This window comes from Plutella xylostella, chromosome 6 (genome assembly GCF_932276165.1).
Source record: "Plutella xylostella chromosome 6, ilPluXylo3.1, whole genome shotgun sequence".
NCBI classification, from domain to species: Eukaryota; Metazoa; Arthropoda; class Insecta; order Lepidoptera; family Plutellidae; genus Plutella; species Plutella xylostella.
In genome coordinates this window covers 10,450,189-10,594,367 of record NC_063986.1, presented here as the reverse complement: position 1 = coordinate 10,594,367, position 144,179 = coordinate 10,450,189, and the positions used below count along the sequence as shown (strand labels likewise).

General features: G+C 37.2%; 1 protein-coding gene, 1 long non-coding RNA gene and 1 other non-coding gene across 4 annotated transcripts; all 3 read right to left on the bottom strand.

Annotated features, from left to right (window-relative positions):
• Positions 1–41,555: 41,555 nt before the first annotated feature.
• On the bottom strand, positions 41,556–42,991 carry LOC125488640. Its single transcript, XR_007266371.1, has 3 exons — positions 42,388–42,991; positions 42,158–42,265; positions 41,556–41,784 (listed from the first exon to the last, which is right to left on the bottom strand). It is a non-coding gene; the product is annotated as an uncharacterized LOC125488640 (long non-coding RNA).
• A 17,805-nt stretch (positions 42,992–60,796) lies between these two features.
• Positions 60,797–135,180, bottom strand: LOC105383076. Of its 2 annotated transcripts, XM_048621567.1 has the most exons (9): positions 134,309–135,180; positions 89,442–89,650; positions 87,367–87,502; positions 82,234–82,442; positions 73,517–73,652; positions 72,457–72,590; positions 67,432–67,581; positions 65,215–65,266; positions 60,797–61,115 (listed from the first exon to the last, which is right to left on the bottom strand). In XM_048621567.1, the coding sequence occupies exons 1-9, from the start codon at positions 134,385–134,387 to the stop codon at positions 61,021–61,023; spliced, it is 1,200 nt and encodes a 399-aa protein (XP_048477524.1). In that variant the 5' UTR covers positions 134,388–135,180; the 3' UTR covers positions 60,797–61,020. The 2 variants fall into 2 exon arrangements, with proteins under 2 accessions (XP_048477524.1, XP_011551392.3); XM_011553090.3 differs by lacking the exon at positions 65,215–65,266 and having other exon boundaries at positions 67,380–67,581.
• Trnad-guc lies at positions 80,462–80,533 on the bottom strand. The gene has a single exon. It is a non-coding gene; the product is annotated as a tRNA-Asp (tRNA).
• Positions 135,181–144,179: the final 8,999 nt, after the last annotated feature.

The window sequence follows — 144,179 nt, the reverse complement described above, 5'->3', positions numbered from 1 at the left end:
CTATTGTAAAGTGTCAAAAAGCTCTATGAATTTGGGGCTAAGAATCTAATAACAGTTGTAGCCCATCACTAGTGTTTTTGACAGTAGAAGTAGGTGGCACTTAGCAATATCATTGGCTCTAAGTAACAGCTGAAGGCTATCGGCGCGATGCATCAAATACTAAGCCGTTATCAAACGTTCCCCCTGCAGTTGCTGAAATAACGATCGATGCTTCTGCTACTGAAATTTCAGCTTTTACGGAACGTGATAAGACCTACATGAGGACCGATCTGTGGCGTCGAGTTTCTGTAGGTCTTATTGTTTAATTTATCGTGTTATTTCTAGTAACATTTAAAATTATACTTTTTATGCAGGAAAATGCCTACAGAAGCCTATTGAAGCGTCATCAGTAGACGAGCTGGCTTCATTGAAGTTAGTATGGCACCGTCACAATTTGGATGGGTTTTATGTGGTGGTTTTCTGAGCGCTTTAGTTCTTCGGATGGCACGTTAAGCCGTGGGTCCTGTGAGGGTGAGGCCTTCGGGCAGCTTGAAAACATCTGCCCCCGTATTTTGTAACTTTTTGAGAGTTAGCAACCGGTGATAATTGGTATCAACTTAGAAACTTATTAACCGAAAACACCAAAAATCTTAGTGAAAGAAATATGCAAAAAGCCTAACAATATATCCTTACATTCAACATAAACGTTTGTGAAATCAGATAAGTCAGTAAAAAGTTATTAATTAATAATGCTCTAAGTTGTCGGCCATTTTATACCAACCAACCCCACTCGGAGTTACATAATACGGGGGCTGATAGTCGGGTTGACTACACACGACAAGTCTCTTATCTCTTCATTATGTATTTTTAAGACCTACTTTATTTTTCTGCTTACAATCCATTATCTATATTTTACACATAATTATGTATGTAGATTTGGTCTGTCTGTACATTTGCAAGAGGTTCCGTAATTACTAGATAATGGATAATAGAGCTTTGCCTTTGTGGCTTTGCATTGCCACAAAAAACAGACAAAGCTAAGAACGCCAACATAATCTATTATTTATAAGTAAGGATGCAAGTAAGTTTGTATGTTTATGGGGCAAGTATGTGTTTATTACAAAACGAATCCGAAAGTTAATTACTCGCAGTGTTTTTGTACAAACCATGTCAGTGTGAAAACAGATAAATCCAGCTAACGAGCGTAATATTTTCATTAAGACAAAAACAAACAGATAAACAGCAGACCTCCCCAGCCATTCATTATGGTCATAGTGGAAAACGAATTAAAATGCATTCTTTCCTCGGAATAAATACTTGTACGAAACATGGAGCACAGCAATTACACTTTACGCCATACTCACTTGATTTAAGTGGGCGAGTTAGAAGCTTTTAGCTGCATGAAGTTTCCGTTTTGGGAAGATAAACTCTTTCAGTGAGGTCGTGATCCTATGTAACACAGTTGGAGATATACATAATAATATGTATGTCTAAACTAATATAAATTTTGAATATTTGGTTTCGCATTTTAAGGGGTTCCCGTAAGAATCCCAAGATAAAAAGCACAGCTCTCAGGGATAATGCAAAAATAGTTATTTAAAATGATAAAATAGGACTTTTTCAAATCGGACCAGTAGTTACGCACTCTACTTAGTACAACATAGTAATAAACTTAAACCCACCATTTTTTTATTTATTTTAGGTGTGGACTTACAGTTTGTTTTGGAAACCATATCGACATCTACACATTGTTCCACAAACACCCTCTAGATTACAATCACAATTGAATTTCAATGCTCAACTTTCCACACGGTATCGCTCACTCTCACTCAAGCCCCAGTTACGTTCTATGGGCTCCTCCACATTGATAGCAGATAGAAGTAGGCCAATAACAAAGGTGTGAATATAATGAGCTGTTGAAGGGAACGTTGCATTTCGAGACCATTGTAGCGATGGCCTAGATTAGACATCAATAGATGTTTACGTACGGGCGCTAAAAAGCAATATTTTATAAAATACTAGCTGTTCCCGCGCGCTTCGCTTCGCCTTAAAAAGTTTTCCCGTGGGAATTCCGGGATAAAAAGTAGCCTATGTTCTTTCCCAGGGTCTAGACCGTATGTATACCAAATATCATTCAAATTCGTTTAGTAGTTTTGGCGTTAAAGAGTAACAGACAGACAGACAGACACAGTTACTTTCGCATTTATAATATTAGTTAGGATGCAAGTAATTCACCTGTCATAGGTCGATAACGTACGTATAACATGGCCACTAAAATTTGTAGCTTTTTACTGACTTAGGTACCTATTCTCTATTTAGAAAGGAAAAAGTAAGAAAACATTTTTATTCGTCGTAAAATGCTCTTGACAATTTCAAATCCATAATTTATGTTTTAAAATATAAATTTTAAAAATAAGATATTTTAAAAATATAAATTATGGATACTACTCCTACGTATCCACATAAACATAATTCGATCCCCACCACACACCACACACCAGTCGGAGCGAGCGCCAACTCGAAAGCCCAAGAGGTTATATATCAATAAAATACTTATTTATTCCTCCGTCCCGCGCGAGTCAAATCGCACCAAATCAGTTCGGAAATTTCCAGAAGCAAACTCACTCCATACGCGATAAGAGTGAAGCCAAACAAGAGTTTCTAAATTAAATCGAAAAGTTAGCGTATCGCGCACGGAATCAAGCGACCCTTGTGTGGAAACTTACAGGATACACTTCTAGATATTTCCGAACTGCAAATCGGTTTTGAATTAAATTTCCCGACCGATTCGAGTGATGTCACACCCTCATGCATAAAGTTCCTAATACGAATAAGCGCACTTGATAAAAAAAAAAAACGATTAGAGGGCGTAGGTATAGGACGTTTTTCTTAACCGTTACCTAGCCATACGAATTCTATCTTACTCACCTCGAACGGTGTGAAAATTTCCATTCCGTATGAAGAAGTATTTATTTACTGCATATGATAAGTATAAGACCACCTAAGATGAAACTGTGAGAGACCAATTACTGTATGAGAGAGTTTTAACATGGGTTTAACATTGTATACTTTTGACATCAGAAAAGGATTTTCAATAACGATTGCATAAGAACCGAGGCAGTCTGCTTTGCAAAACAGAGTTTTTCACGCTAATTTGAATTCGATTAACTTTATCCTAATCCTATCCTAACTAATATTATAAATGCGAAAGTAACTGTGTCTGTCTGTCTGTCTGTCTGTTACTCTTTCACGCCAAAACTACTGAACGGATTTGAATGAAATTTGGTATACATACGGTCTAGACCCTGGGAAAGAACATAGGCTACTTTTTATCCCGGAATACCCACGGGAAAACTTTTTAAGGCGAAGCGAAGCGCGCGGGAACAGCTAGTAATGTATAATATATCCTCGCTTCACCGGTCGCCAATGAAGTCACAGTTTGTGTACCGCATATCTTTGGTGAAAGCGCGGCCTGACCAAACCAATTTATACGGTTAGTATACGTGTGAGCGATATTTCTGTGTGGAAAGCGCTTAACTACATCGATGGCTCGGGGCTTACTCTAGCTATACAAAAACGAGTGCTGGATCTTATACAGCAAAATTGAAGCGTCCGTAGTCGAGCTATCTTCAGTGATTATAAAATCATTGCAATTAAGCAATACATGGCACGGTCACTCTTTGTATGGGTGCCCGATTTCAAATGGTAATTTTCAGTGCACTTCCGTTCTTCAGACGACGCGTTAAACCGTGGGTCCCTGTTTTGGGTTGCTGTTTTGGCAGCAGACGTAAAGTCTAGTCAGAGGCCTTCGGGCAGCTTGAAAATATCTGACAGTCGGGTACTACCAGCCTGTCTGTATTGGGATCCGCCAACCCGCATTAGGCCAGCGTGGTAGACTAAGCCTAAACCCTGCCTAAATTTGAAGGAGACCCGAGCCCCAACATTGGGGCGTGATGGGTTGTGTGATGATGATACCTACAACGAAATAGAGTCGTGGTTATCATATCATTCACCAAATCTTCGTATTTCAACCTAGAGTTAAGGTTGCCTGTAAGAGATCGCTCTCAGCGTTCAGGCGGCCGCCTAAGTATGTATGAATTATGTAGTGTTCAATAAAGCAATATTCTATTCTATTCTAGAGTGACCCTCGTGCGTAGGTCGGCTCCACAAAGGAACGGCTATCTACAATTTGCCAACGCTGCATTTTGTCGTCTATTTTGACGTGACTGCGCTTGCAAAAGCTATTGGTGCTTGGAAAATGTAACTTAGTCCGGCAAATGGTACAAATAGGCAGGTAACTGGCTAACTACAGTGTTCAAACATAGGTAGTTTGACAAAATTTGTGTTTTTTTTGACTAAATTGAAGTAGGTACCTGCGAATTTTTCACGTAGATACTGTCTTTTGGCCGCTGCCGACGACATAAGACTGCCGTTGCATCGAGTAGTTGAGATATTTTTAAATCAATGTATTTTTATGGTCAGTAGATAATGACTTAGGGTTTTTGTGTTGAAAAATCTAAATTTTTGAGTTACCTACCTTCAGATTTAGTGCGATATATCCTTCGGCGATTTAATAGCAGTCAATTTGCTACATAATTGTAACCACACCCCAGATGAAGCATTGGTAAGTTCCTAAGCCGGATACAATCTAAGCTAAAACCGTAACGGTACCGAAAGTTCCAACTCTACAATTAGTTTCCAAAACCAAGTTGCCAATTGCCGCTTACGAAATAAACTTGTAGCCATATTCGGCCTGCTCCAGACTAAGCAGAGTTAGCTCATTACTTTTTAAATATAAAATTAATTTACTATTTTTTTTTTACCTGTAAGTAAACTCGCAAGCAAATAAAAAGTTCCAGTGTCATAGCACCAAATTTATGCTAAATTTAAAAAGCTAGGGTAAAGGCTAAGGCAGGTTTTGATACAAAAGCACACACATAAATGCTGTATTATTTTTATTGAATAAATTAAATTCTTACTTACATTTGCTATTTTTTCAAACGAAAAACCGTAGCCCGTTGAAACTTACTTTTGTGGAAAATGTTTATGGCTAAGTATAGAGCACATTATTCTAGAGTTATTTGTTCAATGACATATTTCAAAAGTAAGACGGGGGAGATCACATTTTACAAGGTAAGCTATTTTGATCCTGTAAGAGAAAATAGCATTCGCTTATACTCTGAACATGATCTTGACCAGAATATAATATAGTTCCTGAAAAGTCATCAGAAGGGAATGTGATCAACTGTGAAACTACAGTCGAATTCAGTCACATTAAACTAGTTAATAACCCAACATTCCACCAACCCTTATTATCTTGAGCGTAATGATCAATTTAGCTTATCCTGTGGGTCTGGATAAGTTGCTAAAATTTGAACTTTCTAGCTTCGAGTTTTCACTTTGATAGCGCGCTTAAAGTTTGGATTCACTTTGTCTAAAGCCGATTTAGTGTTGTATTTTATTGTGCGCAGAATCTATTCAATATGTAGGTAAAACATGAATATAGATATATAAAAAAGACTTATTTAATTTTTGACAACACCAGAATATCATTTTTCTATTTTCTCCCGGGATAAACGTCATTTCAGCGAAACTTCGGCATCGGAGATTCATCTCCGTACGTCGGGATTCGATACCCTCTAGCATTTGCTACCGACACGTTAAGAATGACAAGTGCGAGTTGTTAACCACTGTGCTACTGGTCCTTCTATTTATTGTTACGAGTAAGAGGGAATAATCCTGACACGGCAGCACATGTGCCGCGGGTCGCCGGATGTCGGATAAAGTACGTAATTTATTGTCTTTCAATAGCTCTCGCCCGGACGAACGCAGATGCTACGTCGCTTTATCTTGTATTGAAGTGAACTTACACATTTACATTGAGATTATATTATGTACTTACAGGGTGTTTTAAAAGAGTATAGTAAGATTAGTAAGCCGAAACTCTGTGACTCAAGGTGCCATCCTAAAAAACTTCTGTTCTACGAAATTACAAATTTCACCACATAAATCTACAAAGTTTGTAAGAAAATATTTTTATTGACGAATTTTCTAAATTCGTATAAGAAAACTTGTTCAACAGGAGGCCTAGCACGGGGCGCAAGACGAGATCTTGAAGTCGATCGAGTGACAGAAAACTTCAGTCACCTCTTGACGTGCGCGTCTTGCGCTCTGTGCTAGGCCTTCTGAATGGCATTCTCCGTCACTCTTTTTCAGCTTACCTAACCCTTTTTTATCACATGATTGTATAAACAACACTCACTTATATTGCATGAAATTGCATTTATAGCAAGTGACCTGTTCATAACGGCGACTACGCCATCGCAAGTGCAAAGATGTACATTTTCATTTCGCGCTCGCAAAGTGAAATCATGTAGATATTTCATTCTTACTGCATCGTGTAAATAAAAATTTCCCGCATGCATCTTGTCGTAAGTTGCATTTTATAACAGCTAACTTGTTACTAACTTGATGTTTGTGTTTCTTTATTAAAATGCGTCTCTTTATGCCTCTATGTTTGTTATCCTATTGTTTTGTTTCCGCGTACTGCGCTTATAATGTTTTATTTACTGTGTATTTGTTGAATGTATGACAACAATACAATCGTATACCTAAGTTAGTTTTGAAATTTGCTGTTTATGTAAAATTATACTTTTAGATAATATACGTTATAGGATGATGAAGTCTACAAGGCACGGCAACTAAAAAACAGGCAATAAGGTTTTAATTATATTATTTTAATGTTCAGAATGCCATCAAACGCCTTCTGCAACTGATGTCGATATTCAGTTACTTATTTACCGAGTCGCATCTTGACCACTATCCTAATCCTAATCCTAACTATATATATATATTATATATATCTTTTTTTATTATATATCTTTATTAAGTAAAACACATTACACAGTTACTAATAACTAAACTATACTAAGGCTAAAGTAGATGTCTCATAAAAGTTATTGTTTAGCCTCCACTGCCGAACTAGGTAAAAACCTGTATTTCAGCAAGTAGCGCCTCACCCACCAAAAATGTCAAAAATAGCCATAGACAAAGGCAAAACTAGACTCGCTAAGTCTGTTTATGTAACTTAAAAAAGTATATAACAGTTACTTATAACTAACATAAAAAAAGTAAGAAATTACAGAATTTATTAAATTATAATAAAAAAATAATTTAGAGAATTTTGAGAATGTGCTTTCTTGTCTTAGTTGTGTTATAAATTCACAGAAAATTAGAGTAAGATTAATGTAAGATATCATATATATTTATATATTATAAATGCGAAAGTAACTGTGTCTGTCTGTCTGTTACTCTTTCACGGCAAAACTACTGAACGGATTTGAATGAAATTTGGTATACATACATATGGTCTAGACCTCGAGAAAGAACATAGGCTACTTTTTATCCCGGAATTCCCACGGGAAAACTTTTTAAGGCGAAGCGAAACTCGCGGGAACTGCTATAAATCATAAATGTACTATTGTTTCAATGTCTATTCCGCAAATTATTAATCTGCTAAAGCAGAGCTTCACCTATAACAAAATTAACAAGCGGAGTAATGTCAAGAAACGAGAGTATATATATAAAAGTAAAGTTGGACGAGGACGTCACGTTAGATGTATGAATAACTTTGAAAGTTGATGTTAACAGCAGTTTTATTTTGTTGCCTGTAAAAGTTTCTGTTACAGAATATTGTGTGACGTCACTGTTGGCAGAGTCGACAGGGTTGGCGTCAGACAAGGACGATTCAGACATACATTTAGAGTGATTCCGATGTTGATCGGGTGATCTAGGGAGGATAAAAATATATTGCCTACTAAAACGTGTAACATTATACCTACGTACTTATTATGTACTTATTTTATTATCTGAGTTTTTGTGTTATTTATTCCATTTACGGAGAATCGAATGGAAAAAATTTAAATAAGTAGGTTTCTAACTTATGATTAAAATTGAATCTAGCATTTGTAGCGAGCTTAAGAAAAATTTCTCGAGGAGGGAAAGTATGTACGTACCTAAGTAAGTAGTGGTCTTTGTGTAATCCATTGTATCAGCTTCCAACATACCATGTTTCATGAAAATTTGTCAGACGTTTTCCCGTGAACGGGTAGCAAACATCCACACTTACGTTTATAAAACTACTAGTAACATTTAAAAAATTTATCCCAATAACAAAACAAAACGATGTAGGGCGGGTTATTAATATCCAACAGTACTTATATTTATAATGAAAATAGAAATGTTGTTATGCGTAACATTCATTATTATGTTGTGAACTTGTGAACGTTAATAATGTGAAATAATACTTTTCGTTTTTACACGTACCAAAACGCCTCCAGACGGTTTAAATCAGCTGAAAATTTTAACGCCATGTTTTTACGCAATCTTTGACAGCGCGAACTGCAAACGAACTCAAACTTGTCACAAGGCAACAATAAAATTCTGTTACCGCATCGAGGTACTACTCCACTCTGAAACTCAGTAAGGCTACGGAACTTAACTCAATCATTCAACTTCCCAGCTCTTAAGATGTTGACAGAGTCTCGTTAAACTTTTGCGATTAACTTCCTCAAGTTTTTTTTGTTTTTTTCACGCCCCGCCCCTCCTGGCCGCTCGTGAATCGACGGGCGAAGGAGGAATTTTAAAAAGGTGACGTGACAAGTCGTTATTCTGACATTATATTCATGATTGTTCGCAGTGGCAGGCCGACGCATCAATCTGAAGACATTGCGATACTTGGTACACGCACGCAGGTATAAAAACAGGGAACACCCAAATATTCCGAAAAACTTTTTTCCGAATTTGATAACCCCGAATATGTAATTTACGAAATATTGCAATATCGATTTTTTTAATACCGAATTATAATAATCACGAAAATTATTATTTCGAATATTATAATCACGAATATTGTTATTACGATTGTTAAATATACGAATGCTAAAAAATACGATCACTTTAATATACGAAAAATAAAATACCGATTTATTATAATCACGAAAAAGTCAAATTCCGATCGGAAATATGATAATTCGTGATTTTGACAAAAAAACATAAACGTCTTTAAAACTTTAGAACCAAAACCAAAAGATAGGTGCGACGACGAGCAAAGCGAGGAGGAGCGTGGTAGGTGCACATAGATATCGAAAAACAAAGCGGAGCGTTTCAAATATAGAGCAAAACAATTGCTAGGATTTTTATGGTGTTTATTAAACTTAAAAACCTTAGGACCTAAACCTAAAGATAGGTGCGACGACGAGCAAAGCGAGGAGGAGCGTGTTAGGTGCACATATATATCGAAAAACAAAGCGGAGCGCAGCGAAACGGAGCGGAGCGTTTCACATAATATAGCTTAAAAAATATTGTTTTATATACGCATTATGCTGCATTATTCATATAACTATTTCGTGTTAACTAAGAAACATTCGGGAATTTGTATTTTCGGAATATTAAAACTTCGGGATTCGTAATTTTAACAATTCGATATAATAAAAAATCGTACTTTTGAAACATCGGAATAATAATATTCGGAAAATTGACTTTCGTCATTTTAATAAATGTGTTGTTTGAAATTTCGTTTATAAACTATTCGTAATTTTCGTTATTCGGAAACTTAAAATTCGGGATTGTGAATTATTCGGAACTATGAAATTCGAAATTTTAAAAATCGTTATTTTCATATTCGTAAAAAAGTAATTCGGAATTATGTAGTGTACCCATAAAAACAACATGAAAATGGCGGATGGACCCATGCTACGAGCATCTCGCATTATTCGTATTATATGTCAAATACTCCTGAAAACCGCCCTCACTTTTATATTGTTTCTTGATCCGCTACCGTTTTATAAGTTTGTATTTTTTGTTTTACTGTTCGGATTAAATTTAAGTCCCTCTCATACACACTATACCATCATTCACTACATCATTGAATTTATCATTATAATTTATATCTAACTGCTTTGTAAGTGTCCATGTCTGCAGTATAAATTCTTTAATTTATTTAGTACACCGATTTTAGGTCTTTATTTCCAATATCCAATATAATCCTTACCAGGCTGCTTTTACACCATTTCCAAAGGAAACGAACAAAACCATGTCTCACCGCGAATTTCCAATACCATTACCTCAGTCGTATACCTATAAATATACCTTCGTATGCGAGTTGCAAGTGGAAAATTGAAGCCTGGATCACAGCACAGATGTTGGTAACGGTCCCAGGGACAAATTGTTTTATCGAAAATTACTTTCGTAGAAGCGGGACGTGGATAAATTTCCATTTTTCTAATGGAACGGAGTGACTCGGGGCGCGCGACGTCCCTATGGATTAATTTACTGCCCCCCGCAACTTTTCATTTCATTAATAGCGACTTGAGAATGTCGTGACTAGTTTTTTGTGCACCGAAAAGTAAAAGTGCTTAATATTAACTAAGTATGTAGTCAAAGTCAAAGTCAAAGTCAAAATTTTTTATTCATCGTACAAATATAAAATTTTCTGATGAACGTCAATTTTTACAAATTACTCTCCGTTCGGATAAGGGGGGGCTCTTTCTGTCTAAGGAGAAGAACGGAGGCAAGAAACTCCTGAGCCATCTTTTCAAAAAAAGACTTAAAACTAGTTGGTATACAATACATATAAGCTTAATAATTATTATTATAACTAATATGAGCAGAGCTAACTACTTATCACAGCCATGCATTAACGTCCTCTAAGTAATCATCAATTTTATAATAAGCTTTTTTACTGAGTTTCTCTTTAATGTAACACTTAAACTTATTCTCTGGCATTTGAGCAACTTCTGCTGGAAGCTTATTATAAAATCTAATACAGTACCCTAAAAACGATTTATTAACTTTCGCCAGACGCATCGCTGGAAAAGCCAGCTTATGCTTGTTCCTAGTATTAATGTCATGATTACTGCCAATTGTATCAAAAGTTGAAATATTCTTTCGTACATACATTAAATTGGAAAAAATGAACTGACATGGAACTGTAAGGATGTTAATTTCTTTAAATAGTTCTCTCAATGAATCCCTGGAACCAAGTTTGTATATAGAGCGGATGGCTCTTTTCTGTAATACAAATATAGTCTCAATATCAGCGGCTCTACCCCAAAGCAAAATGCCATACGACAATAAGCTGTGGATACGATGTAAGCTACAGATATATAATCAAATTGATCACTGTTCTCCGTGACTTCTTAGAGAAGCGCTCGTGCATCATCACAACCCTTCTTCTTCTTCCTAGCCTTTTCCTTATTTAGGCTTCGGCCTTATTTAGGTCGGCTTTGTGCAACGTCACAACCCATCACGTCCCTACTGTTGGGGCACCGTACCTAGTCCACCATGCGGGCCCAGTGCGGGTTGGTGGACCCAACACAAGCAAGCTTGTTGTCGTAAGTTGTCAACCCGACTGTCAGATGGGCTAGGCTTTCCGACTGCTGCCGAAACAGCAACAGCACGTTTCGAATCACGGAAGCGCCTAAAAAACAACCACTTGAAAACATACTGTGTGAACTCACTTAAAATAATTGAAATTGGTGTTCAGGGTCACATTTCATAAGCAAGAGTCTACCTACAAGCTACAAGCAAAATCAATTAGACTGGAAAAGTTTTACTTTCATTGTAAAGTTTATAAAGCTAGCAGGTAAGTAGGTAGGTATATATGTCAAAATAAAAGTTCGGTATTTCATTCAATTTGATTGGAAGCATTTTAAGAAAATTGGTGCTCGCGACGTCAAGAGTAAAGTCACCGATTTGCGACTTTGAAGAAAATTTTAAAGAATTGAAGAAAAACGTGTACGAAGCACTTTCTTTGTAGTGTGCTTTTAGTTTAGTAAATTTATTTTCTCTGCACTGAACAGGGCTGCGATGAGTACTTTAATATTAAAACCCTTCTTTGAAATAAAATATTTGATAAAAACATTACGTTTGTACCTACTTATTATATTTTTATGCTTTTTTGAAACATTTACAAAATTAGAACCATACGATCTCATCGATCTCTAGAGTGAGCGTTAAGTTTCAGTGGGTCGACTTTCGTTCACTCACTCGAAATTCCATGGCAACATTATAATCTCGAAAATAATGTTAAATATTGTATCTAGCCCTCGAGATAATATGTCGAGTGTTGAAATGATGTCAAAGGAGCGAAAATAAAATATAGCCTGAGATTTTATAAAATTTACCCTAATGTCGTTATTTTCGATAATGAATGATTAAATCCGCAATTTTCACTCAACCGACTACCTCGCTGTAACTTTACACCCACAAAACAACGGAGCTGTTAAAAACCCATCACCCACTTTCCACTAACCTATCTATACGGCATCCACCGATGACAGACCCCGCCGCACGGGTACTTTATCGAGGTAGATAAACGCCACTTTATCGCGATTCACCAGAAATACAGCGCTCATATTTTTCGAACGCAAATTAAAAGAGTTTATCGACATTGATAACGAGCCCATGCCGCGGAGCCACAACGTTTCCGCGCGATAAACCTGCAACTACTTAAAAACTGCGCTCCATACACAGCGATTCATTTAAACCCGTGGGGCGCGTGCCAAAATCCAACGCTTGTTGGCTTGCTAGTACCGCTTGCATAAATAACCGGCCTAATTGTGGATAAAACGGTGCAGCTCCGTTGTGCGTTATGAATCTTTGCGATCCGATTAATTTGGCCTAACGAGTGCGGTTTTGCGCTAGCTACACTTTAAAAAAATGCAAATATGTCCGTTTTACCACATTGTACCACCACCGTTGTAAAAACGGTGAGTGTGGCAGCGCCTCTAGTGATTGTTACCGACATGAGACACCCTAAGTACAAAAATCAGTGTAGTAAGTAGAGACTTTCTAATACACTCCCATATATTTTCTAAATAATTTTCAGAAAGAATTCATGCATTCAATTATGCTTACAAAATTCCAAGATACCAAGAACCTGAATTATTGCTTCTAGTCCCCAAGGATTTCATTATTTGCATAAATTAAGTTTGATTTATTCTGTACTCAGGTCAGTTGCTTCAATGAATTCCGGTGCCTAAATTCCAGGTTACATTTCTATTCTATAACTATCTAAGACCTAAGTAAATAACATAAAAACTTAAAAAAAAAACAGTTTCGTAGCTTTTCCGTTTGCACTCTAGTGCGTGTTGTACAAACACTATGTTAAAAGCCGTAATAGTGAACTTTCCACACTCCTATCAAAATGGATAAAATAGAGGCTTCAACTTTAATACCTACTGTCTACGATTGGTCAGTCAGAGGTGACTCGAATGCGAGTTGACATGAAAACATACTTAGTATTTTTATATACTAGTTTATTTCATATTAGGTACATAGTTATTTTATATATTTAATGTAAATTTACAATATTCCAATATTAATAGGTTTAATATTAACAAAAAACACTATTTGTTAAGTATATAAAAATAATATATTATAAAGTAATAAAAAATAAAATCTAAAATAAAATAATAAAAAATAAACAAACAAAATGTCTAAAACTAGTTAAAATGCCTTCCCCCTGCAAAATTATAGCAGATTTCACCTGCGAATTATCGGAATGTCCCAGAGCGTTGCCGGCCCCAGCCACGGAGGCTACCGGAGCTCCAGCCACGACTACATGAGATGTCCCTTATGCCCCCAAGACTGCAACGCACGGTACAAAGGTCAGAGAGGTGTGAACATCCACATCGGGAAAACCCACCCCAAGAACCCGCCCTCGCAACCGCTCACCCCACCATCAAACGCGAATACCACCACCCCACCTGACGAACCTTTACACGAGCACCTGATAAATTAAAAAAAAAGACATCCAGTAGTAAAAAGAATCCCACGGGGTGCCCGCCTAAGCGTGGCAAACAAACTCAGCAGCGTACTTAGACTCGTCATCGATGAAAACTCAATATTCGTGGAAATCCCTGTTTTTTTTCACTTACCAAACCCTACATATAGATGAAACCACAAGAAGACACACCTCTCTGACCCAAGCAATAAAAGACAATTGCTCAAACCCGCCTTCCGAAACCAACCAAACAATATTCAGTTACCACCCTAAAGAAAAGTATAAAATAATAGAAACCAAGATAAGTGATGGAGACATAAAAGGTGCAACCCAACTTATGTTCTCCAATGACTCCGTCGCCCCAGACACCCCCGAGACGCTACAAGGCCTACAATCAAAGCACCCGCCACAGCCGCCTTCCGCCCAGCTCCCCGACGCCCCGGCCAGCGACTCCGCCCCGCTGCAGGTGCTCGGGACCGACGTGTACGGGGCCATCATGTCTTTCCGCTGCGGCTCCGCCGGCGGACTGGACGGCCTAAGCCCCCAACACCTGAAAGACCTCCTCGCTAGCACCGGCCAGGCAGGAGAAACCCTGCTGAGCAATTTGACGGCACTTATCAACCTTATGCTAGCGGGGAAGGTCAACACATTAATTGCCCCCCTCATGTACGGCGCCAGACTCTGTGCCCTCAACAAAAAGGATGGGGGCATAAGACCCATCGCCATTGGCTCCACCCTCAGACGTATAGCTTCCAAAGTCTGCTGCCGTCAAATTCTACCAAAGCTAAGCACCTACCTGCAACCCCTCCACCTCGGCTTCAGCTCCAAGGGAGGATGCGAGGCCGCAGTCCACGCACTGCGGACCTATATCGAACACGACGGTGGCGAGGTTGTCCTCAAAGTCGACATCAAAAACGCATTCAACTCAATAGACAGAGGTACATTCCTAACTGAAATAAAAGAACTCACACCAGAAATATATCCATACCTCTGGCAATGTTATTCATCCCCATCCAATCTCATCTACAATTCAAATCTCATCCACTCCGAAGTCGGCTGCCAACAAGGCGATCCGCTCGGCCCCGCCATCTTCAGCCTCGCCATCCACAAAACGATATCCTCCCTGAAGTCGAAGCTGAACATGTGGTACCTTGACGACGGCACTCTGGGAGGCGAGTCTGACACCGTGCTCGACGACCTCCGTACACTCACGGACAATATGAGGGAAATAGGCCTGGAACTCAACAGCTCTAAGTGCGAAATTTTCATCCCATCACATATATCCGAAGCGAGAAAATCGATAATCATCCAACGCTTCAACTCATTAGCCCCCAATATTAAAATACTAGACGAAACATCTCTGCGCCTCCTCGGAGCTCCCATCCATGAACAGTCAATTAACAACTTCATATCTGAAAAAATTAACTCTTTCACCAATAAAATCCCACACCTCCTCAAAATAAGTAAACACATGGCTTTTCAAATAATCCGGTACTCACTGTTTGTCCCCAACTTCACATACATACTAAGATGCAGCCCCATTTTCAAAAACAAAACAATCCTTTCAGACATAGACAACCTAATACAAAATTCACTCAGTAAAATATTAAACCTACCATTCAGAGACCGCGACTGGCTCCAGGCCTCTCTACCCATCCGTTTCGGCGGCATCGGTGTCAGAAAGGTGTCGGATGTAGCCCTACCCGCCTTCTTGTCTTCAACCCACAGCACACTGGCCTTGTATAATAAAATTATTCACCCATCCTTGGGTGTTTCTGAGGTCTCGTGCTGTGGTGAAGCCAAGGAGGCATGGCAATCGATCTGCCCTGGTGAGGCACTGCCCGAAAACCCGCACTCGCAGCGTCTGTGGGACGAGCCCAAATGCCTGTCTACAGGAAGGCACCTGCTCGAGACGAGCCCCAACAACACAGAGAGGGCAAGACTCCTGGCGACGGCAGAACGCGAGTCAGGCCTCTGGCTCCATGCCCTGCCCTCGCCGAAGGTGGGAACCTTCCTCGACGACAGGTCTTTCCAGACGGCGATCGGCCTTCGGCTTGGCATGAAAATTGTCCAGCCCCATCACTGCCCGTGCGGAGCGGAGGTCAGCCAACTTGGCCACCATGGCCTCTCGTGCAGACGCAGTGCCGGCCGCCTGTCCCGCCACGCCGCACTGAACGACATCCTGCGCCGGGCCCTTATGTCAGTCAACACCCCGGCGGTGCTGGAACCTGCCGGTGTCATCCGCGACGACGGAAAGAGGCCCGACGGGATGTCGCTTATTCCCTGGGCACACGGGAGGTCGCTAGTGTGGGATGCCACGTGCGTCGACACACTGGCGGCGTCACACGTCCCACACACATCCAGGGCGGCGGGAGCGGCGGCTGGTACTGATGAAAACCTGAAACGGGAGAAATACAGGTCGCTCGACAGCACATACCTATTTCTCCCGTTTGGCGTTGAAACGATGGGGCCATGGGGTCCGGATGCCAAAAGTTTGGTCAAAGAGATCTCTTCCCGGCTCGCAGACGTCTCAGGGGACAAACGAGCCGGGGCGTACCTCCGCCAGCGCCTGAGTCTGGCGATCCAGCGGGGCAATGTCGCCAGCGTGTTGGGAACCCTCCCACAGGGACCAGGCTTAGAAGGTCTCTTCTACATATAGTTTTAGTTATGTACATAGGTTTAGTTTGTATAATATATAGGTAGTTTAGTTTGTAATTGTAAATTATATAAATTATGTAAATAATTGTACGTAAATAAAATTCCTTCGTATAAATAATATATTAAGTATGTAGTAAATGTAAAAAAAAATAAAAAAAATCTAGAACACAAATAATAAATAACAGAATAAAGGAGCCCAGTCAGTAAAAAGGTACGTAGATATAATTTGTTATGCAAAAGTGGGCAAATTATCTTAGACATTTAATATTATGCTCGGTTGCGGTACTAACGTTTAGCTAATGAAATATGGCCGTATCTACTGTAATAAACAAATTTTATTAAAGGAAAAATCTTTTACAATAATTTAATGTTTAGTCTAAACATGTTTTTTGTTTAATTTATATTTTGAAATATTAACCAGTGGCAAAATTATACAGAAATTGGTAACGATTATAAAGGCATTAAAGTTAATGACAAGTTTTTTTTTATATAATTTTATTTTAAATTTTGACTTGGTACTTTAAATTTAAAATTGCCGCTTTCGGAATACCTACCGGTAATAAGTCTTTATCAGTTCTGTTTATAAGGTTATAAAGTAGGTTTTGATTAATTTGATTTCAGCATTGAAGAACCAAGGGAATACAAGAGAAAACTGCATTTTTACTGAAACTTTTATAAAGAAAAACGGTATTCACATAAACAGATATACAGCTAAAAAAGATAGGGGAAAATTGGATCGAATTGTTTTTGGAATTCTGTAGTCTAGAATCTAGATAGTCTAGAATCTAGGTACACCTGGAGAGCTGACGAGGCAGCTGCAGCAGACAATAATATCGATGAATTTAAACGTTAACGATCCACTTGTCTCCGGGGTGTATTGTGTATAAACGAAAGAATATTGTGGATACGAATTTGAAAATATTTTTGGTAAACTTGTCTGAAGTTTATCAAAACCTATCCAAAGGTATACTTAGAATGAATAGTTTTCATAAACACTGAAAGAATTTCAAGAGTACACAAAAAATTACAATATTCCGAGACCCTGGAGATAAATAGAATATTTTTTATTTGTAAACACACAGAAACATAAGTTATGTTATTATACATACAAACACATATGAATAAACATTGCGGTCTCATCGCTAAAAGCGATTTTTTCAAGACAACCTTTGAATGAAATAATGTGATCAACCCAAGTGTACTCAAAAATTTGTAATAAGAGCTTGTACACTGCGTTGCAACGTTGCATCGCAAAAAGGGTAAGGGTGTCATTGGAAAGCAAGTGTAATAAAGGTGTGTCCACACTGTGCCGCGGCCGCATCTTTCTATGCCCGCACATGGAGTGCCCGGGCCGGATAAAAATCGTTCGATCGCCATTCACGAACTCAAAATGAATTACGAGTGCTATCCGAGAGTGCGCTGCTGAGCGGGTTGGGGGGCGCTCCACTGGCGTAAAATACAATAACAGTTTTTGTCCCGCATCTCAAAATACTAGCTTTAATCTAGTTATCTGGTTGTGCGGGGAAACAGAGAGTAGACTGAATAGTGGTAGATTGAAAACTATAGGTACTTAGTGTTAATATTATAAAAACAAAAGTATGTATGTATGTAAGAAGAGATAGATGTTTATTACGACGGAACTATGGAAGAGATTTTGATGAAATTTAAAATGTTGATAGCAAAAAATACCTACATAAATCAATAACAAAATGCATTTTGTATACGGGTTTCCCACGAAAAAACCTTGTAGGTACTTCATAATTATCATGGATTGCAGGTTAAGTAGCTCCAGTTACTCATAAAGGAACAAACCTTGCTAAAATAATATTGAGATACCTATAATTGATTTCTGGGAGCGACTGTGGAGTTATTCTAGTAACAGGTAAAAACCCGAACAGAGTCTTTCCTGTCTATTAGTAGGAATTATTGCTTTATCGCTTTGAGAGTTAAGTATATCTAGTTAAGGAATGATTTTGAGTAACAATTCTACGAGTACATGCAACTTTCAAAAAAGTTAACAAATAGTAAATGTGATCTGTAAATCCACGATTTTGGGACAAAACATTATCTTTAACCTTCTCTCTTTCTAATGTTACAGTACCACTCTTTCCGTTTGGGATTACAAATAATGTTTCCTTATCGGGAACACAAACATGTCCCTTTTAATTTGTTCAAGAACATTTAACTCCAGGTTAATGTCATTTATCCAACTTCGTTGATTGCTGCTTCCGAAGCTGTCCTGAGTAAACGAATTAACTCGCGTCATAGAGTAAACATACAGAGTAAAGTACTCGTGCCCCAGTGTGTACGCAGCTTTATTTACTGATCGCATCGCATCACTATTCAACGGTTTCAATCGAGTTTTTTTAATTGATAGGAATTGTTTCCAAAAAGTTTTTTTAGTGAATAGAACCAGCACTCAATCATAGGTTTACTGCAGCATAACAATTTATGAATATTAATCTAGTAAAAAAATCTGAATACAGTGATTGTATTTTTTAATTGACGAAAACATATCTTTTCTTTATAAATAAATATAAATTATTGAATGTATAGTTTAGTTACTTAAATATCTTATTCTAGCTCATGATCATGTCGCGGTACAAGTAAATGTGTATTATTAAATACCCACAGTAATCGGGCAAAAGTCGGGTTTTTAAAACACCGTGCTTTGGTATATTTGTAGTAAGCACGTGGACATACTCTAGCGGTTCTAACTTTAACTGTCGTAGCCCATGTACGGTGGCCTGCGCCTAAAAGTATACAGGCGGAGTTTTTAAAATAGCGATCTCAAGCTCACATGCTGCTCAAGCACATCCACATAAACACCACTGCTACAAACATCACACACAACACGTCCCCGGATTTATAACAGATGTAGCTGGTCCCGTCATCATCAGGGATCGCTATTTTAAAAACTCCGCCTGTATACTTTTAGGCGCAGGCCACCTACTTAACTTTTATGCGTTACGCGTCTAGTAACTGTACAATATATACGCCTTAGGCCCGGGTCTCCTATTTACGCCGTAGATCGCGCCCAGCGTCACGCGCCAACGTCGGCGTGTGAGGGAGACCGCATCAGTACATTTCTATAGTGAGCATCGTGACGCGGCCTACGGCGTGACGCTGGACGCGACCTACGGCGTAAATAGGAGACCCAGGCCTTAGGGACCTTTGCGTCGGCTGCGTTCCGGAGCGAAGACACAAACATAGTTTTTTTTTGTTATAGTTAGGTACCTAGAGTCATAAGTTCTTCTTTAGTTTAGAATAAGTTATTTAGATTGTATTGTGTACATAGATATTTACAGTTTCAATAAATGATTATTACACTGGATACACATACCTAAACCAAAGCGAACTATGTTCGCATCAAACCCTTCCAAATTCAAATTCACCGCGGCACCAATGATTTCGCATTTTCCCATGCGCGGTCGCTAAGCGACTTCCAATAGGACATATTGCCGACCTTCGGCCCATATGTGGTTGAGGGTAGTTTTTACATATTTTTCTACGGAAAATTTGTTAGCCTTCACAACGTGGGTCGCTTACTAGAGTTTTACAACAAAAACTGCATTGAAATCGCTTCCATATTTTTTTACCTTGGAAATATGAATCTGTGGCCGCATAACATTGGGTGGCGGTCTAATGCGGTTTTTGGTTCTTTCAGAGTGGGTTTTTCGTGAAATAGATTCAGTCTATCTAAATCATTGTTGACCTGATCGAATTTTGAGAATTTTTAGAGGTAGGTATTATGTTATGTTATGCAATATGACACACACATACAAAGTAAAACTTACTTCATCCCCATCATTCTGTTTTCTTTTCATCCTGTATTAGAAATCACTCTAAACTGGCAACGAATAACGGCGCTCAACGACATAAAACGGCATAACGGAGGGCCCATTTAATGATTAAGGAGATAATAAATAAAAATATAACGGGCTACTCGGATGCCATAAACATTTAATTGGCCAAACAGCAGACCAAGTTCTTCATCCAAATCATTATTTTTAAGACGACCCGATGTCCAATAACGAAGACTTAATTAGAAATTAGTTGATTTATTTCGAAGAATGGATCCCCGGAGATTCGTGAGCTTAGATTTGACAGAAGAGCCGCCATTTTTAAATTGATAAAATTATTTCGGAGTTAGGTTTTTGTAATTAGAATTTAATCTTGGATTATTCAGTGGAATGAACTGTGATTTAATCATGAATCGATGTTAAGAGAACTCTTGCTTACCTACTTAATTTGTTTATGGTAATAGAAACTTTGCTTTTAGCTGTAACTATTTAGTGTGAGTGGGTAGTGCAGTTAATATTTTTATCACGATTTTCCATAAATTGTATATAAAAAGGGCCTTTGCGATTCCCTTGTGTTATACTCTTCATGTGATCCATACTGTCACTGACATACTGTATATTGACACTAATTAAATTTACAAATGCTATTTTGTGGAAATTGAGGATCCGAGGAGGAATCCGAAACTGAGGACTTTAATATTTCTGTACTGTTATAAGTCCACCTGACCTTGCGAAAGCAGATTTGGGCAAACATTAAATCACTTCAATGAAAATTTTGGCTTAGCTATTTACATTATATTTCGACGAAGGAAAATTATTCAATGAAGCGGCATTAATTTATTTTGCACGAAATGTTTAACTTAGATATATAATTTTAATCCAAATCTGATACTTTATTGAATTATCATTGATCATATTTTATGGGCATATTATCTTAGTTATAGAATTAGGTATTACGGGGAAATGATTTGTGCGGTCATCCGGTCATGGGACAACACTTTGAGTGGACTGTATTAAATAGGGTGGCTAGGTGACTTTGGCCAAGGGTATAAAGAATACAATGCTACAACCAGAGGTAAAGAGAAGTGTCTCCACTAACCTGAGAATCACGCACAATCACGGATAGCAGGCCTCGTGCACACACCGCATGATGGTACTAAGTGAAGTTGAAGCACAAGTATAATGCACACACTTAGTTTAAACACCTAGCTAGCTTCACAGGACTAATTATCAATGAAGAAACGTTCTTCAGGAGAATCAGGGAGATCAGGGGATTCAGGAGTGCCGCGCGTCGCGTGCAAGGGTTCGCTTGCAAACGAAACTGGTCGCCGCTAAGCTGAATTAGCAGAGAAAAAATCTTTTTCTCTGTATACCCTCTTTTTTAAATAAGGCTTCAACATAATATGTATTGTTTTCTTCCTGTACTACTATATACTTACTAGGACGTTTTGGTAACGTTCGATAAGAAACTACAATTGTAAAAAACAAAGCGTTGTTATTACTTATAAGTAATTTATATTCTGTAACAATGTACGTAGTAGCAATAAGAATCAAAAATGCCAGCCTACAGTGTAAAATAATAACATAATACAAACAGACCCTAACTATAAATATGGTAGGTTACTTCAATTACTTATGCTTACGGCGAACCTAAACCTAGGTCCTAACATTCAACTTTACAGATCCAATAGGGATTTAGATACGTGTCGTCTGATACGAAGGTATCACAGGTATTCCTCCAACATAAATAAAGGCAAAAGCTACCTAAACTCCCCGATATTAGAGTTGTAAACGGATCGTAAAGTGTAACTTTACGAGTGTTTAAGACAGATTTACAGTTTTTGTTGTGGCCCCTTTATTGGCATCCACACTTAATGCCCTTGATATATGGTTCTGCGAATCTATTCGTTTGAGACCTAAGGCTTTAGAAATAGGGACAGTTTTTGAGTATACATTTAGGATTCCTAATGTTTAAGTGAGTGCTTCAGTAGCAGACTTCTTTGGATTTGTAACCTGCAATATAGTCTTGATCACTGTTTGAATTCTCGGCATGTACCTAGGTATATTTATATATTATATTATACGTATACTTGTGTATAATTTTCAAAGTAAGTTTAAGTCCCTTGTTTGATTACCAAAAATAGTAAACGCTCTGAGAAAAATTACTGATACTAGGTATCAGTAAGTTAGATAAAATAATATTGTTCTTCATTTAAATGTTACATTATTTTATCCTTGAAAATTCTAAAATAAAAAATAATATTAAAATAAAATAATATATACGTTAACAAATGATTCGATTGCTGAAAGATATTTTTATTATTCAAATGAAATAAAACGAGATTTGAAATGAAAAAAGCAATCTCAGCGAGTAGTGATCTTCAAAGACTTAAAATAAGCCAAGAGTATTGAATCAAGGTTTTAATTAATTAAATATATTATTTAAAATTACTTTGTTCAGGCCACGGCTTTGAATCTTTTGGTTTTCATACGCACATTCGTTTGTACGTTTTTTTTTATGTTTGTCTTTCGTAAGACAAAGAGTTTATACACTCATGAGCAATGAAAATTTTCAGTTACAAAATGTGTTTTTAAAGCATTTAATAATTAAAAAATACTCTCAAATTATTTACGGTTTTAGTTGGTATTATTCTGATGCGCTGTTATATATACTTCAATATTGCATCATTAACCTAGCCTTTTCCGTTTATGAGTAATTTGCTGCTTTTCTCGTTGAAACTTTTTCATTACTTACGAGTTTACACATTTAACGTTTGTTAGGTTATTAGCACCTATAACTATACTTTCTTAAATGTATAATTTATCTCCTACAAGGTAGTCTGGAAGAAATTACTCTTAGTTATAAGGCCGCCAATTGTACCATCTATGTTGTGCAATTGTGCATGTCCTGTTGTAATTTCTGTGTTGTGAAAAAATAAAGAATGATCTATCTATCTCTATACTTAAATGATAAAATCTAAATTTAAAAAATTAAAGTAAAAATTTGCTACTTCCAAGTGTTGCATTTAGTAAGTATCGAACATGTAAGAATCGAGTAAGTAATGGATCGAGTCCAGAGTGAGTTCAATGGAGTGCTTCCTGAAAACGTCACGATGATGTATCGTGTGTTGGTTTCTTATAGTTTTTACTTTCAGGGTCACTTTTACCAAACGCTGAACGTATTAAATTGAATTTAAATCAATTTTATTTTGAATACATTTTGTACTAACTGAAATACGATTGACAGGTGACTAAATACTAAATAATATTGTTTGGTGAATTCCATCTGGTGAAATAAAATAAGAAAATGTAGGTATATATCTTTATAAACTTAACTGCAAGTTTATTTTCAAATAAAGTATATCACGACTCTGTAAAAAAAATTTTTGATCTTCCAAGAACCATTGAGATACAAATGCATTGTGCATTCCTAGTCACCGGACTTGTTCAAGCGTATTCATAATAATATAATCGCGTGTCCGTCACACAACAGTAATCATCTCTTTACGCATTCCAACACGAAACCCAGCCAGCGGAACGTTATCTAGCCAATAGGAAGCGCTATCCTACATCGCGGTAGCAAAGATTTTTCCTGAGCTAAATATAATAGAGGAAAACTTTATTATGAGCCCGGGGAGTCCGTTACTACTGAGAAGACCGGTTGTGGCGAGGGCCGGACTCAAGCCTCGCTGCTTCTATAAATTAGATTCAATTTAAGACTATTTCGTAGAGCGGCCCTGTTTCGTTAGCCAGTTGGATTTGAACTTGAAAACTGCTTGCAAAATGAGGAACCACCCCTCTTCTTCATCCGGTAGTAAGTTTGACTTCCTTTTTGTTTCTGACTTTAATTTGTTATACTCTGATTTGATTAACAAAGTTGGAAGTGGCTATTTTATTTAATGTTTAATCATTGTCTTATCAGATTAAATTGTGCTACATATAAGGTGCTTTTTAAAATTACTTAAGGCCGGATTTTTTGGCAAGCTTGACAGCTACATACTTACGTATTTTGTTGGTTTTTAACAAATGGTTGCCATTTTTCACCAATGGTTGAGTTAAATCTGTACCTAATTGGTACATGTTACAGAAAAGTACCCATGCATTTAACCTATTTTGTAATAAGTTATTATAACATGTACTGTTGATGTGCCAAATTAAAGAAATATAATAAATATATAACAACGAATCAAAGACTGGCCCTAACTAAGTGTCTCAGCACATAATTATAAGCGTAACGTAAACGGATCGTCTTTTTTTCTTCCGTCAACGAAAATTCCTTATTTATCTAACAAGTTGTAAGTCTACAATTGACAATGCTAGGTCTAGTATACTTTTTGGTGCTATATTATTTTGACATGACAAATAAGGAATTTTCCCACTAAAGTAACCAAATAAGATTTAAGAACCCGTAACATAAAATTTATGAAAACTACAGGCTGTCCCTATTAAACACTTATAATAATAATTAACTCGTTTAAATCTTTAACTGCTGAGCAGTTTAAATCTTTGCAAAGTTTTCAGGCACTTCCGTGAAAACCTTCGCAGAAGGCTCTATAACTGCTGAGTGATTAATTTATAGTAAAACAACTGTAAAGTTAATTTGATGTAAATGTAGATAAGCAAGCGATCAGTTGTGGCCATTCTCCTTTCATGACTGAATACGTAATGGATTCTGTAATTCTTGTACTGAAAAGAAACATTTTTTTTTTCTATTTACTGTAAATTTTTAATGCATGCTTTGGTAGTTTGGTGGGGCTATATCATATTTTCCTCTTTTTTATAATATTGCAGACGGCTAACTAACTTATTGTAGTTTTTTTCCGTTATGTACCTAATAATTTTGTTCTACGTCTCTGGAACTATTTCATTGCCCGTGAATGTTTTGTTTATGTACCCGTTTTTATGTGCGTCAGGTCAGCGTGGCCCTTGTTTGACTGGAGCGGGTCTGCCGGCCTAATCCTGGCACCAGCACCTGCCTTCCAACAAATGAGCCTCATAAATCGCTCCGCAGAGCGTTTTGTGGCACCCCTGACGGAGTGACAACCCTGGATTATAATATTACAATCCGTGCGGGGAGTTTGTTATTGCATGTGTTTTTGATTTTTTTGTGTAGGTAGGAATAGCAATTCCACCTGTCCAGTATCTAGATTTTATTTGTGTTGTTTTTTTTACAATTCAAAGTTATTTATGTTTACAGCAGGTGCAGCACTACATGCGTTGTATCTTCGAAGAAATATCATCATCGCATCCCTGTGTGTGATTCCAAAAAGGAAGATAAAAAACTTATTAACGTTATCGCATCAGCTTAAAAATTAAAATTGTTTGTTAACTTTGTTTTTCACTGAATATTTACAATTTCGGAATCTGTTTTCACACGACTTTCACCTTACAAACTGCGAGTGTCTAGGGAATATGCTTGAAATTTTCCCTGAATTTTCACATGCTGAAGTTTCTTCACGATGTTTTCCATCCGCGAGAGTAAATGACAAATTGGGCGGGCATTTTATCTCCAGCTTCATATTTTTGTCAACTTTATCATGAGCGAACACAACTATTTAAGATAAAAACAGCTGTTTTATATTATGCTCATGAGCAATGAAAAAGTTCCAGTGAAAAAAGCGCCAAATTATTACCTACTAGCTGTTCCCGCGAGCTTCGCTTCGCCTTAAAAAGTTTTCCCGTGGGAATTCCGGGATAAAAAGTAGCCTATGTTCTTTCTCAGGGTCTAGACCATATGTATACCAAATTTCATTCAAATCCGTTAAGTAGTTTTGGCGTGAAAGAGTAACAGACAGACAGACAGACAGACACAGTTACTTTCGCATTTATAATATTAGTTAGGATTAGGATAGTTAGGAATAGCTTGATGACGCCCTCTGCAATATTGAAGTACCTACCTACTTACATTTAACAGCGCATCAAAATATTACTAACTAAAAATGTAAATATTTAATTCAAAACGCAAAAGTAAAAAAAAAAATGGCCATAGAGTCATTGCTCAAAATTATACATTCACCTGTCTAGGGTGGTCGGTCCAGCCGGCTGGAGGGTGTCCCACTTGTTCGTAGTCTCCACTAGAGAACTTGTTTATCCTGCAAATTGTATAAATAAACATTTACCTGTGTTGTTTTTTTAAAACCTTACTACAAATAAGAAAACTAAGAAAATAAGAGTCAAAGACATAAATATTATGCTCATATAAAATACATACCACATAGTCGTTAGCAAAAGGTTGGGTGGAAACATTTATTTTATTAAAACAGTAATAAAACTTTTCTAATTAAATAGGAAACGTAAATACGAAGGTAGGAAAAACAAACAAGCTTCTCATTATTATTAAAAGTTTCCTACCCACACACACACACACACACACACACACACACACACACACACACACACACACACACACACACACACACACACACACACACACACACACACACACTCGTTATAAATGTACTGGTTATAGAAATGTCAATGAGTAGGAGAATAAATATAAAATATAGGTGTTCCCGCGAGCTTCGCTTCGCCTTAAAAAGTTTTCCCGTGGGAACTTCGGGATAAAAAGTAGCCTATGTTCTTTCTCAGGGTTTAGACCATATGTACTTATACCAAATTTCATTCAAATCCGTTCAGTAGTTTTGGCGTGAAAGAGTAACAGACAGACAGACAGAGAGAAAGACAGACACAGTTACTTTCGCATTTATAATATTAGTTATGATTTGTTTTGAAAAAAAAAAATATTACTTTTAATAATGGCTTTTATGGCTTACTTATAAAATGAATGGGTTTTTTTTATTGGTCTGCTGAAATACACTCGAGAGCAATGAAAAACATTTAAAGTGACTTGAACCAAACATTTCAACGTAATTAAATCTAGGTATTTCAAGTCACCCTTAGTGCTAATTTCTCCATTCTCGGTTAGAGCATAACCAGGGAGTAGTGGTTAACTTTTGACACATCTGTCATGAATTTTATACGGAGATGACGCTTAATTTATAAATCAATCCCTGTCGGTTAGATAACCGACAATGGAGAAATTGGCACTTAACCTCAAATGTAAAAAAAGGTTTTACAGATAATGTTTATCGGAAACTCAAATTGTTTGTACCTAAATAAATTATTTAAACACATATAACTAATTTCATGCTATATTTATCTTCATAAGTCTAAATTAGATCCTTACCAAACATAAATTCTTTGAAAGTAAAGAAAATTGGATTCTAAAGTTACAGTAGGTACACCACCCTTTCAATAGAGACTCAGCGTTCCAGTATCCAATTATAAAAGATTACCTAACTTTTTAATTTACATAAAGTTTCGTGATTAATGTTTAGATTTATTTTTGGATTATCTGACTCAAAAAACATTTTAAGTTACTTTTTTTAGGTGCATAATTACAAACATGCATATAAATATTATTATATATAAACCACTTGTGAGTAGGTAAGTAACTTGTGTTAATTAAAATTTGTGGTAGGTACATACCTACAATTTAATAGTAACCTTATCAGAGATGGTAGCTTTTACATCAAGTAGTGTAAAAATTAAATGAAAAATATGAAATTTCTCATATAAATATTATAACTGACGTTCTTTTTCCAGTTAGCTAGAATTTCATTAAAGCGAGATTAAAGCCTAGAAATAAAATAAACTAGCGCCAGCGCTATGATGCCTATGACGAAACATGTTAGGTATATTATAGAGCTTAAAGTCTATGAAATTCCTAATTATCCGGGATACTAAACAATATGTACTTATATGTTTTTACCAAATACAGTAAGTACAATATTCAAAAGGTCCTTAAAATAAATAATACCAAATATAATTCTTTTAAATTTCTAACATTTTATAGTTCCATTCTATTTAGGTATATCTGCGGTCAGTATCAAGACTATCAAGTCAGTGAATTTCAAGTATGCGATTTATCGAAACTCTGGCCTTATGTCTCGAGCTAATGTGAAATGTGCCAGCACTGGAGAGAATCATATTTATAAAATTGCGCTACGGTGGCATACATATCTCTTTTGCTGACTGTATAAAATAATATTTCAAAAAAAATACTTTATTAAATTACAATGATCTAAACATCTAAACGAAAATTGTATGTACCTACTTGACAGTAGTGAGCGAATCAAGCCTTGATTCGCAATAATTTCTAAGAAGATGTCCGCCTACATTCACCCTTAAGACGCCGTCCCAGGGGAAACCCGGGAGAAGTTAACAACCGCCAGGTTTAATTAGTGAGGGAAGCTAATTTGCAAGTTTTGATGAATGCGATTTCACGGATACAACGGGGAGAGGGGAGAACCGGGTTATTTGGACCAATTAGTTCGAAGTCAAGGATTTCCGACACTTCGCTCAGTCATTGGCTACTTAGATAAGTACCTATGTATGCTCGAGTTTTCGATTCTATTTCTAGATATAGGTTTCTATTATATGTGTCAGTTAGCACACTAACTTAAGCCCAGGTGGTCTTGGGATTGACTCCCAGCTGGGAAGCACACACTAGCTCCAACTGTTTTATTACTCATAGATATGTGTAGATATCGTATACCTATACCAATATGTATGCGATAAATATAATATACCTACCAATAAAACCAGGCGAAACGCAAAAGCGAACCACAAGCCCAGCAAATATACAGCCATATTTCAGCCTCATTTTCTTAAAACCAATAAAACGAAAGCGTTGAACTTTATCCAATTTTCACCCCATACCGCTCGAGCTGGGGGGTCACTCTACCGTCACAAGCAATGGACGAACGAGAGTTGTCATGCCATCGCTACGTTTAATATAACCAGGTAGAGTCGTGGTTAGCGCAGCAGAAACCTGATACTTAGTTTTTGGTAAGAGAGAGTGACCCGTTCAGCGTTTTGTTTCTAGAAAGACGCTCGGACCTGCGCCGCATACTAAACGCTGGCAGGTTTAAACGCTACACCTTGTCTTCGAAATTGTAAAATATAAGCACAATTTATATGAAAATTTACTTGAATTTTTGCGAGTGAAATGAGATTTGAGATGATGACTACGACTAACAAGATTTATATAGAAATAGTGCGAAATATATTGAGTGTTCACTTTTTAAACAAGATTTTTAGTCTATAGAGAGAATAAGTCAAGATTGCAGTTTACGAAATAAACATGCTAAGCCATAAACAATAACTATCCTTAAGCAAAAAAAAAACATGGAATAGCTGCGCTAACTCTATTTTAAGACCAGGTTCCGTCCTAAAACCAAACATTTTTCTTCCACTACATCACATACATAAATCTCGTAAACGAAAACTCTGGGAACCCAGAATTTTCACTATTTCAAACTCCAATACCGCATTAAGAGGGATGGATGGTTCTCGACTCTTCCTATACTGCATATTGAATCGCATAGCAATATCATAGTTCTATCTGGATTTATGACTAGACTATTCAATGTTCCGAAGTGTACTTGGCCCGTTATTGGATGGCCGGGGCTGGCGCCTGATACAGTGATGAGGTTTAGATTTGAGGTTCAGTAGCCATATTTATCCAGTTGTAGGTAGGTTCCTATAGATCGTCGAAAGAGTGCGTCGTTTCAAAACTAAAAAATAGAGTTCACGAACCGTAAAAGTCATATATTTTTTAAGAAATAGGTAATAAGGTCATCGTTTGCCAAAAAATATGGGCTTAGGTAAACTACATAGTTACTCGTTGTTTCGTTAGTTACTTTAGCAACACTACATATAATGTTGCAATAGAGCCGTATAACCTTAAATTATTGTTAACCCTTGACAAAAAGAGGGATGTTATAAGTGTAACGTGTCTGTGTATCTGTCTGAGGAAGCGTAGTTCCCAAACGGCTGAACCATGGTTCAGCAATTGCAATTTTCGATTTATTTTTTTGGGTCATAGGGGGTTCTGTGATTTTATTTAAATACTTACATATTTTCTAAAAAAAACATAAACTAAAATGGTACCTAAAAATATTAAGATGTTATAAACTACCTACCTTAAAAGATAAAAAATACTTTCTAGGTCACCGCCGTCGTTTGGCAAGGTTCCCAAGAGGCTGGCCGCATTGCCCCGCTGAATGGCGAGGCTTATCCTTTGTCCTAGGTATGTGCCAGCCCATTTTTTATCAAAGATTATGAGACTCTTGAAGCGTCCGTAGTCGAGCGGGCCTCAGTGATTGTAACTGATCGCTGAGGTTAAGCAACAACTGACACGGTCAGCCATTGGATGGGTGACCAATTTCAAGTGGTGCTTTTCTGGACGCTTCCGTGCTTCGGACGGCACGTTAAGCCGTGGGTCCCGGTTGCTGCTTCGGGCGGCTTGAAAAACATCTGGCAGTCGGGTTGCCCACTTACCCGACAACTCTCTCAGCACAAGCTTGCTTGTGTTGGGGTCCACCAACCCGCACTTGGCCAGCGTGGTGGACTAGGCCTAAACCCTTCCTTCATTGGAAGGAGACCCGTGCCCCAGCAGTGGGGACGTAATGGGTCGTGATGATGATGATGAGACTCTTAGTGTTGAATATCAAGGGATTTTAACTTTGGTTAGGTTATTTAAGTTCATGAATGTCATGAATCATCCTAACTAATATTATAAATGCGAAAGTAATTGTGTCTGTCTGTATATATGTCTGTCTGTCTGTCTGTTACTCTTTCACGCCAAAACCACTGAACGGATTTGAATGAAATTTGGTATTACATACGGTTTAGACCCTGGGAAAGAACATAGGCTACTTTTTATCCCGGAATTTCCACGGGATTTTTTTTAAGGCGAAGCGAAGCGTAGGTAACAGCTAGTGATAAATATACTGTAAGTATTCTACCTCCTCACGATGTTTCCCTTTACTCTGATCTAAGAAAGCTCCATTAGCGCGACTCTCAAAATATAATTACGTGAGTGATTTAATAATCTTATGACAGGGAATATTCATTCAGCAATTTTACGAATGAGTGAATAATTTTCCCTTTGAGTGTGCACAGTTACAATTGAAATCACGACAATGTATTAGCGGGTGAATATGAAATAATATTTTGGTCGCAGTCACTGAAAATGGGAAACCATTCGAGTATTACTGTCACGGTATGAAATACATAGGTTCAAACCCTGGAATGTACCAATTAGGTATTAATACCAACTTTTGGATGAAATAAGGTCATATGTGCGATTCTTCACATATACAGGGTGTTGCAAAAAGGGTATACTAAGCTGAAACCAGCATGTGCAGTATGTTATATCTAAGCCCGAAACTGAAATCAGAATTTCAAAATTCGTGAAAATAAAAATTTCCATAGAAACTTAGTTGGACACGTGACTTTTTACTATGGAGAATGTATTTTTTTTCGCGAATTTTGAAATACTGAGCTGAGACATAACATGCTGCACATGCTGGTTTCGGCCTAGTATACCCTTTTTTCAACACCCTGTATACCTTGATTACACCTACCAAGTAAATAGGCGAGACAGCATCCGCGGCCAAGCACTCGTTCAGTTCAGTCGTTAAACACAAGCGAGTGCTCTGCCTAGTAGTAACTTCTTCTTTCGTGTCAATGAACATACACACACACACTCACGCCTTGTACTAATGTACTCCCTTGCGGGGTAGGCAGAGGTGCATTGTTGCACCCACTTTTCGCCAGTGTTATGTTTTAGTCCCAATGTAATAGGGGGCGAGCCTATTGCCATTTTACGGGCACATCCAAGACCCGAGAACGAATATCTGTGTTTAAACAAAATATCTGCCCCAGCCGGGAATCGAACCCGGGATCTTCGGCTCAGTAGTCAGGGTTACTAACCTCAATGTCAATGAACATACGAATTTTAAATTTGTCCAGAACAAAAAGAAGCAGCTTTGATAGCATTCTGGTTGACCTGGAGTAAGTCTTCCCGAGTGTAGGTGGAAGGGTACAGGGGACAGGCTGAGGTCGGTACCACAGTCGCATAGGTTGGTACTAACTAACTGACCGAGACAGTCAATCGGGCTGGTAATTTTGTGTTTCAGTAGTGTATTATACACTTGCACCACAGCTCTACCTCTAATCCTATTTTTTATTATTTATAAATAACTCTTCCATCCAAAGGTGGTCTAGTAGAGATTTCTATATAAGGCCACCTTTTTGTACTGATCTTATTTTTAAGTTTTAATTTGTATTTTTTCTGTTTTTGCAAATAAAGAGATTTTTTTTTAGTTAAACCTCGTCGAACCTCGTAGGTTCGACGAGGTAGGTTAGTATGATAAGGCCCTAATTGTTTCAGAATCAGACCACAGCACTGCACGTCAATAAAATATGGTATTTCATTAACCATTGTGCCTGCCCATGTATGCCTTCAGGATATCATTAATACAATTCAAATTTGATAATGTGACGGCGAATTGGACATTTCCGCTGATAGTTTATTCGCTGGAATCATTGTCACCGATTCTAAAGCAGTGTATTTCGCTTCTAAAACATCACATATAATATACTAGCTATTCCCGCGAGCTTCGCTTCGCCTTTTAAAGTTTTCCCGCGGGAATACCGGGATAAAAAGTTGCCTATGTTCTTTCTTAGGGTCTACACCATGTGTATATCAAATTTCATTCGATTCCGTTCTGTAGTTTTTGCGTGAAAGAGTAACAGACAGACAGACAGACACAGTTACTTTCGCATTTATAATATTATTTAGGCTTTTTGTCTGAGGCAAATTGTTCATTACCATTATATTAAGCAATTTTTGTATACGTCACTGTTTAGCTTTCGATAACATTAAATACCGACTATTTTATTGGCTACATGACCACTCCCAGTAGACCAAGTTCGAGCGTGTCTCCATTTCCGAAAGGATAAACGGATATTGTATGTAAACTACCACTCTTTATAAGAAATAATATCTACGAGTATAATAAAAACAGTAAAATACTCACAAGGTCACAAGTACACTTATTTTTGTTTCCCGTAGTCAACTAATACAAAACTTTTAGTTGCTTGAACTTAGCTCTACCATTGTCTAACTTCAACGGTTGTTTAATTGAAAAAAATACGAAAGGCTATTTAAATTATCCAAGATGGCGGACAAGATGTCGGAATTCCGTTTCCGGTGCTCATCGACGGTAGTGTTTTATTCTTTTTTTGAACTTTTGCAGAGGTCGTTAGGAACTGTTAAGAAGAGTGTTGCCAGCAATTCGAAAGTTAAAAAAGAAATGAAAAATTTAACGTTCTATCGGAATTCAATTAATTGCTTAAGCTAAAGCGCGGATAGTTATTACGTTATTACAGTTTGCAATATTGAAATATTTTTTACAGTCTACTTGAAAGTGAACAGTTCAATTGTAAAAATCAATTAGTTTTCACTTAATTCTATCCATGAATTCAGTTTAATAAATATAAACAATCATACTACTCCAATTATTATGTGTGTGAGGCAAATAAGTAGCACATATTAATTTATTTTGCAAATATCTTCTAATTTTTCCCACTGCTGGAAAAAGGCCTCCTTACAGGTATTTTGTGCAACGAACACGATCTTTTGCAACTTAGGACCACTCAGGTAGAAACTTGTCAAAGCTGTCGCGCCATCTCCGCCTAGGCACAGAATAATAACTATAGAGCTTCCACTATGTTATTGTATTTTTGACGTTTCCTTATGTCTGGTAAGTAAAGTTGGTTTTCCTTTGCAGTCGTCAAAAATATATGGAATTTGAACTGTCTAAAAACCAATAATATAATGGACAGAGTATAGTATAGGTCTTCCTCGGCACCGACTTCGGTCACGAAACGAAACTCATGCTATGATTTACAAACAATAAAGAAAAAAAACTACTAAGTACTACTCTTCTTCCTAAAGATCACTGAAAACACATCTAAGCAACTAAATATGGAGTAAGTACTTAACTCTTCATTTTCAATTCATCTCAAACAAGAAGCTTTCTGCTTCATACCTAATTCAAGCTACAATTCTTGAAACGAAACGTTTCTTAATCCAACATTGAAGACGGGGAGCAAACGTTGCGATGGATTACCACGTCTGTGTTAGCCTTTAACGAACTAACCGATAAGAGAATACAGAAAATGTCGGTACAATTTTCTAGACAATGTAAGTATATAGTTCTTGATCCACCGGGGTAAGGCTCGAGATCGAACGGGGAATAAAGGAGAAGAGGGTTTATTACACGAGCTGGAGAAATTGATTTCCTCGGATAATAACTATGGCCAATACTAGAGACTTCAACTTCGTCTTCTGTCATCTAAGTTAAAAGCCCATCGTCCGCCGAGCAACCTTTAAAAATTCAATGAAAAAAGCTTGCATATATCGAAAAATTTCTAAATGTTTACTGTTGCGTATTTTAGAGGGAAAAAGCCTCTGCTTGAAGTAGATATAATTTGATATAAATAACCTTCTGTTACTTTATTAAAGTATCGCCAGTCTAAAAACATATAAATCAATCAATGACACCGATGGCGGTAGTAAAAAACACGATGGTAATGTGAATCCTGTGTATTGTACTTGAAGAAAGTTGGCTTGATTTATGTACCTAAGCACATTTTGTGGCTCTTCCCTATTAAACATTGTTCGTTCGGAAGATTACCGCAGTTATAACAGACAACATTGAGGAGGACGCCCATGGAACACTGCTACAGACATCCCGCCACGAATACTTAGCAGGTATTAAGAATTTACCTGTTGCTTGGAAATTTCCTGTACTACATACTACAGGATGAATATAAATCATTGATTAGAATTATGATAACAGTAACACGAGACGAGATTCACAACTGGTGATTATGATACCACAGCAGACCATAGACCACATCGTCTTCCAGTGTCCCATCACAAAATATACCTGCCGATGACGTCACCAACCTCACCAGTAGCGCCACTACATATTTAAATAATTGTAGTTTTTAGTGACCTGTATAAATTCTTATTTTAATATTGTTTGATGTAACCAGTGAAGAAAGCCATTCGATAAATAAATAAATAATGATGATTCGCCACGGTGTTAAACCCTGGGCGCCTCTCGTGTCTTTTTTTTATCACCTACACGCTAAGAAGAAGAATAATAGGTAGTGAACAACAAAAACAAAAGCTCAGAGTAGGTTGGTTTTGATGAAGTGCCTATTGTTAAAACGGTATAGTAAACGTCAAGTAAAGTGTTATTCCATTATCTTCGGCGGTATTTATAAATAAAATAATTACCAAAATTCTCGCAAAGTCAAAGTGCCTCATTGGAAATTTTCCATTAGCCTGATTCAAATTGAAAAGCAAGCCTCCTTTATTAATAGCTGTTAATGAACAATTAAGTGACTTTTAGAGTATTGTTATTGTAACCTGTAGAGATTTAGCATTAATTTTTTAAACGTGAGTAGGTACCAACATGTATTTAACGGATGTAGAATAGAACTAGGTAGAACATATAAAATTTATAATAATTATCAATAACACCAAATCATTCAAAGGAGACAAGATAAAATACGATGTTTCGGTGTATCTATTGTATTATCTAACCATATTTCAGTGTAATAACTCAGGACTTCTATGTACCCCATTGAACGATTTTGACTAAGCGCCATCAGATGATTTTAGGCACTTTTTTTTAACAAAATACAAGAGAGAAGACGACCGAATGGCTTAGTGGTTAGTGACCCTGACTACTGAGCCGAAGGTCCCGGGTTCGATTCCCGGCTGGGGCAGATATTTGTTTAAACACAGAATATTTGTTCTCGGGTCTTGGATGTGCCCGTAAAATGGCAATAGGCTCGCCCCCTATTACATTGGGACTAACATAACACTCTGGCGAAAAGTGGGTGCAGCAATGCACCTCTGCCTACCCCGCAAGGGAGTACATTAGTACAAGGCGTGAGTGCGTGTTTTTTTTTTTTTTTTTTTTTTTTGTGAGTAGGTACCGACATGTATTTATCGGATGTTGAATAGAACTAGGCAACTCTGAATAAATTAATCCCAATCCTAACTTATCCTAACTATCCTACCTAACTAATATTATAAACGCGAAAGTAAGTAAGTAAGTATTATTAAAACATAAAAAATATCACTAGTATTTAAATGCAATACGTACACACCTTCCTCTTCTACCTACTCAATAAGTCTCTCATTCACTCAAAGGTTGCCTGGAAGAGATCGCTTTTAGCGATAAGGCCGCCTATTGTGCTTACTCCTTTTGTAATTTAATGTATGTTGTGTGTTTTGTTCAATAAAGTTATATTGTATTGTATTGTATTGTATTGTAACTGTGTCTGTCTGTCTGTTACTCTTTCACGCCAAAACTACTGAACGGATTTAAATGAAATTTGGGATACATATGGCCTAGACCCTGAGAAAGAACATAAGCTACTTTTTATCCAGGAATACCCACGGGAAAACTTATTAAGGCGAAGCGAAGCTCGCGGGAACAGCTAGTATATAACAATTATTATCAATAATACCAAATCATTCAAAGGAGACAAAAGTAAGGGTAAACTTATAAGATTAAATACGATGTTTCGGTGTATCTATTCTATTATCTAACGATGTTTCAGTGTAATAACTCCGGACTTCTATGTACCCCATTGAACGATTTTGACTAAGCGCCATCAGATGATTTTAGGCACTTTTTTTAACAAAATAGGTACAAGAGTTTCATCATTTGGTCCACGACAGAACTGAACAAAGGAGTCGGAAATCCATCCCGCAACTCCGTCCTACATCGGACGCCTTGCGTGCAGGGTTGCTATGTCGGAAAAAACCCTTATATACATAATGATATAAGTACTCTCACGGGCATGAAATGAAATGAAATCGTTTATTTGAGTGAGTGACGTCACTGACGTGTTCGCGATAAGGTGCTCGCTTGTTTAGATCGAGTTATAAAAATCAAAACAACGTTATCAAGTCATAAAAAGTTTAATAAACAAATAATCAAGTGACAATTGTTTACATCAAGTGTTATCTTAGTGCATAGTGGCGTATTACTAGGATATCTTTGCAAAAGTGATCAGTGAATATATCATTACAATCATTTTTTGTGGGTGTATACCGAAAACGCAAGTTGTTCTAACAGTTTGTGTACCCTGCATGCGCAATTAGTAAAATAATCACAAATAGTTGTCAGTGCCATCTGGGTTTCGTCAGAAAACGCAATTTTGTAGTGCCGTCTAGCGCAACACACTTATTAAGTGTAGCTGGGTCTGTCTGTCTGCCGTGCGCGCATATCATAAAAAATTGTTGTACCTACGCAATGACTAAATGCGGAGGCTGTAGCAAACACATACCGCGGGGCGATGTGACTAAATGCGCGAAATGCTCCAAATGCGCTACTGTCTATCACCCGTACTGCCTAAAGGGGGGTGATCAAGATGCGCGCCCTGACACCTGGCTGTGCCCTGCGTGCGCCCCGGCGCCGGCAGCCGCGGAGACCATCCCCGCCTCCCCCCTCACACGGGCAGTGTCGAGCAGCCCGGACGTGCCCGAGCTGGTCGTGGCTGAGGACCGGCTCAACTCCACGGCGAACGACACCACCGAGGAGTTCAAGGTGGAACTCGGGCTCGAGATGCGGCTCTTCCGCCAGGAGCTGACAGCGGTCCGACAGGAGATCCAGATGTTCCGCAGTGAAATGATGGAGATGAAAAACTCCTTCACTGCAACAGATCAGCGTCTCAACACACTGGACTCGCGAGTGGACTTGCTGGAGCAGCGGCTCACGGAGGGGACGGGCTCGCGGCTCGAGGCTGTCATAGCAGAATTGCGACTGGAGCTCAATGAGAAAGACCAGGAGCTGCTTGAGAACGACGTGGAGGTGACAAATCTTCCGGAGGAGAACGGAGAAAACCCCATGCACCTGATACTGTCAGTGGCATCAAAGCTCGGGGTCAACCTGCACGAGTCAGACGTGGTGAGCGCGGAGCGTGTTGGTGCGAGGAACAGGTGGAGCCGGGCGCCGGGCGACAGCGGGGAGGGCGCGGGCGCGGGGGCGGGCCGGCCGCGGCCGCTAGTGGTGCGGCTCACGCGACGCGCGGTCAAGGACGAGCTGATGACTGCCGCGCGCGTCCGCCGCGGGGCCACTTCAGCCGACCTCGGGCAGTCCTCCGCGCCGCGTCCCATCTATGTTAACGAACGCCTAACGAAAACCAACCGCCAGCTATTCTACCAGGTTCGGGAAGCTGGCCGTAGGCAGTCGTGGCGATTTCTCTGGACCAAAAAAGGCCGCATCTACGCACGCCAGGGCCAGGACACTCCGCGACACTGGATACGCACTGTTCATGACATTGCTCGTGTGTTTGGTGTCGCTCCGACTACTGCCTCGAACGTTTAACTACAGCAAAATAACTTGTCATTACACTATCGGCCTTCCTACCTATACTTATAAGATGCCTTATTGTTGTATTCCATTACAGACACAAATTGTTTACATTATGTGCGTAGCTAGTACATTTTCTTGTTTTGTACATAAAATTGAACCGTTATCTCTTAACTATAGGAGCCTCGTTATGTCTGAGAGAGTTTTATGTTGGTCTTATTGTTTCGGTTATGTTTGTAGCTATGGGCGTCATCGATACCTGTTATATTATCATGTTTCAAGCACTAATCTAAGAGTTACCTCCGTGTCTATTGTGTGTTGTTGCCCGGGACCGACCGCGGCGGCGGCAAGCTGTTGTTTAATGATAGCCGAACGTATTGTACGACCCGTGAAATATATATTATACACCCTTATACATACTTACACATGCCTATACATACACATAAATATACACATTCCCAAATGCATATTTATTTCCAACATCTATAACATATCTGAATCGCTTACCTATAAAATACATGTAAATAAAAATGAAAAAACATAAGCTATTTACAGTTGGTATTTTTAACGCGGGATCCCTGTCAACCGGTCATGATGAATTTATAGCAACTATGCAACGATATGGAGCGGATATAATAGCGATCAACGAGACATGGCTTAAGGAGGGCACGACAGACTGTGCCCCGGTAGTGCCCGGGTACAAGCTGCGTCACGTGCCGCGCCCGCCCGCCCTGCGCGCCCGCGGCGGCGGCGTGGGCTTCTACATCAAGGACGGCATCACCGCGCGCACGAGGAAGCACCCTGTGTCGCCCTCGGTGGAGCAGATGTGGGTTAGCTGCACTGTCAACTCCATCAAGTTACTCATCGGAACCGCGTACAGGCCAGAATGGTTAGATATTAACACGTTCTTCGATTCTCTAACGGATTCGATCACCTCTTTTTCTGGCTATGATCAATTGTTACTGATGGGAGACTTCAACATAGACTTGTTGACCAATAATAACAAGAGTACCTTATTCAGGGATTTCCTACGTAGCGTTGGTTTAACACAAACAGTACAGGAACCTACCCACTTTGCCAACGACAGCAGCGAGACACTAATAGATATAGTTTGCTCAGATACTGAAATTAGCCATACTAAAGTTGACTATATTCCTACACTAGGTAGGCATGCATTTATTACAGCAATATTAAATATTAAAAAACCCAAAATCATACCTAAAATTATGACCATTCGACCTCTAGGCAACATACTTTGGGACTTCTTCAATAATGATTTAAATAATCTCGATTGGGAAAGTATCATGCAAATTAACGACCTAAATGCAATGATAGATAATTTCAATAACATGGTTCACCAATTGTTTAATCTTCACGCGCCAGAAAAGCAGATATGTATCAGAGATCCCGGCTACCCGTGGATAACTGACAACATAAAATATATGATGTACTTGCGAAACGCAGCATTCAAAAAATATAAATTAACCAAGTCGGAGAGTAATAAAACCTACTACCTTGAATTAAAAAAACTAGTGAACTCGTCCTTAAATCAAGAAAAACGCGCCTATTTTGAATATTTTGTAAATAACAATAGCAAAAACTCAGTCTCACTCTGGAAGAATCTAAAAAAAACCGTACTCAGAAATCATAAACAAACTGACCTGCCACCGCAATTTAATGACCCTGAGGCGATAAATAAGCACTTTTTAGATTTACCTACTAAGGAGGAATTAAATTTTTCTGACTTAGCTAATTTTGAAACCAGTAGATATGGTCAATCTAAATTTCAGCTTCATTCTGTAGATAGTAAAACCGTACATAAATGCATTAATCACTTAAAATCTAACGCACAAGGTATCGACTGTATTTCTCTTGACATGATCTGCCTCACCCTTCCGCGCACGCTGAATGTTATTACCTACATTATAAACTATTCTTTGACAAACTATACATTCCCGGAACTTTGGAAAACTGCTATAATTAAACCTATACCTAAGACATCGTGTCCATCTACGGTAAATGAACTGAGACCAATTAGCCTACTCGTATGCCTGTCAAAAATACTAGAAAAAGTCGTAAGGGATCAGATGAGCAAATACATTGAATGCAATAATATTCTCCCCACTGTCCAATCAGGGTTTAGGAAATTTCGCAGCACGTCAACGGCTCTCCTTGACGTAGTAGACAATATACTATGCTCCCAGGACAAAGGCCAGGGCACTATCCTCACACTTTTAGACTTCTCACGTGCCTTCGATACCATTAGTGTCCCTCGCCTCCTAGCTAAACTGACCTACTATGGATTTGAAGCCGATACAGTGAGATGGTTCTACAGTTATCTTAATCAACGATCTCAGATTGTAAAGCTCACTAATATCAATGGTGAAACGCAAATCTCATCACCCAGTCCAGTGACGAGAGGAGTCCCGCAAGGATCAATCCTTGGTCCCCTTTTATTTATCTTGTACGCTAGTGACATAGTAGACTGCATTAAAAATTGTAAATATCACATCTACGCTGACGACCTGCAAATTTACCTTTCATGCGTCCCAGATGGCACTGAAGAAACAGTAAGACTAATAAATGAGGACCTAAACCAAATAGTGGCTTGGTCTAAAATTAATTCTCTCCTACTGAACCCGATTAAGTCGAAATTTCTTATAATAGGCACAAAACAACAGGTACACAAAATAAAATCCCATAACCCAGATATTAAGGTGGCCGGAGAATCTATTCAATTAGTAAGCGAGGCTAAAAATCTCGGCATCAATTTCGACTCTAACCTACGCTTTGAGAAACACATTTTAAATTTAGTATCAAGCTGTTTTTATAGATTAAAAGTTCTTTATCGTATAAGACCATACATAAAACTTGAAGTTCGTGAACAATTATGTGAAAGTTTAGTTCTATCTAAACTAAACTATGCAGACACCGTTTACGGCCCCTGTCTCTATGGCAAAACGCAACGTCTCCTTCAGCGTGTTCAAAATGCTTGCGCACGGTACTGCCACAATATCCCTGCACGATGTCACGTGACACCTTACATAAATAAGTCGAAATTTTAAAATTAGCAAGCCGTCGGCATCTCCACTTTGCTTGCCTCCTATATGGTATCATACAAAAAAGGGTGCCTGAATATTTGTATAACAAGTTACGGTGGTCACGTGACTTCAACTCTCACCGCACCAGGGCGTCCTCGTACTTGCTCCTGACTCCACAGCACAAGTCTGCAGCATTCATGGGCTCGTTCTCCTTCAACTCCACTCATTGTTGGAATAGGTTAGATCCTAGTCTGCGCGACCTGAAAACCGTGCAATCATTTAAGACTAAGCTCAAAAAATCCTTGCTAGCAAAACAAAAGTCTGATTGATAGCAGTCGTCCGAGTTTCTCATGTCATATACCTACAAATAATTTCATTTTCAAATATCAATATATACCTATTATTATTATTTTTTTGTTAATCATAGTTGTTTTTGTCTCCTGCCACACGCCATGTTTGTTTAGTTTTATTATATATCATACAGTAGGTACTTATGTATATTATACACTCGCACTAGGCCACCGTGGTGGACTAAGCCTAAACCCTTCCTTCATTGGAAGGAGAACCGTGCCGCAGCAACGGGGAAGTGATGGGTTGTGATGATATACAGTTAAAGTAGGTGTATCTACTTACAACAGTGTTATTCGCGACGTGCAGACAGAATATTCAAACAACATCCCTCCATATTTGTGTAATTACCTACTACATAAGTAGTGGTTCGTTATGTTCGCAGCATAAATTCTGGAATAAATGTACACAAGGTCAAAAAAGAATAAAACCACCGAGTCTAAATAAATTCCATGAAGGTAAATATTTAAATAACATGACTGTAAGCATTTATTATGAAATATATGACTACTTACCTCATACTCGTACACATAACTTCTTATTACTTATAATTTATTAAAGTTTAACATTTCACATTTTTCACATCGTATTTTATACTTTATTCAATCTGTAATTTAGCACGTAGTGAGTGTGCAGCGCGGCAGCGTCGCGTGATCTGTATCTGAAAGCCGCGTGCCCGGGGACAGGGAACTGAAAACACGAACCGGTTTGAACTGGAATGTACCTGCAAACCTCGGGTTCACAATGGCAGCTGTGGTGTACGCTCACTATCAGAACATGCATAGGTACACACACATATAATAAATATATTTAATGTATTTATTAGGTCAGTGGCATCACAGGGGAAGCGGCTGAAAATCAGCGCGGTAGTAGGTATAAACCCCTATCACCGCATAAGCTGAGCCGCCGTCCGTTTCGGTGCTTGGCAACACACACCTAAGTACCTATTGTTTTTGTTTCATTTGTAGTTGTACAGTCCAACTGAAAAGTATTTATCATTGTAATTAAAAGTTAGGATCCACTTTCGTTTTCAGGACCTTGTACTGTACCTACCTTGTTTTTATTTTATTTTTTGTGTACTTTTTACTTTTTTTTTCTGTTTGTTTTTGGTGTGTGTTTGCAGTGCACTGAATAAACATTTTCTTTCTTTCTTTCTTTCTTTCTATTTTTTCGACGTAGAATTTTACGATTACTTGTCAAAAGTCATAATATTACTCTACCACCATTTCACAAAGGCCCCGTCATTAAGGAGGAAAGAAATGGCGAAAGAAACTCCTTGGCACTGAAAAAGTTCCACCTGCCATTGACGTGTCATGTGTCACTAGTATTTTCATTGCCTGTGAGCTGTGAGTGTGTTTCCATTACAGAAACCAATCGATATTGTTTAGTTTTTATTAGCCTGTTCACTTATTATAGGTACTTATTACCTAAACTCTTGTTTTTTTGAAAAATTACAGTACAATACAAACCTTACCTACATTTCCTAAACCGTAATGAGCCGAGCAAAGCGAGTCCACACTTAAACAAATAAACATATCAATGCAATAAAAATGGGGTTTCATAATCACACCTTTTAAGAACATTTTTTTAACGGCGCATTTTGCCAACTAAAAACTAAAAAATTTTGTTCAAATTTCCTATTAAATAATTTGAAAAATTGGGCCCATTTGGAGTCTGAGTTTTGTGAGTGGAACTGTTTCTTTGCCCGTGAGTGTAATAATAATATTGAATTAATTTTCATATTTTATCTTAAACCATTACGCTGGCAACCCAGGTCGCGTGAGCGGCTCGCGTGTCCCAGCCTCGTTTAGGAAAACACTAGTGTAATTATGCTCCCCTCAATTCATTTAGATCTCTTTTGCCGGACGAGAGCAAAGGCCCACGCGAAATATGTGATATTATGATGGTACAGGTAAGTAGGTACAGTTGGTAAAAGAAATATTAATGCCACCTCAGCGGAATCACTTTAAACGGAAATCAGAATTTCAAAACTGGCGAAAAATAAAATTAATTTTCCATATTTATAAACTTTGTTGGTCACGTGACTTTTTTACTATGGAGAATTACTTTTTTTTCTCGAATTTTTAAATTCTGATTTCAGTTTCGGGCTTAGATATACCATGCTGCACATGTAGGTTTCGGCTTAGTATACCCTTTTTGCAACACCCTGTATATTTTTCTGACTGTACCTACATTATAACATAATATAACAGACTTTTATATGAACCACGAAAAAGCAAATAATTTTATGAGGATTTTTGTTTACGGGGTTATTTGTTTTACGATTATGGATGGCGGTCGTTGTGTAAATGTGAGGTTGTAATATTATCTGTGTGATTTACAATATGTTTCAAGATTTTACATTAAATAAGGAGGTAACTACATAATAATGTTGTATTCTGTAATTGTGGTTCGTTTTTCGTCCAACTCCGTTCAGATCACAGCATCTCATCTCCATAATATTGAAAAGGCAAAAGTTTGTGTATGTGTGTGTTTATGTCGATATGTACTTACATGTTTATGGCTTTTGGCTTAGTATACTCTTTTTGCAACACCCTGTATATTATATAATATGTGAAAGCCTCTCACAGCTTTCTGCCCTTTGCTGTCGAAGCAGCAGGTTCCTGGGGAACAGAGGCTTTATGCTTCATCAGAGAGCTTGGCAAGCGCCTGAAGGAAAAAGGTCATGATGCTCGCTCTGGGTCGTTCCTGGTTCAGCGCATTTCGTTGGCGATACTGCGTGGTAATGCGGCTGGCTTGTTGGGCACTTTCGAGCCAGGATCGATACGAGGCGGCATCTTTGACTAGTTAGACTAAGCTTGAGGCGAATACTTTGAATTAATACTTATATTATGTTAAGTATATCCCGAAATTCCCACGGGAAACTCTTTTAATGCTGACGGAGTAAGTTCGAGCGAAAAAGCTAATTCTGAAATAAACACAAGCCAGGGTTAAGTGCCTACTCCTGTCATAAACAGACACAGCAATAAACATTTTCAGGCTGAAGCCCTTTACAGAAACATCACATCAACATAATGAAATCATATCTTTCATTTCGTATTATTGTTAGAGCTTGTTCTGAAGATTCTGGCTTAGGTTTATGGATTATTTTTGTATGGCATTTGTACTGAGATTCACTTATGGATGACATGAACGGGAAAAGCAATGCTTACTTCTTTGGTAGTAGGTATATTTATAACTAGAGGTTGCGTTGTGGCGCGGGCTGCAAGCAGCCGCGCGGGGCTTTGATGCTATTGGTTTAGGTGGGATTGTTTTCATTTTGAATTTTGATTTCAGCAGGGTATTGACTTGAACATATCGTAGCAAATCTTTCTTGCGTTTTGTTACGCCTTAAAAACTGTTTTCACTATGAATGTCTTTATTAAAGTGGTACTGATGATTTTATTTCAGGTGGGATTAGTTTTCAGTATGAATTTCGGTTTCAGCAGGGTATTGACTTGAATATACCGTAGAAAATCTTTCTTGCGTTTTGTTATGACTTAAAAACTGTTTTCACTATTATTTTCATTATAACAGGCATACTGATGATTTTGTTTTACGTGGGATACGGTTTCCAGTATGAATTTTGGTGAGATACGGTTATTCACTTGACTGTTACGTATCGAATATTTTATGGGGTTTAGTTTTCCCTTGAAATCTAATTTCAGTATGAAATTTTGGTAACAGATGGGTATTAACTTTGCCACAATACACTGATGGGCAATGAAAAGGTTCCACTGAGAAAAGCTAAACGGAAAAATGTAGCTTAATGCCGTCTTCTGCAACATTGACGTATATTTAACAGAGCGTCAGGATATTACCAACTAAAAACGGTAATATTTTGTTCCAATTTTAAATTATATCTTTGTAAAAATTGGGGTCGTATGGTGTCGGCATTTTGTGAGTGGAAATTTTTCATTGCCCGGGAGTGTACGACAGATATTTCTTAAATTTGGCTTTACATAAAAAAACTACACAGGAATGTTAATATTTGCCTTGATAGCTATTTTCATTATGAATTACGGATTGTCTCACACAAATACGGTAGAGAAACTGATCTGTATGGTAATTTTTTGGTTTCGTAAACTTTACCTAGTATCGAGATGACATCGTTTTGTGTACAAATATTGGGTTCTTTCTTTAACACCTCATAAATCTGAGTTACCTCCGATTATATTCTATTCTATTGTGTGTGAGGGTGTAAGTACCTGCACCTGGCTCACCTTTGTGCATATCCCCAAGGTCTAAACTGCTTTCTTAAGCTTGGACCATTTCCCACCACGCTGGTCCACTGCGGATTGGTGGGTCCACATATCTAGATGTGCTAAATCTAGATATGCAGGTTTCCTCACGATGTTTTCCTTCGCCGTAAGAGCGATGGTATACATTGTACTTAAGTTAAAGGAACTCATTGGTGCATGTCAGCGCCGGGATACGAACCCGCATCTCTTGCGTGAGAAGCGGGCGCTTACCCGACTGAGCTACCACCGCTCACGTCCATTCGCGCGTTTTTCTAGCCTCTCGATTATTAGTTTCATAGCAACGAAATACACAGGCTTTATTCATTAATTTCTTATGTTGGTTTGCTGTTTGAGACTATTTTTTACAGAACTATGGTTCAATTTAATCCATAATTGGAACTATAAACGCGCCCAAACCTTTGTCTTTCTTTGATATTCATTCAAGGTATTTTTTGCCACAATTGGCTCTCAGGTTATAGGTATAGTTGTGTTGACAAGGGTATGAGTAGTGCTGTCTCGCTTCGCTCGGTGCTCCAGGGTTTGCGGTATGGTGGTTTACATTATTTTGCCTCGCTTCGCTCAGCTACTCTTTTACGGTAAGGAAATACTTAAGTTGTATTGCCTCGCTGCGCTCGGCTCTTCAGTTGTTGTGGTATAATGTTTTGAAATGTTTTGCCTCGCTACGCTCGGCTCTCCAAGGCTATGTTGGTTTGGATTGTTTTGCCTCGCTGTGCTCGGCTCCTCTCCAGGTCTCGGAATGGTAGACTCGGTTGTTTTGCCTCGCTTCGCTCGGCTTTGCAGTTGCATAGGCACTTGCTGTTTATTGTACTTTAGCCTCGCTTCGCTCGGCTCTTCGGGTTTTCGGATGTTGGTTTCAGTAGTTTTGCCTCGCTCCGCTCGGCTCTCTAGGTTTTGGATGTATGGTTTAGGTGGTTTTGCCTCGCTTCGCTTGGCTTTCCACTTCTTAAACGGGACTTTTCCCGTAGTTTTTCATTATTGATATTAATAATTATGATACGTAATGCCTCGCTCCGCTCGGATTTCTTTCCTTTATGGCAGGGTTACTTGTCGGATGCCTCGCTGCGCTCGGCTGGTTTTATTTTGGTATAGCTTGTAGAAGGACTATGGCCTCGCTGCGCTCGGCACTTACACTGTGGTAAAGTTGATTTACATTTTGTATATTTTAAGGGAAAATATTTTCTCCTCTAAAAGTGGGGAGTTTTAATTTAAAAAAATAATTCTTTGTATTTATCTACACAAATGCGCCATATACCACAAATCTGTCTGACCACTTCAAAGGGGTAAAATTGCTAATGTTGGTAATTTTTTCTAGGTTTTTAGGGAAATTTGGATTTTTTCCCTAAAAGTGGGGAGATTTTATTTTAAATAATTATTGTTTGTATTTATCTACACAAATGCGCCATATACCATAAATCTGTCTGACCACTTCAACGGGGTGAAATTGCTAATGTTGGTAATTTTTTATACGTTTTTAGGGAAATTTTAATTTTTTCCCTTTAAGTGGGGAGTTTTTATTTTAAATTTAAATTTTTTGCATTTAACTACACAAACACACCATACATTCGAAACCCCTCAGACCATCTCAAAGTGATAAAATTGCATATTTATGTAAATTTTCCCATGTTTTTAGGGAAATTTTGTTTTTTTTTCCAATTAGTGGGGAGCTTTTATTATAAATTAAAAATTAATGCATTTAACTACACAAACGCGCCATACATTTGAATCCCCTCAGACCATCACAAAACGATAAAATTGCATATTTATGTAAAATTTCCCATGTTTTTAGGGAAATTTTGTTTTTTTCCCTAAAAATGGGGAGTTTTTATTTCATAGAAAAATTCAGCGTACCTAAACACACAAACGCGCTCTAGAAGTCAAAACTGTCAGACCACTCAATACAGGTGAAAAAGCCTTTAAACATGTAAAATTTCTCTTTTACAAAATGGCTGCCACTTTATCTGTCATTTTGATTTTTGCAGTTTTCGGAATTTTCCCATAAATTTCACCATATATCCAACCATGTACATTGAAAAACATCACCCCACCTCCTCCCCTTCTGGGAGATCAATTCACCTCAACTTGAATCGACGTCGAACTTTTTCAAAAATATAATCTCCCGTACTTCTCAGGGTTGCCAGCCGAAAGTAATAAAAATAGTCAAATGTCATTAGTATGAGCCTTTCTGACTAAACTGCATCATTTTTTTAAATCCAAAACGGTTATTTCTATTTTTTATGTTTTTGGGGAAAATCTCAAAATTTTCCCTAAAAATGGGGAAATTTTATTTAACTGGTATAATCTACCCTACAAACTACACAAATGCGCTGTACAAGACAAATCTCCCCAACCACTCTAAACATGTGAAAAAACCAATCAAAAATCGTGAAAAAAAGTCACTTTTAAAAAATGGCCGCCAAAGCAGTCCGCCATTTTGTTTTTTCAATTTTTCGGAATTTTCCCATAAACTGCACCATACATCAGACCGTGTACAAAAAAAATCATCACCCCACCTGCCTCCCTTCTGGGAGATCAATTCACCTCAAGTTGGGTCGACGTAAAAAAATCCGAAAAAAAATAATCTCGCCTATCGCCCAGGGTTGCCAGTCGAAAGTAATAAAAATGGTCAAATGTCATTAGTACGGGTCTTTCCGACAAAACTGCATCAAATTTTAAAATAAAAAGTGGCCATTTCTACTTTTCATGTTTTTGGGGAAAATCACGAAATTTACCCTAAAAATGAGGAAAATTCTTTCACATGGCAACTCTACTCGTCAAACTACACAACCGCTCTATACAAGTCAAACCTGTCAAATGCCTCAAACACAATAAAAAAACGCTTTGAAAATCCCCGAAAAAACACGTTTTTATAAAAAAATCTCCCCTCCCCCCGCAATTAAAAAAAAATCATTTTTTGGAATTTTCTCATAAATTTCATCATGTGCCCCACCGTTTACAAAAAACAGCATCCCCCCACCTCCCCCCCTTCCGGGAGATCAATTCACCTCAAGTCGGGTCTGACACAGCCTAAACTTTACCTCACTGCAACTCGGCCGCCATTTTGTTTTTTTATTTTTTTATATTTTTTTTATAATCTGTCAGACACTCTAAATACACCCTCGAAATATAAAAAAATGTATGGTCACCAAAAAAGAGGAACAAAAAAAATTTTTTTTTTTTACAACTTTTTTTAAAAAGTCGAGGTTTTTCTCTACTCACCGGAGCACCCTGTACATTTCCCTAAAACATTTTCATATCAAAAAATGGCTCCTTCTGGGAGAACTACTATGTCAGTCAGTCAGTGAGTGGTAATCCAGCTTTATATATTATAACTAGAGGTCGCGTTGTGGCGCGGGCTGCAAGCAGCCGCGCGGGGCTTTGATGCTTTTGGTTTAGGTGGGAGACAGTTTTCAGTATGAATTTCAGTTTCAGCAGGGTATTGACTTGAATATACCGTAGCAAATCTTTCTTGCGTTTTGTTATGCGTTAAAAACTGTATTCACTATGTTTTTTTTTATTAAAGGGGTACCTACTGATGATTTTGTTTCAGGTGGGATTAGTTTTCAGTATGAATTTCGGTTTCATCAAGGTATTGTCTTGAACAAACCGTAGCAAGTCTTTGTTGTGTTTTGTTTTGGATTAAAAACTGTTTTCACTATGAATGTCTTTATTAAAGGGGCACTGATGATTTTATTTCAGGTGGGATTAGTTTTCAGTATGAATTTCGGTTTCAGCAGGGTATTGACGTGAACATACCGTAGCAAATCCTTGTTGCGTTTTGTTATGCCGTATAAACTGCTTTTACTATGAATTTCTTCATTAAAGGGGTACTGATGATTTTGTTTTAGGTGTGATACGGTTTTCAGTACGAATTTTGGTGAGATACGGTTATTCACTTGACTATAACGTATCGAATATTTTATGGGGTTTAGTTTTCCCTTGAAATCTTATTTCAGTATGAATTTGGTAGTAGATGGCTATTGATTTTCTCATAATACACTCACAACTTACAAATTCAAGAAATATCCGTTGTACACTCCCGGGCAATGAATAAGTTCCACTCACAAAATGCCGACCCCATACGACCCCAATTCCTGTAGAGTTTTTTAAAACTCCACAGGAATTTTAATATTTGCCGTGAAAACTATTTTTAAATTACGGATTGTCTCACACAAATACGATAGAGAAACTGATCTATATGGACATTTTTTGGTTTCGTAAACTTTACCTAGTAGCGAGCGAACATCGTTTTGTGTACAAATATTGGGTTCTTTAATACCTCATAAATCTGAGTCACCTCCATTCGCGCGTTTTTCTAGCGTCTCGATTATTAGTTTATTCTGTCCTGAAAAGAAACTTTTACATAGCAACGAAAACAGGCTTTTTTTAATTCATTAATTTCTTATGTGGGTTTGCTGTTTGAGACACAGTAAGTAGGATAAAGTGCGTTTTTAAACATTATAGAACTATGCTTTACTGAAATTTAATTCATAATTGGTTGCACACGTATGTGGAACTATAAACGCGGCCAAACTTAGACTTTGTCTTTCTTTTTTATTCATTCAAGTTATTTCTTAACCACAATCGGCTCTCAGGTTATATACGTAGTTGTATTGACGAGGGTTTGAGTAGTGTTGCCTCGCTTCGCTCGGCTCTCCAGCGTTTGCAGTATGGTGGTTCGCATTGTTTTGCCTCGATTGGCTCGGCTCCTCTTTTACGGTTAGGTAATACTTGAGTTGTATTGCCTCGCTGCGCTCGGCTCTTCAGTGGTTGTGGTATAATGTTTTGAAATGTTTTGCCTCGCTACGCTCGGCTCTCCAAGGTTTGTGGTATGATGGTTTGGATTGTTTTGCCTCGCTGCGCTCGGCTCTCCAGTTAAACAGGCAGTTGGTGATTAAAGTAGTTTAGCCTCGCTTCGCTCGGCTCCTCTCCAGGTCTCGGAATGGTAGTTTCGGTTGTTTTGCCTCGCTTCGCTCGGCACTTCGGGTTTTCGGATGTTGATTTCAGTAGTATAGCCTCGCTCCGCTCGGCTCTCTAGGTTTTGGATTGATGGTTTAGGTTGTTTTGCCTCGCTTCGCTCGGCTTTCCACTTCTTAAACGAGACTTTTCCCGTAGTTTTTCTTTATTGATATTAATAATTATGATACGTAATGCCTCGCTTCGCTCGGATTTTTTTTATTTATGGCAGGGTTACTTGTCGGATGCCTCGCTGCGCTCGGCTGGTTTTATTTTGGTATAGATTGTAGAAGGACTAAGGCCTCGCTGCGCTCGGCACTTAAACTGTGGTAAAGTAGATTTACATTTTGTATGTTTTAAGGGAAAAATATTTTTTCCCCTAAAAGTGGGGAGTTTTTATTTTAAATAGTAATTGTTTGTATTTATCTACACAGATGCGCCATATACCATAAATCTGTCTGACCACTTCAAAGGGGTGATATTGCTAATGTTGGTAATTTTTTCTACGTTTTTAGGGAAATTTTGATTTTTTTCCCTAAAATTGGGAAGTTTTTATTTTAAATTAATATTCTATGCATTTAAATGCACAAACGCGCTATACATTCGAAACCCCTCAGACCATCTCAAAGGGATACAATTGCATATTTATGTTAAATTTCCAATTATATTAGGGAAATTATGATTTTTTTCCCTACAAGTGGGGAGTTTTTATTTTAAATAATTATTGTTTGTATTTATCTACACTAATGCGCCGTATACCATAAATCTGTCTGACCACTTCAAGGGGGTGAAATTGCAATGTTGGTAATTTTTTATACGTTTTTAGGGAAGTTTTGATTTTTTTCCCCATAGGTGGGGAGTTTTTATTTTAAATTAAAATTGTTTGCATTTAACTACACAAACACGCTATACATTAGAAACCCCTCAGACCATCTCAAAGTGATAAAATTGCATATTTATGTAAATTTTCGCATGTTTTTAGGAAAATTTGTTTTTTTTTCCTATAAGTGGGGAGTTTTTATTATAAATTAAAAATCTATGCATTTAACTACACAAACGCGCCATACATTCAAATCCACTCAGACCATCACAAAACGATAAAATTGCATATTTATGTAAATTTTCCCATGTTTTTAGGGAAATTTTGTTTTTTTTTCCTTTAAGTGGGGAGTTTTTTATTATTAATTAAAAATCTATGCATTTAAATACACAAACGCGCCATACATTCGAATCTCCTCAGACCATCACAAAACGACAAAATTGCATATTTATGTAAATTTTCCCATGTTTTTAGAGAAATTTTGTTTTTTTTCTTTAAGTGGGGAGTTTTTTATTATTAATTTAAAATCTATGCATTTAAATACACAAACACGCCATACATTCGAATCTCCTCAGACCATCACAAAACGACAAAATTGCATATTTATGTAAATTTTCCCATGTTTTTAGAGAAATATTGTTTTTTTTCTATAAGTGGGGAGTTTTTTTATTATTAATTAAAAATCTATGCATTTAACTCCACAAACGCGCCATACATTCGAAGCTCCTCAGACCATCACAAAACGATAAAATTGCATATTTATGTATAATTTCTCATGTTTTTAGGGAAATTTTGTTTTTTTTCCCTAAAAATGGGGAGTTTTTATTTCATAAGAAAACTAAATGCATCCACCTACACAAACGCGCTCTACAAGTCAAAACTGTCAGACCACTCAAAACAGGTGAAATAGCCTTAAAACATGTGAAATTTCTCTTTTACAAAATGGCTGCCACTACATCCGCCATTTTGATTTTTGCAGTTTTCGGAATTTTCCCATGAATTTCACCATATATCCAACCATGTACAAAGTAAAACATCACCCCACCTCCCCCCCTTCTAGGAGATCAATTCACCTCAACTTGAATCGACGTCGAACTTTTTCAAAAATATAATCGCCCGTATTTCTCAGGGTTGCCAGGCGAAAGTGATAAAAATAGTCAAATGTCATTAGTATGAGCCTTTCTGACTAAACTGCATCATTTTTTAAAATCCAAAACGGTTATTTCTATTTTTTATGTTTTTGGAGAAAATCTCAAAATTTTCCCTAAAAATGGGGATTTTTTATTTAACTGGTATAGTCTACCCAACAGACTACACAAATGCGCCATACAAGACAAATCTCCCCAACCACTCTAAATAGGTAAAAAATCCAATCAAAAATCGAGAAAAAAAGTCACTTTTACAAAATGGCCGACAAAGCAGTCCGCCATTTTGTTTTTTCAACTTTTCGGAATTTTCCCATAAACTGCACCATACATCAGACCGTGCACAAAAAAAATCATCACCCCACCTGCCTCCCTTCTGGGAGATCAATTCACCTCAAGTTGGGTCGACGTAAAAAAATCCGAAAAAATATAATCTCGCCTATCGCCCAGGGTTGCCAGTCGAAAGTAATGAAAATGGTCAAATGTCATTAGTGCGGGTCTTTCCGACAAAACTGCATCAAATTTTAAAATCAAAAGTGGCCATTTCTACTTTTCATGTTTTTGGGGAAAATCTCGAAATTTACCCTAAAAATGGGGAAAATTCTTTCACATGGCAACTCTACTCGTCAAACTACACAACCGCTCTATACAAGTCAAACTTGTCAAATGCCCCCAACACAATAAAAAAATGCTTTGAAAATCCCCGAAAAAACACGTTTTTATAAAAAAATCTCCCCTCCCCCCGCAATTAAAAAAAAATCATTTTTTGGAATTTTCCCATAAATTTCATCATGTGCCCCACCGTTTACAAAAAACACCATCCCCCCACCTCCCCCCCTTCCGGCAGATCAATTCACCTCAAGTCGGGTCAGACACAGCCTAAACTTTACCTCACTGCAACTCGGCCGCCATTTTGTTTTTTTATTTTTTTATATTTTTTTTATAATCTGTCAGACACTCTAAATGCACTCTCGAAATATAAAAAAATGTATGGTCACCAAAAAAGAGGAACAAAAAAATTTTTTTTTTTTTACAACTTTTTTTAAAATGTCGGATTTTTTCTCTACTCACCCGAGCACCCTGTACATTTCCCTAAAACATTTTTATATCAAAAAATGACTCCTTCTGGGAGAACTACTATGTCAATGAATCAGTCAGTGGTAATCCAGCTTTATATATTATAATATTTTAGTTAGTGTGTAGTTCGTACTATATAAATGAAACCAATGTTATTCCTATCCTTTTGACCTGTACAATAGGCTGTCCCGTCAGATCTTTTTTTTTATTTCCCTTCCACAAGACCTCTTAAAAGTTGCGTATTGGGTCATATATCATCACAATAGTTTTTGTTATTTAAAAAAAATATATCTTCAGGGCTCTACCGATGCGCGATGTTCAAAGTTTCAAAATTTTGCATTTTTTTTAAATATTAACCATCCAAAATTTTTACTTTTGATCTAAAATTTACACAATAATATACATATCATTAGTGTATGTGAATAAAATAACAAATGTCAAGATCATCGATATTTGTATCAAAACATCAATTTTAATCCAATAAAGTGCGAGTTATTCAATTACTGAAGTTTAACTTCGAAAAATACCTAAAAATTAAAAGATACCCCTTTATTTAAACAAATTTATAGCTATTACATAAAACTGAAGTGTTTTATCGAGTATTCTGAAAAAAAACGACTTTTGTTTCCTTTTTTTTTCTTTTGTATGAAAGTTACAAAAATTCCAAGTGAGGTAGAGTCCCCAAGATAACATGTTTTTTTTAAGATATTTCGTAATCAATGTAATATTACGCAAGTTTTGGTGCCTCTTGTGATACTGATGTCGATTCTGAAGGCAGAAATTCCAAATTTAGAGCTGTCAAAACCTTAACTTCTTTGTTTAAAATTCGACTCTATGATTGTTTCCGTAAATGTCATTTTATGCTAGCAAATTTTTTAGTATGACAGCGTTAAAATTAGAATTTCTGCCTTCAGAATCGACATCACTGTAGCTAGAAAACGAAATTCCCATACAACGACGGGACAGCCTACTGTACAATACATCCAATCTTAATCTCTCTTATTCCCTCCATCCAAATTTTGTCTGGCAGAGATCACTTTAAGTGATAAGACCGCCATTTGTACGTAAATTTAGTCAGAACTTGATATTTTTATTTTTTGGTGTACTTATAAATAAATATAAATAGTATTCCATGTATCTATATATCTACTTACAGCACTGTAAACAACACTCACAGTCAGACTGTGTTAAAAGAACATGTTAATACAATAAACGTATAGGAAATAATAAATAAAAGGGTTTTTTAAGGTATTTTTTTTATTTTACTGAGAACCACCATCTTTTTTCGACGTCGGTTATAAATAAGTATCCAAATCAAATTAAATTCTATTCTATCGACACACACACAGCAGTTTAAAACGGAACAGTCAGAGAGTCACCTACTGTACTTTAAATCTATCTGTAAACTGTAAGCGAAAAAGGATTTAAAAGTAACAAGAAAAACAAGAATCAGTCAGTCGCTGTGAGAATGTAAAAAAATCCTAATAACATTTTCGAGTACATTTTCCCATTGTGTAGCCTTGTGTATGAGCTTGTGTAGTACGAAATGAAATGAAACCTTTTTCGTGAATGCCTTGTGTCATTTCTTAAACTCCATTAGAATGCGTGAGTCATTATTCAAAAAATGCGGGCACATTTCGCTTTTATAGATGACTGAATGATGAATAAGATACGAACTGTAAAATGGGATAGGAATGGCGGGGTTAATACACTCACGAGCAATGAAAATGTTCCACATGCCTTTGGCATTCCGTATGTCACTAGATTTTTTCTATTGCTTGCAAATATACCTACATAATTCTGTATTACAAAAATTAAATTTAAATTCCTCGTGATATTATTGGAGTTAAAAAGTAAGTAAGTAATAAAACTATAAATAAAATACCAAGCCTTTCTACGTAGGAGCTCTGTGGGTGGGTTCCCATTCCTATTACACTTAGGGACCTAATTGTGTCCCCAAACAAGATATTTCGGTAGCGAGAATATTAGAGTTACATACCTAGGCAAGTCTGTCCCATGTATCTTTTCCCTCTGTACACGAAAAATGACAACAACAAACCAACAAAACTTCAAAAAGCTTTGTCACGGAAAACCTGACACGAATTCAATAACATAACCAATATGGCCGGCAGAAACAAAACATATTCGCGCGGCCATAAATGTACTGGAGCTCCCACACCTGCCATTATGTCACGGCCATTTTAAAAATCGAACACCCTAATACACATAAAAGAGGCATTATGTAAAAAGTAAACGTATAAAATTGCTTCCATCAGTTCAAGCCGCTCAACCCCAAATAGTCATTTGTGGGCAAAAATGGCCCGTAAACTCCTTTATATACGGCCCACTTTTGGCACAATTCAGTTATCAATTTTGGGGGAAAATTTAATTAATTGCTATTGCCGAAATATTGGAAACGAATTTAACTTTTCTTTTAGAGGTTTTTCAAATGGCTTTTTCGTTTACTATGGCGTTGTTCGTTTGTAAATCTGGTCCAACGAACTCGACACTCAAAGTGACTTCATGTCGGTCAATAATGTACTTTCATTTATTTTTAGGGTTACACATTAATTGAGAAAGAAAAAATACAATTTTGCTTGATTCATAACCCAGCGACAATAATTGATGAGACGAGCCTTAAGCCCATAATTTATGAACTGCTGACTTCAATTTTAAAAGGTAGGTAGGTATTGAACTATAATACCTACTTACTTCAAACAAAAACAAGTGACGTCTCAAACATAAGTTTAGGTTTTTCACAGATGAGTTATGCGATTGCACTTCAACTGCATTGGACTACCTAGCTGTAAATTAAATAAATAAATAAACTTACCCAGCCACCAATTTTACAGCAGCAGCGGAAAAAATAGGGACCATTATCAACCCTGTTTTCTGTGAATTCGACAAAAGGGGGTACAAATGAAATTTTAATTAAATTTCCTGGTTGATACAGTACTGTAGCAGCCATGGCGCTCGCCTGTTGCTGCTATTAGTGGCTACAAAAATATAAGCTTGTACGCAATATGACTATGGAAAGTTTTGTTTTCTACCTCTACATAGGTATGTTATATTACGAATATTTTTTTTCAGTATACCTACCTAATTCAACATCGTTGACTACAATGAACTACCTACCGTCTCGTAAGTCCACGGGAAAGCGCTGGATGCGGGCTGCTTCAGATAGAACAAGGTGGAAAACTTATAGGAGGTCTAAACGTAGACCGTCGTAGCAGTGGACGTCCTATGGCTGATATGATACACATTATATATACCTACGTCCGGCGGCGGCATCCTTATATACAGGTAAGCTAATAATCTGACAGGCCAACCCTTTCACCATGATGACCAACCCTAGTCTAGATCTTGTGTTTGTCACCGACGATGACACGATAAGAAGAAGACCATCATTATTAGCATGTAACCTGCGGATTCCTCTTCTCATAATCATCATTATCCAATAATCATCCACTGCTGGATATATAGTAGGCCTCTCCCAAGGAGCGCCACAACACTCGGTCCTCGGCCTTCCTCATCCAATCACTACCCGCCACCCGCCTAAGGTCTTCAGTCCAGCGGGCAGGAGGGCGTCCCACGCTGCCTGTTCATGGTCTCCACTCGAGAACTCATCTACCCCAACGGTTATCAGTTCTTCGGCAGATATGACCACACAAAGAGCACCATCATTAAACCTTCCACAATCAAGCACTACGGGCTACGGGAGATCCTAGTCTATCTCTACTACTCATTTATCTTGTCAGCTCGGATGCGTCCTACGCTATGTATACTGGTCTTCTTTCCAGAACTCTTGAAGATGTGAATCGTAAACTTATTGATTATGTAACGATAATATATTTACGAGTTTCACATTACTAAGGGCTGATTTTTCAATGGTCAGAAATGGCTGATGAATAATTCTGATGGTGTCGCGTCAGAAGTTCTTCAGATAACGTTTATTTATTGAAAAATCTGCCCTAAATTTGTAACTTTTTGAGTTACTTATTTGTGTATAAGTTTTATTGGAGTACCTAGGTACTTACGCAATTGACGCCCGGAGCGACATTGGGTCCGTGGCTCACTCAATCACAGATGCCGCAAATATACTCACAAACACTGAAAAAGTTCCACCTCCCAAAGTTATGTCACTGGAGCTTTTTCAGTGCTCGTGAGTGCACAATTGTGTATATTTTTAGTCCTCGATACCATCGGCGGGTATACCCGTGTCCCCGCTGATCTATGCTGGTTGTTAAAGAGTTCCCATTCCTAATTAGCTAAAAATTCCTCTACTAGACTCTCTTAGTCATTGAATAATTTTAACTAATATGGTTCAAATAACAATATACTTGTCAAAAAAACCAAGTCTCGTAACTCAGTTGTTCTATGGTAAAAAGTTGTGAGATCCATGTAATACCAAGTCTTATCCACGCACGCATCTCAATCTTAAAAATATTTAATGTTTTATATAAATATATTGACTCGGCCATCGAATGGAAACACGTGTTAATTAAATTATTTAGTGCGATGACCAAGTCAATATATTTATATAAAACATTACTTCATCAAATTTCCCTAATATACCTAATATATTTATATGACATTGTTTTTATATGATTTGTTACATGCCTAATTTAATTAATTTACTTTATTTCGGAGGCCACAAATTGACAAACCTCCGGTTCGCTGACGATATTGTCCTATTCTCCCACTCAGCACCCGAGCTCCAACAAATGTTGCGAGAGCTATCCACGGCAAGCCTTGAAGTTGGACTGATGATGAACCGGTCGAAGACGAAAGTTATGACCAATAGCACGAAACGTAGGGTTGAGGTAGACGGGCAGGAAATACAATACGTCAATGAGTACATTTACTTGGGCCAGATAGCGTCCTTCGAAAACAGGCAGGACAAGGAAATTGATCGTAGGATTGAAAACGCCTGGAAGAGCTTCTGGTCCATGAAGTCGCTAATGAAGGGCAACCTACCTTTGTCCCTGAAGCGTAAACTCATTGACACGTGTATCCTGCCTGTCCTAACCTACGGTGCTCAAACATGGTCACTGACTGAGTCTCAAAAGTCCAAACTCAAGGTTTGTCAGAGAGCGATGGAGCGCAGTATTTTGGGAGTAAAGCGAACAGATCGCATTCGCAACACCGACCTGCGCTCCAAAACTCAAATAGCTGACGTGGGTGCCAAGACTGCTAAACTGAAGTGGGACTGGGCGGGGCACGTCTGCCGTATGCAGCCGGAGAGGTGGGCAAAAAATGCCACCAAATGGATACCCAACAACGGCCGCCGACGCAGAGGCAGACCAAGAAAGAGATGGCGGGATGACTTGGACAATTTTAACACGGAATGGTGTGAGCAGGCCCAAGAAAGGGATAAGTGGAATGTTCAGGGAGAGACCTTTGCCCAGCAGTGGGACAATAGAGGTTAAGAAAAAAAAAAAAAAAAAAACTTTATTATATTATTATTAATAATTATTATGTGTATGACGATGTATTGAACTGAATAAATGAATATGAATATGAATTTTTTGTACGATTTGGCAGGGGCACTACCGTGCGCCTATATTTACTTGGTGGGGGCAATGCCGTGCCCCCAGATATGTGATTATAAATTATTTAAGCAGTTATGTAGAAAACTGGACCAAAAGTGTGAAAAATTTTACTCGAGTTGGCACTACCGTGCCCACAAATATTTTAGTTTTTCCTTGATTCATACACCAAACTACTTATATTCCAAATTTGAAGCTTCTAGGTCTGCTAGAAGTGCCTTAGAATTTTTATGATCGGTGAGTGAGTGAGTGAGTGAGTGAGTGAGTGAGTGAGTGAGTGAGTGAGTGAGTGAGTGAGTCAGTGAGTCAGTGACAAAATTAAGAAACTTTGACCCGTTATAATTCTTAAACTACTGGTTCAAATTGAATGAAATTTGAAATATACCGTGTCTTTACAATGCCTGCATGGTTAGTGAAAATTCAGTCTTCTAGTTTTATCCACGACGAAGTTACAGGGGGTCGAAAATGGCCTGAATTGCTTCGAGAAAAGGATGGTACGGCCGTGCCGCTTTTTTGCTCGACTTGGTGGGGGCACTCCCGTGCCCCCAGATTTCCTCCAAATAATATTTATCCTCGCTCCATTTAATAGCAGAAGGTATCTTCACACGAGGCAGGTATCGGTGGAAAGTTTTACGTATGATGGGGATGATCTAGATCACCTGCCTTCAGGGTTATAGTCATGCTAGGTGCAGACCGCAGATGGGTACTAAATTTGTAGGTATATAAGTACTTGCCGACCGTTTCTGCTTCAAAAAGGATGGAAAAATCTTCACCTATCTTGCCAGAGGGCGTCCGACGAGGAGGAAGAGATGAGATTGTTGCAGGGTCCTACTCGAAAGAAGCCTATGCGAGTGACGTATCAACTTTACTGTTCCCTGCCTACGGTTGGCTGGAATAACATCGAAGGTTGCTCTAGCTCTATACTGACACACAGCAGCGTTTCGAAACTTACGTTTTTCGTTATATAGAGTAACCTTCCTGGGCAGTGATTTGACTCTAATATGACTGGTTAATCCTTTCACAACGGTGGCAAATACTAGTCCAGCTCCGGTTTTTCACAAAATAAGATTGTAGGTAGGTAAGTGAATAAAAAACTTGGGAAGAATAACAAACACATAATGTTCCGACATATATAATTTGTATTAAATCAACAATATTCTTAAGTCTTTACATTCTTTGGTATAGTAATCAGCTCTTTGGGTCAATTTTGTTTCGAATAAATTCTTCACATTCTCCCTTCTTACCGGCACATTTACTTCTATTAAGGTACTAATTATATTTATTATTTATTTATTTTTATACACATAATCTTTATTAATTAATTTATAGCAACACAACAGTTCTATGTAATGTTAGTTCTACAAATCCACAAAATTGTATTGACTATAATTAATATTTGGCAGCCGAGAAGCGTAGCGGCCGACCCTGGCGACGTGACTGAAACAAAACATAATTTCAAATTAATAAACGTAGCAAGTGCAACAGAGAAAGATAGATACACAAATATAACAGGGTTGTGCAAAATTCATAATACAAAGTTGTCGAAAGAAAGGTGTTCAGCGTCGAAAACCCTTTAAAACTACTAAATTTTGAAAAAAAATTATAGGATTTTGTGAAAAAAGTATAGTAGGTTTGGTTACCCAAAATGGGTAAGTTTACATATTCTTAAAAATTCTCTGATGCCAATAAATAATGCCAATGTAGCAGCTCACTCGCCAATTTTCTCTCCAAACTTCTAACGAACTGATTTTGGAGTTATCGTAATTTTATTGTACACGAGTGTTCATGGAAGTTAATAAATAACTATATTATAGTGTGTTAATTAAGTAATCATATAAACCTAGGAGTATTTTTTTACAATGAAATCGTACTAGAATTCTGTCTAGTTTCAAAATATTAATTTTAAAATTGCAATTTTAAGGGGCATTGTTCAGCTTAGTATGATGCATACTGAAGCAAAAAAGCGCCGGTAGTTATATAAAAACGCATAAAAATGAATGAAATTGCATACCGATGCGACGGTCCGCAGTTCAAGCAAAATAATAGAATTAAAGTTATAGAACATAGCGCCGAGAGTTCAGGAGAAAACAATTAAAAGTGTTTGGATTGCTAGAAACTTATAGAAAAACTTGGAACGCCCCTTAATGCGAAGTCTGCAGATTTTATAATGCAAACCGTCGACCCGGAAAGCGGAAAACTAATATTAATTAATTCAATTATAATTTCTTTACATTTTCTGCACCTATTTTTAACATACTTACCAAAATGTTTCCGTGTATCGGGGGTGTTTGGTAAAGTAGTATGTATATACCTAAGTTTTGAGGGTGCCAACACTGCAATTAAAATGCATTAGATCCAGACGGACCACTAGACCCCAAACCAGATGTTAGTTTTTGCATGAAATATTGACAAATATTTCGCATTCGTTTTGGTACTAATTTTTAAGAACTTATTTTACTTTAACTTTTCTGATATACTCAGGTCATAGAAACGCCTGACAATAACAGATTACGGATCTGTAACCAACTATTTTTGTCCATAACCAGCCAGCTAACTCAATAAATAACTGACAATGTTGCCACAATGACTCCTGTTTTCCCGAAGCAGTAAATCTATTAGTAACATTCGCTAGCAAACTTAGTTACAGCGGCTCCCGACGTCAATGCACGTCACGCCTAAAACCAATATTACAAGCCACCCGCTATATTACCACCATGACAGGCGAAATTGATATTTGTTATCATGAGTTTAGGATGCACAGTCCATTAACGATGAATAAGCGTTTTCGCCTGCAACATCTGCAAGTGGCTGTAATAATTCTATAATAACTATAATTTGACAGAATAATACAATTATTATCTAAATTATTGTAGAATATTAAATTTACTATGATGATCATGGACCAATGCTGTCAAGCTATTTGATTAGGTTTTCATGAGTATTCTGCTAGAGAAAAATAGTCCTAGTTACATATTATTATCATCAGGCTTAAGTGGTAATCAAAAAGTAATCAATGGAAATACGTAATAAGCGTTCGAATAATAATGTACTTAGTTCATTTCCTTTCATTGAAAACGGGGGCGCTATTTTCTATGCATACAATACAATAATCAAGAATTGTAACGGATTAGTTTGGATATAGGTAAAAAAATATAGTTTTGTTTGGCCAACATACCTAAATTGTACTTGTTCATATATAACTTTTAAGTCTATTTTAGTATCAAAAAGCTATGAAATCGAGGATTAGTTCATGGGACTCCCGCTGCAATGATACCCGGGCGGGCTCCACCACGCGTCCAAGATAAATGTATTAGCGGAGAACAAAGCGCCAGTGTTGCCATTCAGAGGAAATTGTCTCAGTAAATGAGTCGAGTGTCAGTAACTCATCGCCCCTCAATGCCTCCGCCAGTAATCTTATTAACATTTCCTGCCTTCGCGATGTTTGGGCCCGAAGGGTTATTGCGGACACTATTTCATTGTCTTGAGACAGTGCTGCCACTGTGTTAGGTGTAACGATGTATTGTAACTTTAGAATAAAGTTGTTGTTTTCGTAAGAAAAGCAAATATGATTTGTTTAATTTTGTGGTACTCTCATACTATGTTTAGGTTCACAAAAGGAACCCCCTAGAATACTGTACTACACTGTACAGTCATTATAAGTACCTACCTACTTCTGGCGTACGATTAGCGCTCATAGGATATAGACATAGACGCTAATCTGACTGGCTTATCCCTTCATCAAGGCGATAAACCCTAAGCAGTGGACAATACAAATTGTTTTTGTGCTCCCACTGCTCTTCCTTCATCGGTAGTCGGTACATACCGGCCCCATTTAAGTTATCTATCATACCCAAATTATACGAAACTTCTCGTTCTCCAGCTGGATCTGCACGTAGAACTCCGAGCGGAACAACTATCCTATTGTTATACAGGTGTTGCAAAAGTGGTATACTAATCAAAAAGGAGGTGACTCATGGGGTCATTATAAGCAAATTTTGCTCTACATTTGGAATTTCTCGGTTCTCCATAGTAAAAAATCGCGTTTTTATATCGTAGAATAAAAGTGGGCATCAAATGACCCCCTGAGTCACCTCCTTTCAGCTGAGGATACCCTTTTGGAAACACGCTGTAGAGTATAATAAACCACCCACCTCGTTCAATCTTAGGGTCGCCGCTCCCCGAGTACAGCGAGACGGCGGCGGCGTCCTCCCTGTACAGGTCGCCGGCGCGCGCCTCGCAGCGCAGGATGGGCGCGCCGCGCTCGTAGTGCGCCGGCCACAGCTGAGTCTGCACGTGCCACTCCGTAAGGACCTACTGTGGTTTTGATGTACAGGGGGTTGCAAGAATGGTGTACTAAGACGAAAGAGAGGTAACTCAGGGTGTGATTCTAAGCAAATTTTGGTAATTTTTGCTTTTTGATTTACAAAAATCATAGAGAAGGTTTGTTTTTAATAACCCCCTGAGTCACCCTTTTTTGGCTAAGTATGTCCTTTTTGCAACATCCTGTAGAGGTAACCAAGGTTCTCGTTCTTTAGGCACCCTGAGTCCCTTTCGGCTTAATATACCCTTTTTGCAACACCCTATAGAATCTCGTTCCCATACACCCACCTCGTTCAATCTTAGGGTCGCCGCTCCCCGAGTACAGCGCGACGGCGGCGTCCTCCCTGTACAGGTCGCCGGCGCGCGCCTCGCAGCGCAGGATGGGCGCGCCGCGCTCGTAGTGCGCCGGCAACAGCTGGAGCTGCACGTGTCACTCCGTGAGGACCTACTGTGCTATTGATGTACAGGGTGTTGCAACAGTGGCGTACTAAAAGGAGGTAACTCAGGGGGTCATTATAAGCAAATTTTGGTAATTTTTGCTTCCTAATAGTAAAAAGTCACATAACCAAGAAAGTTTCTATGACAAAGCATATTTTTTTCGTAGATTTTCAAAAATCATGGAAAAAAGTATGTTTTGAATGACCCCCTGAGTCAGACTCACACCCATTCAGCTTAATATACCTACCCTTTTTGCAACACCCTGTAGAGTGTAATAAAGCACCCACCTCGTTCAATCTTGGGGTCGCCGCTCCCCGAGTACAGCGCGACGGCGGCGTCCTCCCTGTACAGGTCGCCGGCGCGCGCCTCGCAGCGCAGGATGGGGGCGCCGCGCTCGTAGTGCGCCGGCCACAGCTGGAGCTGCACGTGCCACTCCGTAAGGACCTACTGTGCTATTGATGTACAGGGTGTTGCGAAAGTTGTGTACTAATCCAAAAGTGGGTAATTCTAAGCAAATTTTGGAAATTTTTGCTTTTCTGTAGTAAAAAGTAATTTGACCAAGAAAGTTAGTTAGTAGTTAATTGACAAAAATCGCATTAAAAAACCTAGTTTAGAATGACTCCCTGAGTCACCCCTTTTCGGCTAAGTATGCCCTTTTCGCAACGCCCTGTAGAGGACACCAAGATTCTCGTTCTTCAGACACCCTGAGTCCCTTTCGGCTTAATATACCCTTTTTGCAACACCCTGGACCACAACCTTCTTGCTTTAATACACCCACCTCGTTCGATCTTAGGGTCGCCGCTCCCCGAGTACAGCGCGACGGCGGCGTCCTCCCTGTACAGGTCGCCGGCGCGCGCCTCGCAGCGCAGGATGGGCGCGCCGCGCTCGTAGTGCGCCGGCCACAGCTGGAGCTGCACGTGCCACTCCGTAAGGAGCTACTGTGCTGTTGGTGTACAGGGTGTTGCGAAAGTGGTATACTAATTCAAAAGGATGTGACTCAGGGGGTCATTATAAGTAAATTTTGGGAATTTTTGCTTCTTTATAGTAAAAAGTGGTGTGACCAACAAAGTGTTTATGGGAAAGCTAATAAGTATCTTTTTTTCGTGAACTTCAAAAACCTAGAAAAAAGTATGTTTGAATGACCCCCTGAGTCACACTCACACCCTTTCAGGTTAGCATACCCCTTTTTGCAACACTCTGTAGAGTATACATATATACTATACCTCTCGCTCTACTCTCCTGAACACCCCCTTTCAGTTTAATATATACCCTTTTTGCACCACCCCGCATAGTGTAATAAATCACCCGGGAACACCCAAATATTCCGAAAAACTTTTTTCCGAATTTGATAACACCGAATATGTAATTTACGAAATATTGCAATACCGATTTTTTAAAATATCGAATTATAAAAATTACGATAATTATAATTTCGAATATTATAATCACGAATATTGTTATTACGATTGTTAAATATACGAACGTTAAAAAATACGAATACTTTAATATACGAAAAATAAAATACCTATTTATTAAAATCACGAAAAATTAAAATCCCGATCGGAAATATGATAATTCGTGATTTTGACAAAAATTCATCATATAATATGCCATTTATTTCCAAACTAAAGTGACTTAATTATTAATTTTATATAGTTTTACATTTTACAATTTAACATTCTATATCAAAATTTTATCAATTATCTTAAATTCACTATGATGCATTATTAATTATTAACTTTACTAAATTGATTACATTTCTATAACTAAGTATACATTATTTATTAATTTAACCAATTAATATCAGTACTTACTCTATTTTTATTACATTATTAATTTAAATTAAGATAATTTCATTATTAATTTTACTAAATTGATTACATTTGACAAAAATACATAAACGTCTTTAAAACTTCAGAACCAAAACCAAAAGATAGGTGCGACGACGAGCAAAGCGAGGAGGAGCGTGTTAGGTGCACATAGATATCGAAAAACAAAGCGGAGCGCAGCGAAGCGGAGCGGAGCGTTTCAAATATAGAGTAAAATTTTTGTTATACAGTTAAATATTTGTAGTATTTGTTGTTAAGTTACAGAACAAAGCCAATATAATATAAATATAATATAATACAATTGGTCGGATTTTTACGGTGGTTAACCTTAAAAAGTTTAGGACCCAAACCTAAAGATAGGTGCGACGACGAGCAAAGCGAGGAGGAGCGTGTTAGGTGCACATAGATATCGAAAAACAAAGCGGAGCGCAGCGAAGCGGAGCGGAGCGTTTCAAATATAGAGTAAATTTTTTGTTATACAGTAAAATATTTGTTGTATTTGTTGTTAAGTTACAGAACAAAGCCAATATAATATAAATATAATATAATACAATTGCTCGGATTTTTACGGTGGTTAACCTTAAAAAGCTTAGGACCCAAACCTAAAGATAGGTGCGACGACGAGCAAAGCGAGGAGGAGCGTGTTAGGTGCACATAGATATCGAAAAACAAAGCGGAGCGCAGCGAAGCGGAGCGGAGCGTTTCATATAATACAGCTTAAAAAATATTGTTTGTATACGGATTATGCTGTTAATAAACATACTCGTACAATTCCTAATATATGACTATTTCTTGTTCACTAAAAACATTCGGGAATTTGTATTTTCGGAATATAAAAAATTCGGAATTCGTAATTTTAACAATTCGATATAATAAAAAATCGTACTTTTGAAACATCGAAATTATAATATTCGGAAATATGACTTTCGTCATTTTAATTAATCTGTGGTATGAAATTTCGTTTATTATACTATTCGTGATTTTCGCTATTCGGAAACTTAAAATTCGGGATTGTGAATTATTCGGAACTATGAAATTCGTAATTATGAAAATCGTTATTTTCATATTCGTAAAAAAGTAATTCGAAATTCTGTAGTGTACCCAAATCACCCACCTCGTTCAATCTTAGGGTCGCCGCTCCCCGAGTACAGCGCGACGGCGGCGTCCTCCCTGTACAGGTCGCCGGCGCGCGCCTCGCAGCGCAGGATGGGCGCGCCGCGCTCGTAGTGCGCCGGCCACAGCTGGATCTGCACGAAGAACTCGGAGTGGAAGAGCCCTTCGGCCATGGGGAGGACTTGGTGTAGGCCGGGGGTCACCTGCGGGAGATGGAAGTTTTAGATGGTGGGAAAGTAGAAGTGATTCTTTAATTTTGGGTCTTAAGTTGTAGGGGCTTGAAGTTCTAAATGTGGTGGGCATATTTTGGTTGCTACTGATAAAAGGGTTAAGAGGTTACGATGTTTGGTGGTTTTGGTTGATTTCAGAATGAATGATGGATAGCAGAATTGCAGAGGTAAGGAATGGGCTAAGCTATTTACTCTCATTTTGGTTGAATTTTCAAAAAAGATTTCGAAGTTAATTTGACTTCATGTCGCAAAGCTAAGGTTGTTGGACTCTATTCCTGCTAACGTTTTAGGTAAAACAATTTAGTTAATACATATACTACATAGGTACCTTTAACATCGAATGACTATCGAATCATCGACCTACACGCAAATTCCAAAGCCGTAGCTATAACACGATTGCTGTATCGCATTCATCAGTCTAAAAGCCATACCAATTTGAATTTTAACCGAACATTTTCAGCACACAACTACCAACAGTAGAAACTTGTGTATTCAAATCTGTGGCATTAGCAGATGCAGTGTTGCCAACACAACGAACTGGCCACAAAATCACTTTAATGCCTCAGTTACTGTTTAGAGTCGGGAAATTGCAAATATCAACAAGACAACTTCAGTAAATAAACATTGTTGTGGTGCGACAAATTCAGTGGCGTCCACGCTGTTCTCCTTTGTCACTTGGCAATAGTCCCTGTGGGATTACCGGCCTTCACGAGCCTTTGTTCTAATTATTTCCGCTTATATTGGTCGCGGTGGTATTAGTAAAGTATTAGCAAATTCATCAGAATAATAACGAGTAGCTACGAAAGTGTTTACTAAGGATTTCTAAGGTCCGGGGTTACTGTAGCTTGACACACAGCAGGAACGAATGAGAGATGCCATGCATATTTGGTAGGGTACGTTCGATACGATACGGTTTAAGCGTCCGTAGCTGAACTAGGTTCAGTGATCGTAACTGATAATTGAAATTAAGCAACACATGGCACGGTCCATTTCAAGTACACAATGATTAAACCTAGTGTGACTCGCACTTGGTTGGTTTTTTCATTATACAACAAACAAGGACAAATAAAATAAATCTATACAGTTTTGCACAGAATACATAATCACAGGGTAAGTTTGTCTAATGCGCCGGTGTTGTATTAATGTTCTAGATTAATTCCGTTTCACATTTGTAATTATGTAAATGGTTGTTTCAGGAGGTGCGAGGCTGACAATCACATTAGGCTTAGTATATTAAGTACATTATGTACATACACATAGCTAGAGAGGTTTTCGCCTCACGGCGCAGGGTGCACTACAAAACCTTTTAATAAGTTAGACATTTTGATGTCTAGGTGTGAGTTTTTACTACTCATTCGCCGCAAAGTTAACTGTACCTGAATAGTATTTACTGTTATAGTGTAGAATATACATCTTAACCAAAGGTTATGGAAGAGCTGATTTTATGGATGGCTTATTGGCTATCTACGTTAAAAATTATTCGGTGGCAGGTACGGCTCGCGACCGATCACGGGAGTTATGAGTATTAATGTACAGCGATAAGCGGTTGACGCTTGCGAGACATGGCACTTAGGGAAAGACGTGAGAATAGTAACTATGTATGCATGTGAAAATTCAGTAGGTATGTTAGCCTATAGGAAGTACTGATATACTTTCAACCTTTAGAAAAAACAGCGATCTTTACTATCAATAATTGAATTTGTTCATAAGAAAGTGTGTCCTAGAAAATCCTTTTGTATAGCGTAGACTGCAAAGCCGTTATTATTCTGAGGAAACAAAAGCAGTGCTAAAAGGTCAGTCTATATGCCGAAAAACTAAGTTTCGGATGCTGCGCGAGCCACGACTCTATGTCGTTGAATTGAATTTGCCGATTGCACGATAGCTCTCGGTCGTTCGTTTTGCATCAGTATAGCCTCCTGACCCCGAGAGGTATAAATGTATGCACTGTTATTAAATTTAAAAAAAATTAAAATTTTAACTACTGAACTGTTTTGTCACTTTGTCAAAGAACAAATTGTTTAAGGGATAGGTACTTTATAAAACTTTAAAGGAATAACAGGGATACTCCATAAAACTTTTAATATAGGTATTTTTAAACTATATACCTACATATTATATTTTTTTTCAATGTCCTACTCATAGCACGCCAGGTGTCAGGAGGATAGAGTAACCCCCCTGCGTCGCTATAGGTGTCGACGTCGACACGCAGCGAAATTCATATTCTGTGTTAACTTTGCGTCGACCGAGCGTCGTCGAGAAAACTTACACTAAGCTCTTGCGGCGCCTTTGATTCGCTCGGAAATTCCATTCAATGCGATTGCAAACTTGGTTAATATTTAATGAAGTTAGGTGTAGGTACGGGGACTGGAGGAATTCAGTTTTTGTGTCAATATTTTAGTATGAGAATAGCAGAATATAGAAGCGTGAATTTCTGTGTTTGTGTGTCGTAGCTGCGAAAAGGATAGTCTATTATAAGATCGGGTGAGTTTTTCAGTTAATGTGGTAATCGATTGTTAGGGAAGTAAAAGTATAATTAGGAATAGGTATATGGAATCTGTAGAGACTAAAGAGTGGTTGATTATTTAAAATACAGCAAGTAATATTTTTTGGTAAAATACAAAAGGTTAAACAAGGAGTATACCAACCTGCCAGCGGCTAGCAGCTACACAGTATGAACTGACCACTAAATATTAAATTAAACTCTTTAGCAGAAAGCAGAGAGCATTGGACGAGATAGAGAATAATTTTAATTAAAATCCCTTACTTCAATTTGTTAAGTCTAAAATATAAAGTTATTTTATACCTACATTGGGAGAAAGTAAATTAAAAAAAACTTATCTGAAAAAGATAGACTATATACATAGAAGCAGTAAATACGCGGCTATATGCAGCAAAATAATAGCGAAAATCTTAATTCCAGTTCATTTTCTTAGTCTAGGATTTATTTTCAACAATATAAACTTATTGTACACTGCTAATATTTTGCTTGCAATTTCTGAACACAACGGCAACGCTTGAACAATGGTGTGTAGACTTTAATGCATTTCGTTCGAAAATCCTTGGAATACGAAATAGAGGCTTTAAAAGCGTTAAGACTCAGCGCCGCAGCCTCACTGCAAAATAAACTTGCTTTTATGTTAAAAACTTAAGACGAAGTGCATTTTCGTAGGTGTATACAAAATAAATAGCTAAATCGTTTTGAATAGCTGCGCGGTATAAATTAATATAACTGGTGGTTTTGGTATAAGTTTTCATAATTTCTTTAACTACAGTTTAGACTTTATTTTCTTCATATTATTTTGTTTATGACCCTTCATAAAATTTCTTCTTTGGTGTGAAAACTCAAAATATTTTTACTCCAGTAACGAAGTTTCAGTCTATACGAGTCTATGTATAACTTCTATGAAATAGACTTCTTTATCATATTTAAATACTTAGTTTATTTTCCATTTTCTATGCATCTTAAGTAATAATTTAAACTACAGTACTCAAGGAATTCCGAGTCTCTTTCTAGAAACCCCTTTCAGTTATTCCAACTTCAAAAGCACGTAAAGTTTAATTAAAAGTTCATAATAGTAATATCATAAAACGTAGCTAAACTAGGCAGTCCTTGTATTTGAAGAGACCTGTGGATTTAGAAGGAGCTTAACAGTACTGTTTCCTGCGCCTTCCTCATTCAATATATTAATTCTATTAGATCCCATTATACACTCACGGGCTATGAAAAGGTTCCACTGAGAAAATACCGAAGTAATTCTGAACTGAAAAGGCTAGCTTAATGACGCCTCCTGCAATTAATTTTAATAGAGCATCAGGATATTACCTTCATAAAACGGTAATATTTTGTTCAAATTCCAAAATTAAATTTTGGAAAAAATTGGGGTCGTTTCAGTTCCCGTGAGTGTATAATATAACTAAACATATTATACAATATTCATTTTGTTTTCATCGTAAGTTGATTAATATCATTAAATCTAGTACTTACACCCTATAGTGTACCTAATATGAAATGTTCACCCTATAACCTAACCTAAACCAATAAGTACTTAGTACAATAAAATTAAAAGGTGGATTTATTCTACAATTAATTTATTCAGAGGCCTGACATTGACATCTGATTCCGGAGGCTTTGAACATGAAGAGATTTTATTATTAAATTAAATTTTCCTTAGTTTAGTTTGTCCAATTTTCTTCAGACTGTCTGTTAGTCTAATTTCAACGTTTTATTGTTAAATGACAATTCGGTATTATTCAGCAAATTACTTAGGCATCACTGATTGCTAGGTCGTCGTGCCAGCCTCAATAGCTCAAGTTATTTATTTGTTTTGGCAGCATTCGTAAAACAAATTTTCAGAAGCCTACTGGCATCTTGAAAACATCTGACAGTCGGGTTGCCCACTTACCCGACAACTCTCTCAGCACAAGCTTGCCTGGGGTCCATCAACCCGCACTAGGCCAGCGCGGTGGACTAAATCCCTTCCTTCATTGGAAGGAGACCCGTGCCTCAGCAGTGATTGGTTGTGATGATGTGAAGTAGATAAAGACCAACACTTACTGCTTCATGGATCCCTAGTGTCTGACGATATAGACCCTGCAGTTTACGACGGAGTTATCGAGAGCTGCAGGTCAGGATTTTGACTTTGACTTCTAAAACTTCTAACTGAAACCCAGCGCTATGGCTTACCATAGCACCAAGCTGAGCTAGAACCCGTTTAAGCACCGGGAAGCAACACCCTTGGTCATTTTTCTTTACTTTAAGCTTTTATATTATTTGTTTTATTTTATTGTTGTGTTGTTTCTGTGTGTGAAATAAATTTATTTTCTTTCTTTCAAAAAGCGGGTGCTTACCGGAGAGTCATTAATGTAGAAGGCGAGCTCAGCGGGGGGGCGACTGGGCCCGCAGGAGCAGTTGGCGCGGAGCACGTCCCCTGGCGCGTGGAAGTGCTGGCTCGTCTGGATGGTGGGCGGCGATGGTGGTAGCACTGCGGAGAGATGAGAGGTTGGGGTATACTGTTGTTGTGGGAGAATACTGTGGTCGGTGAAGGTAAACTGGCAGACAGATCCTGCGGGGTCACTCTCTAATCAACCACGACTGTGTCTTGTTGTATTAAACGTGTCGATTACGTTACAATTCTCCTTGATTTGTTCGTCGATTTAGAGAGTGACCATAGGTATGAAAAACCCTAGATTAGCTGTTCTTAATACCATCGGCATTGTGGCGCTCCTTGGAAGAGGCCTGATTAATAAAAATAAAATACAGTGTCCTACTTACAGTTTCTTTTTTTCTGAAGTTTATAAGTTCTAGGAATACAAAGGTGACTTTTCTGATTCTTAAAATCTTACTCGTTAAAGGAAGGAGTAGTGAAAACACTTGATATTCATAGTTTCCCATCTCTAAACTTGCCAATGACAACGCTGCATTTGAAGAAAATGCAAAGCGTGATACTGTACCGTTGCGATCGTGCTCGGCCCGTAATCAGGCTTGTTTCCGTTTCCGTTTATTTTGGAGTATCTCACTCACTCACACTGCTGATGGAGGCATTGTATGTCTCTATTCAATCAAATATAGTTTAATTTTATTATATTATATATTCGATTCAATTGACATTATAATTAATTGATTTTTACTTAAATACCTTTATTAATTGAACACTGACTAAAATAAAAAAAATATAGGCTGTTCACACCCGAGCCTGCATTGTTTTATGGGCTGCCATAGCTTAGTCCTGATAACAACGTTTCTTGCCTCCGTTCTTCTCCAAAGACAACAAGAGCCCCTTTTTCGAAGGGATAGTAGTTTGTTAACAATTGACGATCATAATTATTTTTTTAAGATAAATGACTTGGACGATCCTTGCCACTCACAAAAAAGAAACATAAAACAAAAAGAAGTATTTAACAAACTCACCAACAACCTCCATGGTATTGGACACGATGGAGGTGGCGAAGGACGGCGCGTCGGCGGTCACCTCGCAGCTGAAGTTGCCGGAGAGGCCGAAGCTCACGCGTGTCAGCACCACCTGGCTCTGGTTGGACCTGGCCAGCTGTTGAGGGTTTGGAGGTTAGAATCGTGAGTCATAGTGTCACAGAGGAGGAAGCTGTTTTAACACCATGCGGATTTGATCACGCACGCCGGAATGCCCCGCACGCGTTCATACAAATATTCATTGTAACACATGGAATATAATGGGGGTCATCAAATCCGCGTGCTGTTAAAACACAGCCTAAATACGAGCGAATGAGAGCTGTCATGCAATCGGTAGATGTTATCTATGTTTAATAGTGGATAACATAGGTAGAATGACTCCCCTAGAACCGATACACGACACACAAACATCAAAGAGATCCTATAAGGTTTCTGTTTTTATCTTTTGATGGACGGAACCCCAAATAACGGTTTTCCCATAAAATTTCCACAAAATTGTAGTAAGCGTAATTCACTACGAAAAAAAATAAAAAACCGCTGCAAAAATGTACAGGTTTTACTCATTTTTAGTCCGCAAATAGCGCAGCAGGGAAAGACCGCAAGTTTTCCAATTATTGCTAACTGGACGCCGACGGCCAAATAAATATGGCGTATTTATGTGGAAATTACAGGCCGCGCCCAGCCACCCGAAACGTGCCATTACATAATACGCACAAATTGTTCGACGTCTTTTTCATGCAAAACAATTGACTGTTTAATTTTATTTATTTGGTTTTGTATTGTTAGGACTGATTTTTCAATGGTCAGATAAGTGTTATCTGAAGAATAAAATTGTAGCTGTCACTGTCTAATACAAACATTCAGTCGCGACAGCATTAGAATTATTGCTTAGATAACTTTTATCTGACTATTGAAAAATCAGCCCTTAGGCAGACTGATACATAGGATAGGTAGGTATTCTTTGTTTTAAAATGAATAAAAACTGATAAATTGTTTATTAAGCGGCAGTAAGCAATAAGTTCTGTTCTAACGTACTACTAAAAAAAACTTATATACCGTGAACCAAGTGAGAGGGTTTCATTCAATGGTGTCCCAAATATAAGTAGTAAGCAATAACAGTCGTATTCAAGTTCTCCAAAGCTCGACAAGCACAAATCAATACAAGAATAACGTCGAAGCGCTAGAACAAAACGGCAAAAATATAAAATGACTTGCTCTCGATTGAATCGTAAATGTTTAAATTCAATAATTATACTGGAGGGTTATTCTAGCTACACAAATAACGAAAGCTGCTGGTTTTTCACACTAGCACATCGAAATGACCCTGAGTCCCGTTTCGCATATTCCAGGAAATATTTAAGTTAACGCTGCATTGAGAACTCAATATCAACCTATTTTAATTGATATTAAGTTTTTGTTTAAATAAATATTAACCGACGGATACGTTATTTTTTGCATCACGAAAAAAACAAACGCAACGATATCCGACGGTAAATTCGCGTCGCGTCGTCAACGCTCTAGACTACAGGAATAGGGCGGCGAAGTTGCAATTTACTGCAGCTAAAGTGGAGCGCATTCCATCCATAAGGATGAGTGTTACGGTGAATGTCCCACATCAGTCAGTCTCAGTGTTTTCTGGGACGCGCCGCCATCTTAGAAGCAAGCATCAATTCTCGTGAAGCACTTTGAGCGGCAAAGCGGTGTGGTCCCAGTTTTGTTTACAATCTAGCTCATTGTCGCTAACGTTGATGCGTGTTTGTATGTAACGTTACATACATATATTGTACACTATACACATGCTAACGACTGTAATCCCCGAAGGGGTAGTCGGAGGTGAGTCGCAAGAGAGCCACGCAATATTCGCTGTACAATTTATAATTACGTGATAGGTTGCGAGCGCTATCGCCATTTTAGTACGAGTATTCTATACACACTAAGAAGAAAAAATAATAACAAATACGTACCTACATACTTTTATTACCTAACTTGTTTATACTCTTAATTATTGTTGTTTAAAAATATATATTTATAGTTTATTAATGTTGTGCTTACGACGGTAAGCAGTAAGCTCGTAAGTAATCCCGATTCCCTGGACATAATGAAATATGCCCATAATAATATTACAGTAGACTTGAACCGTAACATGATAACCTCACAATATAATGATGTTCAGCAGGCATACTCTCACATATAATATAATATTAAATCGTTAAAGTGTTATTGATCGAAGGAAATATCCAATATCCAACAACCTAAACAATTTATATACACGAGGTTACTGTTATATTATTATTATGAAGGATTTGCCGCGTGCCTTCCGTGTTTATCCTGAAAACGATTTACTGTAATGTCGAAAACTATAATACTCATGATTTAGTGATAATGACTATGCATGACAAACAATATACTTAAGTACGTATTTTTTAAATATCGAACGATAAATTATAAAATCTAGACACAGTAAAGTTATTTCTGTTATAAACAATCACTTGTCTAAATGTCTTAAATAACGAAAAATCTTAACGTTATAACAATAACGACCTTCGTTCTTATCACGGATTTTCTTTCATTTTTCGCCACAAGCTTTATTTTTACAGTGTCGCGTTACCCGTGTTGTGTTTTCTCTTGGCCTTTACCCGCTGGCCGGATAATCCTTCTCAAATGGCGTTTTCAGGGGGCTGATTCCGCTACGTTTCTTTTTGACGGATTCCTTTGGAAAGCTCGACTTTGGAAAGTTATCCAGTTACTTTTGTTACCGAGTTTACGTACATCATGGCAAATGTTTGTTTCTTCATTTTAAAGACGACCACATCAGACAGTTTTTGAAAGAATAATTTGAAACATCTGTAAACTCGGTGCATGTATTTATATTTACTTACAGAATTATAAGTACAAATCGTAAGTAGGCATACATAACAGTAACCGTTTTTTTTTTTGTTTTCCATAAATATGTATTATCTCATTATTAAAATTTGCGTACCTAGCTTATTTAATCATCATCACGACCCATTACGTCCCCACTGCTGGGGCACGGGTCTCCTTCCAATGAAGGAAGGGTTTAGGCCTAGTCCACCACGCTGGCCAAGTGCGGGTTGGTGGACCCCAACACAAGCAAGCTTGTGCTGAAAGAGTTGTCGGGTAAGTGGGCAACCCGACTGTCAGATGTTTTCAAGCCGCCCGAAGGCCTCTGACTAGGCTTAACGACTGCTGCCGAAGCAGCAACCGGGACCCACGGCTTAACGTGCCGTCCGAAGCACGGAAACGTCCAGAAAAGCACCACATGAAATTGGTCACCCATCCAATGGCATGTCAGTTGTTGCTTAACCTCAGCGATCAGTTACGATCACTGAGGCCCGCTCGACTACGGACGCTTCATTATGTACGGAGCTTATTTAATACGCGGAGGCAATTACCTAAACCCATGATTCAAGAATCCGTCCCGTTAAAAATGAGATCGTTGCCTGCAACGCAAGAATTTGTCACGTTGAAAACCCGTGACGCAAGCGTTCCTCGCGTTACAAATCGGTAGCTCCAAGGAGGTCTGAATCCCTTCTACGGAATGTTACCTCTTTGAGTCTCAGACTTTATTGGGATCTGTTTATCTTGGACTCTCATCCTCTCTTCCTTTTACTTTGAGTGGGCGTAAAATGTTTTTTGATGTGTTTGCTGAGTGTGCGGATATTTGTTTTCACATTTGCGTCGGTTATCGAGATTGCTGTCTTATTTATAGGTTATATAGGTTTTAATTTTATAATTCTATTCTATTCTTTTGTAATTTTTACCTATTTTTATTTTAATTTGAAAATGATTTATTTAGTACACACACACATTATTATTTTAGTTCATACATTTTTATATAGTCGGAATAGTCCGATGGTAGGTAGTTATAACTTTGTAGCAGTCACTTTAAAATCTAGACAGTCATATCGATTCTGAAGGCTGAAATTCTAATTTTAATGTTGTCAAAACCATAAATTCTTTGTTTGAAATTTGACTCTATGACTATTCCCTGAAATCTCATTTTATACTAGCATTGTTTTTGTTTGACAGCGTTAAAATTAGAATTTCTGCCTTCAGAATCGACATCAGTATCACTTTAATACGCTTCGCTTACTTGTGTGATCAATACCTCGCTAATAAGCTACGCTCGGGGGCCTAAAACAGACGGAATTCGTAAAATGTTAGTTTAGCGACTGTCAAAATATGGTAAGTGGAAATAGACAGGTTGAATCCACGAGCTATGTCAACATGTCAGACAGTAATATGTTGGCTCCGTTTGGGTTCAATCTGCATCGGATATTAAACTGTTTTGCTTGTGTTTTCAGCTTAATAAAGTTCATTTATATGTACAGGGTGTTGCAAAAGATATACAGGGGGCCATTCTAATTTTTTTCCCATAAATACTTGGGTGGGATTTGTTATTTTGAACGATTTCCCACAAGTAGGAGAAAATCAAAACCCAAAAGGAGAAACAAATCAAAAGTGGTCCGGAATACCGTATTAACTTTCGCACATAAAACTAATAAACATAATAATATAACTACTTAATAATTTTCAATTAATATAAGACACCATCAAAGCATTTAAGTATAGTTTTTAGATAAGAAAAGTAAAATCAAAAAAATCTATCCACATTGTAATAATATATTATAGGAGCAATTTTCTCGTATTTAATTAAGATGTAACATAAAACTTTGGCGCAAGAAATTGCTATACCCATTTTCCTTCACCATCATTATTAGATAAATGAAGGTAGGCCTTATTTTCCTTTAAGCTTCTCAATAACAATGTCTTTATAAAGGTCTGTGCACATAAATTGCCTATGTAAGTATTGGTCATTTCATTCCTTATTGTATAATGATTGAAACATGAAGGTAGGTAATAATGTCCAAAGTTATCTGTGTAATCTACCTTTAGTTTATATCCCAAATGCTTGTTATGTAAGTTCTTTTCTGTGTTCCCACTTTAGCACTTTTGTTCGATTTACTGCTACACTATTTCAACAACTTTATTAGTACATGTTTAATATATGGGTGAGAATAGTAATAACACATACACGATGTAAATGTACATAAGTTTTCCGGTTCGGGCTAGCGACAGAATAACAGCGTCATGGGGCAGTTCTGTTCCGTGACAACAACGCTGAGTCGCCCGGCCCATTCACACTAACCACAACTACTGTAAACCGCCTGTAACAGTAATTCAGTAATTTATTATACAACTACCCACACAATTGTGAAAAATAATTATGTGTACTTCTATTTTGATAATGTTCCTATTTATTAACTGTGTTCATGTCATGTATGTAGGTAGTTAGTCCAGTACAAATTTAATGTTTATGTTTTGTATTGTATTGTGTATGTTTGTGAATTAGTGTGAATAAATGGTATGAATTTGAATTTGAATTTGAATAATCAAAATCATGCTGAATTACTATCCGACCATAATTTCAGAGAGTGTTAAATACATTTAAATTCCATTGAAACTAAAACTATATCGAAACATTTTAAAATAATTAGTCACCAAACTTGAGAATTTCATTTTAATCAGTAGAAGCGCATAAGATAATAATATAAGAGTTGCTCATAACATCTTTTAAACCAATAAGTATATAAACATTTCTAGTGTGTATGCGTCCTTATATCGACATTCACCTTCGTTAAGCTCAGGACATAAACTTGATCAAGATTGTTCATCTCATCATGTAATACATGGGGTATTTGTCCCTAGTAAATATACCTTAATTGTATATCATGTATTATCGGGGTATAAAATTGGATCCCAAAATACCACGGGTTATCCGTGGTTAGTTTTTGTAAAGAATACTGTATAGGTTTTACCAATCACAACGCCGTTTTTACGGTGAATCGCGATAATTATAATGACGTTTGTCTACGACACCATGACCCATGCAGCGGGAACATGAGATACTAAAAGCAATCTAAATACGTTTTTAGAAGCCAGAAGTGGACGTCTTGCAATGCTGCACCCACTTTTTGCCAGTTCTAAGTTAGCCCACATGTATTAGGAGCATTAATAAAATAAAATATTTAACCAAAACTCATTTATAAACAGTTACCAGTACAACTCAGTTAAATGGCCCTTAAGGTCCATTAATTATTAAGACTTAAGGTCTTAATTCTGCCACTTCATACTAAAGACGCATCTGCCTTATTTAAACTTAAACCACATGTTTACCGCTGCCCAGTTAATTGAAAGTTCGGGTCGGCTTACGTTGGACAAAGCACTCACAGGCGACGGGGCTATCCACATTGTGCTATATAAACGTTTCCTACCACCCCTTTGTTTGATGTCCAGTTGCTCAAGCGAATTAATTAAGCCATATCCAGGGGTCTTAAGAATATCATATAGTGATGGTGTTTATCTAGGGCCGTGTGGAATTTCGATCCTTGCTGGTTGCCTCAATTTAAAGATTCAAAGACACATTTTGTCGTGTGATAATCTCTTAAGACCACGGAGAAGACCGAAACCTTGAAAATGCGATTATAATAGTAAAAAATATCTTTTTTAACATTATATATATTTATGTAACATAATTTAAATTATGATCAAGGTATTTCATACTGATATTCTTCCTTATTTTATTGTGAAGTTCTACATAACTTCAAAAAGCAATATAAAACTGGGTTCTATTCTACTACAGAGGCGATAAATTTTGCTAAAACGTTTTTAACACCGCACCTTGGTGGCGCTTCGCTTTGCACATCATTATAATAGATTATACAGAATACCGGCACTGCATGCAAGAAGATAAATAATGTATGGTAAATAACTACTTTGGTACTCTGAAATTGTAGATAAAAAATAAGATACTGCCAGAAATCGCCAGTCGCAAAAAAATCGATTCTGCGGCAAAACGATTTAGCATGGGTTATTCTTGGAAATAAATAAAAATATAAAAAAGTTCTCTCCGGCGGGGAATCGAACCCCGGTCTCCCGCGTGACAGGCGGGGATACTGACCACTATACTACCGAAGACTGTACATACACACGCGAAAATTCTTAATTTGTGAAATTCAAATAACAATCGTGTCTGGTTTCGTTATCAACGTATCGCATGAATGACGTCATTCAACAGAAATTAAAAATATTACTTGAATTGCTTCGCACATAATGTGTTTTGCCTCGAGATAAATTTAGATAATGCCAATGTGAAAAGTGTTTCAATTATTAATACTCAAACCAGAAGACAAGCCAAAAGCAGCTCTTTTAGTTTTTTTGTCATAGAATCCTATATAAGTACTTACCCTATTTATACAGCTACAAAAATATTTGCTCGGAATTCTTCCGCATGTAGATTGTGAAATTTCTTCAGGACTTAACGAAGCTGCGTCGAGCTAGCAAATAAACTTCTGTGTGTTTCATATCCACTGGTTTATTTCCTATCTCGTGCTATTTTTGTTGGGTTTGTTTACCTCCACCAACTTTTGGGTTCGTGTCCAATATTTAACGGTAAGGCTTTATAAAGTTTGTTTGATTTTTCAATAAAAACGTAACAAAATCTCTCCCAACGCTAAATTTCAAATTTTCAAAATAGAGGAAGTACCTATTTAAAGAAAAAACATTATTATGCATACATATCGGTAATCCTGTGTATTTAGGGTTCCATACCTCACAAGGTGAAATCGGAATATAGGATAGTAAGCGTCCATCTATCGGTATCGTACGTAGGTATGTATACAGGGTGTTGAAAAAAGGGTATACTAAGCCGAAACCTACATGTGCAGCATGTTATATGTAAGCCCGAAACTAAAATCAGAATTTGGAAATTCGCGAAAAAAAAAATTCATTTTCCATAGAAACTTTGTTGGTCACGTGACTTTTTACTATGGTTTTTTTTTTTTTTTGCGAATTTCCAATTTCTGATTTTAGTTTCGGGCTTAGATATAACATGCTGCACATGAAGGTTTCGGCTTCGTATACCAATTTTGCAACACCCTGTAGAGAAACAGCTTCGGCGTTGCCGATGATGTGGCCGCACTTGTGTGAATTTATATAATTATACAAAATAATAATACGGAAGATCCCGAAAGGTGGTCGCTTACCGACTTAATCACAGTAACCATACTTATTTATACACTAGCTGGGCCCGCGAGCTTTGCTTCGACTTAAAAAGTTTTCCCGTGGGAATTCCGGGATAAAAAGTATGTTCTTTCCCAGGGTCTATACTATATGTATGCCAAATTTCATTCTAATCCGTTTAGAGGTTTTGGCGTGAAAGAGTAACAGACAGACAGACAGACAGACAGACACAGTTACTTTCGCATTTATAATATTAGTTAGGATTCACAAGCAATCAAAAAGTTAAAGTGACATAAGAGACTGCAATGGCCAGTTGGATTTTAATTGCTCGCGAGTTTATTAAAACAATTAAGTAGCTCATTTTCACAATACTCTCATTAACACACTGTTATATCATAACCAGGGATTAGTTTTTGTCTTTTGACACTTGTGACAAGAATTCAATATGTTTGTAATTTATTTTAGATGGCATTTAGGTACAATGTAGCAGTGCGGTTAATGATCCAACACCTGCACCCGGGAAGACCTCCTCACGGCCAACCAGAGGGGTATCGACGTGGCGGTCCACTGGGCCGCGGAAGTGTGACAATTGCCATCGACACGACAAGAAGAAGAATGATTCAACAGACTAGGGTGCAACTAGGCACAAAACTCACATCAACGTTAATCCCAGCGAACGGGAAGATCTTGGTCGCGGGGGCTTCAGTAGGCGAGAAGCGGTAGAACTCGTGGCGCCCCCTGTACCACTTGACGGAGTAGAGAGGCGCGTCCGTGAGCTCGTAGAGACAGGCCAGCGTGGCGTCCGACCCTCGCTGCACCACTGGCGGGGAGATCAGCAGGTCTGTGGCGCGGAGGCCGCCGATGCCTAAAAGAATATAAATTGTGTGAAAAAAATTAAATTAAAATATGTTTACAAGAAAATAAATAAGTGTGAGGATATGGGCTGGTGCTGGTTGTCGTGGCCAGCGGGGTAACGATGGAAAAACAAATGAGAATTTTCACACGATTTCGGAAAAACCAAAGTGCAGCGCTAACCAAAACTCTACGCAAGTGCGTTCATTAATTTAGAGAGTGAACCTCCCAGGGACTAGGACGAAAAACTAGGTGCTGCTAGGCGACTTCGTTTCACATTCGTTTTCTTGGAAATACCTGTCCATCCAGCTCCAGTATTAGTCACTCTAATAAAATTTAGCACGTGGTATCATACATACACAATAATAATACAAAATTACACATACTATAATTATGTGTCAATTATAAATAGGTCGTAAGTTCAAATAAGTTTAATCAAATTTACTTATAGCACTATAACTGTAAAATGTTGTCATACGATATTTGTATGAAACCTCGACCAGGCCACCTTATTCCGTAACAGAGCATTCTAAGCTGATATTGGTTTGTCATTAACCAAAGATAGCCAACCGAATACCGCCCGGTACCTCCATAAAACCGTATAGCTGACTCAAAAAGGGTATAAAACTACAATATTCTTACATTCTGTGATGTCAGTCGAAAGCGGTATTATGTTTGTTCTTTGCTTTTGGCCTGGGCTTTGTATCCTGTTTGCTGTGTGTGTTAATATTAACGGCTCTTCTAACCTCACAAAATTGAACACAAAGGTACTGACAAAGGGTTTTTACTTTGGGTTTCACCTCGATGTGACCTGTACCTATCGCGAACTTGGTTTGACAATGATTTTCGGAGTAAATGTTACTTCGTTTCGACTTCGCGATATGGCTCCGGAGTCACTGTCAAATATATGGTTTTATTTCAAAAATGTATTAGGTCTATGAGGCGTTTGTTAAAAAAAAAAAAAAGTTCCTTTTTGGAGAAATAGATGGCATTGTCTAGGGTTGTTCCAACTGTCAAACCCTCAGAACACACTTCAGATCACATGTTATTCTGTGAGGCTAACGAAATGTGAAAGTGACGTAGGTAGGTAGTATTGTAGTTGTTGAAGACAGACATTATTACGAGCGTCGGGCTCTATGCCCGGCGCTTCAGCTGAAGAAGAAATACTTATGTCAATCACACACAAAATAACAACACGAAGAAATTCATACCACATTTTATTAATTACTAATTCTAATACATAATTCTTATATCTCATATCTTGTAAAATACTATTCAATATACTTACTATTATTACGCAAATCTCTACACATCGTCTTAATCATCACCGTCACGCTCATCGACCCTCTTCGACTTCGAGCCTTCGCCATCAGTAGTATTATTTTCTCTATGATGATAATATATCATGTTATGTAACAATGGTTAATTTACATTACCGCGAATGATTTAACTTACTTACGTGATTGAAAATCACTTGGTATGAAATGATCCGAACACAACCATGATTCTTTTCGCAGTTTCCAATCAATTTTTCGCACATTTATCCGAGTCGCCTTAATCCATTGTTGCGCCTGGCTTTCGTCATTTGGAAATTTATGATGTCCTTTATTTTTACAAGTTGCGACGGCACACATTCTCATCTTGTCTTGTAAGTATTTCTTTGGGATCTTATTTAGGATCATACAATAAATAAAAATAGAAAATCAGTTCTCGCACGCAGCACCCGTTCAAACGGCGCGGGTAGAACTATTCACAGAATACTTAGCACTATCCCAAGCCACATGCAGTCTGAGCCTCGGAAGGATGGCTCGCGCTACCACCCGACATTTAATCACAACTAGTGAGTTCTTATTCTGAGTTTAGTACTCTTTGCTCTCTATGTAATTTTTGACAGTTGGTACACTGCGTTTTCACGCCATCTATCGGCATACCCAAAAGCTCAACTGACAGCTGTCAAGGAAAACGGCTCATTGGACGTTGCATGGAATAGTCAAAAGTTAATTAAAATTTTACTCAGATTAAACATATAATAAAAAAATATGAAAGTACCTACCATGGCTTTTACGGGATACTAACATGACTACTTGTTCCTCCTAAACAATAAAATGCCTCCCTTTTCGAAAATAAATTAATTTTTATTAAGAGAAGTAAATTTAAAGACGCTACCGGACTAAATAAACGAAATTTTCCCAAAAATGTCTTTCAGTTCAGCAAAGTGAATTACTGTCCACTTTACACGGCATACCGCCTTGTCAATTTAATTAAAACACATAGCTGTCCTTATTTTTTTGGGGCGCAGGTGGCTTCCTGTATCTCTTCATTATATGGTACAGTAAGATACATTGGATGTGCACCTTGCAGTTGTGTTAAACTTTACGTCACAGTCAAGTCTTGGCCTAACCTATCGGTATGTGTGTGGACTCATTTGAGTGAATTTCTATACAAAGAATTCTGAATGTTGAGCGTTCGTTGCTCACGATGCCGAAAGGTGGACGCTTACCGTCAAACTGGTAAAAAAAAACTGGTAAAAAGCTTATCTGTATCCCGTACTAAAATATAATTTCAGTAAGTAAGCCATAATACACTGGGCACTGAAAATGTTCACCCACAAAATAGCGACCACAAACGATCCCAATTTTATCAAAGATTTAATTTAAAATTGGAACAAAATATTAACGATTTTAGTTGGTAATATCCTGATGATCTGTAAAATGTACTTCAATGTTGCAGAAGATGGCATTAAGCTAGCCTTTTCCGTTTAGAAGTAATTTGGTACTTTTCTCAATGGAAACTTTTCATTGTCCGTGAGTGTATTATCTTCAACTGAATATGTACACTGATGAATAAGGGATGCCAAATGGCAGAAAGTACATAGTGAAATAATTAAATTGGGCGCCACTGTACCTAATAAAACCAGATCTATCCAGTTAAGTTATATCCGTTTCAAGTTTTACACAAAAAGACATGCCCTTTAGCTATTATTGCCTATTAGGTGAAATTGATTACTTTGCTTATTGAATCCAAAAGATTTCGTTTGAAAACCTTCCAATAGAAATGGCTTTTAACAATGCGAATTATACATTTTGTTCAACGAATCGATGAAAATGTATGACTAAGTCCATTCGATTGGAATTGTGAATAAATGTAAATAAACGGTGACTTTCAAATTGAATTTGAACCTTTTTTGTGAGCATTACAAAGCTTTGATTCATGGCTCTGGAAATGCGAGGCAATATTTTTTTTAGCATCCGTTTTAATAGGATTCATAGATACTTTATGATACTGGGGAAAATTGGTAGTGAACTTTATTAGAAAATTAGGATAAGGTTGAGTCACTCATACCTATTTTATCTTTGGTTGGGTTGAATAAATGTATATTTTGCTATTTTTTACTTACTTTTGTACAATATTACAATATACATATTTATGTATTACATCTCTACACCTGCAAATTATAATTAACAACGTCTTCAAAAGTAGCAATTCATTCGAATGATGTGCACGATATTATGAATATCTTTGCTTATAAAATCGAAGAAACCAAAACAAAGCAGCCTAGCTTTTAGTATTTTTCACAAAGTTTTCAATGGCGTCTTCGTCGACAGCTCGTCCAGTTTTAACAAAACTTGAGAATTTTTGCTCACCAAAGAAAGTGTTTTTTTCTCCTATTGTTTATATTTACTACCTCTTTTGTTCCCTACTTGGTAAGTTGCTTGAGGCAATTGTGGTCTTGGCCGATTGAAAAAGGAGAAATAGGTATATTCTTTTGGCATAAGTACTTGTTCATATTTTTCAATAGCAGCTGGTTTATCATTTATTTTGTAAAAACAACACTAACCACACCTGCCTACTTGTGTATCCTTTTGTTATTTGAAAATATAAGCACTATAATTTGTAAAATATAGCATGGTCGAACCTATACACACTTTATTTGACATTTTTTTAAATTTGTCTATCTCGACTTTACTCATGCTATATTTTATAAGAAAGTTTTGATTTAACATTAGCTGGAATAGTTTACCAAAATTCCGAAAATGCGTGACTTTCTACATTAACTTGAAAAACGTTTTTGTGTTAAAATATTTACTCTCAACCTCGCTAAAGTTTGAAAAGAAATAACAAGTTTGTCAAAAACATTTTTTTCGCATAATTTACTAAGAAGGTATTCTTGTCACGGATTCAAGCGTATTATAATTTAAGTAGAAAATATCTTCTTTGAAAGCAAAGTCGGATTTTAATCTACTTTACAGCAGTTCGTTTTTTTTAAGTTAGTCCCTATTTTATTATTACCTCTATTTCTTCGGGGATTACAATCGTAAGCACATACTTAGTTATATTTTTATTTTGATGATTTCATTTAAAATATTTCGTACACCGGTGTATTATTACTTATTATGATAACTGATGGAAGAGAAACTGAGAGAGAAAAAGAAGAGAAGAAGAACTAAAGTACAGACCACATGCTAAGCTGGTGTCTTTTTGGCGCTCTGGACAGCAACCAGTTTTGTTATTTTTTGTTTGGTATTATACACTCACGGGCAATGAAAAATTCCCACTCACAAAATCCCGACACAAAACGATTTTTTCAAACATTTAATTAAAAATATTAACAAAATTATTATTGTTTTTAGTTGGTTACATCCGGATTCTCTGTTAAACGTACTTCAATGTTGCAGAAGGCGTCATTAAGCTAGCCTTTTCCGTTTAGGAGTAATTTGGTGTTTTTCCTCAATGGAACCTTTTCATTGCGCGTGAGTGTATAATACCTAACAACAAAACAAAAAATAACAAAACTGGTTGCTGCCCAGAGCGCCAAAAAGACACCAGCTCAGCATGTACTGTGTAAGTACTTCTTCTCTTGTTTATTTTGTTGCTGTTTTTGTTGTTGTTGTCAGTGTGTCAAATAAATGTTTCTTTATCTTTAAAGTGCAACTCACCGACAACATCGAGCTTGGCCGACGCCGTGCTGTGGGGGTAGTTGAGAGAGTTCTGGATGACCTCACAGCTGTAGTTGCCACTGAGAGCTGGAGTCACCGCCACCAGCACCACTTGGCTCTCATTGGACCTTAGCCTCTGAAACAATGAATTATAACTGTTTAAGCAAAATATTACATTTCCTATAAGTGTCACTAGATGGCGGTGTCGTCACCATTTTGTACATCGCGGTATGCCAAACCATACCGCGATGTACAAAATGGTGACGATTTCACCATCCCGTCTATATTCTTAAAAAAAAAAGTTAAATTTGAACTGTTTATTTCATAAAAAAGGTTAATTGGATAAATTAGTAATTCCCGGGTTTAATCTTTACATATTTGAGATTTTTATCCCTGGGAAGGTAGCCCTCATTTACATAACTATGTGGTTATAATTAAGTGCCTAATCAATACAAACATGTACAATTATCATTCTGGATGTGAATTATCTGCACGTACATCCCCTTCTTTCTTATATTCTTCTTTGAGTATCCGATAGAATTTATGCGAACTTGGTGTACATAAATTATCTAATAACGTATATTAAACCTTGAAAGTAGGGTTACCACCACCGAACATTAGCGAGCCTTAGGCATCCGTCGCTTGTCACATGTGACGTAAGTTGTATGGATCCGACAGATGTTTGACAGGCGAGCGACGCTGCTTATGGATTGTTAATTGCTTGGTTGTTGGTGGTGGTACGGTATCAAATTTGTCAAGTCTAGCCAAGTGTGAAATCTAGCCAAATGGCCAGAGACCGAAAGAAGAATATATCAGAAATGTTAGCAATTATTTTATTAATTTCAGTTAATAAGTTACTGTTTTATGAGTAACAGTAGCTAATAAAATGCATTCATGTTATCCTTTTAATCTAATTAAAATACCGCTAATAGCTGTATCATAAAAAAGAATTAAACCAACAAAGTGTATCAACATTCTTTCGCTCAGATCAGACGACATAACAATTACATAGTAGATAATCATAATATGAAGTTGTAACACCCGCCTTGAACCCACTTCCAACAAAACAGAATCTCTTAAGCAGATAGATAATGCCTTGTATAATCCATCCCGCCTTAGCCTATGTGAACATGACCCAAATTAAATTCAAACTGAAGGCTGTATTCAATGGCCTAGATTTTCAGGAAATTCAGTTAGCTCTCCTAACGCGGGGTGTGAGCCCAGCTGAGTGTAGTCTAGATTCTAGACTCTAGACTTGTTAAGAATGTGGATAATTAGGAAATGAGTTCGTTATTCCTTTTCTGTACGCTTATGAAGGTAGTAAGTTCTACTTTTCTTACTACGGCGGCGGCGGCGGTGCGACAACTTAACGTTATTAAAGTTAGCTTGTTATAGAAATGTTGGCAATTCTATTCCAGCGTGCATGAGGGAAGTAGTGATAATTAGGTTTTGAGTTCTGTAAGATGTGTTATTGCTAAGACGTTAAAGGTGGCATTCGCGTAAGACTTTCTTACATCATAATATATTTGAATTGCCAGCGGTGCAATTATAATGGCCTCTTTTTAAACAAAATAATACGTAAACATACATTGGTACAGTTTATATTTATTTTAGACGAACAATTTTCGTAAAAATATGAGATAAAATCTTTAAAACCATGGTTAAGCAGCATTTTCGCAAATGAAAGAAAATTATCAGCTTAAGAAATCTTTCTACTCGGTGTCGGGAAAAATAAAGCCGCTCTCATCCGTCTGCTTCTAAGGAGTTATTGCAAGTTGTGGAAAACGTTTACTTTTACTAACCTATGGTGCCCTGGTATCGAGTAAAGTGCTTTCCTGGATAAATTATATACTTATGCCAACTGTTTGATCGATATGTACTTGAGTCTTGGGTGTTAATTTGTACAAGTATCTATGTAGATATATCAGATGTACCTACTTTGTGATGGGATGGTGATGTGTGAGATGTCCCCCCATATTGTAATTATTATAGTCTGGAAGCTCAACTACGTATTTAAAGCACAGCATTACGTTTCAGCCGCTTGTTCTAACAATACTTAAAAAAACTATACTCACATCAATTTTAATCCCACTAACGGGAATTGACCTCGTAGTAGGCGATTCGAAGGGCGAATATCTGTAGAACTCCTGGTGCTCCCTGTACCACTTGACCGAGTAGATGCCAGCGTTGTCGAGCTGGTACAGGCACGCCATAGTGACGTTGCGACCGCGCTGTACAACGCGCGGTGTGATGCGGAGTTCCGTGGTACGCAGGCCGCCGGCTCCTGTTGAAGAAAGGGTAGAGTTTAGAATACTGCCTGTGGGGTACTTTAACCGAAATCTGACGTAATTTGTATGGATCTGACGGATGTTTGAAAGGGAAGCGACGCTGCTTATGGATTGTTAATTACTAATGTGTCGGTGGTGGTACGATAGCTATATGGATTACAAAAAATATAAAGTATTCTTTATTATTTCATGCACTAACAACCTAAAATGTTTGCAACAGTTTCCTTGCAAACCACAAGAGAATGTTGTGGTATGAAATGAAATCGTAAGGTTTTAAAGAAATATCAAATGAGTTGTAGATCTATGATTAGTATGCTTGTAGCTTCATAGTTACCGAAGGTTCAAATTAAAATGTCATAAAATAAATCTACTAACTTAGCTGCTTAATTTAGCTGAAAACATAAAACGTTTCATTCTCTTAGTCGTAAACTCTCCCACTTAGGCAAAAAGTTTCAACTTAAATTAATTGGTTGAAGAACAAGAAACGGTTTCCATAAATCTTTTTACGTATACTGTTATCCTAAACAAGATCTTATATTACCCTGTCACATCAGTGTAAGTAAAATATTTTGTATTCATTGTTTTTGTACAAAACTCTGAGGAATTCTCCTAAGGGATTAGGTAGAAAGAGCTGGATAGAGAAGACGGGATATGTAATGCATTAGTTTTTCCAACCATTCTTGGGTAAGTAGGTATATAGATTTACTTGGTTACAGATTGGATGCTGAATAGGTAGAATATATCATTGTGATTGCAAATTCTATAGAGATATTATTAAAATCTACATATTTTTGTACGCAGTAATACATAACCTATTTATTAATGTACTTAATAAGAGTACAAAGGAGAGTCAAAGTGGACTTGATGCTTAAAGCATTTTCTATCAGTCAGCCCACAGGAAGTAGGTACATGAAAAATGTATTTTGATATATATTTTTTGTAGTATTCTTTTTCTTTTTTTTCTGTTTTTATTGTTCAGTGTGTCAAATAAATGTTTCTTTCTTTCTTTCTTTCTTTCAAAAACAATGTTAAACGGTGTGCAAAAAAATATTGCAATGTCACTCAAAAGCTATTCTACCGATTTAAAATAAAGAGAGAAAGACTACGGGAAAGTGGAATATACAGCATAGTCGACGTACCAACGTAGAATTCTTTATACTATAAAGTATAAACCATTTTCCCTCGGACCTATTGAAAAAAGACCAAGCCCGAGCCGTTATAATATTATCATAATTTTGTAACACTTAACGAAGAATCGACTTGAGTGCGGTCCCCTACTTCTGGTTTATTATGCTGTGTGCGAGGTTTTCTCAACTTTCAATCGTAGGTATCGGACCAAACGTATTTTCATAAATGTATGGAGAAACGACGCGGTGTCGGCAATGCCGATAAAGTGGACGCACTTTTGTGAATTATTTCTATACAAATAATCTGTTTAATAATCACTCAAAAGACATTCTACCGATTTAAAATAAAGAGAGAAAGACTACGGGAAAGTGGAATATACAGCATAGTCGACGTACCAACGTAGAATTCTTTATACTATAAAGTATAAACCATTTTCCCTCGGACCTATTGAAAAAAGACCAAGCCCGAGCCGTTATAATATTATCATAATTTTGTAACACTTAACGAAGAATCGACTTGAGTGCGGTCCCCTACTTCTGGTTTATTATGCTGTGTGCGAGGTTTTCTCAACTTTCAATCGTAGGTATCGGACCAAACGTATTTTCATAAATGTATGGAGAAACGACGCGGCGTCGGCAATGCCGATAAAGTGGACGCACTTTTGTGAATTATTTCTATACAAATAATACTGAATACGATTCGTCCGTTGCGTTAGGTGGATGGTTATCTAAGGCCTGGGTCTCCTATTTACGCTGTAGGTCGCGTCCAGCGTCACGCCGTAGGCCGCGTCACGATGCTCACTATAGAAATGTACTGATGCGGTCTCCCTCACACGCCGACGTTTGGCGCGCAGACGTAGCGATGCGCGATTATCACTTATATCAATAATCGAATACACCACTACCGCTACTCTCCATAATCGAATATCAAAGTAGCTATATACTTATTACAATAATCGAATAAGCACCACTACTTCGATTATCGATTCGCAATTGACCGCTTCTTGTATTTGTAATTCGTAAATGCAAAAGTAGCGGTGAATGAGTACCACTATTTTTCGATTATCGATTATTTGCAACAATGTAATGATGAATGAGACGAATGAAAGGGGCGCGGGCGCGGCGAGTTGAACGCAGACGCGCCGTCGACGACGGTCAGCTATGGTGCCATCTACCAGCGCCGCTAAGACGGGTGTCTAACGGACACTACTAGGGGTGGGAATATCGAATAACTAGGGTTTTAAACCATTATTAACCAAGTAATACGTGTGTAAGTAAGTACCTAAGGAATGTTTGTTCTACATAGAGTGTATTTTTGTTTGTTAAGTATTATTTTTCGGTGGACATAATAAATTGTATACATACCGAATTACTTTATTGTTTTACTCATTATTTTATAATTAGTCACTTTAGTGAGTATTGGTATTTATCTACGTAAATGAAAATGAAAATGTAGCAACAAATATGTAGGGTAACGTAACGTACCTAGGGACATTTTCGACTACCCCAACTTTGAATGAAGCTATCGTAGCGTACAACTAAGATATTAATGTGAAATTTTCTTTATTCGGTAGGATATATAATCTATTATCACTAGTATTTGTGCTAAAGCTTTAGTGTGGCCAGATTTTATTAAATTAAGATAAAAGTAAAAATGCTTGTTTTGACCCAAGGTACGTTACACGTTTGTACCTTGGGACACTGTTTCCTATAGCTTTGTACTATGGAAAATTCAAACTTCTAAATAACGCTTTATATCTCTGTTCTTATTGATTTACTGCAACTCTCTTCTGTCTAGTTTCACTCTGGCACTAATAAGAACAGAGATATAAGGCGTTATTTAGATGTTTGCATTTTCCATAGTACAAAGCCATAGGAAACAGTGTCCCAAGGTACAAATTTAATCGTGTCCCAAGGAACAAAAAAGCAATATTTAAACAAAATTTAAATATCTTTATTTTTAATTAATAGGAATCTTTCAGATAATTGCCATGTCATAACATTAAATAACTGAAAAGTTATACGTGACATTCATGTCTTTATTTTGAGCATGCCTCAATGAGATAAAGCAACACAAAAAACTATACAAAAGCTACTTTTGACTCCTAAAAACTTCATATTGTCTTCACCACACACTCGATGCTGGTATGATCACGAGACTCGCTAGTTTTGCCAAGCGAGTAAAATACTATGCCTAGGGTAGAATTTTAATGTGTTTATTTAGCCGGTTTTAAAAATACAATCAATGTCCCGAGGTACAAGCGTCCCAAGGTACGTTACGTTACCCTAGTAAATGCAAAAGTAGTAAATGAATAAGTAGTAAATGCAAAAATAGCGATGAATAAGTAGTAAATGAAAAAGTAGCGACGAAGAAGTAGCGATACAAAAGTAGTGGTAAATGATTAGTAATACTCTAAAATGATAATCGAATAATCGAATGATTTTAATAATCGAATAATTTATGTAGTATCATTTATAATCGCGCATCGCTACGCAGACGTAGTGAGCATCGTGACGCGGCCTACGGCGTGACGCTGAACGCGAGCTACGGGGTAAATAGGAGACCCGGGCCTTAATACAGCGGCAGCGTTTGTGTCATTAGTTCACCTTCTGAGCCCATCGACAACAAACACTAGACTAGAACTGCTGGTTTACTGTTTTTCATCGACGCTAAGAAAAAGACTGTGAGTTGATTTAGTTTTTACGAAGCGTACAATCACCTGCATAAGTATCAATACACTTCTGCACCTTGTCAAACTGACGAACCGTCAATGTTTCAATTGATTAGTAGGTGGTTTCAGATTGACAATGTACAAAAGCGTATAGATACTTATGCAGCTGACTGTACCTACTTCCTTCGTATTGAGTCAATATTGTTTAATAGAGGGAGCAGAGATCGATCAGAATTAATAAGCGGATATTACGTTTCAAAGGCAATTATTTTCCTTCAAGCTACATCTATAGCTACAGCTGTTGTCTACTTTGATCGTTGTAAGGTAATTTAATATAGGTACTTAAGTAGTATATAATTATTGCAAATTTGAAATCGTTACTGTTTAAGTAAATGTTTTCGATATGAAATATAATTTTATATTCACTAATTGCGGTCGGATGTTTAGATTTTTTGTTGTTGTAAAAAATCTGTACTTAAACAGGGTGTTAAGATGAATGCGTTTGAGCGTAAAATTTGTTGACAGGCCGGCTCCACACGTTGGTCCCAACGCTGGTACCAACGTTGGACTGTAAATTGGGTGAGGCGTACATACGTTGGCTAATAAACTAGTTCTGTCCCGGCAGAGCCAACCTGAAGATGTCCGATACAGAAATCTTAACTGCTCTGAGGCGATAAATATGTGCTCATTAATCATTCCCGCCTTTTTAAAATCTTCAATTCATTCATCGAGAAGATCATGCCTATATTCTGTTGAATGCTGCGCCGTGCATCAGCTAATACATTATGATTTTTATGTTCCTTTCGAGTTGCGTCCCATATTATTGGGTGTGTTTGTTGTTAAGTTCAATAAAATCTGTAACTTTTTAATTTTTCCATAAATGTGACGATTTTGTGGATGAGAAATCCATTCTAGCTCGACGTCCGCACTCGTTGCGTGTTGCAACAGCACTGAGCAAAGCGCCAACGTGTGGGCGTGATCGCCAGCGTTGGCGCAGATTCCTTTGATAAAACCGACACGAGCCGGCCAACTACCAACGCTTGCCCCAACGTTGGGGCCAACGCAATTTTCTAGATCCATACGTTGGACGAGTAGCGTTGGGACCTGCGTTGGGGCCAACGTATGGAGCCGGCGACATAGTTATTTCATTATTCAAACTTAATTTTGATTTACTAACTTTTGCGCTCTTCGCTTCGCTTTGACACGTTTTCGGTGGGAATTTCGGGATAAATCCATGGTGTCAGCTTCCAAATTTCATTTGTAAAATTTTATCAAAATTTCTCCACCATGAAAGAGTTACAAACACAAACTATCACGTTTATAAAATTAAGTAGAATTAACGTTTATTTTATTTTAAAAATCGCAATTGCTCTGTTTCAAACCCGCCCATACAAATCTAACCACCTTAAAATAAGATCCGGAGAGATACACGGAAAGGAAAATGTATTTTATTTTTCTCTCAACTCACAAGGTTTCTTAAACATTAATACCGGAGTTTATTTCACCTCTTCAACCGCAGGCTAGGGCACTCTAGAGGAGAGGCGACTTGGGAGATACAAATAATATTCTTTACAACGCAGAGGAAATTATATAAATAATATATTTTTACAAATTCATGTGGGACAAAACGCGAATGGTTTAAATTATTGTTTAACTTTAATTAATAAGAAAGCCAATGGCTACACGATGCTATTAAATAATAATAAGAATATATTTTTAGACCGATACTAGACTAACTGAGCCTCAGAAAAGTCATAAATCACGTTAAGCGGTCTGTTTAACTTATGATGATACACATATTAGGGAACGTACACTAAATTGTCACTCAGTCGTTAAAAACATTAAAAAAAAGATCACTTGTATTTTTTTTTGCAATTACCTATAAAGGTCTGCACTGACGTATAACATAGAATATTACTCTCTTTACCCCGGCGCAAACTGGGGTAAAGACAGTAATAATCTAGGTATTAACATAGAACCAACCTGCATCTGAGAGCTGACTCAGAGCAAACTAGACAAAGGATTATCGGCAGAATAGCAGACGCACTTTCAATAATATCTATGTAAAGCTGTATGTACACGGGGGGATTAATACCCCACCCGAGGAACTTAGATTGATCCGTGGAGTCTGGGCTTTATTGTGTTATTTCAAGATCTATCGCTCACTCTGACAGCCTGTCATTGCAGATTGGCCAATCACAATATAATAGATATGACAGATCTTGACAGATTCAAAGATATTGTGGCATTTGTATGAAAAAATCGGGTATATACGGTATATAACCGTTCAATGATATAAAGTTTTGTGATCGGAACTTTTTTATTGGTCACGGGTCTCGGTTGTGTAATAAATTTATTTTTAATATCGAGCTTAGCAACAGCCTACCTAGCCTAGGTTACTCCTAGTAATCTGTAGCCATTCACTAAGTGCTGGATGCTATCGATTAACTTTCCAAGTAGCCGATAAACATTTTGCTAGCGGTTAATATTCGGCTTATGTACTCAATAGTGCTCGTAAAAAGAAGTGAGTCCCTCGGTAAATAGGGGGATATATTGTGAGGTCATAATCCGTCAATATTATCTATCTCACATTTAGATCATATTTAAATAAAGGTTTATATCTATAAAATTACGAATAGGTTACCGAACATTTTCTGAATTCACTCTCCATGTAAATTTTCACAATCACTCTGTACTGCTTCGGACTTTAAAAACGGATGACCATAAAACAAAGTTTAATTGGATCGAGTTTAAAAAGCTCTTAAATCAGAAACAAAGCAATCAGACAGTTGTGTAACAAATTGGAATTTCAGTTTAAAAAGAACGCTGGAAAAAATATATCTCATTTTTTTGTAAGAGAAAAGGTTAGCGTAACTGTATACTTAGAAAAGAGTAAAATTTCCTGCATTCGTTGTATTTAGGCTGGAGCGTCCGATGTATCGATTCTTTTCGTTCTCTCCTCTATGGCGGAGGCGAGAGCATCGATAAACTATCCGAGTGTAAGTATTGGTTACAAAACTGTTTGCAGCCAGTATCTAGTGCAAAAGGAGTTTCTGCTGCGATCGTTTTAGACCTGTGGCCTTATTCTGGTGATTGTGGAGATAATGTCCAGTCGTAGAAATTTAATTATTGATTAAGTCTAGCATTTTACTACAGAAAAGGTGTTTTGTTAATCTACATAGTTTTTTTTTTACGTAGTCATTATAATTTTATTTTTCGATTTACTACAACTTTTCGGTTAAAACCATGTTTTGAATGTATTTAATTGACTACAACAACAGACAATAAGAAATTTAAAAACATAGGTAAGTACCTCGAAAATAAAAAGGAATAAACAAAAAAGTTTTCGAGATTTAGCTGATCAAATTATTATTTCTGAAATATGTGATAGGCCTAATATCTGTAGGTATGTCGCCAGCGATCTACTCGTAGATCGCACCTGATTTTCAACTCCATTATTTTACCCAGATTGCCAGAATCGGGCCCTGCTAGGAAGAGGTTGCAGTGTATTCTGTTAGTTCTTATTGCGTGCACCTGTTACGATGTTGTGTGCAGTATTTCTTGCTATGTCTCGTTTATATTCAATTCTTTTTGTGTCTGGACTGTGTACTTGTGTAGCGAGCGGCGATTAGTGCTTAGTTTCTAACTATCTCGGTGTTTCTAACTAGGTCAATGAGTTGAAAGCTCTCCTTCGAACAACGTTGTACCATTGCATCGATGTTTTATGGGATAAGTTTTCCGATTTGCTAAAGTTAATAAGTTACTTAGCTATTTTATTATTGTTTGTTGGGGCTTTATTTTCTGTAATTTGTTGATGTTTATTTTATCAATATTTATAACTATTGCTCTAGCGTTTAGATACATATATTAATTGTTTTGGTTTTTATTTTTTAGTGTTTTAACTCTGTTAGCTGACGCTATCACAGTTTGCTTTATACATAGGTGTTGCAATTTTTTTGTTTGGTTTGGTTTTACAGTTCTTTTACGACAATATTGCAGGCATCGCTTGAGCGTTTTATTTCTAGTTTGACAGACATAATAATTTATATCATAATATGATAAATCTGTACCAGGAGATAATGGATCTAAGGAGATTTAGTCCCACTTGCCTCGAACATCTATTTCCAGCCATCGCAGTATAAATAGTGCTTAGCAGAAATACCGCGTAGGGTTATTGGCATTTAATTGTTATTCTAAGCTTCAGTTTCATTCCGATGCGGATTGGATACTGAAGTTATTTTTAACAGAACAGATACTCGACTGAAGTCCACTTGAACATAAGATGATATTTTTTTTTCTCAAATAATTAATTTGTTTTTCTCCATTTACAGTTTTCTTCGTTAGATTTGTAAAGTTGCCATTGAATAAACTGACTTTAAGGTTATTTTATATTTCATTAAAGTAAATGTTGTGTCGAAGGGATATGCTTTCGCACAATTAAACGGATTTTGTTTAGTAGTAAACAGAGTGTTGTAACAGTGGAATCGTAAGGTGAACGTGGGTGACTCGACCCGTCACTTTGTTAACATCTCATAGCTTTTGTTAATAAATTATACCCATATTACACGCTTTGCCTGGCTTGGATCGGATAGCCATGTGTGAGATATCCCCACATTATGTATTATTATTAGTAATATTGTTAAAAAAAAACGAGAATTATCATAACTTCAATTACATACAGCATTGTCACTATTATTTTGGGTCCATAACGATGTGCCTTATATAAATAAATCGATTCTAAAACGCTTTGCTTCACCGAATAGTGCATCAGATTTGTGCATGTTCATTAGAGTGATAGTCAAAGCGAAGTACCAGGGCAGCATAGTCGCAAAGACAATAACACCTATCATATATACCTACATATTACCATATCGAGAGTGTATCTCTATTATCTTTAGTATACTGTAGAGTTGAGCCATAGGTACATTTATAGATACAGGATAATGGAAATATGAAAAAATAACTACTCATTATTATAAAGACTAAAGTCATGTGAGCAACAAAGTTTACTTTGATTTACATAGAAGGAGATTTTTTTTGTGAGTGGTTTGAATACCAATCTGTGTCACCCCGTTGAGGCTTATGTTATACGCTTTTTCTAACAGCCTTTTTATACCAAATTATTTTTCGGATCCACGTACAATATTTATAACCCCTCTTTAGGGCAATGAAATGCAAAAGATGCAATACGCATAACAAAGTAATATTCTACTCGATATCGACTAGACATCTTACATAATATACGATTCGAAAGTCTCTAAATCCGATATTCGCGCACGAGCCAACGAATCACCTCTACTCCTGTAGTTGTTGTGAGTTGGATCTCTCAAAGCTTTGACATATCACGGGCGGCGGGGCCGGCAGTTTTGAAAAATATTCGCTCTCGTATCATCTCTACCATGAATTTTCCGTCAGAAGAATTGCGAGGAAAAATGTACTGAACAATGATATTGTGATAAACTGAGTTGCCGCGATGTTTCAGTTTGATACGCTAGCAACTCTAGTTTATGTATGTACCGTCATCGCTATAAAGAAGGTGACATTATTGTATTTTGGTCCGTCTCATTGTATAATTTCAGACACTGGCAATCACTTGAGATGTGGTTAATATTAGATTTAATTTCATTTTAATTTCCAGATGCCTCTAGTGCATTCTAATAAACTGAGTATCTCGATTACTGTACTGTTAAAAGTCTAACTCTGCATACCTTGCATGGATTAGTATATAAGTTTTTCGTCGCGTTCACTCATACATCGCATGATTACCTCCTCGAGAACGGGGGAGTCTGGTCAAGAATTTGTCATAAATACTTGCGCCCAATGCACCCTTACCAGTTATAATTACTTGATACCTATGTGTTTCATTGTATCAAGCTTATTGGCTGGCCTGATGGTAGATTTAATGACACATTGAAAGTTTTATCTCGGAAATCAAATGGAAATCTAATTAAATATGGCTCTCTACATTCAACACGTTTATTTATAGCCAAACGAGTGTTTATGTTATTAGAGAAAAAAAAAAAAAAACACGCACTCACGCCTTGTACTAATGTACTCCCTTGCGGGGTAGGCAGAGGTGCATTGCTGCACCCACTTTTCGCCAGAGTGTATGTTAGTCCCAATGTAATAAGGGGCGGGCCTATTGCCATTTTACGGGCACATCCAAGACCCGAGAACAAATATCTGTGTTTAAACAAATATCTGCCCCAGCCGGGAATCGAACCCGGGACCATCGGCTCAGTGGTCAGTGTCACTAACCACTACGCCATTCGGTCGCCATCATGTTATTAGAGCTAAGTTGAAAAATAAACGAAATAAAAAGCGCCGAGTAAGCCAATATTTTCTTTAAAAACTTACGGCAAAATCTTAAAGTGCACTGCCATTGACAGTTGACAGGTTTCCTGCCGTTTATTTACTTTTTTCTATAAAAATACCGGTAAATTACACTTTGGCACTCCTGTAGAGATGATCTTTAGTAGTGTATGGAATAATCCCAAAAAGAAAAATGTTTTTTACATTGAGACCATCTTGTCTAAATCTGGAATGAAACTCTGTTGCATTGTCTGGGCCAAGGTTAGTAATACGTAGTTTTTAAATATCTGTTATTATTTTTATACATATACCTCAAGTAAGTTCACGTTTCTAGTAGGTATTTTTATTTATTTGTTAGATGTCAGGGACCTATCATAGCTGTTTCTTGGGCAAACTTAATCAAATATACTACATGAAGTGTCGTGAGCGACTTCTCAAAGGAATTGCGTGACAATGTTTGCATCATATGAGTTCATTACATTTATAGAGTTACAAAATCTTGTTAGGTGTAGGTTTATTGTCTAAAAAATCTGAACTATAGTTTAAAATTATATAGGTACGTATGAGTTTGTAACTTTGAATCGAAATGGTTGAGCCGAAAACTAAAATCGTACCTAAATTGTTGTTTCTGAGTTGTAAAACAAACATTGTTGAAAGAAATGTGGATAAATAAATATCCCTAAGTTGGATTTACATTCCCTATGGTGGAACCCCAAATGTTCATTTCAAGTTGCAGGAAAAAATAAGCACGCAAACTTAAAACTTTGTACACCGAATGGCGTCAAGGAAAATATATTTTTTTCTTTAACGAACTCACTTTTTCCCGAGATTGGGAAGATTCAAAAGATTTTGCTTAGCTCTCTTTGCTTAAACAAATAGTAATTAGAAAAGTTCCACCGTTAATGAACCTTTGAACTCATTTAATTGAAAGAGTTCCTAAAAGAATAACATTTTTTCACAAGATACCAGATAAAGTAAGGAAGTAGGTGTATAAATAAGTAACATTTGTCACCCAATTTCCACAACATAAATAAGATTCTTGTAATTTATATATTATGATGTTGCAAACACATTACGAGTACCTGAAGTTTTTTTGTTTATTAACGTTCATGGAAGTTCTAACATTTTCTGTCATTCTTTTTATCATAATAATAAATTATGACCAGCTGACTGCTTTTCAATTATTTCAAATAAGAAACGAAAACGTTTGTGAAATACATTGAAGGTATTCAAAATAGAAGGTAGGTATGTTATATTGAAGACTTGTTCTTGTAAAATTTTGGTGGGTTGAAACTTTAAGCCATGGCCGTAGCAAAGACAGAAATTCTTGGGACATGAGTATTCATTAAATGGAGCAGAATATCCAAGCCAGCGCATAAACACAGGTGAGACAGGAAGTTTCCTCTGTGAGATAAAGTGGATATATTCCGGCTACACAAGGCGTAGGGAGCCGACAATTTCACCGCTCACTTGTCAAAAACAGCTGAGCATCGCGAGCGCGCACCATGAAATTTCACAAGAGATTTTTAAACGAGGATGCAAAAGAGCAAAGTCATCTCGAGCAAACTAAGTTAAACTTAAACACTTTTTTGCAACAGTTTTAAATTGAAAGTCTTAAGTTCTTCCTTCAGTTTTATGATAAATGCCCCTTCAGCGTTGTTGATGGTGTTTACTTCACTTTTCAATTTTTCATTGGCAGCGCTGCAGCTCGCTGGCTTGAATGCATGTTTTAATATTTTGTGAATAAATATTTGGGTCAGCAAACTCTGCGGGATGGTCTCCAGTGAATATTTCATTACGACGCTTTTAAAAATCTAACATAATTATTATAAAAAACGGAATTTGTAGCAGCAGACATTTAGGTAAAAAAATATTTTAATACACTTTTTGAACATTAATTAGGATTCAAATCATACATTAACTTTATAAAAGAAGAATTAACATTGCACAAACATATTTTTCCCGTTACCATCTTGAAAGTTCAGTACCTAAGAATTTCAATTTACTGTGCCAGGGTTCCATCGTTCCTCTTTATTAGTTACTATCCGAGTAAGCTTAGGACATTGTTCAACTGACCCTGCGTGTCCTAATCTTTTGTCTTCTTTACGAGTGGATTTAACGCGGGAGAATTTGGGACTATAATCCGTACTTTATTCTTTAGACAAAGGGTTTTAGTATATCACCCTCCATAGCTCTGTATTAGGACTTGAGTTGAGCAATTTTCTAAGAATTTATGCCGGTAGTTAGGTAGATTTTCTTATGATGGGAATCAATTTATTTAATACGTTGTTTAGACGATGATATTCTAAAGCCATGCCTGTAAAATATACACAGTCAATTTAAAGTAAGGAAGGTGACTATAATGATGACGTTATTATTATATATTTTTTTTTAAGGACTACAAAACAGACAAGTACAATTTAACTTATAAATTAAAGATAAATTACGTGGTATATGTACCTAAGTACTAACAAATGTAGCCACAACACGTAAGAATTACATTATTTATATTTTTAAACTACCTTAGATGTAATTATGAAAGAGTTTGTATTGTATAGCATTTTGGATAGCAGTCCGTTAAATTTTAATTTGCAGGTTAACAATACAAAATTGAATGTAATAGGTAGGTACTTACCTACCCTTTATTTTTTGTGAACCTGTTCCACACCGCCCATGGCATGGCTAGTCACACGCACACTCATCCATCACACAAAATAAAAGGAGGAAGAAATACTGCGAACCTCATTTCAGGGAATTTATGAAGTATTCGTGCAAGCGAGTTCAAAGTGTGCTCCAAATCAAAGTGGATTCAATACGAGGTGCCGTAGTCTAGGGACTAGGGACCTCCCGGAGTCGAGTGGAGTCAGAGACGGGTGTTGGTAGGGATGGGAATGAAATAAGATTGTTTTACGGAACTTGGGCAAACATTGAAGGTAAGTGTAAACCTAGGTCATAAATGTACCTATTGGAAAACGGCGTGAATGTTGATGTAGTGGGCAATCTTTTGTGAATTTCTATACAAATAATACTGAATGCGATGCGTCCGTTGCGTATGATGCCGAAAGTTGGACGTTTGGTGGATTTTATGAACGCACGTACTCTTAGAAGCATTTTTAGTTAGAATGTTGCGTGTTTCTTCTATTCTTAACGTTGAGACATGCAATACAACATGGAGCGTGATGAGGGACAGCGTGAGAATCGCACAAGGGAATTTTCTAGAACGGTTTACCTACTTCAAGATGCGGAAATTATTCAATAAGTAGTTACTTTATTATATTCTTATCTTATTAAGGGATAATAGATATACACGTGGACGTAAAATGGGTTAAATTGATAACCAAAATATTTAGAATCAAATAAGTATTGTGAATTTTCCTCCTTAGCCAATTTAGCGATTCATGGAAACGATACTAGCCAGAGTAATAATAAATTAAATTAGTTTTTTCCTGTGAAGTTGACCGTTTGGAGAAGTAAAATGGGTTGATGTACATTCAAAACAAAGTGAATTCGTCGCGAATAAAAATATCATAGATTTTAGGTATTTTTTTCCACAAGGGTTTCAGTAATCGAACATCACACAACACTAGTGCCATATAGGTAACATCAAATGGAAGATTGGTGCAACATCAAACAATTTCCAGTTCACCTTCTAAAGATTTTGCTTGTTTTTACCATAAAAACTGACTGAATCTCATGGTCATTATATAGACAGTCAAAATAACTGACGGAGCGAACACTTTCAGTAATTTTATATCAATAATATTAATATTAAATACTTAGATTTTTTTACTTTATTCATTGGTACAATAGTTGTGTTGTGTTGTGACGTGACAGTAAACAATATGCGGATTGTTTTTTGCTTCGTTTTCGTAAGTGACACACCATTTTGTGTATTTATTGATTATCTAAGTTTGTCAGCTATGTGCTATGAATTTGTGTGTAAATGAATGTATTTGACATCTATCTGTACGTTTGATATATCACTTGCGTGTTCATTAATATACCGTTTAGATGTCACTTGATTGAGGTATTTGGCTTGAGTGGCGTTTGATCTTACGATGATCTGTTAACACATGAGAATATTAATGCTGATAATAGCGAAGCTCTAGGTAACCAGGTATACTAACACCCAGTATAGGGTATAATTTGTAGGATATAATGGATAGGCCATTGGTAAAATCATCAATGAAAAAATATCAATGGAGGTTAGGTCATCATCGTTCCGTTCTTAAGAATTTTATGTTGGCAGCAGAAAATACTGTGAAATACACGAGAATTATGTTTAGAAAGACTTGACCAAGGGCTGTGCGGCTACTCAAAAACAAAAAAACAAAACACGGCTGCGAATGTCCGTCCCCCCGGTACACCACTCTACAATATATTTCACGAAACAACACAGCCATGCCGCGGGCGCTTCCCAGAAACGGATGTGCGAAGACGGCTCAAACCAAACAAACATTTCCGAAAGCCCACCATAAAGAACGCCAACGGGAAAAAGTGCCAAGAATCTCCCAGATCCCCCCTGTTTACTTCAGCAAAAGAGTGCTTTTCGGAGTGATAATTTCCGAAACTGTTTGTTTATCAAATATGAGCAGATCCACCTTCACCATTAGTGGCGGTTTATTCTGAGGATTTAAACGTGTCTGAAGCGATCGTAGTGTGGACGTGAGTTTTATATCGATGACCATGATGTACCTACATAATATGTACAATTGTTCATAGTTATAGGTACCTATATAAGATGTGTAATGGTTATTAATTACATATTGTACAATTCAAAAAATACGAGTAACAGATAAGATCGAGATATCGCAGGTTTAAATTTTTGCACATCTATTGGGTAAGTACCTAGTTATTTTAAACTCATTTTATACAAAAAACAATGAGGTACGAGTATCAAATTCATAAAAATAAAACCTTTTCCAGCCTTTTTCACGGAATTTGCTCATAATACTGTTTGTCTAATGTAGTGTGTTGATATTTGATAAAACTGTTTCTCTTTGGTATTATGGTGAAACTAAATTTGCCTAAAGCGTGATCCACTATGAAAATAAACGTTAAGTTGTTTATAGTGTGTTGTGTACAGTGCGCTTAATACTACTTGTGTCCTTTATTATAATACACGTGTATCTTAGATTAACAATTATGAGATTTTGTGTGAGGTTTTTTTTAATAAACCGGTATCCGATTTACAATTCACACCTTCTTTGAAAAATAAAGATGATCGTTGGCAAAAAAAAAACTTCAGTAAGGAGTACTAAGAACTCACTATTTACAGTGAATGGTACTGAACCCTTCGTGCTGGAGTCCAACTCACACTTGTACGGTTTTTCTATTGATTTATACTACCAGAAATAACTAACAACGGTAAATTAAGACTCTATTCATGTAGCACTAAAACATAAATTCTTTTAAACATCATCAATATTGAAAAGCATAACCGTAAAAACTGAAAATGAATGCTTTGCATTTTCTGCTCTGAGCCGAGAAAAAAATAAAATAGCCATAACTAACGAAAGCATTTCAAAATAGCTCTTTTCTATAATTCATTTCTGAATTCTTCTCTTTGTGCTTTTCTAAATAATTCGCTGTTATTCCTGTCCTGTATGGATTTAGGAAATAAAATTATATAATTGATTCGTCGTCGCCATCGTCTACAATAATTCTAACCGCCAATGAATCATTTATAATGTTATTACGACTTTATGTATATTGTACCTACATATAAAAATATATTTATGTATAATCTGCAAGTGACCCCGATTGTTAAAAGATTTTTAATTTTAAATTTAATCAAAATATATCTAATGCGCTTTATTTGTAATAATCTGATGCGCTTTCAATATTGACGACGTCGTCATTAATCTAGCCTTTTCCTAGAATACCTATTTGGTGCTATGCTAGTGCTAGGTACTTAAACCTTTTCACTGCTCGTGAGAGTACCATTCTTTTTATCACAAAAAACGTTACGCAAGGAAAACCAAAGCGGACACATAGATATATCAAAAAGAGATTCCTATGAAGGTATGCGTGGCTCGTGAATCACAGAGTTGGTATGTGTTAATAAGTCTTCAGGGAACGCTGACTGCGAGCCGCGGTGTGTGTACGGAATAGGTTGAAATAATATAATAATACACTCCCGAGCAATGAAAAAGTTTCACTTACAAAATGCCCACACCAAATAGCCCAAAAATAAAAAATAAAAAAAAATTTGTTCAGTAGCTGGCGTCATTAAGCTATTTTTTTCAGTTTAGGAGTAATTTGGTGCTATCGTCACTGGAAGTTTTACTTTGCTTATGAGAGTATTAGAGGTACGATTATTATATTCTCAAGTCTAGATATTTATATGTCTTCGGTTTTAAATATTTTTTATAGAATAAATATTTTATGGCATGTTTTTTTTTCATGAAAACCCATAAAACAATTAATGATAATATCAGAGGGTATAATATTTGAATATTTGAACCTTGGGCTTATAAAAATCCATTAGCTACATTTATTAAACTAGCTTCAATCCAATGTGAACGCTCATTAGGCAAAATCAAATAAATTATCGAACCTCTACCTCCCTTTTTATTCTTGGCACTTTTAAATGCAAGGAAAAATGAACCGTAACCACACGGGGAGTCGTAATGGCACAGATATTTTACAAAAACACGGTAGAGAGGGACTCTAGAATAGTGTATCATTAGTTAGGATTTCGCACCGTCTTTTACAAGGAAGAGACTTGACAATATTGGATGGAGCGAATTAGATGTATTTATTGAAATGGTTTAAACGTTTTCGCTCCACTTACTATCTTTCATTTTTATAATTACCATGTGAGTGTAATTGTATTTTTTCTTTGAAAGCTGCTCTGTTTTCCGGGAAGCGTTGCCACTACATGAATATTAAATCTGTCACTATTTCAATAGGATAAGAAATAAGACATAATACGCATATGAGAAAGGCAGATACATAACATACATTTGAAAATTCTATTAAAATATTCACACGAATAAGAAAATATAAATGAAAACGCCGTGAGAAACCTTACACATTTAGATTCTAGATGTGTGTGTGTACACAAGTGCATTGTGCTATATATAGTCGTCGAAATATTCCCGTTTGGACAGCTCGAAAATGTATGGGATGACAGCTGGTGTCAAATCGAAATCATAAAAAATCTTAACAATAAGTTACTTTTGTTGCTTCAAAAGTTCTTTTTTCTTTCAGCCGTAAAAAAAAGCCAGATTATGTATTTCATCAAGTAAATCAAGAGTAAATAGCAAATTTGTGTAGCTGTCCAAACGGGCCTATTACACTTACGTGCAAAGAAACAGTTCCACTTACAAAATGCAGACTTCAAATGGCCCTAATTTTTTCAAAAATTTAATAGGATATTTCAACAAAATATCAACTATGTTAGTTGGTAATATTCCGATGCAGCATTAAATGAAGTTAAATATTATAGAAAGCGTCATTAAGTTATTTTTTTCATTTTAGGAATATTTTTCTCAATGGAACTTTTTCATTGCCCGTGAGTGTATATTTCGACGACTTTAAAACGGCTCGCGACCTATCACGTGAGTACAGATGTACAGCGCAAAGCGGGTGGGCTAGCGAGTCACCTCTGCCTACCCCTTCGCGGATCACAGTCGTGAACATCTATGTCTGTAAATATGTTAAAACAAAACTCAACAATGTCTTAATTTCAAAACGCCAATTTCTCCGTCGTGTTAGTTGAATAAACGAAGGGAATCAAAACAACGAAGTGTCTCCCCCCCGCCTCGCCGTCTAGACACGACGTTGTATTTCGGTACTCGCTGAATCATTCAACGACATCTTCTAAACAATGTTTAACTCCCACGAAAGCTTAGCTAATTAGAATGCACAGGTCGTTTTTAATTTTAGACACGTAATCGTAGGACAAAAACAAGGTAAGCCTACAGGTGTATTGCGATTTTTTTTAAATGTACGAACGAAGTGATTGGTTTCAATTAACCCTCCTTCAATATCAGAGTCATCACATTATCACGACCCATTACGTCCCCATTGCTGTGGCACTGTGGCACGGGTCTCCATACAATGAAGGAAGGCATTAGGCCTAGTCAACCACGCTGGCCTAGTGCTGGTTGGTGGACCCCAACACAAGCAAGCTTGTGCAGAGAGAGTGGTCGGCTAAGTTTGCAACCCGACTGTCAGATGCTTTCAAGCTGCCCGAAGGCCTCTAGGCTTAACGGCTACTGCCGAAGCAGCAAGCGGGAATATTTTGCAATAACTAGTTTCGAAAAAAAAAAAGAATTTTAAAGAGTACTTGGTACTTACTTTCTACTTACCCATTTTACTAGGTATGTCATGCAAAAATGTTCTAGTTATATTTGTTATTTTGTTTGCCATAACCGCATAAGCATATTCGCGAAACTTGAAAAGCCAAAATCCTTTGACATTCCCTCTCATCTGCTTTATATTCCGGATTCCTCCCGCGGCACCTCCGACTATATGGCTTCAGGACTTATTCTGAATCTTAGTTTCATATTACACTTACGCACACCAAACGAACCAAATTATTTCAATAATTTTATTTGTTTTTTTACAAAATATCTACTTTTTAAGTACCTAGGTAATATCCTGATGCACTATTAATTTAACTTCAATATTGCAGACGGCGTCGTTAAGTTAGCTTTTTCCGTGTAAGAGTAATTTGTTGATTTTCGCACCGGAACTTTTTCATTATCCGTGAGTAATACACTCGAATACTCGATATTAAGCGAAATACATCACGGTGATCTAAGCAAAAAACCTAAGCGATTTTTCAATCACTATTATGCCTCTAAATAATTATACGCTATATATACGATTGTATTCTGTTGAAATTAAGAATCCATGTATTTAACATAGTTACTTAATCCTTGATTAAAATCATCTGGCATGTTCTGACCCTGCGGCATGGGCGAATATTCGCTACATGGGTTAGTTATCGAGGTATATCGAAATCCTAATCCTAACTATCCTAACTAATCCTAACTAATATTATAAATGCGAAAGTAACTGTGTCTGTCTGTCTATCTGTCTGTCTGTCTGTTACTCTTTCACGCCAAAACTACTGAACGGATTTGAATGAAATTTGGTAAACATACGGACTAGACCCTGGGAAAGAACATAGGCTACTTTTTATCCCGGAATTCCCACGGGAAAACTTTTTAAGGCGAAGCGAAGCGCGCGGGGACAGCTAGTTTTCTATAAATTGACTGCTTGAACGTGCATTACACGAGTGTATCGACGTCGATAACGAACCCGTGTAGCGGCCGCAGGAAATCACACAAAATAAAATGTATTTTCTATTCTAAAACTTCTTGCTACACTGTAGATTCGAGAAACGAGAATCAGGCTCCAGGAAGTGCTTTATTGAAGCTTGAGTCTTACTTAAAATTCTTTGAAGCGAGTTCCGAAGCTGCTCAGAGTTTTTGAGTGCTCCAACACGGATGAGGTCGCGATTTATTTATACCACCTTTTGTGTGGAATACGTATTAATTGTGTGCGAAAGTGGGCAGAGATGTTTTTAGTTTGATTGTTGCATTTTATGAATAGTAGTAAAGTCCATGTATAAGGAGACACCGGTCTTTTCTCTCGTATGATATAGACGCGTAGCTTAACTTACATAATGTACTATACTTAAGTTATGCTTAACTTGACATTCTGAAGTGAGAAACTGGGCATATCAGTCCGTTTTCATATAAAAGTCACCGGATCGGTTGATACACTTATTGAAACCTTTATTATGTACTATTTATTCTGTAGGCAGGTACTTATTATTTATGTACCTATTCAAAATCAATTACTGTAACAATTGTCTGAAAAGAAGTGGTATCGGATAAGATAAAACTTCTTGTTCCAAATGACTGCAGTTAAGTTATATTTATCTGGGAAACAAATAATTTGTTGGAAGCATAACGATAAGAGTATATATAGCTTCCAATATGAAGAACCTGTGTTTAGAAATAAAATCAAAATACAAAGTTGTGTGAGGTGTAGTTTTATCAGTGTGCTTCCCACTGTCCGATGAACCGTCGTACCTGGCTACTTTCGTAATCAAGGCCAACTTTTAAACCTCATCAGTCGCACTGGATACTACTCAAACTTTTTTTCTTATAAGGCGTTTCAGCACGCTGGGTGTTTCGTGAACTGTATGAAAGCACGACGCTGCTTACTAATTGTTAATTGCTAATTATTGGTGGTGATAACTCCACTGGTCGGTGTACTGATAAAGTTCCACTCCATGCTCACGAGTAAATTTATATTTGGGATCGACTCTAAGTTACGTTCTGGTTGAAATAGAGCTTCGAATCGTAGAGACTTCGTCTTTTCTGGAAATTATGGCCCAAGCCATTTTGTTCCCGGGAAGGAATATTATGTTTCTTGGATTTGTAAACTATTGGTTTTTATTCGTTCGTACTTTTTATTCAGTACTTTTGTACTGCTATATAGTTCTTATTATTGAAAGAAAAGTGATTTCAAGATACGTTCAAATACTAGATGATAGGAGTATTAAATTGATTGGTAAGTGTGTAGTTAATTATGCCAAAGTGATTAAATATACACGTGTGTATCATTGAACTTCATAAGCCCAAATTATCTGTCTATCTTACTGAAGTAGATTATATTAATTGAAAGAACAGGTCTAACGGGTTAAGCGTATTTTTCATTTGTGCTAGTTCCCGCACCTGTCCCCGTTACATGAGTCTGTTGTCGTCGTAGATAAACGTCGCAATACCGCGATTCACCATAAATAACTACTACGACGCTGTGATTGGTGTAGCGGGTATAAAACAAATTTATCGACGTCAATAACGGAACCGTGCTAAGGGGCCTAGCTTACAAAACCATTCAAATATATTGTATGAAAATTCTATTTTTTTGGACAAGGTTAAAACCGACTCCATCTATGAAAATATGTCATCACATCACATCGCAAACACGGGTTAGAAGCTTTTATCCCACATCAGGATTCATCTGAAATAGCTTTTTTGTTGGTAACTTGGTTACCTCGCACCCATCACCGTTCGTATACGGAACTTAAACTAAGGCAGGCATGCTCAAACTTAATTTCTGTTGTTTCTGTAGCACAGGGGAGGCCAACCCGTCGATTGCGGCTATTGGCCCAGTAGATTGTAGCGACAAAATTGTTAGGCGGTTCTGGTGCTTCACTCATGGTATGAAAGTCAACCTTTTTATGTCGATTTAAAAATTTAATATACATTCGTGATTAGCACACAAGTTCTGGACTGTGCCTACTTTATATAAACTATCACTTTTTAACTACTGTTCTGTTCCAACTAAGATTTCAAATAAAAAATGCAATAAAGTGGTAGATTTCACAGGATTTCCTCAGTAAAGTAGGTCTTAGGTCGTAGCAAGTTGGCCACCCCTGCTATGCCTAGTAGAAGAGGATCAACCTTGCGTGTCTTCTAAAGGAACCACTAAACTAACTGCTATTATAAGTTTGCTGTAATAGCTAAGGTTTATAAATTACTTTAAGAATGTGTACGCTTTACAATTTCCGCTAGAGCCTTTCTCCCGTTTTATCAAGAAATACATACCTACTGGCTGTTTTATAATAGAGCTATCATTAAGCTAGATTTATTCGTTAATTTGGTTATATTGTCACTGGATCGTTTTCATTGCTCGCGAGCGTGTTTAAAAATAAATTTGATTGAATTGATGCGTTATAAAATTTATAACTATTCTATTGATAATTTGGCAAAATGAACAAAAATTTTCGTCGTTAGGTCATTAGCTAACTAGGTATCTAACCATAATTGGATTAAACTTGTGCTGTAGTTCAGTGTCAATTTAATTAGATTCAGTTACCCGAAAGTTTGGGATTGTTTGTATCTGAATTGTACGAAACTACAAAAACTTTTATATTTGGTCTGGCTCTGGCTCTGTTATATACAAATTATATAAGTTTCATATAATTATATATAACAATTTAGCTTAAACATAATTTTAGACTGTTTTCCATAACAGTTGGTTACGCCGGTCTTAATATTTAATTTCATAATATTTTTCTACTGTAACATTCCTTTTTCTACTATAACTTCCTGTGGTTGCTGAAACATGGCAACATTGCTTTTGGCTTGAGCATCCTGTATTTGACACGGGAATATGTGAACCTGCTCGCCATTGGTCCGTTTGAAACGCGGACCTCTCCTCGGCCAATCAGCGGCGCCGAACCCGGCGAATACGACGTCACTTGATCGATGGTCGCCGGCGCGTTATGAGTGAAAAATACTCTTCCGCATTAATTTTCTGTTTTACTGGACAATATTGGACAATTAATATCAATTGTGATTTGTGAATCTTGTGACGAATACCCTGGATGCATTGTGTTCTTTGGAGAGCGTACTTTGGTGACAGGAGCATACGACTTTGGAATTTGCAGGTATGTTCAAGCCTTCTACTTGTTGATCAGCCACGAGGAAGTCAATTTATTAAAAATAACATATACAGTCCACTTGCTTCTATCTTTCGATACCCCTTAAGGGATTTACGCATCATATTTTTGGTCCATCTCCCCGGATGCCTAAGGATTACAAAAAGTTATAATCCAATTGGAAATCGACTTTAGTTGGCTTTACCTACTCAAGGTTGCATTGAACCTTGTTAAAATATAACTACAGTGAATTAAACCTCATTTCATTATATATTTCATTAACATAACATTCGTACTAACACCCCATTATCCATTATTTCACAATTTAAAATTACGCATTTTCGAGTTTCAAAATGGCTACCATCCATTGCCAGCACTGGCAGTCATAGATTTATTTAAACAAACCTATTTAGTTAAAACAAACGACAACAGCTCCTCATAGGTATCTATTGCCTATTTAACTTACTAGTTTTCAATAACAACTTCTTTAACTCTAGCTTGTTTACCACGAGAACATAAGAATTAATTTTATACATATAGGTATTGCGCCCTATTCAAATTCATAAGTAATTCATAGCTAAATAACTAAAACGTATAACCAACCAGGTAGGATAAGTAAGTACTTAACACTATTTCATTGTAAGAATCTACAACCTTTACCTAGAAAATTACATTCTCATTTCATTCAAGGTTAGCGTCCTTATAGGCGAGGTAGGTAGGTATGTTTATAACGTTCGTTGTTTGTAGGTTTTCAAAGCAGTAAGTAGGTAGGTACTTCTCGCTTGGGTTCAGTAAAACTTCTTGTTAAAATTATTGTAGGTATAAGTAGATATAACGCCGCGCCAGATAGGTTTATACTTACATGTTTTATACGGTGTATAGTATACCTATAATATTTATTTTCATCGATCAAGTCATCGCACCCTTCTGTAAGGGAATTTACTTATTACCTGTCTAAGTAGGTAGGTATTATATCGCACGCTTTCTATAAAGTGTTATATTTATTTACTAGTGCTCGCACGCACTTCGCATCGCGCCCTATTATAAGGGAATAATATTCATACTTACCTGTTTGAGTAGGTAGGTAGTCTTATCGCACGCTTGCTTTAAAGTGTTATTTGTTTATTTATTAGTGCTCGTATTTCGCGCCTCGCATCGCCCCCTACAGTATGGGGATTTATTTATAGGTACTTGTTATTACATAGGTACTTGTTTATTGAGTGTAGATATTCATTAGTATCGCACGCTTTCAGTAAAGTGTTAGTGTTTAACTTTGTTTATTACTTAGCTCTCCTAGGGATTTATGTAGGTAATTAGGTACCTGCTTGCTTTGATTCGCATCTTTTTCTAATTTAATTCGTATAGTAAGTAGTGAGTGAGGTCATTTTCGCGCTCCGAACACGTCTCATCACGTTCGCGCGCTTTTTAACGATTAATGCATAATCTTTAGTAGGTACATAAATACTTGCCTTCTTATTTAATGTGAGTAATTGAACGATTTCGGCCAAGATTTAGGTATTTATAATGATTCCAGTCCTCGCAATTAATTGCGTTACGTTAAAACGTATTTAAGATATAACTACGTGAACTTTATCGTAGATAATTGTTTATTGTCTTAAGTTGTAGGTACTATAACTAGATATTAGTTATTGTGCAGGTATAATCTTTTTACATGACTGAAAAGGGTATCAACATGGATAGGCAAGCTATGCAAATAAAATTACTGGAAGCAAAACGGGAATTGTATTTCTCTCAAATAAATTCAACGTTTCAGTTAGCATCAAAAAAGGACGAAAAGTCGCGGTATAACTTTGTATCTCAAGCGCGCGGCGTTGATCGATTACGAAATGAATTCGTAACTTTAGTAGATGAGATAAACATGTTAAACATGGAGATAGATCCTGATTATATGATTAACTACCAGTCGTTGTCAGCCTTTGATGAATTATATTATTTCATTAAGGAGGTTTTGAATACACTCGAGAATCGAAATGCATCTACGCCAGTTGCCTCGACTCCTTGTACTCAGGAATCTAATATAAAAATTCCTCGTATCGAATTGCCCTCGTTCGATGGAGAAATTCAGAACTTCCCGTATTTTTACGAAACATTTAAACGCGTCATCCATGAAAATAATAACTTGACAGATTCAGAGCGTATTCAATATCTCATGAGCCATTTGACTGGGAAGGCTAGAAATATATGTGCTGGAATCGCTCCCGCAGGAGAGAATTATTCTATAATCTGGCAGGCATTGTTAGATAAATATAAAGATAATCGAGCTTTAGCTACGACGTATTTGAACCAGTTGTTTGCTCTTAAAAGAATGAACAACCCTTCTGCAGCTACATTAGAAATTGTTGTTGATAAATACGCCGGAACAATAGCAGCGCTTAAACAACTGGACATTAGCGATTTGAGTGATTTTATTTTTGTCTATATGGGTCTAAAACTAGTAGATTCCGAGACCGCAAGAGCGTTCGAAACCGCGATTCGTAGTCAGGCAGACGTACCGAAGTATGACGAATTTATAAAGTTCTTACGAGAACAAGTTAAAATTTTATACCGCACGAATGAGTCAACCGCGCCGCCAACACGTAATAACGCTGGAACGTCACAACCCGCTGCCAGCAGCCGTTTACCCAATAATCGCGGTTACCACTCGTCACCCCGAACGCTTGTTTCTACGCAACAGAGTTCTCTTTCAGAAAAGACGTGTAAACTTTGTAAAAATGCTATGCATACGCATCTATATATGTGTAAGTTATTTGCTAACCTCTCCGCTTTGAATAAATTTAAATTCGTGAAGGAAAACCGTTACTGCATTAACTGTTTGAGTACTCAACATACTGCTTATTACTGTAATTCCAACACGTTTTGCAGAAAATGTAATGCAAAACATCACTCGTTACTTCATTTTGGCAACGAGGTACAACCGGTACAATCAAGTACTGCAGCTGTAGCGATAAATCAGGAGAGTGAAATAACTGAAGTTTTGAATTCACTTGAACTAGAAGAAGTACCTAGGTTAGAGGCTGAATCCGATCAACCTCTACAGGATGAGGAAAATCCAGCTGTATCGTTTTGCTCGTTATCTGCTGCAAAACCTGACTCGAAACCCATGACTCAGGTTCTCGCCACCGCACAGGTTTATGCCACCGGTCGTAATGGTAAAGATGTCATGATTAGATGCTTGATAGATCCTGGGTCGCAAAAACATTATATAACGTCAAAATGTCGCACAAAGTTAGGACTGAATATAGAATCTAGCACACCGATCACTGTTAAAGGTATTGGCGGTGCATCACAGATAGTAAAGGGTAGCGTAAACGTCAGTTTTCGCTCTCGTTTCAACGATTCAAAATTTTGCATTCAAGCATTAGTGTTGAATCAAATTACGAGTGACTTGCCGACATGCCCTGTTGATAAAAACTTCCTCAACAGTATGAAAAATATTCCCATGGCAGATGACACCTGGGGCACACCTGGGGAGATAGATTTGTTATTAGGAGTGAGCCTCTTTGCTGAAATGCTACGCCCAGGTAAAGTGACTGGTGAGCACGGATTCCCAGATGCATTAGAAACTGTTTTAGGATACATCATTCTAGGGGACGCACCTACAGCATCTCAAAGTCAGTCCATGACTTCTGTAGCCTGTCATGCTGTGGCTACTTGTGAAATAGAATCTTTAGTTCGCAAAATGTGGGAACTTGATGAAATAGATTCAAAACATATTCTAAGTACCGACGATAAACAATGCGAAGATATTTATACTAAAAATGTCACCCGTGATGATTCTGGACGATACGAGGTAGCTTTGCCGTTTAAATTTAGCCCAGATTTGCTCGGTAATTCTTTAGAAACAGCTAAACGCCGATTCTCATCTTTACAACGTAAGTTCAGTGTTCAACCTGACTTAGAAAGGGCGTATGACAATGTCATACAGGATTATATGGATCAAGGATATTTATCCACTGTAACTTCAGAGGACATGGACGGTAAACATTTTTACATTCCGCATCATGCGGTTTTACGAGATGATAAAACCTCTACTCGAGTTAGGCCTGTATTAGACGCTAGTGCTAAATCCAGTAGTGGATTTTCTTTGAATGATTTATTACATACGGGTCCCAATCTTCAACGTGACTTGTTCACCATCCTTTTGAACATGAGATTATTTCCAATCGCTATTTCGGCTGATATAAGGCAAATGTATCTTCAAATTGGTGTTCGTCCGCAAGATCGACGTTTTCAACGAATCTTGTATCACCCCCTTCCAAGCAACAGCGATTCCCGTGACAGCTCAGTGACCACAGCCAATGTAAACGAATTAGAGTTCAACCGGGTGGCTTTTGGATTAAAATGTAGTCCGTTTCTGGCATTACGCACAGTTTCACAACTGGCTCAAGATGAAGGTAATAAGTATCCTGTAGCGAAAGAAATAGTATATCGGGACTTATACATGGATGACGTTGCTAGTTCACTCATAAATGCTGAACAAGCTATAACGGCCTCACAGGAATTAATTCAGTTGTTCAAGGCTGGGGGGTTTGACTTAGTTAAATGGAGTAGCAATTCACAACAGATATTAGAGCAAATACCTAAAGATAGCCGTCTGTTACAAGATGTCGAATTTAATAAAGATGATACTTTAAAGATTCTGGGTCTCTGCTGGTACCCTGTTGATGACGAATACGCGTTTAAAGTAACTACCGACGATCGTACTTGCACTAAAAGAAACATACTATCATCAGTAGCTCGTTTGTTTGATGTTTTGGGTCTAGTGGCACCAATTATTCTATATGCAAAACTTTTAATAAAGGAACTCTGGATTGCAAAGATAGGTTGGGATGATGTTCCTCCTCAACGAATTATAAGACTCTGGAATCAGTTCCATAGGGAACTTCCCGAAATAGCTAAACTGAGATTTCCTAGACACATAGGAGTAGTAGAGGATTGCTCGGTAACTATTATTGGTTTCGCAGACGCGAGTGAAAAGGCATATGGTGCCATGGTTTACATCCGAGTTGATAATCAACATGACCAGACAACAGTAATGCTGTCATGTGCTAAATCTAAAGTGGCACCCTTGAAAATAGTGTCATTAGCCCGTCTCGAATTATGTGCGGCGCTATTGCTTTCAATGTTAGTGAAAAGGGTTTTCGAAACTTATTCTATGAGATATCCTATAAATTCTGTTTTGGCATTTTCAGACTCCACCGTAACTTTACACTGGATTCATTCTTCTCCACATAGATGGCATACATTTGTTGCCAACCGGGTATCAAAAATTCAGGACAATCTGTCTCCAGACCACTTTTTTCACGTTAAGGGAAACGAAAATCCGAGTGACTGCTTATCTCGTGGATTAACTCCAACTCAGCTTGTGAACCATCATCTTTGGTTTCATGGACCCCCGTGGGTTAGCTTGCCAAAAAATGAATGGCCTATTAAATCGTTTGTACCGTGTGAAACTCAAGAGGTCCCTGAGTTAAAGTCGGTCTCACTCTCAACAACAAAACAGTCAAATGAAGAACCATTCTTTTATAAATTGGCTCGCAATTATTCTTCGTGGCAAAGGTTTTTGAACGTTGCAACTTATATTTTAAAATTCATAAAAAAAATACCGAGTGGAAGGATTGTCCAATCAGATTTAGAGTTTACCGAACAATTAATTGTTAGAGAGATACAGTCAGTTCACTTTAACGAGGACATTCAAAATATAAAAAACGAAAAATGTTGTTCACCGAATTTAAGAAAATTAACTCCGTTTCTAAATGATGGCATTGTACGTGTTGGCGGCCGCTTGACAAATTCAGATGAAGGTTACGATGCTAAACATCCTATTCTTCTTCCCGGGAATGATCATGTGGTTGAAATGCTCATTCGATATTACCATTGGAAATGTTTACATACCGGACCTGGTCTTTTAACTTCCGTACTCCGTGCTAAATATTGGATACTATCCGCTAGACGTGTTATTAGGTCTATTGTCACAAAATGCAACGTTTGTTTTCGCTATAAACCTAAACCGGGATTCCCAATAATGGGGAATCTCCCTGCACCTCGGGTGAAAGCAGTAGGTAAAGCATTTATTCATACCGGATGTGATTATGCCGGTCCAATCCAGGCAACGCCTTGTCGTGGTAGAGGTATCAGAAGTAGAAAAACTTACATTTGCCTATTCACGTGCCTCACGACTCGAGCAGTCCATATAGAATTAGCTAGTGATCTAAGCACAGCCTGTTTTATGGCAGCTATGAAGCGTTTTTTGGCTAGACGTGGCCCGGTTCAATGTTTTTACAGTGATAACGGGACTAATTTCATTGGAACACGTTCTTATCTGAATGAGTTGTATACCTTCCTAGCGAAAGATTATAAAACAGTTTGGGAAAAGGAGTTAGCAGAAAATAGTATTGAATGGAAATTTATTCCGCCAAATGCTCCACACTTTGGTGGATGCTGGGAAAGTAACATAAAATGTATAAAAAGTCATTTATTCAAGGTCATTGGTCAGCAAATTTTAACGTTTGAAGAACTACAAACAGTTCTCACTCAAATTGAAGCTTTGTTAAATTCACGGCCTCTCACTGTTCTTAGTTCAGACCCTTCAGATCCAGTAGCTTTAACACCAGCTCATTTCTTACATACAGCTCCACTCAAATTTCTACCAGCATGTGATTTTTCTGACACCATTCCACATCTTCTATCTCGATATGAGCTTCTGGATAAGTTAGTGCAGTCGTTCTGGACGCGATGGCGTAGAGAATATTTACACAATCTACAAGTTAGGCAGAAGTGGAACACAGTATCCTCTCCCTTAAAAGAAGGAATAGTAGTATTGATTGTACAAGATAATGTCGCTCCTTTACATTGGCCTCTTGGAGTCATAATTCAAACCTTCAAAGGAAAAGACGGTGTCATTCGTGTAGCATCGGTAAAGACAAAGCATGGCATTTACCAAAGGCCAGTTGTAAAACTTTGCCCACTACCAACTCAATAGTAAATATAATATAGCGTTAACAAAGTTAGGTAGATAGTTTATGTAGGTTTTGTAATGTTTTCATATATAATGTATATATATATATATATATTTTAACAAATTAAATACATCATTATATTTAATAAGGTTCAATTGAAACTTTGAAAGGCTTCCTTTCAAGGCTGGGGGAAATGGTTACGCCGGTCTTAATATTTAATTTCATAATATTTTTCTACTGTAACATTCCTTTTTCTACTATAACTTCCTGTGGTTGCTGAAACATGGCAACATTGCTTTTGGCTTGAGCATCCTGTATTTGACACGGGAATATGTGAACCTGCTCGCCATTGGTCCGTTTGAAACGCGGACCTCTCCTCGGCCAATCAGCGGCGCCGAACCCGGCGAATACGACGTCACTTGATCGATGGTCGCCGGCGCGTTATGAGTGAAAAATACTCTTCCGCATTAATTTTCTGTTTTACTGGACAATATTGGACAATTAATATCAATTGTGATTTGTGAATCTTGTGACGAATACCCTGGATGCATTGTGTTCTTTGGAGAGCGTACTTTGGTGACAGGAGCATACGACTTTGGAATTTGCAGGTATGTTCAAGCCTTCTACTTGTTGATCAGCCACGAGGAAGTCAATTTATTAAAAATAACATATACAGTCCACTTGCTTCTATCTTTCGATACCCCTTAAGGGATTTACGCATCAACAGTTAATGTATCAGGAATATGAAATGCCATAAACAGACACTAACTTAATCACACTAATAGAACTTATTACGCCCTTTTTTCCTTTGCAGTTTGAATCCCATTGTCGAGTATAATCACTAGGTATGTCATTTGCCGAGCCTCTCTTGACCTGACGTTGACCTGCCCATCTGCAAAATGAGGGTACATAAAGAGTGTACTTACCTGAAAAAATAACTGGCACTGGCACAGATGATACATAATACTATGTGCTATTTATAGCGCTAAGGTTGGGTTTGAATGATTGAAATAGACAGAGTAGGTAGGTACTTATTCAGATAATTTTGCACCCTCTAGTATATGAAACAGTGCCTAAATCACAACACAATATGTTCAGAAGTCTGAAACTGAAATATGGAAGACTAAAAAACACAAAAGCTTCCTCTAAACAATATAATATAAATTATTTTTTAAATAAATACCTACATACAATTCTATACATTGAATTACACGAAATATCACGTTTTATTTGAAAATTATACGATTTTGTTGAATTTTACATGTAAGAGGATTCATTTAGCTATTTAGTTAGATATTTAGTTTGTATTAAAAAAGCCTCACGGGTCGAGACTAGATTTAGATTATGATAAACCCAAAATGAGGCGCTTTGAATTCAGATATTATCACGATTGCGCCACGGCCTACCATTTACAGAATAAACTTTCTTGTTTATTGATACCGTGCTGGTACAGTGGACGCTACATTCAATGCTACAATTGAAGTTAAATTTTGTCTCTTACAGCGTACGCATTAAAAAACAGCACAGAGTTTAAAGTGTAGGGTTTATGTCGCCCTTCTAAATCGACGAACGAACGAACAATAATTTGTCACACAATCGGTACCCTTAATACAACAAGATAGAGTCGCAGAAACTTCGGAAAACCAAATCTGCAACCCTAACCACGACTCTATCTTGTTGTATTAAGCGTGCCGATTGAGGGACATTTCTTGTTCGTTCGTTGACATAGACAGTGACCCCACTGTACCGACGTACGCATCTGCGATTTAATCTGCAGAATTCCGTAAGGGCAACAATGCTTTGAATAAAATATAAGAGATAGAGAGATCGGAAGGCTTTGTGGATGACAACATAATAACAATGATAGACTTAATAATCCCTTCGATGGATTAGATATTATTTTTATGTTTAGATAGGTTGACGGTACACTAAAACCATTTATTAAATAATTATATAAGTTATATAAAAATAAAGTGTACTATATAATAAGTAATCTCGTGAACAATGAAAAAGTTTCAGTTACAGTAAAAAAGCTGCAATACTGAATTACATTTAACAGAACATCAGACAGAATGTTACCAACTAAAATCGTAAATAATTATTTTGATAACATTCTAAATTACTGTTTGCAATAATTGGAGTCACATGGTTTCGACATTTTGTAACTGGAACATTTTCATTGCTCGTGAGTGTAGTCGTCACACGGAAAAAAGCTCTTATACCTAAGCCCGAAGCTTGCGAAAGAGCTGGTAATAAGATATCTGTAAGGCTGCTATCTCAAGTTGACCCCAAATGCCGGCGGTTATAGCACATTAGCGTCGCGTTTCAACGAGTTAATGCCAGTGGACTTTTTGGCATCATATCCATAGATAGAGCTTCCAAACTACTATGGTGTAATATAATTATAGGAAACGTGCTATTTTTGTCACAGTCTTTAAAGTAACAACGATTGCTCCTCCTTACGTGTTCTCTTTTCTTTGCCAACTTTCAGTTTTTTTTTTTAATTATGTCACAACTTTTCATTATACGTACTAAATAAACAAAGTGATTAATTTAGGTAGGTACCCATTTCGGCCTTTTTAATTTGCTTTCACTGCCTGCCATTTCAGGATTTTACTTTTTACGCTAATATTTTATTACCAAGGACTCTTCATTAAAAATATATTTTTATGGAAAGAAAAATTACGGCCCATCAAAACAAGGCCCAGAATGAGATTTTATTCGCTCACCTACTCGTACTGTCCAATTTACCGCGGTGTGGTTACTAGGCAATAATCATAAAAACTGATTTGCAGAAATATCAGTGATATTTTTTTAAATATTTTTGGTATTTTGATTAGTTTTGCAGTTAATTTAGTAATGCCATCTATAAATACGCTGAAATTATGGGAAATGAAAAATACGTTTAATGATAAACACATTTTATAAGTATGTCACTCGTTTATAAGTATGTCACTGGCAGATGCAACTTTTTCATAGCACCATGAGTGTAAATTTGAAACCTTAATATAAATAAATAAAAACACGCACTCACGCCTTGTACTAATGTACTCCCTTGCGGGGTAGGCAGAGGTGCATTGCTGCACCCACTTTTCGCCAGAGTGTTATGTTAGTCCCAATGTAATAGGGGGCGGGCCTATTGCCATTTTACGGGCACAACCAAGACCCGAGAACAAATATATGTGTTTAAACAATTATTTGCATCAGCCGGGAATCGAACCCGGGACCATCGGCTCAGTAGTCAGGGTCACTAACCACTACGCCATTCGGTCGTCATAAATAAATAAATTTTCAACATCATCCACTAGACTTGAATCTAACCTTAAAAACTAATAAATTAAGTAACTTAAACCCACCCCCAGCACCGCTGCATTATCGCAGCAACGGAAAACCAGTCACAATTCACTCTTTATATAAACGGGTCGTGAAAGAGACGGGGCGAGACAAAACGCGCGCGTTTGAACGAGACAGCACAACAATAGGGACGGTACTTGGCTGGAACTAACCTCCGAGTTTTCATTACAGCCGAGCAATTAGAGGCATCCACACATCTGTTCAGCGGCGGCCTTTGTTTATGGCCTTATGACCTAGAAATTGCTGGAAAATCTAGTTTCCACTGGAGTGGAAAGATTCTTAATGATTCGTGGAAAATTATATTAGAAGCGTTTAGTACCCAAGTAACATTTCATTCGAGCTTAGGTTGTAAGAAATGCCTTTAGGTTTTATAAGGGTTGTGAAAAGGTTAATGCTTTGCTATTTGGTCATATTGAGTACTTAAGAATGATTAATAAGTCCTAAAACTAATTGTTTATTAATACAACCTTGGAGCTGCTGATAAGAGTTTAAATTAACGTTATTATAACATGTATTTCAAGAGCATATAGTTCTAGGATCTTATAGTTGTCGTAGACTCCTGATTAAGTTCTAGAAAAGCTAACATTAATGCTAAAGTGAGAGCTTAAGGTTAATTTTTTTACCTTGATGCAACCATAAAGTTATGGAATCTTGAAATCACTTATAAGTAATTTTTAATACCTATCTCAAACCTTTAGGTTGATGAGAGTTGTCTAGGCAAACAAATTAGGACTACTTGGTGAAAAACAAAAGCATTAAGCACTGGCTATGAGCTAAAGGCATGATTTAAGTCCTTCAAGAATATTTTAAAGCTTTAGAGGCATCCTCAAAATATGTTTAAAGCTTTTTAGTAATTTCCTAACGGCCGCCATATTTTTTCACTGAAATAAAAAAAAACTTAGCAAAAAGATACATTTTAATTGATTAGGGGAAAATTTAGTAGCGTTTGCTATACTATTCCAAATATATGTTTTTTTATAAAGACAGTACTTTTATTTCTAATATAACTTTACACCAAACATAAAATTTTATCTATTTTTTTTTAATTAAAATATTTTCAAATTTATAATTTACAAAAGGCCCGTCACTTATACAGAACTATTATCCGAAAGTACCACGATAAAGTGCTAGTCGCACAAGTTTTTCATATTTCCTGACTTCAGCCTAACTACTTACTATATTTTTTATTAATACAACACTTACTAGTTAGCCATTTTGTGTCTTGGAAAGTGTCAGGTAATGGCGCCATTTATTATAATTATTATAAAATCTTACACAGAAACATTTTAAAACCTGAGAGTCCTGTAAAGGCATTACAAATATCCATCAAATGTGTTTCAAGTTGTAGAAAAGTAAGATCCAGGACTAATTTAGAACTTTAAAGCTGTCTTCCAAGGTTATGTTAACGTTAAATTAAGGTTGTGAAGGTTTTATTTAGGTTCTGTGTAAGTAGTTCAAAAGGTTCTGGGTTTGAGCTATAGGTTTTGCTGTAGCTCTCAGAAAGGTTCTAAAACGTGGGCCCTTTTTGCACTCAGGAGGTTAATATAAGGTTAATATAAGGTAATTGAGCCTTCTAAGACTTACGAGTTGATTTCCATACAAAGGTTCTAGAACCTTTTCAAAACCTTTCTAAAACCAAAAATGTTACTTGGGTACTATACAGGCTTGGGGTATTTTTCTAGAAGAATAACGGAATAAGTAGGGAAGAAAGCGAATTAATAAAATAATGGATGCTGTTAAAAATATTCCCGAACATTTTTAAAAACCAAAGTCACCTTTTTTCATCCATACGTTTGGCGCAGTGATTGACAACAGCTGATCTGACTGACTGATCTCACCACGGTGACAAGGTGTCACCTCTAGTGATAGCTCTAGTGTTTGTCACCGGCACGAGTGAATAAGAATAAGAAGATGGTTTCCTCACGTTTACCGAAATATAACCTACCTCTAACTGAGGATGATGATGATGATGATGATTGGTCCGACCGATTTCGGCCATGGCGACCACTCCGACCCCTAGTTTTGTTGGCGCGCGTGCGCCCTAAGATGGCTTATATAACCTCTAACTACCTCTATGCTGATCAACCTTCTTGGCATGTCGTATAGCAATCTAACTTAGAAACCGCAATTTAGGTAAACACGGTTCTACCTTTTTTGGCCCAAGATTTATTTGCCTAATCTCGTATTGCATAGTAACGTTTGGTCAAAGTCTCGTTTCGCCGAAAATCGTATGGCATAAATCTCGATTAGTAAAAAGTTATTTCGCATTATCTGGTTTAGCCTAATAATGGTATGGCCAAATCTTGAATAGCCTAATAATACGTTTATACAAAGTAATAATATTTGTTTGGCTTTAACTTTGACGGAGCGTCTCTCTATAGCGCAAACTGGTGCCTTGTATTGTTTCCGCTGTTTGGAAAACGCTCCGCTCCGCTTCGCTGCGCTCCGCTTTGGTTTTGATGAACATGTGTACCTAACACGCTCCTCCTCGCTTTGCTCGTCGTCGCACCTATCTTTAGGTTTCGATCTCATGGGGTTTGTAATAATTATTGTATGTGTATTATAAATGTATGTTGTATTGCTCGTTTACTTTCGATTTTTTAATCATTCAATATCGTGATTTTCGGGATGTATGAGAAAAAATACCACAATTTGTACATTTACTACATACTTAATATATTATTTATTAAAATAATATTAGGAGAAACAAGATTATACATAGGTATAGACGAACATACATTTGAGCAAACGAAACTTAGGTGTTTAAAGATTGTGCCTAAAGAGTTTTAGACGAAACGAGCCTTATGCCACATAATTCTTGGCAAGGTGATGGTTCTGCCAAAAAATTTTAGACCATACGAGTTATGCGAAATGAGTTTTGGTCAATAAAGATTATGCGAGATGAGGGGAACCGGGTAAACACACTTTGATGGTCCCATACGGGATTCGAACTGGGGAACTGCGGGCGTCAAAGCCAACCGTCTGACAGGTATATTATTTACTAACACCTCGATAATTTATGGTAGATCGGTACTTTATTGATGTTGACTTTCTAAAATACAGCACAGTACATATACAGTGTGATTGGTAACTCGATGTATTCCTTTAAATTGATTGTACAGTGTTTCAAAAAGGTCATACTAAGCCGAAATCCACATTTCCGAACTTAGATATAACATGCTACACACTTAGGTTTCGGTATACCCTTTTTGCAACACCCTGTAGAGGAAGACATTCCCAGTCGATAGAAACTGAAACTTAACGATTTCTGATGTACCTATTCCAGATTTCAAAATCAGTAAACTTAAGCTCCAAACCTACGTTAAATTCCCCACAAAGAATTCGTGACAACACTAAAGCCAAATGGAATGTAACTCTCAGTGCAAAGGAAAGACGGGAACGGGAATCTTGTTCTGAGACTAATGGGGAACTTTGGGAACTTCCCCAAAAACGGGAACTTTCTTTGCATTAAAGACTTTCAAGTTAGCGCGTTTGTTGTGAAGCATTTTGTACGAGTGGAAATCTGTTGAAGTAACAAGGCATATTTTATTTAGGAAGTATACTCTAGTAGTTTCCGCAACTCTTACGGCTACAATATGCAGAGTGAAATTTTATTAGTGATCTCGCTGTAGGCAGGTGAATGTTACCAAACGTACATGCGTCCTTAAGTTGCTATGTCGACGACGTGAGTAACGACCCACACATTTTTTCATTCACAATAATAATTGAGTGTGTATTATTTTGTATGCAGTACGAAAACTAGGGTCGTCAGATATCTGCTAGGCCAGCTATACGTGAATAAAACGTATGGAGCATAGATGCGGCTCATTAAAAAGTTCAACTCGTTCTCACAATTGCGACATCATTTGTTGTTTCCTGCAGTTGTAAGTACCTACTCGCTACGAGAATATATAGAAAGTATAATGATGTCATGCGAGCTGTAGTTTAACTGAAACCCTACTACAAAAATAATATACAGGGTGAGTCTTTCATAGGTGCACATCCGGAAGTATGAAATAGTAGAATTACTTGTCAAAAGTCATAATCTACCACCATTTCACAAAGGCCCCGTCATTAAGGAGGAATGAAATGGCGAAAGAAACTCTTCGAGCATCTTTTAAATTTTTTCCTTATATCTAATACAGTTTTTACTTATTTCTAGTACAATTTAACTTAAGTATATCTATTTATTTTTTCCAACAGCCTTAGCTGAGGTGGACAAGCCCACGCGTTATTGTCATTCAAATAATCATTTATACTATAATAAGCTTTATTACATAATGTTGCTTTTACTAAATTCTTAAATTTTTGCTCAGTAAGGTTTATTGTTTCGTTTGATAATTTATTATAAAAACGTATACAGTTCCCCATGAATGAAGTGTTTGTTTTCGAAAGTCTGAGTGTGAGGAAAAGCAACTTATTTTTGTACCTGGTCTCAATACCGTGAACATACTTCCGGATATGCACCTACGAAAGACTCACTCTGTATATTAACGATACAGGTTGCAAGAAATGCAATGTTCCTTAAATTGAATTTTATTCATTACAATAGAACTTACTTATACGAATATCGCAATTGTATGGTTATTCATAATACGTATAACATGCTGAACAACGTCTGTTAACTTTGCATAAAGAGCAACTTTAACTTTGGAATTATATTTTAAGCGAGTTTCAAGCCAGGCATGAAAGTTGCATGTGTATTTCATTATAGTTTGCATTTAAAGAAATACTCTTGGGTACAGTTTGATACTTAGTTATCATACATACGATACGTGTACATTCCTAATGCTCACGACTGTAATCCCCGAAGGGATATTCATAGGTGACTCGCAAGCGAGCCAACCGCTTTTCGCTGTACTTTGGTAGTAATTTCATAGGTCGCGAGCCGTATCGCCGCTTTTTACTAACTTTATTATCTTATTTATTATGCATGGTTTAAACATATTTTGGTAAGCACTCTGCATTCCATACCTCCCAGGGTATGGAATGCATGCCAAATTTTTAAGCAAAATATGCAAGTCAAATACATACCTATACTATAAAGACATACATACAATACATATATAATAAAGACGGAATAAATTAAATTCTCTCCCTGATTACAAAATCACATACCTACTATATCAAACAGCGTAGTTCTGTCGACTTGGAATAAGTCTGTAAGTTTCCCTCCCGCGTTTCCCTTGAAGACGTATTATTTTTCCTTCACAAGAAAGCCCTACATTAACCCGGACGTAATTACTTGTAAAGCAATTAAGGGCCCTTTCCCTAGCTTTCTCTTACTGCGGGTACTGTCGGCGACATAATTCATCATGTACTTATTACCGAGGTTTTGTTTGTAATAACTAATAACATAGTATTAAATAGTAGAGTTGAGAGTATATTTATGTAGTTTTTTTTAATCTAGTGGTTACGAATATATTAAGTAAGGTGAAAAGTATTGTAGCACTTAAGTTTTTAAATCAAATATCTGAGTAAAATTTAACCCCCTTATTCATAGAGAAGTTACAGAAAGATAAATAAATAGAACGTTTTAACCAATAAACTGTTTTGTCCCTCTCCAACAAAGAACAATTTGTTCTTTGACAGAGAGGGACAGGGACAGTTTATTAGTTAAAACGTATTGTGACTTTTCTATGAATAAGGGAGTAAGTCTTGATTTAAAATAATATTTTTTACTTTAAAATAAAGTATGGTAAATTAATGTAAATATAAAACGCTTTAGTTACTCCAAATAAACAATGAAAATAATCGTTTAATGAGCTTATAACTCCGCGCTAATCCAAAGGAAAGTTGATCTAAAACGAATTAAAAGTTTGAAACTCATGTAATAAAGCACACTCTAATATTAGCCACTGACCATATAATTAAACTTTTCAACATAAACTTTTACATCGCGATTCAAAGAACAATTTAAAACTATTCTTTGACGTTTTTAAATATTAAACATTTACCATCATTTGTAATTTTAAACCAGTTATTGTTGCCCAACTGGGCATGTGCATATGCTATTATAATAGATACCTAAGTATCATTAATATTTATTGTTTTACTGTTATTCATACTTAATTATAATTTACCCTTTTTTCAGATTCACGAATTGCTTACAATATCAATATCTATCTTTAAGCGATAAGGCCGCCATTTTTGTAAATAATGTGTTACTATTTAAGTTATGTAAGTTTATTGTATGTGTGTGTACAAATAAAGAATATTCTATCTATCTATCTAAACTAACCCAAGGGACAATTTGCAACACCTTACTTTTCCAAACGTCCTAATGTTTGTATGAACCATCAAGAGAGTCGGCACACTCCACAGCTCCACACACCCCTCATTATGATTTATGGCCCCGCCTGTACCCTACCTCTAGCTATAAGGTGAACTGCCTGTAAGATGGCACTGCTTAAGATAATGTCGGGTAATCCCGAATTTTGCGGATGTAATTCAGAATAGTAGAGCGTGTTTTAGGGTGCCATATTTTATTAATTCTACGGTTAGTTAAGTGACAGTTTACAAAGTTAACTTCGGAAGGGTTAAGAGATTTGGCTTGAGGTACAGGTGTAAATAAATTATGCTGCCCTAATGGCCCGTTATTACGGTTGTTATAAAGAATACTTATAATATAACGATAGATAATTTTAATTAATAAAAACATTAGTTTACTTTAGGACGGATTCGACCAACGTCGAGTAACTTTTTACTCACGAGTAAAGTACCAGTTACTCGCGAGTAAGCAGATTTTGCATTCTACCAAACCTGAAACCAAGATAAGTAGCTTATCCCAAGAATAAAATGTTTTACCGCCAAAATTGACCGTGTAACGAGCTTATCCGAGAGTAATTTTGTAATGGCGGCAGCACATCAGCTGATTAGAAAACCGTCATAATGACATATAAACACATCTGTCAAAACATAAACAAAAGTACGTTAAAAGGCAAAGTCTCAGAATAACAACAGCGAATAAAATATTAAAACATAAACAATTTCATACTTTTATAATCCATTCAAACTAAGTTGGCATGTCATTTCTATTGCATGCTTTGAAACGCAGCTATTTTTATTTTAGTTGCAGTACAGTTTCGTTCCTCGTTCATTCAATTTAATCATGGTATAACTTGGTAGAATGCAAATGTACTTATCCTAGATATTTACTCGCGTATAAATTTTATTCCGGTATAGTTATTCTCGTGTAACGTGATGTTTGGACGAATTCACCCTTAGAAAAATAAAACTTAACTGTTTTTTTAAACATGCTTGTCATGCGGCCTCGACGCGTGTTTTGAAACTATACAAGGCCAGAACGCAGAGGTTGGGACTGCTCGCGTATATTTTCAAATTAAAATAGCGCCATGATTTACTTGAAAATATACAAGGCCATTACGCACTAATCGCGTATATTTTCAAGTAAGTTGGGCCAAAATTATGGCTTGAAAATATACTGCAGCAGTTACCACTGCGTACTAATCGTGTATATTTTCAAGTGCCAAGCGGCAATGCGAGCACTTGAAACTATACGTGATTAGTTACCAGGTAGCCATTTTGAATTGTTGCTCTCTCTTTCTTTCATGCGAAGTAGTAATAAGTCTATTGCTTTCTAAACATTGTATCATCATTCCGCACTTGGCATTGTTTTCGTAACGTGTTTTTTGTTTACATCGTACAGTTAAAAATCGTAAAAGTAAATTGATTTAAATTAAACTGTAGAACTGTTGTTAATAGTAAAAATTATTTCAGAAGAGGGTGTAGATCAATTCATAAAATACAATTACGGTCCATTCAAAACTTGATGAAAAATATGTATGTAATAGGTCTATAGGGTAATACCTACTCCATCTACACTTACGAGCAATGAATAAGTCCAAGTAGTAAATACTCAACACCAAATGACCACAATTTTTTTAAAACATTTAATTTAGGATTTGATCAAAATTTTCGTTTTTAGTTGGTTACCTATATTTTGATGCGCTGTTAAATTTACTTTAATATATTGCCGACGGCGACGGCGTCATTAAGCTAGTCTTTTTCGTTCAGGAGCTATCATCACTGGAACTTTTTCATTGCTCGTGAGTGTAGTAGGTATTACTCTTAATTCATATAAATAATAATATATTAGTATTCTTACTTGCAAGTATTATTGCTATAATTATCAATTTATCAATCAAATTAGAGCTTGTTCATCTTTATTTATTAACATTCTATAGGTCTATGACAGGCAGAACAAGTAAATTGTAGTCATGTACATTTACCGAAATAGTTAAGTAAGTAAATCAAAATCAGCATGTAGGTATAAATTATATGCGACAAGTACGCCAATCAAGCAATGTGCGTAATAGCAATGTATATTTTCAAGAACGATTCAGTAAATCCCAACTTGAAAGTATACGCGATTAGTACGCACAAATCGTGTATATTTTCAAGTAAGATATTATTTTTTTTCACTTGAAAGTATACAGTGCTAGTACACTATGGGTGCGTTCTGGCCTTGTATCAAAACACGCGGCCTCGACTCAAACTTTATAAAAGAACAAAAAATAATATAAGCTATTTCATGATACTAAATTGATATGGTGACACCAAGATAAATATGTATTTACTCTAATAACCTAAGCTTCGAACTTACAAGACCCCTTTTGTCATTCTTTATAAATAAAACTTAATTACCTTAAACCAAAATAAAAATCCTTTAAGTTAGGTAAGTTACAAACTAATTCAACTTAGCCGTTATCGTAAATATCAAACGTTATTGGCCCAATAAAAGTAAACTGTAGTAGGTTATAAATAGTTATTATTTATGCCACCGTCCGACCTTCAGTGAATGTTAACACTCAATCATAAACCCATTTTCACCCCTTGGGCTTCTCAAATGTCTCACAGATTAATGGGCTAGCTACTTAGACTGAGTTATTTGGGTTTGCTTGTCTCTTGTTATTACCATCAGAAGGGATCAAATTTATAGATTTTTGTCACATGTATAGATGATATAGATGTTCGTATTTGTATGTAAGTAATTAAGAAAGAACATAACCTAAGTAACGTTAAAAAACCCTGACATACAACAATAAAAATCGCATAACTTGTGAACCAATTTTCATGAAACATGGCTAAGAACATTTGAGGTACCTACCTAACATTACCTACGAACCTACCTAACCCCAAAAACCCCACACCCCAAAAAACAAGATGAAAATCGATTCAGCCGTTTAAGGGTGCTTTTCCACCAGAGATGTGCTATGCAGCTATGCTGCGAAGATGTGATATCTACGCTACGAAAATATGTGACCGTTTCCACCAATACTACGCTAGGTAGCTGTGCGAGGAAGATGCGCTACGAAGATGCGCCGCCGCAAAGTAGCTGTGCGAGAAAGATGCGCATCTCGAGCTATGCTATGTATCGATAGTAGGGAAACGACGGGGGCGGCGGCTCGGTGAGGGGATGGGGGGCGGCGATGGTCCATAGCACATATCCATAGCACGCATCCATAGCACACATCCATAGCACGCATCATTCCATACAAAAAACATATCTTAGTTGAATCGGTTTCCACCAGTACTAAGCTATGTGCACCAATTAATATGATTGGTGGATATCAAACGCATCCATAGCATCGTAGCATAGCACATCTCTGGTGGAAAAGCACCCTAAGAGCTCGATACCACAGATAGATACACCTACAGATAGACAAACACGTTAAGCTTATTATACCCCTCTGTTCCGTAAAACGCAAAAGTAGCGTGGGACACCTCTCAGCCCCCTGATGAAAGTCAATTAGTAGCCGATGGAGGCCTAGACGATAGTCTGCTGATGATAATGACATTACTATAGGCCTGTTCAGTCACATGAGAAAATGTGGCTCTCAAAACCCACAGCCGCTGTAACAATCATCTGTCAAGATGCAGTGGCCAATGATGATGATGATGACCAACTTTTGGTGATTTGTTGTAATATCCAATTTATTCTGACACTACATATACAGGGGGTTGCCGAAAGGGGGTGACTCAGGGGGTCATTCTGAACAACTTTTGCTCTACGAGTTTTGAAAATTCGCAAAAATCATATTCGTTCTCCATAGTAAAAAGTCACGTGACCAACAAAGTTTCTATGGAAAAGGAAATATTTTTTCGTGAATTTTCAAAACTTTTTGCAACACCTTGTATATTGTGTTCATCAATTAATGGGAGACGTGCACATCGACTTCTGGAGTGTTAAGGTTAACACTGGTCAGTGCGAGTGTTAAGTAGACTTACTTACAATCGCAACTGGTTACGAACCCCTGGTATCGAACGCGGCCGAAGGGTTGTTATATAGTATTTGCAAAACTTTTGAATCTGCCATAATATTTACTCAACACTCGCACTAAGCAGTGTGTGAAACGTCATTTATGGTGATAAGCTTGTTCATAGCAGAAAATTGTGGAGGGACTTCTGCCGATTTATAATCGATGTTTTGAAATTTAGGATCTATATAATTTACTTTTGCAGCTGACTGTACTTTTATAAGTAGGTGCGGCTTTCATCGCAAGATTTACACGTCGCTGAAAAAATATCATATTCCTAATATTGCTATGTCTGGAGATTGGTATCCAGATTAATGAATAATCAAATCTCGAAATTTGTATGCCTATATTCTACTTGTAATGTTTCAATTTCAATTATTAGAGAAAATCACATTATTTACTAATCGCAGATAAATAGCTCCATACATATCCGTAGTAATGATTAAACATAAATATTTTTTCTGTAGATTACCAATAATGTACACTTTTGATCCTTGTCAAACTACCTACATAACAAACTGACAATAGGTATTTGAATATTCAGTTTGTAAGTTTGACAACAGTGGACACTGACGGTAGGACTGGTCCACCGATTTAAAGTCGCTCAGCGTGCTATGGAGAGAGCTATGCTTGGGGTTTCTCTGATGGATCGTATCAGAAATGAGGTTATCCGTCAGAGGACTAAGGTTACCGACATAGCTGTCAAAATATGCAAGCTGAAGTGGCAGTGGGCTGGTCATATCTGCCGAAGAACCGATAACCGTTGGGGTAGACGAGTTCTCGAGTGGAGACCACGAACAGGCAAACGCAGCGTGGGACGCCCTCCTGCCCGCTGGACTGACGACCTTAGGCAGGTGGCGGGTAGTGGTTGGATGAGGAAGGCCGAGGACCGAGTGTTGTGGCGCTCCTTGGGAGAGGCCTATGTCCAGCAGTGGATGATTATTGGCTGATGATGAAGTTTGACAAGGTACAAAAGTGTACAGCTACTTATACAGCTGACTGTACCTACAAATCCTAATTAGATAAGTAAATTATAACTTATACCTAGTCGTAAAATCAAATACAGCCTTCCTAAAATTTACAATAAATGTGCAGTCACCCTGCAATCAGACACATTGCGATGTGTTTAATTAAGTCTAGTGCTCGGAAACATATCCAATCTCTTGGTAAAAGACATCCTGTAATTTAGAAACAAGATTTAATGCCCTAGGTTATTCAGATACACTCACGAGTGATCACCTAAATTTAAAATGTATTAATTTAATTCTAAATTGAATGTTTTTAAATGAGGGTTGTTTCGTATTGAAATTTTGTATGTGAAACTTTTTCATTGCTCGTGTATGTGTAATAGGTAGTGAGTGACTTTAGGGGGTTAGCCGGTAGTGGTTCGATGAGGAAGGCTGAGGACCGAGTGTTGTGGCGCTCCTTGGGAGAGGCCTATTTCCAGCAGTGGACGATTATTGGGTGATGATGAGGATGATGTGTAATAGTGATGGGTAAAATGAAGAACTCACCGTAAATCATGGATATAAACAGAAATACTGCATTCAAAATGTATGAATGCCTCGACATCTTCTTTCTTGCATCAGCCATATTGCTTCTTTTATCTTCTATTTAACTAAAACCTATTTAAGTATACTAATTTATGTTATTTTTTACACTATCTTCTTCTTTTCATTGTCACTTAATAATTTTATGTCCTATACGCTTTCACTATTTATTATGTTTAAATTGAAGCGGTTATATGCATCAACTCAGAAAAAGTCTATCTAGCGCTTCAAATTATTTTCAATCGTTACCAAAAACGAAGCCAGTGACTACTATTGAGCAATTAAAATAAACCTGTTTAAACTAAATCAGTCAACAGCCATTTTTGTCCGTTATTAACCCGTTGACAAATAATAGTATGACACTCTTCGTACTAATTAATGTCGCTCAACACATAAACTTGGCGTAACTTAAGTAATTTTATTTTCAATCTAGTGTCCCGTAAAATAAATCTTCCATGGAAAGCAGTAGGGGAGCGCTTCAGGATTGAACCTAATATCATGATGACTTCAGCTGAGATTCGAAATAGACCTAAACGCTGCACCCTTGTTTTGAACGATAAATCTCAAGTGAATCCAGCGCACGACTCTAAAACAAATTTCGCCTTTTACACGCCACTTCCGCTGCTTCCGTCCTGATTTACGACACAAACTACATTAGTCACTGCAGCACATTTTTTCGAGTCACTAATTTATTTGGCCGGTTCGAGAGGGTTCAAAACACAACCGTCGACTGACGGTCGGCGAACATCGTGCGTCGAGCGCATTTCAGTAGCGACTGAGACGTGCGGCACGTCCAGCGGCGACCAGCATCCCGCTAGCACTGACTTACATAAGGGACTTGTTCCCGTGCCAGCTACGTGGGACCTGAAAGAGATAGCAGATGATTTCCTAGGGGCTGCAGACGCAGTTTGTCCCGGAGGAGCGGGATGGGAAATCAAGGTTTTCCCGCCGCGTGCGGGCGTAGCGCGGCGTAGCGATGAAACTCTGTGTGAAAAAGCAATTAAAATGTAGGTAGGTTAAAATGATAGAATCCTGTTTTCCTGGGCGAACGCTGCAGACTAATCTTTTAATGGATGTGTAATGTACCGCCAAATTAAGTGCTTACGTCGTCGGCAGGAGTATAGTTTTGATGAAGCACCTTTACTTAGGATAAACGGGCTTTTGGCTTTGATCTTCAATTAGCTACATGTTAGTTGGTGCTGGCCCCACAACTTGGAGATCAATGTTGTTTGTCCCCTGTTTTCCTGGAAATAAATATCTTTACAAGAGTGAAATAATTTTCTCTGTAAACTTACTTTACTTTACCCTTATACTGGTTAGTGAATTTTACGTAATGAAGTCTTGTTAAAATGAAGAACGATTAGCTAATCAACTCTAATGATTAACTCCAGCGAGCGTGGAAGTAATAACAGTATTATACTTAATTAACTCTTTTTCTTATAACTTTTTTATGGATAAATAATATTCTGTGGTAATGTGCGGTGATGTAGTTTAGTTCTTAGGCTGATAAGCAGGTCGTAAAGAGGTATTAAAAAAATACACAGTATGGTGAAAGAGGAAGCCGCAAAAGGTAATTCAGAACACTATTTTTATTTAACAATTAGGTACTGAAAATTCGCGCAAAGAAAGCGGTGAGTCACACCCGGTGGGGTAGTAAGCCGGCAGGTTTAATAAACCACTTCTGCAACACCATAAGGTACAGTTGATACATCAATCGGGCAGGCTGCTTGCAGCGCCCCTGTGAATGGCGATGGCGAGACGATCACGTTAGGTCGCCCACTAGCGGTTTCCACTCAAAGGCTATAATATGTGGGGACATCTCACACACGGCCATCCGACCCCAAGCTAGGAAGAACCTGTGTTATGGGTGTCGGACAGCTGATATATCTACACAAATACATAGATAGATAGATACTAAATATAAATATCAACACCCAAGACCCGAGAACAAATATCTGTGTTTAAACAAATATCTGCCCCAGCCGGGAATCGAACCCGGGACCTTCGGCTCAGTAGTCAGGGTCACTAACCACTACGCCATTCGGTCGTCAATCCGTATGTAGCGGATTTTCCTCACTGTATAGTCCACTCTTTTCTGATAGTACAACAGTTGCGAGCAATGAAAATGTTCCACCCACTATAGAGCTTACAGTATGTTATTGTAATTTTGACGTTTCCTTATGTCTGGTAAGTAAAGTTGGTTTTCGTCTGCAAGTCGTTAAATATGTATGGGATTTCGAATGTCAAAAAACCAATAATATGTATAATGGACAGGGTATAGGTAAGTGCTGTCTCTGGATCTTTTGCATCTTTCGCATCCACCTCTACTTTGTAATTGATGCTATTTTTGTATGGTTGGGTAGTTATTTACTTAACCAAATAATAGTAGTTTTTTTTAATCAAGTAGGGTACATTTTCATTTTTGTAAACAGCAGAAAAAGAGTAACTATTAATTTGTTCATAGAATTGAATTCGTTTGAATCAAAAGACAAGACTACCAACAAAACTAAGATTTTTATTAGTAATAAAAATAAATGATTAATCACTTAAGGGGAAACTATGTAAAACACATCAATTCAATTAAATCGCACTAAAATTCAAACAAGACAGGACACGATTTTAAGAGGACATCACAAGAACGAGTTTCACCATCGTACCGGACGCTGATATTTCTTTAAGGTTGGTTTTAGGGGTCCGTAGTTCTGGTTTAAACTGTGGAGTTCCGCTTATTAGCATTACAGTTTCATCACAGATGTGGAAATAAAAATAAATAGTAAGATGGTTATGTTGCAAATCTCTGAGCCAGGAAAGCGAGTTTCACCCCACGTGTGAACAATTTTTTAGTCCACACGTGGAGGAAGAAACAGTATGCTTAATATTAAATTATAATAGGTATTTAATAATTTGAGTACACTACAGTATAGGAACTTAACAGTAAATTAACTTGTATCGTCGATTAATGATTATTTTTTTTGGCATATTAGGCAAACGGCATTCGATTGACTTACTCTAAAACCTGAATTCATACTGAAAACAGTCCATACAATAAATAATGATAATACGTTTTTAGATTGCACTTGTTAGGTAATACTTTTTATATTTGAAGATTTAGTGCAATTGATGTCCCACAAATCAGGTCCTTTCACTATTTTCACCAAACACGCTTGCCAGATTCAAAGTTTTTTTTATTGACGGAAGTAATCGCCTTAAAAGGGACTGTTAAACGGTGATTTCAAATTGATTTAGGTCCGGCCCAGATTAAAGAACTTAATTTGACATTGACTAAAATAGGCATTTTCAGATGTAAGTTGAGGGAATTAAGGTTGAATTTCGTTTGTTCCGTATAAGAATGTAAGTAGCAAGACAAAGAAGGAACGAGCATTTATAATTAACTGCAATCAACACTGACGTATTGAATTTCACGCATGCGTACAGTCGGTTACAACAGTGTTCTATTGGATAGTTTTAGATGAGATAAGTTAGGTTTCACTATCCCTTGTTAGTTAGGTATTATCTCTTTTTGTGAATATAAACGTCAGGAGAATAATTAAAAAATATAGTAAATAGATATTACAAAAAAAAATGTTTTAATCCACACACAAGCTGTCATTTTTGCAGCAGTTTGCACCAAATAAATAATATGATATGTGATACAATTTCTACAGCATAAACTACTGTTTAAAAGACAAATTCAGTCCCTAAGAACTTTTGGCTTCGACTGTCCGACTCGTGCCCAGCGACAGATGTTAACATACGGCGTTTGTTGTCTTACTTTAAGAGATATGCCCTGTTTTTTTTTCTCAGAAAGGGATTCTGAAACACCCCCCTCGTTGGCTTGACTCATGCACGATTGTCTTTGCGTTATTTATAGAACCGACAATGTTCTTGTTCGACTTTTGTTTGTGTTTATTGGGGTAAATCGTTTGTTGATTCACTTGTGTGCCTCATTGTACCTACGTGCCGGTTGCGCTACTTTAGACGTGTTTCTTGTTGAAAAACGGGGTATTAGGTAATCTGTGTAAATGTTGGATGACTTTGGTCTATGAAACATACATACGTACAGACGAAAACAGTGAGTTTAATTTAAAATTTGCTAACAACAGCTGCCACTACACGGGTTTGTTATAGGTTTATAACGTCACTATATCGCGATTTACCATAAATATGGCGCTGTGATTAGAACAGTTCAAAAAATGTGAAGATTTTCCAAACATATACAATTTGAATTACCTTTTTCTGTACTTATTTATAACCGACTACACACACGCATTTTTCGTACGCACGCATGTTGTGCTCATTTTTTTTGGGAATTTCCAAAATTTGTGGACAAAAGCTGCTTTCGCAACACCCTGTATATATACACATTTATCCAGAGCTCCACAATCGTCAGCCCGACCCAACGGCCCAACAGTAACAGTACAATAATTTAAAACCAAATCGTTTTCTATTTTGATGTGAGATCCTCTGGATAAATGCTGTTTATTTATGTCCCCTCACAAACTTTGTCCAAAGTAGAAATTAGTCTTGAGCAGACTGATTGGAGGGACGTGTGTGTTTATAATAGAAGAGTATTTTTGTCCGACAGACAAGTAATGTGAGTTTAGCCCTCGGAGACGGAATAGAAGTGTTATAAGGTTGACGGGTGAGTGTCTAATGGAGGTATATCTGTCTTTGGTAGGCATAGTAAGTTGCCTTTACGGATACGTAGAGTTATTCTTTTTGTATTTTTTTTAACTGCCTCTGTGGTCTAGTGGTAGAAGCTTCGCTTCATGACCCAGAGGTCCCGGGTTCGATTCCCGGGTGGAACCATCAATTTGTGTTTCTAAATTGTGGTTCTAAGTTTGGTTAGGACATAGAAGGCTGATCACCTGATGTCCGAAACAGTGTTACGATCCATGCTGTCGGATGGGCATGTAAAGCAGTTGGTCCTGCGCCTAGCTCTCTCCAGTCGTGTCGGTCAATCCGTCCCATTGGACTATGAGAGTGATGGAACAGAGAGTGCTCCTGTGTACTGCGCACACACTTGGGCACTATAATCTACTCCTGCGTAGATGGCTGATCTCAATTTAGATTGGCCGCCGTGGTCGAAATTCGGCTAGGAGGACACATTTTTTTAAAATAGGCTAAGAAATGAATGATCTAAATAAAATCTAGAACGAAAGTCCTGGAACACAATTTCTGACTTCGATAATTGTTTGTACTAGTTAGAAGATAAACAACATACCTATCAAAAGTCCTCACCCTTAGCATTGGTTTCTATACTCTGTTTCTGAGATACCTACCTATGCAAAAAAACTGTTCATGTTTGTGTGCAATAAAGAGTATTTTATCTTATGCAAAAAATAAAAAAATGGGTCCTTCGAACTAAACAAAATAAGTAATGTGTACAATTATGATTAAAATGCTTCAATCAAAAGATAAATCTGATTAATTCGCACAAACAATAGAACGGCTTTTACTGGGAAATTGAGAATTTGTTAATGCAACAGCATGAATTAGCTTAGCCTTGATCTTCAACAGCGTGTTGATACTTTGTGCTATATCGCTTAGTTATATTTACAAAAATGCATACTATTTAGATATTGTTATAGAATTTCAGCTGCATTTAACAAAGTTTTATTGTGAAGAACTAATAACAAAAAAGCTTATTTTAAATAATAGAGTGATACCGAAAAACAAATTGGATAAATAATATAATCGATAACAATAACTGAAACAAGGTTGGTATATTGGTACATACATGGCTGGATTCGAATCCACGGCCTCACGAATGTGAGCCGAGTCCATATCTGTTACGCCACTACGACTTTTGGTTACTTTATCGCTTGCGAGGCACCTCTGCCTACCCCTTCAGGGATTACAGTCGTGAGCATAATTATCTATGCATGTAACTGTAACAGGAATTCACAACCATTATTTATCGATACCACGACGATTTCCACACAAAATATTCCAGCTAAATGACGGCATAACCTATACATTACTAAGCCGCCTGCGATAACCGATATTGTCGGCCAAGGGGCGGAGTATCAGCAACAAGAATAATATACAGGGAACACAAATCGACTGCCGTGAGTTATGTGGAAACTTGCGCGATCTCGCCTCGCAGTACCACATAAATAATAAGACGCCCTGTATATACTATCGCACTTGGACTTGGGCGTTGGCCCTACTAAAGTTTATATATATTTGTGTGTACCTAGAGAAAGATAGAGTAGACTTCTTTGAAAATAACACTTCTTTTTTACTTTTAAAATCGTTTTTTTTTAAGTGTACTTTAATGACTGTCAACGTCTAAGGGGACAATCGCCAAATGAAAACAAAGTAATCAGTGACAAATTCTACGTATTTTGAATACGAAAATCGTTGTCAAAACAAGTTCGCAATGTAGTGCCAGTAGCATTCACTATAATGAAACAAAAGAAAGAAAATTTTACTTATACGGATGGCAGAAAAAACCCGTTTACGTAAAAAAAACACAAACACTCATACCTTGTACTAATGTACTCCCTTGCGGGGCCCGGGGTAGGCAGAGGTGCATTGCTGCACCTATTTTTCGCCAGTGTTATGTTAGTCCCAATGTAATACGGGGCGGGCCTATTGCCGTTTACGTAAATTGTAGGTATACGTCCTAAACGTGATTACCTGTATATACGAATTTTCTTGTATTCATTAATTCGTCATAGAGTCTAAGCCGTGCGTCCGGACGAGTTCAAACGCTGTGGACCGGAGGCGCCGCGTATTCGAACAAAAAGTAACAAACAGATCTCTTAAATAAAGAAAACAGAGGCATATGTTCACATCTGTGTGTACTGGGGGGTCACTCTAACGAATTCGAGCCACGACTCTATCTCGTTGTTGTCGACGCCTATCTCAGCTATTGCAACACCGAGGCTTGCTACTCCAGTTTACTCGGGAGCTAGGCTGGCTGAGCTGAAATCAAAGGAATATGCACAAAGGTTCCACTCGAGAGAGCTACGTACAGGAACTTCACCCCCTATCAGAATAGAATAGAATAGAATAGATTATCTCGTTGTATTAAACGTGCCGATTACACGACAGTTCTCGGCGTTTTTCATCATTATAGAGAAACCCTCCTGTATCGTCGCAACGACAAGAGTTTGAGACAGAATTAATATTTACCTAAAGCAAATGATTGGGTACAAGTGGTAGGATCTTGTGTTTACTTGATAACTTATGGTTGGATTGGCTTGTGTATAATTTGCGTTATTTGTTGTTTGTGGATCAGATTGGTATTTGTTATTGTGTCAATTTATTCAAGAGTCAATCTTGGAATAATATTCTTTGCTATTCCCCTATCTCGTCGGTATGAATAATGTTTAATATTGATGAATGCAATTTCCTTTCCACGATTTCCTTACCTGCGGAGTGTTTGTGTTTAAATTACTGAGGACGAACTATAATAAAAGTTATCAGTCATATTTATTTATGTGAGGTCGTTTCGATTATGGACCTAATAGATTATATGGTCATTATATAAGCACTTAACTTATGTGTACAGTAACAAGGTTTAGAAGTGTGATTTCATAATTTTCTCGAAAAAAACTATGCCTGGGTAGGTATTAGCTGTTGCCAACGTTATAAATATTTATACTAAATACAGATCTTTTATGTACGCATATTGTTAAACCATAAAAATACCAACAGTTGCTAATATCGTACTTTTTACTGCTTACAAAAAAATCTTTATTGTATCAACTATTAGGTCATAAATCGTTCACCGAGATCGCATCTAATTATAAATTCTTACTGCGCTTATTTCAAACGTTTGCCGAGCAACTTTCAACCTTAATAGCTTAATGTAAGAATGATTTGTATTCCCTGTGAGTTGTTTACGTAAATCACAAATCAAAGACTCATAAAAGTACATTTCAGCTGGTTTTATTTCAGTTTAACTTGTTCAATAAATGCTTCAACGATACTTGTATCGTATTTTGTAAACAGTTGTAAAAGTCACTTTTATTTTCGATCTATAATTGTAGTTAACTTCCTTTCCTTACGTCTTTGCTTTAGTGTTCATCCCTTGAAATAAAACAATGTTTTTTTACTATCACTCGTATACTCTTCTGGTTAAAAATTACGTAACACTGTTTATCCAAACATTGCTGAGGCACCGAAGTAATCACCAGTGTCGAGGCATTGCCGTTTTTTTTTAGTTAATTAGTTTATAGTGACAGTGGACTGGTCATATCTGCCGAAGAACCGATAACCGTTGGGGTAGACGAGTTCTCGAGTGGAGACCACGAACAGGCAAACGCAGCGTGGGACGCCCTCCTGCCCGCTGGACTGACGACCTTAGACGGGTGGCGGGTAGTGGTTGGATGAGGAAGGCCGAGGACCGAGTGTTGTGGCGCTCCTTGGGACAGGCCTATGTCCAGCAGTGGATGATTATTGGCTGATGATGATAGTTTCTCGTGTGATTTGTGATATTCAAAATATTATGATGATATGGAAATGTCAATTTTCTTTTATGAAGACTTAGGGTCAATTTATACTGGGGCAGAGTCGAAGCGCAGCGAAGCGTCAAATTCTTCACAACTAAAGCAAAGCCGCACGAATGGTTGGTTGCGTAGGTCACGCGTAGACGCGCGAATCGCGAAGAATGCGCGCGACTTTTTAAAATCTCAGTAGCAATGTGTGCGTGCGTTATGCTGTGGAGTTAATGTTGTATTTGTAATGTTCAGTATTGAAAAGACGCTTCGATGCGCTTCGACTCTGTACTAGTATAAATTGACCCTTAGATTAAAAATATGCGAACAAGATGGAGTGTGCAAAAGAAACGTCTCGATAACTAACACTCCACTCCGATCGAACCTGTGACCTCTGTGTTGTGATACAGAGCTTCTACCACAGAGTCAGTTACTATAACTATGATATTTATGTATGTGACTCGTTACAGTAGGTACATCTTTCGACCCTTAGGCCCAAAGGTCAATAAATAAGACACAAGTTAGTAAATATTTGAGTCCATAGCCGAAGTAACCCATCAAGGTCCTTACTTTATATTTATATCCGGCCCGTATTTCAGAGCCTGTCATCAGAGGGACTCTAGGAAGATTTACGGACCATAAATCTTGATATTTTGATTGATTTAACTTTTGTTGTCTTAGTCCATAATTTGAGTTGAGTATTTGTATAATACTCTAAACAGAGATAGGTAACTAAGGGAATTTTAAGACATAACAAGTTGAATATACTTACCTACAGGAGAACATCCTCTTAAACCGAATTTTTATTTTGCAACGTAGCGGTATACAATACCTACTTACTACCTACATAGATGTCCCCACGTTTCGCTTTAAATGGTTTTTCCGTAGAGACTAACAAATTAAAGGTATATAATTACAAACTCAACAATCAGCGTCTATTTGCTGAAAACGAGCATACGTTATACTATACAAAAAATATATTTTTTTATAGTAAACTATGGAGAATGAGTTTTTTTTTCGCGAATTTTGAAATTCTGATTTTATTTTCGGGTTTAGATAAAACATGCTTCACATGTAGGTTTTGGCTTAGTATACCCTTTTTGCAACACTCTGTATATGCAGCCCCTGGGCAGTCGGCAACTGGGTAATGAACCATCTGGGCCTGGATTCTCAACCACTCGCCTTTCGAGTCTAGTGTTAGAATTCATTGCAAAATGAATACTATTTATAAGGCGTTACGTCGCGCAACTGACAAGCGACTTTAAAGACGGGTCGATCGAACGCCATTCCTATCACCACGGTGACAAAGGCTAGTCTAGCATGGAAAGTGCGAGTTCTTCCTCCGGTCGAGTAGTGGCGAATATACGTAGCATAAAATACGGAAT

Coding starts and splice junctions, on each gene's coding strand:
- LOC105383076 (XM_011553090.3), bottom strand. CDS start 134,387: ATGGCTGATGCAAGAAAGAAGATGTCGAGGCATTCATACATTTTGAAT. Junction 89,651..134,308: donor GTTTATATCCATGATTTACG/GTGAGTTCTTCA, acceptor TTTCTTCAACAG/GAGCCGGCGGCCTGCGTACC. Junction 73,653..82,233: donor TCGCTGGGATTAACGTTGAT/GTGAGTTTTGTG, acceptor AACCCTCAACAG/CTGGCCAGGTCCAACCAGAG.